General features: G+C 43.6%; 1 protein-coding gene across 1 annotated transcript; it reads right to left on the minus strand.

The window, feature by feature from the left end:
* Positions 1–59430: 59430 nt before the first annotated feature.
* LOC144499555 (ATP-binding cassette sub-family C member 4-like) lies at positions 59431–117395 on the minus strand. Its single transcript, XM_078221657.1, has 5 exons — positions 117233–117395; positions 110690–110862; positions 84688–84793; positions 79074–79208; positions 59431–62037 (listed from the first exon to the last, which is right to left on the minus strand). The coding sequence occupies exons 1-5, from the start codon at positions 117296–117298 to the stop codon at positions 61930–61932; spliced, it is 588 nt and encodes a 195-aa protein (XP_078077783.1). The 5' UTR covers positions 117299–117395; the 3' UTR covers positions 59431–61929.
* Between the last annotated feature and the right edge of the window lie 20423 nt (positions 117396–137818).

Raw genomic sequence — 137818 nt, forward strand, 5'->3', positions numbered from 1 at the left:
GGCAATTTTTTCACACAGAGGATGGTGAGTGACTGGAACAAGCTGCCAGAGGGAGTAGTAGAGGCAGGTACAATTTTGTGTTTTAAAAAGCATTTAGACAGTTACATGGGTAAGATGGGTATAGAGGGATATGGGCCAAATGCAGGCCAATGGGACTGGCTTCGTGGTTACAAAAAAGGGCAGCATGGACAAGTTGGTCCGAAGGGCTTGTTTCCATGCTGTAAACCTCTATAACTCTATGACATTGGAAGGATTGATCTCCCACATTCACAACTATCTTCATTTGTGCTAGGTATGTCTCGAGCCATTCAAGACTTTTGCTCTGACCCCCATTTATGTCAGTGTCACTAGGGTTCCTTGGTTCCATTCAGTTGAATACAGCCTTGATTTTAAATTCAGTTACTCTTGCCTCAAACTGGAATTTAGCTCTTTTGTCCATGTAATAATGTCTGGAGCACCAGATGCCATCCGAAGTGAGCATCAGTGAGTGGGTTACTGGTGATGGAGTGTCACTGAATTGATAGCACAGTTGTTGACTTATTCCATCACTTTGTTAATCAGCGGATAATAGAAACCCTACAGTGCAGAAGGAGGTAATTCGGCCCATCAAGTCTGCACCAACAACAATCCCACCCCAGGCCCTATTCCCAGAACCCCACACATTTACCCCGCTAATCCCTCTGACCTACACATCCCGGGACACTATGTGCAATTTAGCATGGCCAATCAACCTAACCCGCACTGTGGGAGGAAACCAGAGCATCCTGAGGAAACCCACGCAGACCTGGGGAGAATGTGCAAACTCCACACAGACAGTGACCCAAGCCAGGAATCGAACCCAGGTCTCTGGAGCTGTGAGGCAACAGTGCTAACCACTGTGCCACCGTGCCATGATTCAGAGTGGGCAGAAAGGACTATAATAGGATGCATTGGATTTGTCCTGCAAATCTTGCAAGATTTGCCCTGTTTTGGGCAAGACATACTTGGGCAATTTTCCACATTGTTGTATGTATGGCTGGGTTGTATCTGTACTGAAACCGCTGGGTGATGAAGGTGAGGCTAGATCTGGAGCACTAGTTTTCATTACTACTGTTGAAAATCTGTGCACTTATTACCTGGTCCAGCTTCCTTCCGTCTCTAACAATTGATCTGAACTACAACTACTTGGGGTTAGAAACTATAAATTGCACTGTTCAGCTAGTTTTCTCCACAAGATTTTTGTCTCTGCCTCAAATTAGAATTTTGATTCACTTTCTCTCTTCTATCTTTTCTGTACAGCTTCGATAGGGTTAAACCTTCCCTCATCTACAGAACATCCGACATTGCTTGTTCTAAGACTCCCACAACAATACAATCCTGAATTAATTTGTCTTTCAGGGCTCTGTATTCATAATTCTAGGCTAATCAATAAAGCTCATTAATAAAGGAACCTATGCTCTCTCCCAGTCTTTGCATATTTAATTTTGTTCGCTCTAAAATGGTGTTTTTCTGAAGACTAAAATAAAGATCAAAGGCTTTAATAACTTCTTTATATGTTGCCGTGCCTTCACTTATGCTCTCTCTGATCATTATGCCATCTGCACTCCTGCCATTTTTTATTCATTTATGGGATATGGGCGTCACTGGCTAGACAGCACTTATTACCAATCCCTTGTTGTCCTTGAGGGGGTGGTGATGAGCTGCCTACTTGAACCACTACAGATTCTGAGGTGTAAGTACACCCGGCGTGCTGATAGGGAGGGAATTCCAGGATTTTGATCCAGTGGCAGTGAAGGAATGATGACACATTTCCAAGTCAGGAAGGTGAGTGACTTGGAGAGGAACCTTCAGGTGATGGTGTTACCAGGTATCTGCTGCTCTTGTCCTTCTAGATGGTAGTGGTCATGGGTTTGAAAGGTGCTGCCTAAGAAACGTTGGTGAGTTCCTACAGTGGATCTTGTAGACAGCACACATTGCTGCCTCTGTTTGTCAATGGTGGAGGGAGTAAATGTTTGTGGAAGGGGTAGCAATCAAGTAGTCCTGGATGGTGTTGAACTTAAGTGTTGTTGGAGCTGTACTCATCCAGACAAGTGGAGAGTATTCCAGTACGCTCCTGACTTGTGCCTTGTTGGTGGTGGACAGGCTTTGGGGAATCAGGAAGTGAGTTACTCACTGCAGGATTCCCAGCCTTTGACCTGCTCTGATAGCCACAGTATTTATATGACTCGTCCAGTTCAGTTCTGGTCAATGGTAACCCCCAGGATGTTGATAGTGGGGAATTCAGTGACAGTAATACCATCGAATGTCAAGAGATGATGTTTAGATCCTCTCTTGTTGGCGATGGTAATTGCCTGGAAATTGTGTGGCGTGAATGTTACTTGTCACTTGTCAGCCCAAGCCTGGATATTGTCCAGATCTTGTTGTATCTGGACATTAACTGCTTCAGTATTTGAGGAGTCGTGAATGGTGCTGAACATTGTGCAATCATCAGTGAACTTCCCCACTTCTGACCTTATGATGGAAGGAAGGTCATTGATGAAATAGCTGAAAATGGTTGGGCCTAGAACACCACCTGAGGAACTCCTGCAGTGATGTCCTGGAACTGAGATGATTGACTGCCAACCATCACAAACATCTTGCTTTGTGCTAGGTATGACTCCAACCAGCGGAGGGTTTTCCCCCAATTCCCAGTTTTACCAGGGCTCCTTGATGTCATACTTGGTCAAATGCTACCTTGATGTCAAGGCCAGTCACTCTCACCTCACCTCTTGCATTCAGCTTTTTGTCCCTGTTTGAACCAAAGCTATAATGAGGACAAGAGCTGAGTGACCCTGGCAGAGAGCAGGTTATTGGTGAGTAAGTGTTGCTTGATAGTGATGTTGATGATCCTTTCCATCACTTCACTGATGATCAAAAGTAGACTGATGGAGCAGTAATTGATTACGATGATTTGACCTATTTCTTGTGTACAGGACATACCTGGGCGGCACGGTAGCACAGTGGTTAGCACTGCTGCTTCACAGCTCCAGGGACCTGGGTTCGATTCCCGGATTGGGTCACTGTCTGTGTGGAGTTTGCACATTCTCCTCGTGTCTGTGTGGGTTTCCTCCGGGTGCTCCGGTTTCCTCCCACAGTCCAAAGATGTGCGGGTTAGGTTGATTGGCCATGCTAAAATTGCCCCTTAGTGTCCTGGGATGCGTGGATTAGCGGGTAAAATATGTAGGGATATGGGGGTAGGGCCTGGGTGGGATTGTGGTCGGTGCAGACTCGATGGGCCGAATGGCCTCTTTCTGCACTGTAGGGTTTCTATGATTCTATGATGATGGGCAATTTTCCACCTTTCCTGGTCTGAATGCTGCAATATTATATCACACAGAGAATTACTCACTGGGAACTATATTTTATTGTTTAAGATCTTTCCTTAATAGTTTATATTTATGTAAAATTATCTTCATTATGTACAAATGCTTGTTGTTTGATGTCAATTGAGACCGTTTTCAGAGCTGTTCAGTGGTAATTAAAGTCTTGCTCTCTTGCCTCACTGACCTACATTGACACCCTGTCCACCAGTGCCTCCAATTTATAAGTCTCATTCTCATGACTCTTCAATGCAGTACTGAGGGAATGTTGCACTGTTGAAGGTATCTTTCAGATGATACATTGAACAAAGTCACATCTGTTTAATTCAGTGGATGTAAAAGATCCCATGGTACTATTTTGAAGAGCAGTTCTATCTGGTGTCCTGGGCAATAGTTAACGCTCAGTCAACATCACAAAAGCAGATTAGTCAGTTATTATCACATTACTGTTTGTGGGAGTTGCCGTACACATATTGGCTGGCATGTTCCCTATATTGCACGAATGAATACATTTCAAATGTACTTCATTGGTTGTAAAATGCTTTGGAATGTCATGGCTGTGAAAGATGCGATATAGATATGAATCTTTTTTTATATTTGAATCCCTCGATGTCCCCATTCCCTCTTTAGGCTAGATGTTCACTGTCGAGGTGGGTATTAGGAGCCAGGGATTTTCCTGACCCTGCAATCTTGTTTGCGTAGTGGAGTTGCCCGCCCATCCCATTTTTCTGCTGGGGAGACAGGTTCATGATGGAGATGAACTTCTTGACTCTGAAAGCTGAGGGCAGCCAGAAATTGGCCATGATGCGGAGATGGACAAATAGCATTGCAGGCCTAATACAAAAGCCTGCCTCCTACACCAGTGCTGAAAGGTGAGACCAATGAGGAGACAGCTGACCCAGAATTGTGAAGTCATCTCTAACCCTTGTCATGTAAGCAGTAGTGAACTTTTCTCTGACTGTATGTGATGATGCATGACACAGTAGCACAGTGATATAGCACTGCTGCCTCTCAGCGCCAGGATCCGGGTTCAATTCCGGATTGAGTGGAGTTTGCACGTTCTCCCCATGTCTGCGTGGGTTTCCTCCAGGTGCTCTGGTTCCCTCCCACAGTCCAAAAATGTGTGGGTTAGATGAATTGGCCATGCTAAATTGTCCCTTAGTGCCCCAGGATGTGTAAGTTAGGGGGGTTAGTGGGCTAAATGTGTGAGGTTACGGGAATAGAACAGGGGTAAAATGCTCTGTCAGAGTGTTGGTGCAGACTCAATGGGCCGAATAGCCTCTTTCTGTACTGTGGGGATTTTATGACCAACATGTTTTTAACTGTGGTAAGGTTGGGCTAGCATGAGTCTAACCCATGAAAGCTGCAAAATCCCTGACTGACTGCATCCATTTCTCATGTGGCAGCTGCAGGCAGCATTGACTCATTGTTGGCACTTTCCTTTACTCTCTTGTTGAGTGTCTGCACTCTGCAGTAGCGCAGTTTAGGGTATCCTCACTGCAAACAACCTTCAGTCATAAGACTCCCTAATCGTAACAGCTCACTGAAGATGTAAAATAAATGTACCAAGCCCTGGTATTGCAAGCCAGCTGGCAGCTCACACCATTGTCACGCTCGTGCGTAAGGATTCAATGGACCCCATTCTTGCCATGTAAACAAGAACAGCGATACTACCAATTCTGCACACAACTAGTCCAGCACCAGTTGTCAGCACTCAATACGTTACCATTATCCAACTACGCTCATTGATTGTTACTTATCACACAAGGTGAGCACTCACAATGGCTCATGTGTTTTGTTTGTTGTCATGAACGTCCCAGAGGAGAACAGAGGAGAATCCAAAGATGTGCGGGTTAGGTTGATTGGCCAGGTTAAAAATTGCCCCTTAGATTCCTGGGGTGCGTAGGTTGGAGGGATTAGCGGGTAAAATATGAGGGGGTAGGGCCTGGGTGGGATTGTGGTTGGTGCAGACTCGATGGGCCGAATGGCCTCCTTCTGCACTGTAGGGATTCTATGATTCTATGAACAGCAATGGGGACACAGGCATTAAGTTTGCTTCGATTCAGTGACCAGGACCTAGAGCTCCTGGTGCAGTCAGATGCAAGAGCGACCTTCTATACCTGGCGGGTAGAAGGCTCTCCCCAACCATAACAAAATGAACATGGCTGGAAGTTGCAATGGGTCAACACAGGCAGGGCTAGGGTGAGAACTCTTGGGCCATGGTGATTTGTCTGTTTCAAGGTTCCTTATCAACTGTCCCCATCCCCTGCTGCCCCTTTAACCCTCCCCTTCAACCCTTCAATCATGCATATTTTTCCCCTTTCCAGATTCACAAATCAATTCACCAAAAAATCACATGAAGATCCTAGTAGAATGATAATGCCCATTGGTGTCTGGTTACAAATATTGTGGAGATGCCGGTGTTGGACTGAGGTAAACACAGTGAGAAGTCTCACAACACCAGGTTAAGGTCCAACAGGTTTATTTGGTAGCAAAAGCCACTAGCTTTCGGAGCGCTCGCTGCTCCTTTGTCAGGTGAGTGGGATTTCCGTTCACAAACAGGGCATATAAAGACACAAACTCAATTTACAAAATAATGGTTGGAATGCGAGTCTTTACAGGTAATCAAGTCTTAAAGGTACAGACAATGTGAGTGGAGAGAGGGTTAAGCACAGGTTAAAGAGATGTGTATTGTCTCCAGCCAGGGCAGTTAGTGAGATTTTGCAAGCCCAGGCAAGTCGTGGGGGTTACAGACAGTGTGACATAAACCCAAGATCCCGGTTGAGGCCGTCCTCATGTGTGCAGAACTTGGCTATCAGTCTCTGCTCAGCGACTCTGCGCTGTCGTGTGTCATGAAGGCCGCCTTGAAGAACACTTACCCGAAGATCAGAGGCCGAATGCCCGTGACTGCTGAAGTGTTCCCCAACAGGAAGAGAACACTCTTGCCTGGTGATTGTCGAGCGGTGTTCATTCATCCGTTGTCGTAGTGTCTGCATGGTCTCCCCAATGTACCATGCCTTGGGACATCCTTTCCTGCAGCGTATCAGGTAGACAACATTGGCCGAGTTGCAAGTGTATGTACCGTGTACCTGGTGGATGGTGTTCTCATGTGAGATGATGGCATCCATGTCGATGATCCGGCACGTCTTGCAGAGGTTGCTGTGGCAGGGTTGTGTGGTGTCGTGGTCACTGTTCTCCTGAAGGCTGGGTAGTTTGCAAACTTCTACTAGAAGAAGTAGAAGATTTTCTCCTGTGTGATTTAATGATATTATCAACTATAATTATTTCACACAAGGGTGTGATTGGATTCTATGTTATCAGTAATCTCTCAGGGCAGAAAGTTAAATGAATCCTAAGAAACAAAGTGGAATAATTGAACAACATAGATCTTCACTGTCAATGAGAAGCATTGGAGCCCATTGGTATCTTTGTGTGACTTTCAACAGTCATAATGTGGAGATGCCGGCATTGGACTGGGGTAAACACATTAAGAAGTCTAACAACACCAGGTTAAAGTCCAACAGGTTTATTTGGTAGCAAAAGCCACTAGCTTTCGGAACAGGCTGTCCCTTCATCAGGTGGGTGGGGGTTCTGATCACGAACAGAGCACAAAGACACAAACTCAATTTACATGAATAGTGATTGGAATGTGAGTCTTTACAGCTAATCAAGTCTTAAAGGTACAGACAATGTGAGTGGAGCGAGCATTAAGCACATGTTAAAGAGATGTGTATTGTCTCCAGACAGGACAGCTAGCGAGATTTTGCACATCCAGGCAAGTTGTGGGAGATACGACACACTATCTGTAACCTGTGCTTAATGCTCCCTCCACCCACATTGTCTGTACCTTTAAGATTTGATTAGCTGTAAAGACTCACATTAGAACATAGAACAGTACAGCACAGAACAGGCCCTTCGGCCCATGATGTTGTGCCGAGCTTTATCTGAAACCAAGATCAAGCTATCCCACTCCCTATCATCCTGGTGTGCTCCATGTGCCTATCCAATAACCGCTTCAATGTTCCTAAAGTGTCTGACTCCACTATCACTGCAGGCAGTCCATTCCACACCCCAACCACTCTCTGCGTAAAGAACCTACCTCTGATATCCTTCCTATATCTCCCACCACGAAACCTATAGTTATGCCCCCTTGTAATAGCTCCATCCACCCGAGGAAATAGTCTTTGTACGTTCACTCTATCTATCCACTTCATCATTTTATAAACCTCTATTAATTCTCCCCTCAGCCTCCTCCGCTCCAGAGAGAAAAGCCGTAGCTCCCTCAACCTTTCCTCATAAGACCTACCCTCCAAACCAGGCAGCATCCTGGTAAATCTCCTCTGCACTCTTTCCAGCGCTTCCACATCCTTCTTATAGTGAGGTGACCAGAACTGCACACAATATTCCAAATGTGGTCTCACCAAGGTCCTGTACAGTTGCAGCATAACCACACGGCTCTTAAACTCCAACCCCCTGTTAATAAAAGCTAACACACTATAGGCCTTCTTCACAGCTCTATCCACTTGAGTGGCAACCTTTAGAGATCTGTGGATATGGACCCCAAGATCTCTCTGTTCCTCCACAGTCTTCAGAACCCTACCTTTGACCCTGTAATCCACATTGAAATTAGTCCTACCAAAATGAATCACCTCATATTTATCAGGGTTAAACTCCATTTGCCATTTTTCAGCCCAGCTTTGCATCCTATCTATGTCTCTTTGCAGCCTACAACAGCCCTCCACCTCATCCACTACTCCACCAACCTTGGTGTCATCAGCAAATTTACTGATCCACCCTTCAGCCCCCTCCTCTAAGTCATTAATAAAAATCACAAAGAGCAGAGGACCAAGCACTGATCCCTGTGGCACTCCGCTAGCAACCTGCCTCCAATCCGAAAATTTTCCATCCACCACCACCCTCTGTCTTCGATCAGACAGCCAGTTACCTATCCAATCGGCCAACTTTCCCTCTATCCCACACCTCCTCACTTTCATCATAAGCCGACCATGGGGGACCTTATCAAACACCTTACTAAAATCCATGTATATGACATCAACTGCCCTACCTTCGTCAACACACTTAGTTACCTCCTCAAAAAATTCAATCAAATTTGTGAGGCACGACTTGCCCTTCACGAATCCGTGCTGACTATCCCGGATTAATCCACATCTTTCTAAATGGTCGTAAATCCCATCCCTATGGACCTTTTCCATCAATTTACCAACCACCGAAGTAAGACTAACCGATCTATAATTACCAGGGTCATTTCTATTCCCTTTCTTAAACAGAGGAACAACATTCGCCATTCTCCAGTCCTCTGGCACCATCCCCGTGGACAGTGAGGACCCAAAGATCAAAGCCAAAGGCTCTGCAATCTCATCCCTTGCCTCCCAAAGAATCCTAGGATATGTTTCATCAGGCCCAGGGGACTTATCGACCTTCAGTTTATTCAAAACTGCCAGGGGATCCTCCCTCCGAACATCTATTTCCTCCAGCCTATTAGCCTGTAACACCTTCTCTTCCTCAAAAACATGGCCCCTCTCCTTGGTGAACACTGAAGAAAAGTATTCATTCATCACCTTGCCTATCTCTACTGACTCCATACACAAGTTCCCACTACTGTCCTTGACCGGCCCTAACCTCACCCTGGTCATTCTTTTATTCCAATCATTATTCATGTAAATTGAGTTTGTGTCTTTGTGCCCTGTTTGTGATCAGAACTCCCACCCACCTGACGATGGGACAGCCTGTTCCGAAAGCTTGTGTGGCTTTTGCTACCAAATAAACCTGTTGGACTTTAACCTGGTGTTTTTAGACTTCTTACTTACTTTCAACAGGCCAGACAACGAAAACTGAATGGTTCACAATGTACCTGTGTTTCCTTGATCAGCAAGTCTGAAGACTCTGTTGATTGCTTCGTCTCACTACAATATATTTTCAATATCTACTATACAACAGTCAAAAAACTCATAAAATACCAAGATAGAGTGGGATAGTGGGTATGTGGGCGAAAGAACATGACTGAAGTTGATGGAAAAGACTCTTGAAAATCATGTGCAATATAAAACAGGTTACTGATTCACCACGTGCCTATTACAACACTCCTGTTCTGGCAATTTCACCAACAAAGCCTGCTCAGTAAACTTCCATCAGCAATAAAGTAAACAGAATTCCAGCCATGAGTCCACCCTCTGCAAGATAATTATGGATGATATAGACCATCCAGCCCAGCTCATCTCATCCATCTCAGAATGACATATGAACATACATATTCAGAGCAGCAGTAGCCCATTCGGCCCCTTGAGCCTGCTCTGCCACTTGATAACATTACTTACATTACACTCAGATCTACTACAACTCACAAGTGCTTAATTGGCTGTAAAGCAATGTGGGGCATCCTGAAAATGCTATATAAATGTAAGTTTTGTCTTTCTTTCATTAACCTGAATGTAATAGACAGAGCAACAGCAGCCATGGTGAAATTGAAGATTCAGTGCTGAGTCTCTAAGGATAATTCATCACAGAGCAATGAACTTATGTTAGGAAAGTGGCTACAAAGAAATCACTACAATTACAAAACAATGCAATTCTGTAGCTAATACAACTTTACCATTCAGACTTTTCTGGCACCAACCCACATAAATGGCATCTGGTCCTTTTATGTTAATGACATTATCCTCAGGATTTGTCAACCAGCCATCTATCTACCAGCAGCCCAGGAAAAATGTACATTGAATTGTTGATCTGAACTTCACAAAGAATGATACATCATACAAAAAATCAGTATAGCCTTAACTCAAAACCTGAATTGTTTCCTCTTCCAGCAGAAACTGTCATACAAATTGTGTTGTACACTGTGAATTTACAGCCACATCTCCATCCTCAGTAACTATCCCTGACTCTGGCTCATTCCACCTGGATTCTAGTTGAAATTCCCTTCATAAATCCAACTATAATTACAGAGATTTCCAACTATTTAGCATTCTACGAATCACTGCACTCTGTGATCAACACTCAATGTCATGTGACACTACATGGATATTCTCCAGTTCACTTTTCAGTAGCACTCGCTCACTGTATCTCAAAACTGTCCTGGTCCATAGTTCCATTTCATCCTTCACCTCATCTGTTACTTAACTAAATCTTTTGTTTTCTTTTATGTGTCAAGACTCTTGACACATAAACGACTCTTCAATGGCTCTTAAATACCAGTCCTCCTTATAATCTTTCTTCCCTTTCATTTCCTCTGACCCCACCCCTTCCTCCACTCTCAGTCCTTGCTGTGTTTTTCACTATCCCCTCTGACGTTTCCCTATCCGATGCCAATTATTTCAACCAAATGGCTCAGTTTTACTCAAAGAATTTTGAGCCCATTAAGTGGATGTTTTCTTCTTCACCTCTGTTCCCACTTCTTTGGCTAGGAGTCTTCCGCAGTGAACCCTTTCTTCCATCCTCACAATTCTCATTTTACCTGGACCCACCTCCCCCCCCCCCCCCCCCCCCCCAAGGCTCATGACCTCTCTATATCCTTTTGTTAGAAACTGCCAGTGTGACATTAACCATCTCAATTTCTTTAATCCGCTCACTCTCTCTCTCACCTACCTTCCTCCAAACTTGCAGCACCCAATTCCAACTTTAACATTATCATTAAACTTGCTGGCAAAGGTACTTGTTCCTCCATATCAGCCCTGCGTGTTACTTCATCAACGTATTCTAATAAATTTGTCAAACACAATTTCCTTTTCATTAAACAATGAAAGGCCTCCTACCTCATAGACACCCAACCTCGCACAGCCGGCCGGCTACCTTTTTCCCAGATCCACAGACAGGAATGCTCATTGTTTCAGCTTATTCTTTTCTCATGGAATTGATTTCTTGCTGTCTTGATTATATTTTCTGTCCTTATCCTTATCTTCCCACATAAATCCATCGCATCTAATTTGACAATTCCACTTTCTGTACTGGTGCTTCTGACATGTCTTCCTGTTTCCTCATCTGACTTGTCCTTCCCACCACAGTTGTCAATTTTGCCTATTACATTTCCTGAACCTCTGCTCTCATCACGTCTTCCCAGAGGCAAGATAATATCTCCCTTGCTCTCACCTACTGCTCCTCCAGTTTTTGGATTCAACAAATAATTCTCTGCCATTTTTGACACCGTAAGAGTTTTAACAACACCAGGTTAAAGTCCAACAGGTTTATTTGGTAGCAAATGCCATTAGCTTTCGGAGCATTGCTCCTTCGTCAGATGGAGTGGATATCTGCTCTCAAACATTTTTGACACCATTTTTGACACCATCAGTGTGATACCACTCCAACACGCCTTTCCCTGCCCTTCCCTTTCAGCATTTCAGAGGGACCATTCTCCCCAAAGCAACATAGTCCACTCCTCAATCATTTCCAACAACCTTTCAGCTTCCCATAGCGTCCGCCCAAGCAAGCAAGAAATACAACAACTTCCTTTTTCCCTAATCCAGTTCCACCTTCCAGGCCCCAAACACACATTCTAGTTGAAACAGTGATTTAATTTCACTGTGTTCAATTTAGTATATGCTATTTGCTGCTCCGAATGTGGTCTTCTCTATATTCCCATTTTCTCAGACTGCGGCTTTTAGAAATGATTCAGCCATTTTCATTTACATGTCCTCCAGATCCATCTTTTGTTTCTATAATTGCCCCATTACCCTTTTGCCTTGTACTATCATTACAGGTTACAGAGCTGAACCACTATCTCTGTTTCTCTCTCCACAGATGCTGCCAGACCTGCTGAGTATTTCCAGCATTTTCTGTTTTTATTTCTGATTGATAACATCTGCAGTACTTTGTTCTTTCCCTAATGTTAAGGGGAGATATGGTAGATATGTTCAGGTAAATAAGGAGAAACTGTTTCCAGTGGCAGATCAATCTGTAACCAAAGGGCATAGATTTAAAGTAATTGGCAAAGGAGTCCAAGGAAACAGGACGAAAATAATTTCTGCAAAAGTGTAATGGAAGCAAATTCAAAAGGGAGTGAGTGTGGGTGGAGAAACAGCAGGGGAGTGATATTGATTAGACTTTCATCGAACAAGCACAGAGACAATGGGCCAATTAGCATATTTCTGTACTTTATCATGCAAAGATCCTCTGATTCTATCCTCATAGTCTTTTTTCTCTCTTTCCCTCAAATTCACCCTATTTTCTGTTCCATTCTTCACTCATTCTTTTTGTTTATCCTTAAATTTCATTGTTTAAGGAGATGGATCATTTGCACAACATGTGTGACATCACAGATAGAATGTTACTGTTCCTGTACCATATTCAGTTTGCATTTTGACATATTGTGATGCAAATATACTGAGGTCTGGAGAGGGAGGTTAAAACATTTAATTTGTTTCCCCCACCAGAAGGTGCACCTTACCAGTAATTTCTTGGCCAACATTTTATCAGAATCACTTTCTTGATGTCCTCAGTACTTGTAGTAATTGTCTTAACTGTTATTGAGGAAATGCAGAGCACAAGGCATTATATCGAGGAGTATCCAGGAATACATAGTAAAAAGATGGCAGTATTAGAGCCTCAGTGCAGTTGGACGAAGGAGGGGAAATTGGGGACAGCCCCTATTCCTGAACATTATCCAGTAACTGCTGCGGAAATTGAAGATATGTGCATGTTTTGTGAGAACAAGATTAGGCTGGGCTGAGCTGAGATGTTCATAGCCGATGAACCTGCGACTACTCAATATCTAAGCCAACAAATGAATAATAATCCATTACAAAGGATACTTCTCTTCACTCCTCTGCCTGAAAATGGGTCTGACCCACAGTTAAGGCAAAGAGGCAGGTACTGAATCTGACCCAACTCGAATGGGGCTCAAACCTCATGCTGTTGGCACCACTTTGATCCACATTGGTTGTGCAGCCAACTGGTCGTCCAAGAAGCCCAAGTTGCTGTGGTAACATATATTTTACATGCGTGTAGTAAAGAACAAAGAACAAAGAACAGTACAGCACAGGAAACAGGCCCTTCGGCCCTCCAAGCCTGTGCCGCTCCTTGGTCCAACTAGACTAATCGTTTGTATCCCTCCATTCCCAGGCTGCTCATGTGACTATCCAGGTAAGTCTTAAACAATGTCAGCGTGCCTGCCTCCAAAGTGATCCAGAGTTATGGGTAGTCATCAGGGCGGCTCCAATTTTCTTTTCATCACATGGAATCTCTTCCACTTTTACCACCTTGGTGAATGTTGGAAGGATTTACAGATTAATACTCAAACTGTTGGCCATGTTATGAGCACACCTTCCTTACCTCAAATTCTGCAGTGTGACTTGAGCCCAGAGTTTTTGGGACCCTACCCAAAAAGGATGTTAGTACCTAGAACAAGTACAAATGAGCACCTTCATGACAGGCGTAAGAGGATAGAAGGTGAAATACTGAAGAACTCCAATGCAACTAATTCAAAGGTTACTTTTCTTTAGAAATGTAGCTGTTGTCTGGCTGTTGTTCAGATGGCCAATTTGAAGATTGAGAGGATCATTCACTTTGTTGTCACATGCAAGTGGTCTCTGCCCTGACCTGTCAGAAATTCTATGGGTCGTGGGCAAGGACCACCCCCAATCCAGTTGAAGCCCTTAAGTGGCTAATTATTGGCTACTTCAGGGCTTCTACCCACTTGGCCAGAATTTTGAGGCCAGTGGGAGGGATTTAGGGATGGGGTCAGGCTTGGAAGGTATGCCTCTCAGGCATTGGATGAGGGGTTTCCAACACATGACCCCTTTCCTGATTAGAGAAAGATCTGTGTCCCAAAGTACTGTCTCCTCTCCGGCCTTTCCAATGCAAACCCCATTCTCCTCACACCCATCACCTCTGAGGCAATCCCATCTCTCTCTGCTGTGAGCCACCCGTACTTAACTTTCTCCTAGGCTCCCGACACTTAGACTCATGGGATTAGATGTATTTCCAACAGTGGCCACTGCACCCAGAAGGATTGCTGGGAATACAGAGCTAATAGCCATTTGGATTGGCTGGCAGCTCTGAGAGGCAGAATTTGCCAATGTGTTGCCTCCCGCTAATTAACACTCCACGGAACATAAAATGTTGCGGGACAGCTGATATTGACAGAGTAGTGTTTCCCACTGACATTTTCAGTGGTGCATTGGTAAATTCTGCCATCTGAAAATTCCTATCAATTCCTGAAAATTCCTGGATTGTCCAAGGAAATCCAAGAATAAATACAATTGCTTGTTTACCATGGTCTAAAATATATTTAGGAGGTGATGTGATTTGAGCCCAACAATAGAGGTTGACTTTCAGTTAAATTTGCATTTTTACTAAACATTCATTTTGCTTGTTTGTTCTTTTACAGTGGCATAAATCATTTCTTTCTTTTGGTGTTTGTATTATTTACCATCTCAAGCACAATATTAAAACTGCCTACAATGAATGTTTGATATAAATGGCAACTCAGTGTCTCACTTTTTTATTCGTTCATGAGATGTGGCAAAGCTCGCATTTATTGCCAATCTCTAATTGTCCTTGAGAAGGTGGTATACTGGCCCACATGCTTGAACTACTGCACTCCATGTATGTTGATCCTACTCCAACAGTGGAAATGGCCTAAATATTTTAATAAATTCTTTGGAGTTACTGATCATTTTTGAGACTGATTGTATTTCTATGAAAATAAAAGCAAAAATGAATGGTTAGAAAATGATCGTGAAACTTTGTGGCAAACCTGTTGGTATGGGAGTGGGATTGGATGTGAATGAAAGGGAATGTGTTGGACTGGGAGACTTCATTCTGATTTAATTAATATCTTCCCTGATTCGATCTTTATTATATTTTCTGATTGCTGCATTTGGTCTTAGGGACAATTGATGTATACTTTCTAAAACCAATGATATCATCATGTCACTTATTGTTGCTGAACAGAAGAACTCATAATAGGTCATTCTATGTTACTTTGTTCTAATGTGTTCCACATTGTTATGCTAATTGCATCACAATTGACCATGCATTATTTGTTTGCATTATTAGATTGCAAATACAAGTTTGCTGAAGTTATCTGAAGAATTATAAATTATAATTGTAATGTTCCTTAAGTCAGAACCACTTGACATTTCAAATGCTATATATATATTAGTTTAGATGTTCACATAATTGTATCCATAGTAGTTGAGGTAATATGACGTGTCAGTCTAGACACAGCAATACACAGACAGATGAAAGGACAAGGTCACTAGTCCTTTTAGCTACACACAAAACACCAGTTTCAAAAGAACTAAGATTCAGTGGCAGCTGTGAGGAAGAGCAATGGCATAATTGATAGTTGACTGCATTAAAATGTAACTATTTTCACCTCCAATAATAATGTGCAACTGTTCCTCTGTCCCCCAATGAAAGATACCCCTTCAATTAGGATCAAAAACTCCAGGGGAATTATGTTCCATTGTCTGTGAACACATGAATTAAAAAAGACTAGAAATGTTGGATTTAAAAATAAGAAAGCAACAAACATAACTTTAGCAGTGAAGTGGTTAATAGTCAAAAATATATGATTCTTCACAACCCATGCTCTCTGTCTAAAAGTGGGAGTGCAGTTTGCAGTTTCTAATGTATGGATGTCAGATTTTGTTTGTCGAACGAAGTATTGCATCTACTGTCCATGTTGAGAACTGTTTAAATTCGCTGCACAAGTTAAGAACCAAACTAGGCTCTCTCCTACTAATAAATCATGCTTTTTAGTTATTTAGTTGGAGAAAAGTGCATTTACATAAAATATCAAACTCTTGGTCTGGATGTGACATCAAAGTGATACACTAGCTTAGCAACTGTTGCTGAGTTTAAATCTAATTCTGACCTACTGGAAACCTGTGGAAAAAATAACTCTAGCTGCTCATTTATGAACAGACACACCAGTTCATAACAGCTCATCGATACCAACGCCCATCCAGGACCCTCCACCCCCTCCCGTCTCTTGGACATATCCCTCCAAACTCCAGCCATATTCACCATACCCTCTAAACTGACTATTTCTGAGGCTGAGCCTGCGGTACTCAGCAAAGGACTTGGCTTCATACCTTTATGTCCTCACTGATGTGCGTTTCGGGTTCGGCATGCTGCAGAACTCTTCTTCCGCTGCCTTCGTCTCTGTGCTCACTTCTTTGGGCAGGAGTCCTCCCCTGGTTCAATGATTCCTTTCACCCGTCTCCAGTGTTCTCCCTCCACCTGGACCCCTCCTTCTAGCCTCTTACCTGCTCTTGATCTTTTCATTGAGAACTGACGGTGTGACATCGGCAGTCTCAAATTCTCTGCTCCTCATACCCACTAACCTGTTTCCTTCCATACTTGCTGCACTTCGCTCTCTTAGGACCAACCCTGACAATGTCATCAAACCTGCCGACAAGGGTGGTGCTGTTGTTGTCTGGCGTATGGACCTCTACCTCGCAGAGGCTGAGTGCCAACTCTCAGATGCTTCCTCGTACCTCCCTCAGGATCACGACCCCACCAACGAATATCAAGCGACTGTTGCCAGGACTGTCATTGATTTTCATCTTCTCTGGAGATCTTCCCTCCACAGCCTCCAACCTCATAGTCTCCCAACCCCAGCCAGTCCACTTCTACCTCCTTCCCAAAATTCACAAACAGGACTGTCCTGCTAGATCCATCATGTCAGCCTGCTCTTGCCTCAGTGAACCTTGAGTCCATTCTCTTCCCACCTACATCTCTGATTCCTCTGATGCCCTACGTCACATCAATAACTTCCAGTTCCCGGCCCAAGCTGCTTCCTCCTCACCAAGGATGTCCAATCCTTCTACACCTCCATTCCCCACCAGGATGGCTTGACAGCTCTTCACTTCTTCCTCGAACAGAGGCCTGAACAATCCCCATCCACCACACCACTCTCCGTGTTTGGCTGAACTTGTTCTCTCACTCAATAATTTCTCCGTTAACTTGTCTCACTTCCTCCAAATAAAAGGTGTGTCCCAGTTATGCCTGTCTCTTTATGGGGTATGTGGAGCATTCCCAGTTCCAGTCCCACTCAGGTCCCCTCCCACAACTCTTTCATCACTACATTGACAACTATTTTGGTGCCGCTTCATGCTTTCGTCTAGACCTGGAAATATTTATCAATTTTGCTTCCAATTTCCATCCTTCCATCACCTTCACATGGTCCATCACTGACACTTCTCTTTCCTTCCTTGACCTCTCTGTCTCCATTTCTGGTGATAGACTGTCCATCAATATCCACTACAAGCCTACCGATTCCCGCAGCTACCTTGATAACAACTCTTCACACCCCACATCCTGTAAGGGCTCCATCCATTCTGTCAGTTCCTTCGCCTCCATCATAGAAACCCGACAGTGCAGAAAGAGGCCATTTGGCCCATCGAGTCTGCACCGACCACAATCCCACCCAGGCCCTACCCCCATATCCCTACATATTTACCTGCTAATACCTCTAACCTACGCATCTCAGGACACTAAGGGGCAATTTTAGCATGGCCAATCAACCTAACCCGCACATCTTTGGACTGTGGGAGGAAACCGAAGCACCCAGAGGAAACCCACGCAGACACGAGGAGAATGTGCAAACTTCACACAGACAGTGACCCAAGCCAGGAAACAAACCCAGATCCCTGGAGCTGTGAAGCAGCAGTGCTAACCACTGTGCTACCGTGCCGCCCAAACACTCAAAACTTTTGGCTGCTATGCTGGCAGAAACAATTCATTCTTTAAAAAAGAAATCTGATCCAGAAGACGCTGCTTCACCTGAGACCACTGATGGTCTGCTGCTATTTTCAAACTACTTTCTGGCCATTGTGCTAAAATAACCTGGTGTGATCCGATCATTTTTAGGTGAATTGACAGAATGCGTCAACTCTGAAGCCGTACAAGGAGTTGTGGGATTGGTAGCTGCTTTCCACATCCTCTTCCTAGTCAGTAAAGGTAAAGTGAAAAGAGCTGCAATCAAAGACAGAGCAGTAGCCATTCACACCAAGTTTCAGCATTATAATGGAATTATGTCCGAGTTGAGTGACATTGAAAGGACTTTGTATACATCTTCAAACAACCATCTGGAAATCATATCTGTTCTGATGATGCCACTTTCTAAAATAGCGTTGCTGATATGTCTTCCTTAATCGTGGTTTCCCACCCACTGTGTTTGACAGGAATTTCAACCATGCCTGACCCATCACCCAGGCCATTGCTCTGAACACCCCCCTCCCTCCCAGACAAGATAGGGTCCCCTTTGTCTTCATTTTTGTACCCCACCTGCCTCCGCATTCAAAGAATCATCCTCCGTCATTTCTGCCAACTCCACATAATGCCACCACCAAATGCATATCTCCTAATAATATGATTAAGAATAGTCAGCATGGCTTTGTCAAAGGCAGATCATGCCTTACGAGCCGTTTGAATTTTTTGAGGATGTGACTAAACACATTGATGAAGGAAGAACAGTAGATGTAGTATATATGGACTTCAGCAAGGCACTTGATAAGGTGCCCCATGCAAGGCTTATTGAGAAAGTGAGGGGGCATGGGATCCAAGGGGCATTGCTTTGTGGATCCAGAACTGGCTTGCCCACAGAAGACAAAGAGTGGTTATAGATGGGTCATATTCTGCATGGAGGTCGGTCACCAGTGGAGTGCCCCAGAGATCTGGTCTGGGACCCTTACTCGTTGTGACTTTTATAAATGACCTGGATGAGGAAGTGGAGGGATGGGTTGCTAAGTTTGCTGATGACACAAAGGTTGGAGGTGTTGTGGATAGTGTGGAGGGATGTCAGAAGTTGCAGCGAGACATTGATAGGATGCAAGACTGGGCGGAGAAGTAGCAGATGGAGTTCAACCTAGATAAGTGTGAGGTGGTTCATTTTGGCAGGTCAAATAGGATGGCGGAATATAATATTAATGGTAGGACTCTTGGCAGAGTGGAAAATCAGAAGGATCTTGGGGTCTGAGTTCATAGGACGCTCAAAACAGCTGTGCAGGTTGAGGCTGTGGTTAAGAAGGCGTATGGTGTACTGGCCTTCATCAATCGAGGAATTGAGTTTAGGAGTCGTGAGATAATGTTGCAGCTATATAAGACCCTGGTCAGACCACACTTGGAGTACTGTGCTCAGTCGCCTCATTACACGAAGGATGGGGAAGCCATAGAAAGGGTGCAGAGGATTTTGCCTGGGTTGGGGATAGGTCGAGTGAGCTCGGCTTTTTCTCCTTGGAGAGACGAAGGATGAGGGGTGACCTGATAGAGGTGTATAAGATGTTGAGAGGTATTGATCGAGTGGACAGTCAGAGGCTTTTCCCCAGGGCTGAAATGGTTGCCACAAGAGGACACAGGTTTAAGGTGCTAAGGAGTAGGTACAGAGGAGATGTCAGGGGTAAGTTTTTCACTCAGAGGGTGGTGGGTGCGTGGAATGGCCTGCCAGCAACGGTGGTGGAGGCGGATTCGATCGGGTCTTTTAAGAGACTTTTAGATAAGTACATGGAACTTAGTAAGATAGAGGGTTATAGGTAAGTCTAGTAATCGCTAAGGTAGGGACATGTTCGGCACAACTTTGTGGGCTGAAGGGCCTGTATTGTGCTGTAGTTTTTCTATGTTTCCTCACTCTCGCTGTTAGCATTCTGAAGGGACTGTTCCCTCCGGGATACCTTGGTCCACTCCTTCATCATACCCACTCCTCCGCCTCACCCACTGCCCAAGACACCTTCCCACGCATCGCAGAAGGTGCAACACCTGCCCCTTTGCCTACTCCCTGCTCACCATTCAACGGCCTAACCACTCTTTACAGGTGTAACAGTGCTTCACATGCACCTCCTTTAATATGGTCGATTGCATTTGCTGCTCCTACATCGGAGAGACCAAACGCAAACTGGGTGACTGCTTTCGTTGCATCCACAAGCAGACCCCAGACCACTTGTCATTTTAACACACCATCCTGCTCTCCTGTCCACATCTCTGTCCTTGGCCTGTTGCAGTGTCCAGTGATGTCCAGCGCAAACTGGAGGAAGAGCACCTCATAGAGTCATAGAATCATAGAGGTTTATAGCATGGAAACAGGCCCTTCGGCTCAACTTTTCCATGCCACCCTTTTTTTTTTAAACCCCTAAGCTAGTCGCAATTGCCCCCATTTGGCCCATATCCCTCTATATCCATTTTACCCATGTAACTGTCTAAATGCTTTTTAAAAGGCAAAATTGTACCCGCCTCTACTACTACCTCTGGCAGCTGGTTCCAGACACTCACCACCCTCTGTGTGAAACAATTGCTCCTCTGGACACTTTTGTATCTCTCCCCTCTCACCTTAAATCTATGCCCTCTAGTTTTAGACTCCCCTACCTTTGGGAAAAGATATTGACTATCTAGCTGATCTATGCCCCTCATTATTTTATAGACCTCTATAAGATCACCCCTCAGCCTCCTATGCTCCAGAGATGAAAGCCCCAGTCTAGCCAGCGTCTCCTTATAACTCAAACCATCAAGTTCCTGTAGCATCCTAGTAAATCTTTTTTGCACTCTTTCTAGTTTAATAATATCCTTGCTATAATGGGGTGACCAGAACGGTACACATCTTCTGATTCGGCACTTTTCCAGCCTTCCAGACTAATCATCGAGTTCAACAATTTCAGACTATGAACTCTCCCCTCCACCATCACCCCACTTTCATTGATTTATTTTATTTTTAAAATTAATTTTCATTACTTCCATGGTTTCATTTTTCAAATTATTATTATCTATTTTTATCTCACTCACCATCTTTTTTCCCTTACCTCTGTCTCCCCTTCCCTCCACCCCACTAAGGGCATCTGTTACATGTCTCACATTGTTCTTTGACACTCTGCTCACCTTTGAGCTGTCATTTACACATTCTGATCTCTTAATGATTACTACCGGCACATGGGCCGGCATGGTGGCACAGTGGTTAGCAGTGCTGCATCAGCGCCAGGGACCTGAGTTCGATTCCCAGCTTGGGTCACTGTCTTATGAAGTTTGCATGTTCTCCCTGTGTCTGCGTGGGTTTTGTCCGGGTGCTCTGGTTTCCTCCCACAGTCCGAACGTGCTGGTTAGGTGCATTAGCCATGCTAAATTCTCTCTCAGTGTGCCTGAACAGGTGCTGGAGTGTGGCAACTAGGGGATTTTCACAGTAACTTCATTGCAGTATTAATGTAAGCCTATGTGTGACACTAATAATTAAAATTTAAACCTCTTAGCCATGATCGCCACCATTTACATTCGCTTTGTCTTTTTGTCCATGACATCTTTGTCAATCTCTCTCGTCTCCAACAACGGGTGGACCTCTATCCAACCCCACAGTTCTCAAATCCCCCCCCCCCCCCACCCTCCCCCAGCTCTTCCCCTCACCACAACAGTAAAAATGTCATCATATCTTCTATTGTCTCCAACTCTGACGAAGGGTCATCCAGACTCAAAACGTTGGCTCTGGTCTGTCTCCACAGGTGCTGTCAGATTTGTTGAGATTTCCAGCATTTTCTGTTTTTGTTTACATCAGTTCATATATGATGTAAAGTTGGCTATTAAATCTTAAAAGACTATTTCTTTGCTTCATTATTATTCCATCTGGGAATAAATTTGAAGGAATTTAGTCTGTACATATTAGTCTGCCATTGTGTTATTTTCCAGCTTTTGAGCTATTCTCTTGTAAGTAACTATCAGTTAATTCAATGTTAATTGTTAAACTCAAATACTCTGAGCAGAGAATAAAAATTCTCAAATACTTCAAAAAACACCCACACAAAAACAGAAAATGCTGGAAAATCTCAGCAGGTCTGACAGCATCAGTGGGGAGAAAATAGAGTCAATGTTTTGAGTCTAGATGACCCTTCGTCAGCGCTCTGTCAGTTCTGGTCACCACACTACCTGAAGGATACGGACGCTTGGGAGAGAGTAGAAAGAAGGTTCACCAGGATGTTGCCCGATCTCGAGGGTGTTGGCTATGAGGAGAGGTTGAATAAACTAGGATTGTTTTCACTGGAAAGACGGAGGCTGAGGGAAGATCTGATAGAGGTCTACAAAATCATGAGAGAGATAGACAGGATGGATAGTCAGAGGCTTTTTGACAGATATGGGTGTAACAGTGAAGGGACAGGTGATCATTGGCAGATGTGGGTGTAATATTGAAGGGGACAGGTGACTATTGACGGATGTGAGTGCGATGCTGAAGGGGACAGGTGATTACTGACAGATTTAGGTGTAATATTGAAGGGGACAGGAAATTATTGACAGATGTGGGTGTATTGCTGAAGGGAACAGGTGATCATTGACAGATGTGGGTGTAGTGCTTGAAGGGGACAGGTCATTTTGCAGCAAAAAGATTAAGTAATTTTGAAATCCATGTTCCTCTATATTCCAGTAAGGTTTCATCACACTCCTCCCCTTCCAGTTCCTCTTCATCACAGGAGGCACGCAGCTCCTCCAGCTCCTCATCCAGGAACTCTCCCCTTTGCATTGTCAGGCTGTACAGCATGCAACAAGCCATGCTGATACACGACATTCCCTGGAAAGTGTACTGGAGTTCTCTGCCAGATCTTTCCCCACACCGGAACATCATTTTCAGTATGATGTGCTCCATCAAACTCTGGGTTATAGCATGAGCCACTTTATACCATCTCTCAGCGCGAGTCGCAGGCCATCACAGGGCATCATCAACCATTTCCTCAATGGATAGCCCTCGTCACCAAGGTGCCAACCCTGCAACCTCTCCGGACTTTGGAACATGTCATGGATCTGAGACCTTTTGAGGATATATGAGTTGTGGACGCTCCTTGGGGATTGTGCACAGACCTGGACGATCTGTTTGTTATGGTCAGAGACCAACTGAGTACTAAGCAAGTGGAAGCTCTTACGGTTCACATACTAAACTGCCAGAGAGGTCTTACAACCATATGAGTGTAGTCGATAGCACCCTGCAACTGTGGAAAACCGCAAATCTCAGCAAATTCCAGCGCTCTTACTTCCTGGCTTGCCTGATCTCATTAAAACGCCACATCATCGTTAAAACTGACAAGGTTGTGTGTCTTGGTGAAGATAACGTCTAACATCTGGAGACATTTGTGGGTGGAGACATGAGAGATTGCACACACGTCACCAGTGGAGTCCTGGAAGGGGCCATTGCTACAGAAATTGAGCGCAGCCATCACTTTCAATGCTACTCGCATTGGTCAGGCTGGTAGAAGTAGGGAACCCTGAATGACTTGGGATATTGAGGCTCTGGTCAAAAAGATGGAGGAGGCATATGACATGCATTGGCAGCTGGGATCAAGTGGATCCCTTCAAGAGTATAGAGGGTTGTTGGAGCAGAGTTAAGAGAGAAATCAGGAGGACGAAAAGGGAACATGAGATTGCTTTGGCAGATAAGGCAAACGAGAATCCAAAGAGCTTTTACAAATATATAAAAGGCAAAAGAGAGTAGAGCCTCTAAAAAATCAACAAGGTCATCTGTGTACGGATCCGCAAGAGATGGGTGAGATCATAAATGAATATTTCTCATCGGTATTTACTGTTGAGAAAGGCATGGATGTTAGGGAACTTGGGGAAATAAATAGTGATGTCTTGAGGAGTGTACATATTGCAGAAAAGGAGGTACTGGAAGTCTTAAAGCGCATCAAGATAGATAAAACCCCTGGACCTGATGAAATCTATCCCAGGACGTTGTGGGAGTCTAGGGAGGAAATTGCGGGTCCCCTAGCAGAAATATTTGAATCATCAACAGCCAAAGGTGAGGTGCCTAAAGATTGGAGGTTGGCAAATGTCCTGCCTTTATTTAAGAAGGGCTGCAGGGAAAAGCGTGGGAACTACAGCCTGGCGAGCCTAACGTCTGTGGTGGGTAAGTTGTTCGAAGGTCTTCTGAGAGACAGGATCTACAGGCTTTTAGAGAGGCAAGGACTGATTAGGGACAGTCAGCATGGCTTTGTGAGCGGTAGATCATATCTCATGAATTTGAGTTTTTTGAAGGGGTAACCAAGAAGATAGATGAGGACAGTGCTGTTGATATTGTCTACATGGACTTTAGCAAGGGACTGCATGGTAGTTGTTGCATAAGGTTAAATCACACGGGATCTACGGTGAGGTAGCCAATTGGATACAAAATTGGCTTGACGACAGAAGGTGGTCGTAGAAGGTTGTTTTTCAAACTGGAGGCCTGTGACCAGCGGTGTGCCTCAGGGATTGGTGTTGAGTCCACTGTTACTTATTTATGTCAGTGATTTAGATGAGAATTTATGGGGCATGGTTAGTAAGTTTGCAGATGACACCAAGATTGGTGGCATAGTGGACAGTGAAGAAGATTATCTAGAATTGCAACGGGGTCTTGATCAATTGGGCCAGTGGGTCAATGAATAGCAGATGGAGTTTAATTTAGATGAATGTGAGGTTTAGATGAATGTGATCATTTTGGTAGATCAAATTGGGACAGGACCTACTCAGTTAATGGTAGGGCGTTGGGGAAAGTTATGGAACAAAGAGATCTAAGAATACAGGTTCATAGCTCTTTGAAAGTGGAGTCACAGGTGGACAGGGTGGTGAAGAAGGCATTCAGCATGCTTGGTTTCATTGATCAGAACATCGAATACAGGAGTTGGGACATCTTGTTGAAGTTATACAAGACATTAGTAAGGCCACACTTGGAATACTGTGTACAGTTCTGGTCACCCTAAAATAGAAAGAGTGCAGAAAAGATTTACTAGGATGCTACTGGGTCTTGATGGTTTGAGTTATAAGGAGAGGCTGGACAGACTGGGAGCATAGGAGTCTTAGGGGTGATCTTACAGAGGTCTATAAAATAATGAGGGCCTTAGATCAACGAGATGGTCAACATTTTTCCCCAAAGATAGGGTAGTCTAAAAATAGAGGGCATAGTTTTAAAGTGAGAGATGCAAAAGGGTCCAGAGGGGCAATTTTTTCACACAGAGGATGGTGAGTGTCTGCAACAAGCTGCCAGAGGCAATAGTAGAGACGGGTACAATTTTGTCTTTTAAAAAGCATTTAAACAATTACATGGGTAAGATGGATATAGAGGGATATGGGCCAAATGCCCATTGGGTCAATTGGGACTAGCTTAGTGGTAAAAACTGGGCGGCATGGCGTAGGCAGGAGTGAGGGTGGTAAATGGGGTTAGTGGGTGGAGAGCTGTTGCCAGAGAATTGAAGAGTAACAAATGTGACACCCTTATTCAAGATCCAAGTGTGGGTAAGGAATTTGAAACAATAATCAAGGGGGGGAAACCAACAGGTACTTGGAGAAGTTTAAATTAAGGGAATTCAACTGGGATTTTTAAAACAAAAACTGAAAAATACTATAAAAACTCAGCACATCTGGCAACATCTGTGGAGAGAGAAATCACGCTAACGTTTCAAGTCTGAATGACTCTTCGTCAGTGTTAAAGAGAGAGTGAGAAATGTGATGAATATATACTGTATAAGAGGGGGTGAAGCTGCAGGTGCAGAGTAGGAGGCCAGTGATTGGTGGGAGCTAGGAAAGATTGTAACAAAGATGTGTGGGCATTAAGACTGGAAGCATTAATGGCAGGAAAAGGCTCTAGTAATTGCACAAAGGTAAGTTTTCAGAATGTGTTAGTGGGAGAATAAAGGTCTCAGTGCACAGTGAAAGCAAAACTTAAGAACAGATGGCCTGTTGGGGGAGGGGGGTTGAGGCTTCTGCATTGGGACAAAATATTTTTGGATAATAAAAAACATCCAGTCTACAGTTGTTGAACTCAACGTTTAGTCCAAAGGTGGTAAAGTGCCAAATTGGAAATGAAATGCTGTTCCTCCAGTTTGCATTGGGCTTCACTGGAGCATTGCTGGACCAAGGGTGGACATGTGGGCATGAGAGCAAGATGCTGCGTTCAAATGACAGGCGACAAGAAGATTGGGGTTATGTTTGCAGTCGGAGGGAAGGTGTTCCAGAAAGTGGTTACCCAGTCTGCGTTTAGGCTCCCCAATGAATCCCCATTCACAGAATAGAATCATAGAATCCCTACAGTGCAGAAGGAGGCCATTTGACCCATCAAGTCTACACCAACAACAATCCCAAATAGGCCCTATCCCCATAATCCTACATATTTACCCCGCTAATCCCTTTAACGTACATATCCTGGGACACTAAGGGGCAATTTAGCATGGCCAGTGCACCCAACCCACACATCATTGGACTGTGGAAGGAAACCAGGGCATCCAGAGGAAACTCACACAGACAAGGGAAGAATGTGCAAACTCTACACAGTCAGTGACCCAAGCCGGGAATCGAACCAATGTCCCTGGAGCTGTGAAGCAGCAGTGCTAACCACTGTGTCACCATGCCGACCATTCAAAGCATCGAATACAGTAGATCAAATTGATAGAGGTGCAAGTGAAATGTTGCTTCAACTTAAGTCAGTTATTTGAACCTTGATTGGTTAGGGGTGAGGAGGTAAAGGCTAGGTGCTGCATCTTTTGTAATTGCAAGGGAAGGTGCCAGAGTGTCAAAGGATTTGTAAAAGGCAGATTGTGCTTGACTAACCAAATTGAATTTTATGATGCAGTAATAGAGAATGTTGATGAAGGCAATCTTCTTTCCCAATTTTTAAAAAGCATTTGACAAATTACCATATAAAAGGTTGGGTTAACAACATTGAAGCTCATGAAATAAGACATAGATTTAAGGTGATTTACAAAATAACCCAAAGCATGTGAAAACATGTTTTCATAAAGTGAATGCTTATGATCGGGAATGCATTGCCTAAGATTGTGGTCGAGGCAGATAGAGTCACAGAGATTTACAGCATGAAAACAGGCCCTCCGGCCCAACAAAATTGCCCCTCTGGACCCTTTAGTATCTCTCCACCCTCACCTTAAACCTATGCCCTCCAGTTTTAGACTCCCCTACCTTTGGGGAAAAATGTTGACTATCTACTTTATCTATGCCCCTCATTATTTTATGGACCTCTATAAGATCACCCCTAAGTCTTTTGCACTCCAAGGAACAAAGTCCCAGTCTATCCAGCTTCTCCTTATAACTCAAATCATCAAGTCCCGGTAGCATTCTTTTCTGCTCTCTTTCTAGTTTAATAATATCCTTTCTATAATAGGGTGACCAGGACTGTACACAGTGTTCCAAGTGTGGCCTTACCAATGTCTTGTACAACTTCAACAAGACATCCCAACTCCCGTATTCAATGTTCTGACCAATGAAACCAAGCATGCCAATGCCTTCTTCACCATCCTGTCCACCTGTGACTCCACTTTCAAGGAGATATGAACCTGTACCCCTAGATTTGTTTGTTTTATAATTCTTCCCAACATCCTACCATTAACTTAGTAGGTCTTGTCCTGGTTCAATCTACCAAAATGCATCACCTCACATTCATCTTTTTTTTCATGGAAACAAGCCCTTTGGCCCAACTTGTCCATGCTGCCCCTTTTTTTAACCCCTGTTTGGCCCATATCCCTTTATATCCATCTTACCCATGTAACTGTCTAAACGCTTTTTAAAAGACAAAATTGTACCCGCATCTACTACTACCCCTGACAGCTTGTTCCAGTCACTCACCACCTTCTGTGTGAAAATATTGCCCCTCTGGGCCCTTTTGTATCTCTGCCCTCTCACCTTAAACCATGCCCTCTAGTTTTAGACTCCCCTATCTTTGGGAAAAGATATTGACTATCCAGCTGATCTATGCCCCCCATTATTTTATAGACCTCTATGAGATCATCCCTAAGCCTCCTATGCTCCAGAGAAAAAAGTCCCAGTGTATCCAACCCCCCTTGTAACTCAAACCATCAAGCCCCCGAAGCATCCTAGTAAATCTTTTCTGCACTCTTTCTAGTTTAATAATATCCTTTCTGTAATAGGGTGACCAGAACTGTACACAGTATTCCAAGTGTGGCCTTACCAATGTCTTGTACAACTTCAACAAAATGTCCCAACTCCTGTATTTAATTTTCTTACCAATGAAACCAAGCATGCCGAATGTCTTCTTCACCACTCTGTCCACCTGTGACTCTATTTTCAAGGAGCTATGAATCTGTACCCCTAGATCTCTTTGTTCTATAACTCTCCCCAATGCCCTACCACTAACTAAGTCCTGCCCTGGTTTGATTTACCAAAATGCGTCACCTCGCATTTATCTAAGTTAAATTTCATCTGCCATTCGTCAGCCCACTGGCCCAATTGATCAAGATCCCGTTGCAATCTTAGATAACCATCTTCACTGTCCACTATGCCACCAATCTTGGTGTCATCTGCAAACTTACTAACCATGCCTACTACATTCTCATCCAAATCATTAATATAAATGACAAATAACAGTGGACCAAGCACTGATCCCTGAGAAACACCGCTGGTCACAGGCCTCCAGTTTGAAAAACAACCCTCTACAACCATCCTCTGTCTTCTGTCATCAAGCCAATTTTGTATCTATTTGGCTACCTCATCCTGGATCCCGTGAGATTTAACCTTATGCAACAACCTACCATGCAGTACTTTGTCAAAGGCCTTGCTAAAGTCTATGTAGACAATATCAACTGCACTGCCCTCATCTACCTTCTTAGTTGCCCCTTCAAAAAACTCCATCAAATTCGTGAGACATGATTGTCCCCTCTCAAAGCTGACTGTCCCTAATCAGTCCTTGCGTCTCTAAATGCCTGTAGATCCTATCTCTCAGAATACCTTCTAACAACTTACGCACTACAGATGTTAGACTCACCAGGCTGCAGTTCCCAAGCTTTTCCCTGCAGCCCTTCTTAAAAGAAGACACAACATTTGCTACTCACCAATCTTCAGGCACCTGACCTGTGGCTGTCGATGATTCAAATATCTCTGCTAGAGGACCTGCAATTTCCTCCCTAGCCTCCCACAACATCCTGGGATACACTTCATCAGGTCTCAGGGATTTATCTACCTTAATGCACTATAAGACTTCCAACAACTCCTTCTCTGTAATATGCACACTCCTCAAGACATCACTATTTATTTCCCCCAGTTCCCTAACATCCATGCCTTTCTCAACAGTAAATACTGATGAGAAATATTCATTTAGCATCCGAACATAAGAACATAAAAACTAGGAGCAGGAGTAGGCCATCTGGCCCCTTGAGCCTGCTCCGCCATTCAATAAGATCATGGCTGATCTTTTTGTGGACTCCACTCCACTTACCCGCCCGCTCACCATAACACTCAATTCCTTTACTGTTCAAAAATGTATCTATCCTTGCCTTAAAAACATTCAATGAGGTAGCCTCAACTGCTTCACTGGGCAGGGAATTCCACAGATTCACAACCCTTTGTGTGAAGAGGTTCCTCCTCAACTCAGTCCTAAATCTGCTTCCCCTTATTTTGAGGCTATGCCCCTTAGTTCTAGTTTCACCCGCCAGTGGAAACAACCAATAGCTTCTGTCCTATCTATTCCCTTCATAATCTTATATGTTTCTATAAGATCTCCCCTCATTCTTCTGAATTCCAATGTGTATAGCCTCAGTCTACTCAGTCTCTCCTCATAAGCCAACCCTCTCAACTCCAGAATCAACCTAGTGAATCTCCTCTGCACCCCCTCCAGTGCCAGTATATCCTTTCTCAGGTAAGGAGACCAAAACTATACACAGTACTCCAGGTGTTGCCTCTCCAGCACCTTATACAGTTGCAACATAATCTCGCTGTTTTTAAACTCCATCCCTCTAGCAATGAAGGACAAAATTCCACTTGCCTTCTTAATTACCTGCTGCACCTGCAAACCAACTCCTTGAAATTCCTGCACAAGGACACCCAGATCCCTCTGCACAGCAGCATGCTGCAATTTTTACCATTTAAATAAGTCCATTTTGCTGTTATTCCTACCAAAATGGATGACCTCACATTTACCAACATTGTACTCCATCTGCCAGACCCTCACCCACTCGTTTAGATTATCTATATCCCTTTGCAGATTTTCAGCGTCCTCTGCACACTTTGCTCTGCCATCCATCTTAGCATCCCACCCATCTCTTGTGGATCAGCATATAGATGACCTTGTTGATCCTTAAGAGGTCCTATTCTTTCCCTCGTTACACTTTTTCCCTTTACATATTTGTAGAAGCTCTTTGGATTCTCTTCTGCCAAAGCAATCTCGTGTCCCCTTTTTGCCCACCTGATTTCTCTCTCTATTTTTGAACTGTGACTTTCAAAAGGGAATTGAAAACGTGCCTGGATAATAATTTAGCAGGTCTAAGTGGAAAGAGGGGACTGGCTAAGTGCTCTTGCTGAGAGCTGGCGTGGCATCGAGAGGCTGAATGGCCTCCTTCTGTGTTATAACCATTCTGTGATACTTTGATTCTATGACTAAATTTTTTATTACATTGTTTGCAGATATTTGATACCAGTTGGGGAAAAGTCCTAGCTACTAGCACAGTGGTGAGCACTGCTGTCTCACAGTGCCAGCGGGTTCGATTCCTGGCTTGGGTCACTGTCTGCGTGGAGTTTGCATATTCTCCTCGTGTCTGTGTGAGTTTCCTCCGGTTGCTCCAGATTTCCTCCCACAGTCCAAAGATGTGCGGGTTAGGTGGATTGGCCATGCTAAATTGCCCCTTAGTGTCAGGGGTACTAGCTAGGGTAAATATGTGGTGTTACGGGGATAGGGCCTGCATGAAATCATGGTCGGTGCAGACTGGATGGGCCGAATGGCCTCCTTCTGCACTGTAGGATTCTATGATTCTAGGATTCTATACTAATGACAGAGCTACCTATTAGCTTAATGTGCCAGGCTACTTGGTCAATCATAATTAATATCATAACACCAGGTTAAAGTCCAACAGGTTTATTTGGTAGCAAGAGTTTTCAGAACGTTGCTCCTTCATCAGGTGAGCGCTCCGAAAGCTTGTGCTCCCAAATAAACCTGTTGGACTTTAACCTGGTGTTGTGAGACTTCTTACTGTGCCCACCTCAATCCAACACCACATCCTCAGATAATAATTAATATCTTGAAGGCTTGCAGTCCCCCTTGGAGCAGATATCAATTACTGAATCTAGCAGCGGTTTGTTTCTGATCCATCAGGCCTGTTCTTTTGCAATCACCTGGATTGCCTCTCTCTCGAAGAGGGGAGTCACCAATGAGTCATTAATCATCTGACAAGTTTGCATTGGTGATCTGCCCAAGGGCACATATTCTCTTCATTTCTCCATGTCTCGTTTCAGTTGTTTTTAAGAGCCTTCCAATATCAACTTCAATTAGCAATGAGCAATGTGACTGGGAAGAAAATACATGAGATGGCTTTCTGTTACTTTCCTCAGGTGTGTTGAACAGAAACACAAGTCTTTCAAAAGGACCCTTCCCCACCTATACACAGCTATTGCCCCTCAAGGTTCTAGCTCTTCCACCATCACCACTGAAAATCCATTGGCTCTACCATTGGCAGTGGCTCATAACCCTGAGCATGGGACTGTTAGCTGGGCCTGTTGTAACTTGCCAATGGGAAGGGCTGACCAACCCATGAATTCTCAAATCTGCTACCCTGACAGGTCTGGGTTTAAAAAAATCAGGCCTTTAATATCTATGTTCCCACATGAATAATCGTCACTGGGTAAGGTTTCTGCAGTGCCCATGGAGCTGTACAATTAATGAATTAGGAAAAAAGGGAGACATTTTGCTGTCAAAACAAATCTGAAGTCTGTGAAATTGTCTTGGTTCAGTACAAAAAGAGCTTTAATAATTGCCTCAGGATGTTCATTTTTCAAGATAATTTCTTAGACCAGCACATTCTGGAGCCAACCCGAGTGCAGGTTATATATTAGATTTGGTACTTTGTAATGTGGCAGGATTAAGTAATGACCTCAAAGGAAGGGCACCTCTACGTAGAAGCGATCACAATTTCATTGAAGTTTATATCAGTTTGAAATGGAGAAGAGTGAATCTCCAACTAATATTTCAAACGTAAATAAGGGCAACCATGGCTATCTATAGTAACTGAGATACTAGGGGCTGGATAGGGTAGAAGTGGAGAGATTCTTTCCACTTAGAAAGGAAACCAGAACTAGAGGGCACAGCCTCAAAATAAAGGGGGGGTCAGTTTAGGACAGAGTTGAGGAGGAACTTCTTCTCTCAGAGGGTGGTGAACCTCTGGAATTCTCTGCCCACTGAAGTGGTGGAGGCTACCTCGTTGAATATGTTTAAGTCACGGATAGATGAATTTCTGATCGATAAGGGAATTAAGGGTTATGGAGAGCAGGCGGGTAAGTGGAACTGATTCACTTCAGATCAGCCAGGATCTTATTGAATGGCGGGGCAGGCTCGTGGGGCTAGATGGCCTACTCCTGCTCCTATTTCTTATGTTCTTATGTTCTAGTCCAGAGGATAGATCTATAAACATGCAATGGTAGACATTTTAAGGGATATTTCAGAATATTCAGTATACTCCTACCATAAAGAAAAGTTCTAAGCGTGAGGTCACCATCCGTGATTAACTAAAGAAGTTAAGGAAAGCATCAAACATAAGGAAAAAACATATAACTGTGCAAAGACAACTGGCAGGACAGATGATTGGTCGGCATTTAAAGAACGGCAGACTAAAAGGTTAATCAGGAGAAAGAAATTAGATTATGAGAGGAAGCTGGCTAGAAATGTAAACACAGTAAGAAGTTTAACAACACCAGGTTAAAGTCCATAAGACCATAAGACCATAAGACCATAAGACATAGGAGCGGAAGTAAGGCCATTCGGCCCATCGAGTCCACTCCACCATTCAATCATGGTTGATTTCAACTCCATTTACCCGCTCTCTCCCCATAGCCCTTAATTCCTCGAGAAATCAAGAATTTATCAATTTCTGTCTTGAAGACGCTCAACGTCTCGGCCTCCACAGCCCTCTGTGGCAATGAATTCCACAGACCCACCACTCTCTGGCTGAAGAAATTTCTCCTCATCTCTGTTCTAAAGTGACTCCCTTTTATTCTAAGGCTGTGCCCCCGCGTCCTAGTCTCCCCTGTTAATGGAAACAACTTCCCTACGTCCATCCTATCTAAGCCGTTCATTATCTTGTAAGTTTCTATCAGATCTCCCCTCAACCTCCTAAACTCCAATGAATATAATCCCACGATCCTCAGACGTTCATCGTATGTCAGGCCTACCATTCCTGGGATCATCCGTGTGAATCTCCGCTGGACCCGCTCCAGTGCCAGTATGTCCTTCCTGAGGTGTGGGGCCCAAAATTGCTCACAGTACTCCAAATGGGGCCTAACCAGTGCTTTATAAAGCCTCAGAAGTACATCCCTGCTTTTGTATTCCAAGCCTCTTGAGATAAATGACAACATTACATTTGCTTTCTTAATTACGGACTCAACCTGCAAGTTTACCTTTAGAGAATCCTGGACTAGGACTCCCAAGTCCCTTTGCACTTTAGCATTATGAATTTTGTCACCGTTTAGAAAATAGTCCATACCTCTATTCTTTTTTCCAAAGTGTACAACCTCGCACTTGCCCACGTTGAATTTCATCAGCCACTTCTTGGACCACTCTCCTAAACAGGTTTATTTGGTAGCAAAAGCCACACAAGCTTTCGGAGCTCCAAGCCCCTTCTTCAGGTGAGTGGGAATTCCACTCACCTGAAGAAGGGGCTTGGAGCTCCGAAAGCTTGTGTGGCTTTTGCTACCAAATAAACCTGTTGGACTTTAACATGGTGTTGTTAAACTTTTAGAAATGTAAAAACAGATAGCAAGAGTTTCTACAGGTATTTAAAAAGGAAAATAGTGAGTTAAATGAGTATTAGTCTTCTAGAGAGTGACAATAGGCAGTTAATAGCAGATAATAAAGAAATGATACATGAAATGAACAAATATTTTGCTCCTGTGTTCACTACTGAAGATAAACGTTCCAATGATAGCTGTAAATCAGGAGATAAAAGGGAGAGAGGAACTTAGATGAAATTGCAATCACTAGGGAAGTGATACTGAGCAAACTGATGGAGGTACAGACCAACAAGCCCTGATGGATTCCATCCTAGAGTCTTAAAAGAGCTAGTTAATATCCAAATTCTTCTCCCTCTCCTCCACCTCCACGTCCAACTCCTGACTCCCACCTTCCAGGTCCAACTCAACCTTCCCCTACTGGGTCTGACTTTGATTTCCCCGAGGCCTGATTTCTGACCCCCCCAGCCCCCTCCCGCCCACCCCAAACACCACTGGCCTGTCTCCCAACCCACCTCCTTCCCCAGGCTGCATTCCTGACTCTTGACACCCCAATCCCATCCTTTGACACTAAGCTTCTCCCTGGCTTGTTAGGGACCTTTAAACTTGTTTAGACATTTAAACTTACCTGGTTCAAGTAGTTTGTACTGTGAAAAGGTGATGTGCCTTACTTACCCGCTTAGCCTGAGCCTTCGACTGTACACCCTGGGAGCATAACGCAGGACACCGATCTCACCCAGCCTGAGTCAGAAGGTCAGATGCAATAGGATAGCCTGGATTTCCAGCTAAGTTATTTTGAGAGGGGTAACAATCTGACTCAATTGGCAGTCCAAGTGAAGTTATGGCCCTTTTCAATCATCAGTGACCATCCCACTTCTGACCTTGTGTTGGAGGGAAGTTCATCGATGACACAGTTTTAGATGGTTGGTTGGGGACACTGCCTTGAGAAATTGGCGGAGTTATTGATTTGTTAATTCTGTTGGGCTATTCCTTGAATGTCTATGGGAAGCTCTTTCAATTTTGACACAGGTCCCCAGGTGCTAATTAGGAGGACTTTGCAGGGTCAGCTGGGCCTTTGTCACTTACTGTACTGTAGTGGTTTGTGATCTGTTCTGTGTCACTATCTGTGATGTATACTGCTTGGACACCATAAAACAGTTTTTTTGATATTATTAACCCCATACTAGGTCCTTACATGTTGCTACTGTGGTAAACCACTGTTAGCTTATTGCCTGTGTGTGTGTGACATGCCTGGACATGTCCCTGCCGGCCCTGCCCGGGACTCCTCCCCCCCCGGTCCAGGTATAAAGGTGACTGCTCCCCACCCCCTGCCTCAGTCTCTGGACCAGTTCATCGGTATGGGTGTGCTCCAAGTCTTTTGCTAATAAAAGCCTATTTGTTCTTGCATACAAACTAGTCTTTGCTTGATAGTGCATCAGCTACCTATCTCTATACTGCCCTTAGCTGTGGATCATGTGCCTTCTTACATTACAGTGTGGGCAGTACTGTACCCAGTCCCATGTTAACTCTTTAGGTACTAGATCCTTCTGCTACAGTTTGATACAACTAAGTGACTTGGTCTGGAGTCATATATAGGGGGAGGACAGTGGATTTCCTCCCATGTCGGACATTAGTGAATCAAGTGGGTAGTATCATGAGGCTAGCATTTTATTCAAGATTTATTAAATAATTGAATTTAAATTTAATTAAAATAGTGAAGGATTTAAATTCATGTCTCCAGAGCATTAGTTTGGCCTCTGGATTACTAGTCCAGTAACACTTCCGTTAACCTAGCATTTCTCTCTTGATTTTCCTGTCAACAATGGGATGTGTTTTATATGTAATGATTCCTGACAGTCAGTCTAGAGTTACATCATTCAGCAATACATGCATCACCATTCTAGTGAAAAGTCAAAACTGTTCCAGACATTGTGCTCTTGTTTAAAATGGCTGCCAGGGAACATGAGGCCTTTCATTCCCTCACACCTACACAAAGAAACAAACATCACTTTCCTCATTTGTTCAGTTCCGGAGCAGATTTGGGAATTTTGCTTTTGTGACCTCTGTTTCTTTGCTGGCCATAATGTGTTATCAGAAGAACTACACCTGCACTTACCTGTTGCTGAGTGTATGCAGTACTGTCTGCTTTAAGACCTACAACAATTTTGGTCTTTCTTTTGCTTATTGCTCTTTTTATGGCAATATGGAGAAAATTCAGGAGGGGTAATTAACCACTCTAAACTCTTGATATTATTACCTAGAGCTGTCTGGACCTCAGAGTGCAGCAGCAGCTCAGTGTTTTCTCACTTGTTTTCATTTCTAACATTCTATATGTCCGCATCCATGCTGTATGGGAAGGTAGCCTAAATCCCAGACTACAAAAGCAGCCCTTTCTCTGGGCACTAGACGAAGAATACAAAAGACTACAATGGCTAGCATAAACACTATTTAATGTTATTCATATGCGATTGAAGAGATGGGCGTCGACTCAGTATTGCAGCAAAGCAAAGGCATTGTTGAGAGATGAAAGGAGGCTTAATGAACAGGAAGCATCATTTCAACAGGCTGACAGTAACCATCCAGAAACTGTATTGTAGCATTGCCATCTATCCTGTGAGTTTTAGGATTAGAGAAAGAGAAAACAGAAAAGAAAGTGCAGAGGAATCTGTTGTAGGCAATAGGTTAGGAGAGTGGCTGGGGAGGTGGTTCCACTTCCCTAGTCTCAGACTGTAGCCTGATGGCAGAGTGCAAAAACGGGTCTGGCAGGAATTTGCTCTGATCGCTTTAGCTCTTTTACATTTTTTTAAAGTCGCTTCCCGACCTAGTTTAATGTGTTAACCGCGGATCAGAAAGAGTCCACAGCAAGTTTCAGTGTCCAATTGGTGTAAAAAAAAAGACGGAACCCATAAAGCGACTTATCTTGTGTTTTCTTTAGTCTTAAGATTCCACTTCTTCCTAAATGACTGGGAGTTGATGAAGCATTACCGGGATTTAACAGGAGCAAGGCACTAACATACTCTTGGTTCAGAGAGACAGGAGACAGAGGTTTCTGCTGGGTCCTACTGTCCTCTTATCTCCGATTTCCCAGTATATTACTTACTCTACCACGCCCCAGCGATCTCGCCTTACCTGGGAAAGTTTCAAATTTGCAAAGCATTAAAAAAAATCTATATCTGTTTTTCAACTGCACAAGAATTATTTTTCAAAATAAGACTAAAAGATGAAAAGGATAAATGCAACGAGTTGGCATCTTGAAAAGAAAGCAATTTGACACTTTCCTGTGTTTGAATCACCCAATGTCGCCCTTTAAAATCATGCAAAGTATAAAAGTAGTTCAGAACATGAAATATAAAACATAAAACTCAGGTCAAGGTAGACTTACAGTAATGCCGATAAATTGTAGCTTTGGAACAATTTATCCGCTCCTGATGTACAAAGTGAAGCTACATCAAAAACATTAAGCAGTATTCAAATTACATAACGCTGCTCTGTAACACAAAAAACAGTCATTGTGTAATTGTGGCAAAACTGAGAGATTCGCTCCAGTCGGTGCTCGGCAGGACCATGCGGATGGCCTGTTGATCAGTTGACGGGCTGGGTGTCCCTCCCACTCTCAACCCACCGTCAGCCCCCAGCACAAAGTAATCAAAGATCCCGGCAATTTAATCATTGAAACCCTCACTCCAGAGACGACAGCAGTGTCAATAACATGCTATGTCATTATCTGTTTGTATTTCGCATCGACAGTGTCAGATAAACAGAGTGGAAAATTAAGATTAAAAATATGGTAATTTCATTTCAGGCAGCAGGCTGCATTTACTGCCCCATTATGCTATTGATTACCTTTGAATTCAATTTCTGTTTGAATGCAAACTTTAATCTGTTTTCTTCCCAGCAATTCAACTCCCTGTGGGCTATTTGCAAGTAAGTAACCATTTAATCTGATGGTAACTGGCAAAGCAGCGCCCTAAATAAATTGCATAAATCATCCAGCTCTAACGCACCTATGACTTCAATTTCATATTTTTGGCAAACGCTTGCCTGATGCAGCTTTGCTTATGGATAATTACAAAGTACAAAGTTTTAATAGAGCAAATATGATAAAAACTCTATTATAGCAGGTCGTGTGTAATGAGGAGCAGTTTTTAATTTCAAAATGCCTATTCATGAAAAGAATGGAAGATTGAACAGAGACTCAAAGCTCCAGCAACCTCACAGGGTAAAGTTGATAGACATCGTAATTACATGGTTAATTTCAGAAATTTACACACGAGTTATGATTTAAAAGAAATCGTTGAGAGCTGACATTTTCATTTTTAAGGAGTCTCTTTATGTGAAATTAATCTGCTGTCTCATAGCTTTAATTATTTCCAGGGAAAAGGATGAGTGGGATACAAAGTTAAACCTGATTACATTGAAGGCAAATAAATACAAATCAATGTTAACACGAACTAAAATGAATCTTGCTAACTTTGGTTTTATTTCATAATATGCACTTAAAAGAAATCCATCTGCATACTGAGTAATAAACTGTAATCACATTTTTATAAGCAATAGCAAGGGAAACCATTTTTGTACAAATATGAGCCAAAAATTAACAGGGTGGGATTTACATTTATTTTGCGGAATTTCTGATATAATTTCAGAATCAATAATTTAAAAAGTCTGCGCACCCCATTTTTCAGAGATAGTTTGAATTACATTAAGTTACTAAGGAATACAATAGAAATCTATACACAAATACACGTTTTCGCATATACACACAAACTGATTGTTTACAGCATCATTTCGTTAGTTACAACCTGATTCAATATAGTTTTTTTTTAAAGTGCTTAAATTCTTGGCAGGGATCTTAACCATTAATATTTGGAGTCTTTGTCGTTTCTCCTTGTGTTATTACACGCAGAACTAATCCGAATAGTTATCCTATAAACTAATTGTACAGTTCGGGTGCCTGGAAGCTGTCTATGCATTCCGCACTGAGGATGCCTATATTACACATCAATACATTCCATAGACTATGGAGAAACATATATCATATGATACATGTACTAAACAAATTGCAGTTCCACTATGGCGCATAATTTGATATGTTATTTATGTCACTATTTAACCCTTGCCTCATGCAAGTACTTTGTAACAAGCGTTCTACACTGTACATGCTGTCACAGATTTTAAGGTATTCCAGGAATACAGAATATGTTTAACTTCAAACATGTTAATATGTCCTCTACAGTGTATTTCTATATATTCCAAATAGTAATGCCGTGCCTATTTGTGTGATAAGTATGTACTGCAGTCATGCACAGAAGATGGCATCTCATTTTCCATCTTGTAAAATATAGCACGGGGGCAGTTGCCTGTGTACAACACAAACCCCTTTCTGTATCAAATACGGAACATTTATGACAGGACTTTGTAAACGGCAATCCCAGTTGTGTATACGTCTCCCACTCATCACATGCATTCTGTACAGATGGCAGAGTTGTATTCTCTTGCCGCTATGTGAATGAATTGTGAGTGTGGGAATACCACAATAAACTCCCAGTCTGGCTGCAATTAGGGACAGGGCTCCAGTGAACACGAGGTCAGGTGGCGTGAGGAATAATTTTTAAATGACCATCATGATGTTGGATTTGTCTTTCTCATATAGAAACGATCTCTAAAGTTCCACAGTGACAAAAATAATACAGGTTAAGGTTCGTTTTAAAATGGAAAAGGTTTCAAAAGAGCAGTTACATGAGCCCGACGGCTTGGACTGAGATATAGACAGGACTGGTCACACTTTGGAGTGCGTTTTGTTTTCAGAACAATCTAGTTTGATTGTTAATGTGTGAGGTTCATTCTCTCATTTCCCGCCTTCTCTGTACTCAGACATTGAACGTTCGAAGTAGTCTTGGGTCATCTTGTCACTTTTTCAATAAATCGCTATTATCGCCAACTTTTCTAAGGGGAAAAATGAAAACTGTCAGATTTGATTTATTATCTTTAATTTTAAAACAATGAATATTGCTGTGTGTACTTTTAATGCAGAAGCAGTAAAGGCGGTGGGAGGGTTAGCTGTTCAAAATTTGAAATATCCAAACATATTTTAAAGATAGTTTTGGAAGCAGTATTCACTAACACATCGACCACATTGACAACTTCCCGTCAAATTAGCAAGATGTCTCTTCTCGTTGGCTATTTTGATCTGTAAAAGCATAAAAAGAGCATCCATTATTCTCCGGAAATCTGGTGAAATATAGGGCAAACTGCAGAAAGAAGCCAGTATTTCGAGGGTACATTTGGAAATATCCGATAATAAGCTGCAATTGAGAAGTAACTTTCATTGCTTTTGATCCGGATTGAGCGCTTTGTGACGCTCAATGTATCCGGTTCTTTGCCCTCGTGTGCATCAGGACGCTGCTGTTCATGAATGAAAGGTCGGCTTGTTGTACAGCTTCAAGTTTCAAGAAATAGTGGAGCAGTGCAATATTGGCCTCTGTTATAGATGGAATTCTTTATATAATGCATTAATTAGTCTTCCGTAATCTACAACGCATCCCTCTGATTAGAGATCTAATAAACACGGCAGTCAAATTGCTTCGATTCTTATTCAGGTATTTTAAAATATTGCAACGTCAACGTTTGACCTGCTGCCTGAGATTCTTCGGAACTTGGTGGTTGTGGGGAACAGTTGGTATTTTTTGCTAGTCGAAAACCCTCAAGCTATTTCTATCAGACAGATGACTGGAGTGGGTAGCTAAACACTATCATTATGAACTTTTAAAACACACTTCTGCTCCTGTAATTAAATAAAACAGACACCTACCTGACACACAACTTCGGCAGTGTCAAATAATGTTTGTTTTGTACACTTTCCCCTCCCCCCAACTATTCATCACTTTTATCCATCTTATAATTATTCCGACCCATTCGGGTAGATGTTTTGTCTGCCTTTCAATATCGCATGTTATGCCGCAATTTTAAATATCTGAGCATGCACTTTTCCGCAAGAATTTCGATATCTCCAATTATTGGAGGCATTTTCAAATGGTTTCTGAATAACCCAGTGATGTTTCTTTGTGTCATCTTACCTGCTGCAGTTTTCTCCACAATGAATTTGAAACAAGTGACACAATGGATCATTTGAGATTGTGTGAACACACAAACAAACACACACACCACTTACTCTTACCTGCGACCAACAGCAGTTTACTATCGGTGCTTCAGGCACACATTTTGCATCCGTTTTTCCTCCGTTCTTTGCGTTGCTTTCTTGATCCAGACAACATGAATTTAAATGAAAGCTAACGCAGAGAGGAGTTTCATGGAGGGACCAACTTCCGTCTCTCCCCCTAAACTGAAAATTCTGTACAGCAGAAGAAAGCAAAAGAGAATCAGGAGACTCGGCTTTCCCAGCCGTTAGATGTCAAAGTCACGATTATTTCTGCCTTTCAACCAAACTACCATATCCCCAACATAGACACAAACTAAGTAGGTTGGGAAGTGGCACAGTTGTGGCCCTTGACTTTAACATTGCGGAAGCAGTGTTTTTTCCACTTTTCATATCGGTTTAAATTGTTATATAACAGATATAGCAAAGATATCCTGGTTGTGAATGATAAGACTGCAATTTAATGTTGGTGGTGCTGGGGTGAGGTGGGGAGCGGAGTGGCGGGGGGAGGGGGGCAGTTAGGGGGGGCGTCTGAGAATCAAAGTTGAGATAGCGTCTGTGCAATTTGGAAATAGCGCTAACTATTGGAGATTGAACTGCAGTTTGTAACTCCCGCCTGGTAAAGAAAGACTCGCAGTGACTAAACACTTTATCATCTCCCTCAGAAACTTTCAAAGCGCCTCTCAGACAATTAATTAGTTTGAACTGCAGTACCTGTTGATAGACAAATGATGTGGAGATGCCGGCGTTGGACTGGGGTAAATACAGTAAGAAGTCTCACAACACCAGGTTAAAGTCCAACAGGTTTATTTGCGTTGACAGCGCAGAGTCGCTGAGCAGAGACCGATAGCCAAGTGCCGCACGCATGAGAACGGCCTCAACCGGGATCTTGGGTTCATGTCACGCTATCTGTAACCCCCACGACTTGCCTGGGCTTGCAAAATCTCACTAACTGTCCTGGCTGGAGACAATACACATCTCTTTAACCTGTGCTTAACCCTCTCTCCATTCACATTGTCTGTACCTTTAAGATTTGATTACCTATAAAGACTCGCATTCCAACCATTATTTTGTAAATTGAGTTCCTGTCTTTATATGCCCTGTTTGTGAACTGAAATCCCACTCACCTGATGAAGGAGCAGCGCTGGGAAAAATAGTGGCTTTTGCTACCAAATAAACCTGTTGTACTTTAACCTGGTGTTGTGAGACTTCTTACTGGGTAGACAAATGGACAACCATTATGCAGGGCAAGACCCCCAATTAGACAAAGGTTTTGTTAACCCGTTTCTGATAAGTGTTGAGGGAGGGGTGTGTATAGTGTGGAGCAGCAGGTCAGAGAAGTATTTGATCTCCTGTCACCATCTCTAGCTTCTAACAGAGTGAAGAACCAGGATCTGGAAGGACAGCACCTGTGACGATGTCTTCCCTCAGTATAGTATTAGAAATCAAAGCACAATTTATTTTATATCTTGAATGTTCTGTAATACACCAGGTTGGGTTCTTCTGCTATAATTAGTCATGTGAATTGTTGTCAATTAAATCAGCCATGTAATTGGTTACTTTGCCTCTTATATATCACTTTTTATGACACTAAAGAGAAATGAGAAGTCTATTTTGAATACAGGTTAAAATTATTTAACTGCAATAAGGTGAGAAGAGGCCTGGCCTGGGTAAATTGCGATCAAAGATTGGTAGGCAAAGTGCAACAGAACGAGGGGCTGTCTTTAAAGAGAAAAGCACCTTCAGGTCCAGTTCAGAAAAGTAAGACAAACAAAGCCAAGGCTTCCTAGCTGATAAAAGTGAAAGGGAGTAAGATGAAGTAAAAATGATGCATATGACAAAAAGAAAAGTAAAATACTGCAGATTTTTAAAAAATAGCCCTTGAACTGAGAGGCTTGCTAGGCCTTTTCAGGGGCAGTTAAAGTCAACCATATTGCTGTGGATCTGGAGTCACATGTAGGCCAGACCAGGTAAGGATGGCAGATTTCCTTTCATAATAGATATTAGTGAACCAGTTGGGTGTTTATAACAATTGTTGAAAGTTTCACAGTCACTATTATTGACACCAGTATATTTCAGATCAATTAATTTAATTTCAATTCCACCAGCTTCCATTGTGGACTTTAGATCCATGTCCCAGTGCATTCGATTTGGTGTCTGGATTGCAAGTCCAGTGATATTATTACTATGGCACCATCGCTCCTTAAATGCTGGGTGCTGGGAACCTGAAACAAAAATAGAAAGTGCTGGAACTACTCAGGAGGTCGGGTAGCATCTGTGGGGAAAGAAACAGAGTTGAATATAGAACAGTACAGCACAGAACAGGCCCTTCGGCCCACGATGTTGTGCCGAGCTTTATCTGAAACCAAGATCAAGCTATCCCACTCCCTATCATCCTGGTGTGCTCCATGTGCCTATCCAATAACCGCTTAAATGTTCCTAAAGTGTCTGACTCCACTATCACTGCAGGCAGTCCATTCCACAGCCCAACCACTCTCTGCGTAAAGAGCCTACCTCTGATATCCTTCCTATATCTCCCACCATGAACCCTATAGTTATGCCCCCTTGTAATAGCTCCATCCACCCGAGGAAATAGTCTTTGAACGTTCGCTCTGTCTATCCCCTTCATCATTTTATAAACCTCTATTAAGTCTCCCCTCAGCCTCCTCCGCTCCAACCCTAGCTCCCTCAACCTTTCTTCATAAGACCTACCCTCCAAACCAGGCAGCATCCTGGTAAATCTCCTCTGCACTCCTTCCAGCGCTTCCACATCCTTCTTATAGTGAGGTGACCAGAACTGCACACAATATTCCAAATGTGGTCTCACCAAGGTCCTGTACAGTTGCAGCATAACCCCACGGCTCTTAAACTCCAACCCCCTGTTAATAAAAGCTAACACACTATAGGCCTTCTTCACAGCTCTATCCACTTGAGTGGCAACCTTTAGAGATCTGTGGATATAGACCCCAAGATCTTTCTGTTCCTCCACAGTCTTCAGAACCCTACCTTTGACCCTGTAATCCACATTTAAATTAGTCCTACCAAAATGAATCACCTCACATTTATCAGGGTTAAACTCCATTTGCCATTTTTCAGCCCAGCTTTGCATCCTATCTATGTCTCTTTGCAGCCTACAACAGCCCTCCACCTCATCCACTACTCCACCAATCTTGGTGTCATCAGCAAATTTACTGATCCACCCTTCAGCCCCCTCCTCTAAGTCATTAATAAAAATCACAAAGAGCAGAGGACCAAGCACTGATCCCTGTGGCACTCCGCTAGCAACCTGCCTCCAATCCGAAAATTTTCCATCCACCACCACCCTCTGTCTTCGATCAGACAGCCAGTTACTTATCCAATCGGCCAACTTTCCCTCTATCCCACACCTCCTCACTTTCATCATAACGACTTGCCCTTTACGAATCCGTGCTGATATGAATCTTCATCAGATCATACAGCATAAATCCGTGCTGATATGAATCTTCATCAGATCATACAGCATAAGAGTATGATAAATGTCAGATTAATAATGCAAGCAGAAAGTTCAGAAGGGAAGTGAATGGAGAAAAAGAGAAGCAAATAGAGTATGAGAATAAATTGTTAGCTAACATAAAACTGAATTCAAACGCCTTCTGGAAGCATGAAATAATATGTATAACTTAAAATAATATGTATAATTTAAAATAAAATGTATAATCTAATAATTGGACAGTAAGAGGAGTGGGGCTGATTACGAACCAAAATGGGGATTTACATATGGAGGCGGAGGGTATGACCGAGGTCTTAAATGAATACCTTGCATCTGTCTTCACCAAGGAAAAAGATGTTGCCAAAGTCATTATGAAAGACCAGGTAGTTCAGACACTAGATATGTAAAAATAATAAAGATGTCTATCAAATAATGAGGGGCACAGATCAGCTAGATAGTCAATATATTTTCCCAAAGGTAGGGGAGTCTAAAACTAGAGGGCATAGGTTTAAGGTGAGAGGGGAGAGATACAAAAGTGTTCAGAGGGGCAATTTTTTCATACAGAGGGTGGTAGGTGTCTGGAACAAGCTGTCAGAGGTAGTAGTAGAGGCGGGAAAATTTTTTTTTTCAAAAGCATTTAGATAGTTACATGGGTATGATGGGTATAGAGGGATATGGGCCAAATGCGGGCAATTGGGATTAGCTTAGGGGTTTAAAAAAAAATGGGTGGCATGGACAAGTTGGGCCGAAGGGCCGGTTTCCATGCTGTAAACCTCTATGACTCTATGTGTTAGATAGGTTGGTGTAGTGATAAATCGCCAAGATCACATCACGTGCATCCAAAGATACTGAAGAAAGTAAGGGTGGAAATTGCATATTCGATAGTGAATTCTACACATTCACCACCCTCTGGGTGAAGAAATTTCTCCTCACCTCAGTTCTAAAAGGTTTACCCCTTATCCTCAAGCTATGACCCCTAGTTCTGGACTCCCCCATCATTGGACTGTTTATGTAGGGACATAGAGTACAAAGGCAAGGAAGTTATGAGGAACCTTAATTTATAGAATACATGTTCGGCCTGGAATATTGTGTCCAGTTTTGGGCACCACACTTCAGCAACAATGTGAAGGCATTAGCGAGAGTGAAGAAAACATTGAGGATAATGGTTCCAAGGATGAGGGACTTCCACTTACATGATTAGACTAGGCAAGCTGGGGGTGTTCTCCTTAGAAAAGAGGATTGAGAAGAGATGTTCAAAATTATGGATGTGTGGTGATTAAAAAAGAAATTGCTCCATCGGACATTGATTTAAGGTGATTGACACAAGAATCAAAGGCACATGATGAAAAGCATTTTTGCACAACATAGGTTAGGATGTGAAATGTGCTGCTTGAAAGTGTGGTGGAGATAGATTCAATCTTAGCTGTCATTAGAGAATTGGATAATTATCCAAAGAAGAAGAAGTTAAATGGCTGTGGATAAAAGGCGCAAGTCTTCAGAGCTGTTGCTGGAATGTTGTCGGGGCCCATAGCCTTTGCAGTATCCAGTGCCATTAGCTATTTCTTGATATCACGTGGAGTGAATGGAATTGGCTAAAGATTGGCAATCGTGATGCTGGGGATCTTTGGAGGAGCACTTCTGGTAATTATATAAGTATTCTTATATAAGTATTCAGTGGTTTTTACTGAAATATTTGCTAAGCTTGTTATAAAAATATTAGCCTCAATGCCTTTTCCCAATCATTCCCCTCTCCTCATCACCACTTCAAGATGTCAGTGCCTAGAGTATAGTTCCATAGGCTCCAGTCATCATCCAGTATCTTGCCTGAGATTTGATTGTGAATACTTGAGACTTATCCAACTGTGGAGGATGTCACATGCATTTCTCATCCTGTCTTCACCCAGATTCCAGCCTTCACTTCTAGTAGATGTTCCTAGAACAAGAATAGGATTAGCATAGGAACAGAATACCGTTAAATTGCCCCATCCCGAATCTAGGTTTCTGTAACTGCTTATAGTTGACTGAGGTCAGCTAATGGCATAAACTTGGGGAGCGATTTTAACTCATTCAGTTCATTTACACAGGTATAAAATCAAATCTGGGGTCTCCAGGGCTGTGTTAAGGAAAGAACAGTTACTCAAAATTTCAACAGTACCTCAGTTAGTATTATCCAGTAGAATATGGATAATTAATTGTTGATCACAAAATCGCAATGAAAAAGTTAAGAGCTGATTGGACATCAATCATGCAAGCAAACATTTATCAATGCAAATAGAACCTAGAAACTAAAAATTACAGATTCGTTTTCAGCTAAATTGTTACATTCCAGCTCTTTACCACAGAATTACATTTTGCTTTCTTTTTGTTACAGGGACAATGTAGTTGCAAGCATGTTACATTTTTCCTTGGTTTATATGTAAGATTGTTTGCCAGCGCTTAAATACCACCTAGCTTATGATTACTAATACAGTGTATGTCAGAGTATCTCTCTCTCTCCCCCTGGCCCTCTGCCTTACCTATCCCACCCACTCCAAAGGAATAATGGATTTTGCTTTAGAGCCAGTGCAGCTGGATGCTGTGCTGGAGAAGGAAGACACCTGCTCATGACAAGGACAACCTGGGCTAGAGGCCGCAGCAGGATAAAAGGCTGCCAGTTGGGGCCAGGACGTGGCCACCCATCGGCCTGAGGGAAGGACCAGAGGATGTCGGAGATGGAGGTCCTGCCTCTCGAATGTCCTTTGATGAGCTGCTGGATGCTATGGACCGCTGCAGATGCATCTAGTAAGGAGACAGTGCAGAATTTGTGCCAGGTTCGCTTGGGGCAGGAGGACACCTGCTTCCGGTGGCAATGAAGATCACAGTGGCCTTCAACCTCTACTCCACCATGTCCTTCCAGGCCTCCAGCAGAGACATCTGCGGCATCTTGTAGTCATAGAATCATACAATCGTAGAATCATATAGTGCAGAAGAGGCTCTTTGGCCCATTGAATCTGCACCAACACATTAGAAACATCTGAACTCCCACCTAATCCCATCTGCCAGCACTTAGCCCATAGCCCTGAATGTTATGATGTGCTAAGTGCTCATCCAGATACTTCTTAAAGGATGTGAGGCAACCCGCCTCTACCACTCTCCCAGGCAGCGCATTCTAGACCATCACCACCTCCTGGGTACAAAAGCTTTTCCTCATATCCCCCTAAACCTCCTGCCCTTACCATAAACCTATGTACCCTTGTGACTGACCCTTTAACTAAGGGGAACAGCTGCTCCTTATCCACTCTGTCCTGTCCCTCATAATCTTGTACAATTTATCCTGTAAAGCTCCATGGATGTTTTACTATGTAAAATGGCAAAATATAAACTCTATATACTATATATATTAGATATCTTCATTTCTTAGACATCTTTATTTAACAAAATTAAGTCCATCTTGTATTTCTGTTGAATAACAATTTTACATAGTTTTAAAAAAGGAGTTCGTACAATTTGAACCATAGCTAAATTACAAATGTATTTTACTGACTGCAAACAGATACTGAGTTGCAACTACACCTAGAGGGAAAACAAAATACAATAGAGATGCACATTCATTTTAAATTATATCTGACTTTGCTGTGATATTAAATTATTCCCAACATATGCATTTTCAAAGAGGTTGTTCAAAAATCCAGTCTGTACAAAGTTACTTCTAGTTCTTGAAATTAAAACTAACTTTTGTATCCAGTATTTGTTCTAATAATTTAATATCAAAATGGGGCAGTACAACTGGTTTCAACATCTCTGGGCAAAGGAAGAGGGGTTCAATAGACAGGATTCCTATCTTTTCATTGCTCTTCAGTGATCTCTGTTGCAGAATTCACAAGCCAATGTTGTGCGAGGACATAATCAGGGTCACAAAACTTAGCTCTGTAGCATCTGCACTTTTCAGGTCTATGGGTGATATTTTATTTCCAAAATGGCATCCGTACACCTCTGGACAATTATGCTGTGCATAAAAGAACTAAGTTAACACCTTTTCTTAAACATGCACAGCCAAACACAATAACAGTAACAACAACAGGATGGATCCCAAATCCCAGCAGCACTATTGAAAAGGATCATCAACCACTGAAGTTAGTTGCTGATGAATTTCTATTGGTTCTGTCTCAGTTTGTCAAAGTAATTGGTGGTTTGCAGAGTTGTTTAAAATTAGTGAAGTTGACAGAGAGTGGTGCTACATGTGACAGAAATCCTTGGTTCAGTGGTTCAGGTCAGACCACTTATCCCAGTAATGGTTGCTGTAGTTACCATTCCCAACAGCCTGTAGAATGACAGAGAGATTTGAACAGAGGCAGCACAGAGAGGACAAGCTTGCTTGCAGAGGTCAGAGGACTGGGATGTGAAGGGCTCTCAACAAGAGAACATATCCACCCAGGGTTTTCCAAGAGCATTTCTCTTACTTCAACCTAAGCCAGGAACAATGGAGGCCATTCTCACAAAAACATTTTAAGTGCTGAATTGGCGGGAAAGATGGCATAATTCACAATTGTTTTATCAGTGGGAGTTCAGACTCGAATCTCCCAAACTCTATGCACTGCAGAGGTCACAATCATGAATCTCATTAAAAGCTTTGGGGGGTGGGGCCTATTCACTCCAGAGACTGATAGTTCCGGACCTCTGCACATGCGCAGTGGCCCCAATCTGTTAGCCTCCAGTTTGCTGGCCAGCTCAATCGCTGGCCAGCCCGGGACTCCCGCAGTGCTGCCCTTCCAGCCCCCCTCCACAGTCCGATCACAGCCCCTACAAGCATTCCCGGGCCAGCCCTGACCACCCCCCCCCCCCACCCCCAGTCCTGAAACATCACAATCTCCAACCCCCCCCACCCTGGCAGACCCCCCTGGGAGGCAGATACCCCTTGGCAGACCACTCTCCCAGCTCGCCCTGATCGCTGGCCTCCCTCCAGACCCAAATGATCCCCATGCAGAGTGGCAGCGGGACCTCTGACTCCCACCGTTTGCCCCTATAGTCCCCGCCCACAATAGGCCCCCTTGGCACTGCCCGATGTTGGTGGGCAGTGCCAAGGTGCCTCCTGAGCATGGGCAGTTTGCCCCTTGGGCAGTGCCAGGGGCACAGTCTGGCACTGTCAGCATGCCCATACCCAGAGGCACCCCCCCCCCCCCCCCGGCCGCTCGAATGCCCCACTTCACTCCTGTGGGGTCTCCTGCCAGTTCCCTGAATGTGAGGAGCTATTCTACACCCCGCTAGAGTGAAATACTCCTGGCAGGGTGGGAGATGCTATCGGGCCCAGAGAATTCAGTCCCAGACCCGATAATCACATTTAAATTACATTACAAATAGATTTAAATCACTTACCTGGTCTTCCCACCGGTTTCCAGCATGGTCACGACTGCACCTGCTGTCCAACGGTAGGAGACGCGCTTGCGCAAATCCCATGAATTGGCTGACACGTGCATCTTCCAACCTGACGTGTCAAAAAATTAGCACGTTGCGATAGGAGAATTGGGCCCAATATGTACATTGTCTTCAGGTTTTGATAAAGGTAGTTGTGGAAAAATGCCACTTCTTTCAAGCAGCGGGCAGCCTCAGAGCAGCGCAAGGTGTTGCCAATGGTTGTGTAGATGATTGCAGCCATGAATTTCTTCACATTGGGATCCTTCCAGTCTGGAACAATTTGCCATCCACTGTTGCATTAAGGGAGCAGTAAGAAGTCTCACAACACCAGGTTAAAGTCCAACAGGTGTATTTGGAATCATGAGCTTTTGGCACGCTGCTCCTTCATCAGGTGAGTGGACTGCTGTGTGGGGCAGAGATTATTATCTGAAATTGTTAAACAAAGTGTTGAGTCCTGAAGGCTATAAAGTGCCCAATTAAAAGATGGGGTGCTGCTCTTTGATGTTACCTTGAACTTCGCTGAAATATTGAAGGAGGCTGGGAACAGAAAGGCTAGAATTTGAGTTGGGTGAAAAATTTAAATGCCAAGTGGCTGGAAGCTGGTTGAAGGCACACTTCAGGATGAACGGAGGTTTTCCACAAGGCAATTGTTAAGTCTATGTTGGGTCTCCCCAATGTAGAGGAAACTGCATTATAAGGAGCAAATTCAGCCGAGCAAATTACAAGCACAAATAAATCACTGCTTCACCAAGGAGTGTTGGATTGTGGAAAGGGAGGAGATAAAATGGTAGGTGTTGGATCTCCTGAAAGAGAGTAAAAGAGGACAATGTGTTTGGTGGAGGCATTACACTGGAGGTGATGGAAATGGTGGAGGATTATCTGTTGAATGTGGAAGCTGGAGAGATGGAAGGTAACGAGGGAAACCCTATCATGACTCTGGGAAAGAGTGGAAGAGGCAAGTCGAAATGCAGGAAATGGAAGGACGCAGTAAAGGGTCTCATCAACTCGGTGGAGGGTCCCGTCAGCCTTGTTGAAGAATCCCTTCAGCCTCGGTGGGGAGGCCTTGCAGCCTTGGTGTGGATGAATTCTTTGTTGGGTAATCCCCTACCAGTATTCTTTCTGCAACACCCTGAGCCAATGCTAAATCACCATCTTTCCATGGAAGTACAGGAGATGTAACAGCTGTCTGTAGTAACTCAGGAAACCTGACTGGAAAGGAACAGCATTTATTTACAGAATATAAAGTAAAACCACAACCTTGCCTGGGACTGTAGTTCTGCAGGCCTAGTCCTGGGTCTGCCTTATAAAAGGCTTAGGTAATGAGTTCTGGCTGGTGATAGTGACATTTAACTCCTTCTGTGTCTCCCATCCTACCACAGTCCTTTACTTTTGGTCTTTCCCCGTCACTCAGTTCTTTGCCTGCCTCTGTACTACTAACCTTTTCCGGTTCTGATGAAGTATCAACTCACAGATGCTACCAGACCTACTCAGTATTTCCAACAATTTCTCCCCTTCCTGAAACAAAATTAACAATTGAGTTATATATAGTTATGTTTATGTATTCAGGAAAGTTGACTGATCCATGACCAATCTTAATCATATTCACGTTTTTTTGAATATTCAATTGTAATTTAATTGATTTTTTATTGAGCAACTTTAATTGTTTTGTACAAGTATTGATTGTTCATATCAGTGACAGCATATGGATGAATTGTTTATCAAGTACTTGACTAAAGGGTGTCATCTCTGCTTTATTAATGACATTGATACTTGTGGGCCAGGTCATGGTTTGAATCCCCATTCCAAGTGTTATGAAGTTGCATATGTAAGGTTAAAACTGTGCGGTTTGAAAATGTAAATATTGAAAATGCTGAAATCAAGAGGAGAAATCATATAGCATTGTCTCCTTAAAAGGCATGTGTCTTTCTGTGGATTTTAAACTGCAGCAGCAGGTTTCATAGAAATCATAGAAACTGTACACCCTACTGTACAGAAAGTCGAGTCTGCACCGACCACAATCCCACCCAGGCCCTACCCCCATATCCCTACAGATTTACCCACTAATCCCTCTAACCTACGCATCTCAGGACACTAAGGGCAATTTTTAGCATGGCCAATCAACCTAACCCGCACATCTTTGGACTGTGGGAGGAAACTGGAGCACCCGGAGGAAACCCACGCAGACACAAGGAGAATGTGCAAGCTCCACACAGACAGTGACCCAAGCCGGGAATCGAACCCAGATCCCTGGAGCTGTGAAGCAGCAGTGCTAACCACTGTGCTACCGTGCCGCCCGTTTTGCAACAATTGTATCCAAAGCAGCAGTCAGGGTTCCAACATAGCAAAACAGGCTTTTGAATTGAACCAATGAGACAGCCTCAAGCCACTCAGATCGCAGGAATACTGTGAGGTAATTCCAGGTATATAAACCCGGACAAGGGGGAATAACTGTTAGAGTAAGCTTGTCACCTCTTTAGTCAAAAGGAGGGAGAGGCAAGGCTCTCAAATAGAATCTTACAGTTTAATATATATATATCTTCAGAAAATCACCATCTAAAGAGAAAGAGATGCCAACTAAGAAAGTGTTCCAGATGGAAGCATCAGAAGTTCATAATTCCAACAGACACCTGGTTTGAGAGTGACCATGTTCTATAAGGATTTATTTCATTATTCCTGAAAGTGACTTGTAATATTCGAACAGCATTCTATTGGGAAGTTTATTCAGTTAGTTGTTTTAATGAGGTTGTCACCAGTTCAAAAATAAAGACCTGTTAATTGTTCATGATAAAGTGTCAGATCTTGCTTTAATTTACCAAAACCAATAGTGTCCTATTACCTCACGCATATTCGTATAAGATTACGAGGCGAGGTATCCCTTTGGGTGGTTCCAAAATCATGCAGAGGGAAAAAATCACCTCCGCGCCATAATACAGGACTTGAACCTGTAATCTGCTGCACCATCAAGGGCATGCTATATTGTTGGACATGTCTCCTTTGGATGAAATGTTAAGTTGGCATCCTGTCTGTTTAGGTGGAGTTACAGATCCCATGGTATGGTTGAAAAGGATTAGGGCAGTGTTCTTGGCCTCAGCGTCTTTCAAACATTATCGCAATTTTAAAAAATAATTTATATCATTGTTTGGGAAATTTTCTCACACAAAATAGCTGCCATGTGTGTTTCCACACCAGTTACAACACTACCACCTGAAGCTATCACAGATGAGTTGATGCTGGATAAATGCACATATTATACATTGTCTGTGGATGTTCTGTTTTGCTCAGATATTGGTGGGGAGATAAAAGTCTGCAGCTAGGAGTCCTGTGTAGATAAATATGAGTAACAGCATGAAAGCTAGGCTGCTTTCAGGCTGATCTTAGATGGGTGTTTCATACACCAATTACCAATATGCAAATCTCATACATTTGGTAAACTTGCAAGATTCAAAAACATCTAGCCACAGGTTTCTTTCAGTAGAGTACTTGGCTGCATACAATGCTTGTATTTGTAAAATATATTAATAGATTTCCAACAGCCTTAAAACCTGGAGCAAAAAAGTTTACATTTTGATTCAGAACCAGAGAGTCGTTAAAAGGACTCAAATTTACAAAGTGGATTTTCCAAGTAAATTTGTCTCATGACTACTACTATATATATTTAAGAACACCCAAAATTTCCAATTGACAAAAAGGGTTTACAACCAAATTTGTTAACCTGTGTTTTCTCCCTTCAGGTGCTGATGGATCTGCTGAGTATTTCACACATTTTCTATTTTTACTTAATACAGAACACTACTTATTGTTCCTTCAAAACACTACAACTAATTCCTTATCACCAAAGCAGAGATTTTCCAATTACTAGATCATTCAGGTTTCTTTCACGGTGATCTGTTATCAGGAAACTGAAATATTGGGATGGACCTTGTGATTTGATTTCAAAGAAAACTGCCCACAAGGATCAAGCAATCTCTGTGGCATGAATTTCTCTCTCGTTGGCATTTTAAATGTGGTACCAAGTCAAGGGACTCTCTAGGAGTCCTGCAGCAATGGTGTTAGAAAGATAATTACATTGAAGTATTTGCACAGGCAGCAAACCAAGAAGTTAAAATCACTTAAGCTTTCAGATAGCAAAATAAATGTGAATGTTTGTGCGAAACTAAAACACAAAGCAAACAAAAATTTAAAACATGGAATCTTTATTACAATGTCAACATTTGACATATTATCACTTTTCAGGGCTAGTGAGGGTGTTTCGCAATAATTATAAACTTAGTATGTTGTTGAAAACCCAGGAGTTTTAATAAAGTTTAAAATGAAGTTTATTTATTAGTGTCACAAGTAAGCTTACATTAACACTGCAATGAAGTTACTGTGAAAATCCTCTACTCACCACACTCTGGAGCCTGTTCGCTGAGGGAGAATGTAGCATGGCTAATGCACCTAACCAGTAGTGCTAACCACTGTGCCATCCTAGAATGAGATTAACAGCATAAACTTGGAAGTTTTCATTGAAATTCATTGACTACAAAGAACAAAGAAAATTACAGCACAGGAACAGGCCCTTTGGCCCTCCAAGCCTGCACCGACCATGCTGCCCGACTTAACTAAAACCCCCTACCCTTCCAGGGACCATATCCCTCTATTCCCATCCTATTCATGTACTTGTCAAGACGCCCCTTAAAAGTCACTACCGCATTCGCTTCCACTACCTCCCCGGCAATGAGTTCCAGGCACCCACTACTCTCTGTGTAAAAAATCTGCCTCGTACATCTCCTTTAAACCTTGCCCCTCGCACCTTAAACCTATGCCTCCGAGTAATTGACTCTTCCACCCTGGGAAAAAGCTTCTGACTATCCACTCTGTCCATGCCTCTCATAATCTTGTAGACTTCTATCACGTCTCCCCTCAACCTCCGTTGCTCCAGTGAGAACAAACCAAGTTTCTCCAACCTCTCCTCATAGCTAATGCCCTCCATACCAGGCAACATCCTGGTAAATCTTTTCTGTACCCTCTCCAAAGCCTCCACATCCTTCTGGTAGTGTGGCGACCAGAATTGAACACTATATTCCAAATGCGACCTAAGGTACTATATAGCTGCAATATGACTTGCCAATTTTTAAACTCAATACCCCGGCTGATGAAGGCAAGCATGCCGTATATCTTCTTGACTACCTTCTCCACCTGCATTGCCACTTCCAGTGACCTGTGTACCTGTACACCCAGATCCCTTTGCCTATCAATACTCTTAAGGGTTCTGCCATTTACTGTATATTTCCTATCTATATTAGACCTTCCAAAATGCATTAACTCACATTTGTCCGGATTAAACTCCATCTGCCATCTCTCCGCCCAAGTCTCCAACTGATCTATATCCTGCTGTATCCTCTGATGGTCCTCATCGCTATCTGCAAATCCGCCAACCTTTGGGCCCAATTTTACCAAAACTTCGCACCCGTTTTCAGGCAAAAAATCACGGTAAAGTTGGGCGTCGGGCCTATACCGCGATCTGCACCTGATTCCGAGCAGATCGCGGCTTTACTGACACCCGATTCGGGCGCGGGTCCGGCCCGCACCCGAATCGGGCAGCCCGACAATTTAAATGCATTAGCATGCATTTAAATCGACTTAATGAACCGCGCGCCCAACTCTACCACAAAATCCCACTTTACCGTCGTCTGGCCCGTTCCGAATCCGCGCTTTTAGCAACCTGCAGAATAAAACTCCGAAGCGGATTTCTATTCTGCAGGGGAACCTCCGAAGCCCTCTCTGCCCTTGTGAAGTCACCATCCTCCTCGACCATCCTTCGCGGACCCCCCCGCTAACCACCCCGGCAGACCCCCCCCCCCCCCCCCGGGATCAGACCCCCCCCCTGGGAGGCAGGCCCCCCTCGGCAGAGCACACCCCCAACCTACCTCGATCGCTGGTCTCCCTCCACCATCCTTCCGTTAGCAAGATAAGCTGTATGTTCCTCAGCTAGATCCACTTTGGTCAACACAAAGATGGTCCTTCTGCCTTGTGGGTCCATCTGGCTCACCAAGTCAGTTACAATACTGCGTTCAGCATCTACTGAACCATCTTGGATACAAAGGATAATGAATGGTACTGGTCGATCTTCCTGGTGCTTTCAGTACTGTATCAGGAATGGCTGCCGACACCAAGGATATAATTTTTAGCATAGGCAAGGCTTACATGCAGAAGCGTAATGCCATTATCCTTTGTATCCAAGATGGTTCAGTAGATGCTGAACGCAGTATTGTAACTGATCTGGTGAGCCAGATGGACCCATCACACCCCCTCTCCTCCTCCCCCCCCAGAGGGTGATCTGGATCCCGCCCCTTCACCTCCGCCCACCCCCCCTGAGGGTGATCTTGGTCCCACCCCCTCTCCTCCTCCCACCACCCCCCCCCCCCGCCTCCCCAGATGATCTGTGTCAGAGAGCCGCTCTCTTTGCTTTTTTTCTCCCCGCCTGGGTGCGCTGCTTCGGATTTTTTTTCGAACTGCGCATGCATCGTTCCGGCAGTGCTAAGCCCCGCCCAAAGCACAAATCCCACCGGAGCCGGCAAAACGCGTATGGGCGCGCTGGAAAGAGGATTCCAGGCTCGGAGCTATTTGATGCCCAGATTCGGCACTTAGACTCAAAATGGTAAAATCAGGCCCTTTGTGTCGTCCGCAAGCTTAGTAATCAATCCAATTACATTTTCCTCCAAATCATTTATATATATTACAAACAGCAAAGGTCCCAGCACTGATCCCTGAGGAATACCACTTGTCACAGCCCTCCATTCAGAAATGCACCCTTCCACAGCTACCCTCTGTCTTCGTTGATCGATGTGGAGATGCCGGCGTTGGACTAGGGGTTCTTTGATCGAGTAAGGAGTCTAACACCAGGTTCTTTGATCGAGCCAGTTTTGTATCCATCTTGCCAGCTCACCTCTGATCCCATGCGACTTCAGCTTCTGCACCAGTCTGCCACGAGGAACCTTGTCAAAGGCCTTACTGAAGTCCATGTAGACAACATCCACTATCCTACCCTCATCAATCATCTTCGTCACTTTCTTGAAAAACTCGATCAGGTTCGTGAGACACGACCTCCCCTTCACAAAACCATGTTGCCTCTCACTAATACGTCTACTTATTTCCAAGTGGGAATAAATCCTGCCTCGAAGAATCCTCTCCAATAATTTCCCTACCACTGATGTAAGGCTCACCGGCCTGTAATTACCTGGATTATTCTTGCTACCCTTCTTAAACAAAGGAACAACATTGGCTATTCTCCAATCCTCTGGGACCTCCCCTGTAGCCAGTGAGGATACAAAGATTTCCCTCAAGGCCCCAGCAATTTCCTCCCTTGCCTCTCTCAGTATTCTGGGGTATTTCCCATCAGGCCCTGGGGACTTGTCTACCTTAATGTTCCTTAAGAACTCCATTACCTCCTCCTTTTTGATCTCAATATGACTCAAACTATCTACACATCCTTTCCCAGACTCATCATCCACCAAGTCCTTCTCTTGGCTGAATACTGACGCAAAGTACTCATTTAATACCTCGCCCATTTCCTCTGGTTCCACACATAGATTTCCTCCTTTGTCTTTGAGTGGGCCAACCCTCTCCCTGGCTACCCTCTTGCTCTTTATATATGTATAAAAAGCCTTCGGACTTGCCTTAATCCTGCTGGCCAATGCTTTTTCATGACCCCTTTTAGTCCTTCTTACTCCTTGCTTAAGTTTCTTTCTACTTTCCTTGTATTTCACGCTTGCTTCGTGTGTTCCCAGCCTCCTAGCTTTGACAAATGCTTCCTTTTTCTCTTTGACTAGGCTCACAATATCTCTCATTATCCAAGGTTCCCAAACTTGCCATACTTATCCTTCATCCTTACAGGAATGTGCCAGTCCTGAATCCCTATCAACTTACACTTTAAAGCCTCCCACGTGCCAGATGTTGATTTGCCCTCAAACATCTGCCCCCAATCTACATTCTTCAGTTCCTGCCTAATATTGTTGTAATTAGCCTTCCCCCAATTTAGCACCTTAACTTGAGGACTACACTTATCTTTATCCATCAGTACCTTAAAGCTTACTGAATTGTGGTCACTGTTCCCGAACTGCTCCCCTACTGAAACATCAACCACCTGGCCGGGCTCATTCCCCAATACCAGGTCCAGTATGGCCCCTTCCCTAGTTGGAATATCTACACACTGTTTCAGGAAGCCCTCCTGGATGTTCCTTACAAACTCTGCCCCATCCACGCCTCTAGTACTAAGTGAGTCCCAGTCAACATAGGGGAAATTAAAATCTCCCACCACAACAACCCTGTTACTTTTACACTTTGCCAAAATCTGCCTACATATCTGTTCCTCAATCTCTCGCTGGCAGTTGGGTGGCCTATAGTAAACCCCCAACACTGTGACTGCACCTTTCCTATTCCTGAGCTCTACCCATATTGCCTTGCTGTATGATGATGGAAGTGATCTCACTGACGTGGCAAGCTGGGCCGATAGTGTGCGAGGCCAAAATTCTGATTCGCGCCGAGCACCGGTGCATTAGTACATTGGAATGCCTTGTGCAATGGCACCTGAGCGCTCTGAAGCTGGTCTCACTAGTGTACATAGGCTGCAACCTCCACCTGCGCAAAGCTCCCAGTTGTCGAAAGAATTGACAGAGTACCGGAAGATTTCAGTGCCGGGCTCACCCAAAAGACTGGCACGCAGATCTTCTGCTGTTGTGACACTTTGAATTTTTTTGGGAAAATTCCGCCAGTCGACTTTGTTCAGTTAGAACCTATCCAGGCCCTATATTTCAGCTTCCACATAACCATGAAAGAACCCCGAGTGATTTAGTGGTTAGAACATCTCTGCTGCTGTGATAAGGAACTAGTTATAGTATTTTGATGAATGATTGTGCTTGGGGGTTGCAGTCTGGGAGACTTCAACAGCGCACTTTCTGGGGAATGCAGAATCATTGCCAGCAACATCTTTCCACATTATTCTGGACATCTGCGGACTCCAGAAGTTACTGTCAGCTTCAGTGGAGTAATGACTGTAAAAGCCAACAGCTTTGTCAACATTAACACCTCAAAATCTGGACCATGAAGTGACGATTTAATGGTGACATTTACTGATTAGATTGTAGAAAAGCTTTCTCTCAGTCAATGCTCCCCCACTCCTGCTTCATTGCGCTCTTTATCTGGAGGAACTGACAAGAGTTTAAACATTTTAACCTTCCCCCTTGTATACATGCTTTTATAGACTAGGTTGTTGGGAAGAAAACATTTTGTTTTACGTTTGCCTGAAAGAACTAGCTGAAACCAAGAAAAATTCAAACTGGAGCTAAGTTCTACAAGTATTCAAAATTCAGCTGGTGAAAGATTTGTTGCATATAAGAATAATTTTTAAAAATATCAGTTATGAGTGCTCTACATTAACATTGTCATAATTGAGAAAATGTTTACGCTGTAAGTAAGCACATAGATGTTTAATGGTTATGACAGAATGTTAAGTCTTATGTACAAGATAAAGAAGATACATTCATTTTTATATCATACCCCTATTAAATTATGACCAGTTATTGACAAATCATGAATCTACTATGTGGAAACAGAATATTAATAAATGTTAGCAAATTGATTATAGCATCGACAGGATTTCTACTGAAGTATTTGTTCAGGTTACAAAGGTATAAAACAAACCTTTAATACAAACAAAATAGTAAAATCAATATACACACTGATGTTATGATTCAAACACAAAACTTAGAAACTTAGATTTTAGAAATCTGTGGAAATCAGTTTAAGAAAGACAAAATTCATAACTGCATTTAATTCCCTCCTCAATTTTAAAACAGTAATAATTTGCAATTTACACTTCTTTATGAATAAAGTGGAAAATATAAAAAATCACCTAACAGCGACTATAGAAATAGAGTTTAAAATGCACTGTGAATGATCTTGGATGGACTTTAATTTAGACATATACATCACTTTTCCTGAGCTGAATCAACCGTTTGATCTCTGAATAGATGTAGAAGCAGGCAAGTTGGTTTGAGTAATTCTGACTTGAGTTTAACTACCTGAATAATTTGACAAAAATTAAGTTTTACATATAGGATAATAGTTTTTGTTACAGGCCCCCTCGATGATGATTTTTTTCAGTGTTTTACTCAATGCTGTTCACATTAATGCATATACATACTCCTAATTTATTTTCAGGCTGGACCTAAACACCATCAGTATCAACCTATACAAAGTTACTGTATCAAACAATGCTTAAAATCTTAACCAATATAATCTTTGGACTCATAGTAATCCTGAGCAATGAAAACAAACATTCACACAAATTGGCATCCTATTGCACTTCTTATCAACATAGTAACATCTTCTTTGAATGCATTTATTACTCTTCAATATCTAAATAGAAGAATTGTGTAATTCGAAGGCATCGGGGAAACTGTTGAAACACAGTTTGTTATTTGACAAATTTCTTATAATTTCATCGAAAATAAATGCAGTTTATTGATTAACCTTGCTCTCCACAACAACACAAATCACAAAAGTGACATTTTGGGAAATAAATGAGATGCTATTTAAAGGAACAGTATAAACAAACTATTCATAGGAGACTATTATTGCAAGATTCTTTATCTCATCCTTTTCCTTATGAGAACTAATAATCTCTTTTGTACTAAAGAACAGTAAAACGAAGTAATGTGGCCCTTCTAATTGAATAACCTCGATAACTTTTATTTTTGCTAATAAGGCACCAGGTGCTTCAAAACATATAAGGTTCTACCAGTTGAAGATCAAGCAAACCAGCCTAAATGGTGTTTTTCTTAAATTATAAAATAGTAATAATCAAAAACATTAACACTAAATTCAAGTTGAAATTTTCAAGGAATAGCTGGTAGGCAAGAGCAATTACATAACTCAATCAAAAAAAGCTCAAAGGTTTATAACTCCAGCATTGTTTTGGATAAGGTTCCCCATTTGCTTCATCATTTAGAAGATCTTCATTGTGAGCAACCTCCCAAAAAACTCTCTTTTTGCATTCAATTAATTTCACTTGTAGCCAAGTCATGACATATTTCTGAAAATGATACAGAGGAATTTTCTCTAACAATTGAATCTATTAATGTCCAGCTAAATCGTAATCTGAAATGAAACCTGAAAAACAGACCTGTGACACAATCAACTTGCCAATTAAACAAAAGTAGTTTATTGCTTCCGACGATTAAGTATAAGAAAAACCATCAATAAAGAACAGAATATAAACTTTACACTATCCGAGATCTTTAATTTTCATGAGTGAATTGCTGAACTGAAGCAGCCAATATGTTAAAAGTAACAAGTGAAGTACTTGTACAATAACCATGGTCAGCTTGAACTGAATTAATAGACCAAGTATACGGAATAAATTGGGCATGAGTTCACTGTTTGCCTCAGTATCAATATTGATGACAATTTAAAAAGGCAGCTTGGGTTGGGGGTGGTAGTGCAGGGGCTAGGTTTAAACGACAGCAATAGTAGTCCCCTGAAAATTCAACAGAAACTTGACTTGGATCACCTAGTTCACCACGATAAGAAGTAATCATTGAGTTAATGCATTTCAATTATTAAAGGGAAATTTCTCTCACTCCTAAATTTTCACACAGTTCATCGGTTGAAAAGCACATCTGGTGTAGCTGATAATATCTTTTTGGAGACAAGAGTCCATTTTAGGCAACAGAAAAAGTACATCTTTGCTTGATTTCAAATTTAAATTCATATTTTATATTGCCAAAAATCTATAAACTGCAATAAAATCAGGTTCAATAATAGAAAGACGGAATTTTTTGGTGCAAAAATCTTTATCCATACTATAAATCGTGTTTCTTTAGGTCAAACGATGCTTCCTCTGAGATATCATGTTGTAAGCTTTTTTTGTTACTGCTGGTACAGATGTTCCATTACACTGTTTCTTGGGTTCATAATGATGTCTCAAAGACAATATTGTTAGGTGATACAATTGCCGAACCATTGGCTAGTATTTGGTCATTCAGTGTTTCTTCTGCAGATTTCTTTTTCAGGTATACCTGTGAAAAGAAACAGAATCCTAAAATAGGTTTCTCAACATATTTCAAGCAGCTTCTCATAATCATGTTATTTCCAGTATGCTTTAAAAAATATTTCAAGTATTAAGTTCAGCTCTTGATATGTAGAACAAATACATAAAACCCTCTAATTGGAACCCATTTTCTTGGCTCATTGTGTATAGAACAGAATGGGATATTTGGTTGATGCTTCAACAAAGTATTAATATCAAATGTTTCTCAGGTGTCCTGCAGGTTAAAGCACATTCACAGATCCTCATCAACATGCCTTAATCCAGTTGAAATAGTGACAATTCGATTTCCTAAAACAACTAGCCTTCTGGCTCCTTTGACTGAATGACAAATTTATAATAAAATCTAGGCACTTCTGGGGGAGGGGGCATTGATTGATTTTGACCCATTGGGCCAAAGTTGATTCTAGCTTGAGTATTGAAAAGACAGGAGTCACCTGCTAGCTTGAGGAACTTTGGTCAGCTTGAGGAAGTTTGGTTCAGAGTTACTGAGCTGCAGATACTGTGATGCATTAGGGTGGAAGGAAGTTCCCTGGACACTTTGTTCCAGAAGTCAGTTAAACCCTTTAGGCTAGGGTTGTCTGATTTGGTCCATAGTCAAGGAAACAAGGATGTGACTGCATGTGAGGCAGGTATGGGGATCAAGAACATAGAACAGTACAGCACAGAACAGGCCCTTCGGCCCACGATGTTGTGCTGAGCTTTATCTGAAACCAAGATCAACTATCCCACTCCCTATCATCCTGGTGTGCTCCATGTGCCTATCCAATAACCGCTTAAATGTTCCTAAAGTGTCTGACTCCACTATCACTGCAGGCAGTCCATTCCACACCCCAACCACTCTCTGCGTAAAGAACCTACCTCTGATATCCTTCCTATATCTCCCACCACGAACCCTATAGTTATGCCCCCTTGTAATAGCTTCATCCACCCAAGGAAATAGTCTTTGAACGTTCACTCTATCTATCCCCTTCATCATTTTATAAACCTCTATTAAGTCTCTCCTCAGCCTCCTCCGCTCCAGAGAGAACAGCCCTAGCTCTCTCAACCTTTCCTCATAAGACCTACCCTCCAAACCAGGCAGCATCCTGGTAAATCTCCTCTGCACTCTTTCCAGCGCTTCCACGTCCTTCTTATAGTGAGGTGACCAGAACTGCACACAATATTCCAAATGTGGTCTCACCAAGGTCCTGTACAGTTGCAGCATAACCCCACGGCTCTTAAACTCCAACCCCCTGTTAATAAAAGCTAACACACTATAGGCCTTCTTCACAGCTCTATCCACTTGAGTGGCAACCTTTAGAGATCTGTGGATATGGACCCCAAGATCTTTCTGTTCCTCCACAGTCTTCAGAACCCTACCTTTGACCCTGTAATCCACATTTAAATTAGTCCTACCAAAATGAATCACCTCACATTTATCAGGGTTAAACTCCATTTGCCATTTTTCAGCCCAGCTTTGCATCCTATCTATGTCTCTATGCAGCCTACAACAGCCCTCCACCTCATCCACTACTCCACCAATCTTGGTGTCATCAGCAAATTTACTGATCCACCCTTCAGCCCCCTCCTCTAAGTCATTAATAAAAATCCCAAAGAGCAGAGGACCAAGCACTGATCCCTGTGGCACTCTGCTAGCAAGCTGCCTCCAATCCGAAAATTTTCCATCCACCACCACCACCCTCTGTCTTCGATCAGACAGCCAGTTACCTATCCAATCGGCCAACTTTCCCTCTATCCCACAACTCCTCACTTTCATCATAAGCCGACCATGGGAGACCTTATCAAACGCCTTACTAAAATCCATGTATATGACATCAACTGCCCTACCTTCATCAACACACTTAGTTACCTCCTCAAAAAATTCAATCAAATTTGTGAAGCACGACTTGCCCTTCACGAATCCGTGCTGACTATCCCGGATTAATCCGCATCTTTCTAAATGGTCGTAAATCCCATCCCTAAGGACCTTTTCCATCAATTTACCAACCACCGAAGTAAGACTAACCGGTCTATAATTACCAGGGTCATTTCTATTCCCTTTCTTAAACAGAGGAACAACATTCGCCACTCTCCAGTCCTCTGGCACTATCCCTGTGGACAGCGAGGACCCAAAGATCAAAGCCAAAGGCTCTGCAATCTCATCCCTTGCCTCCCAAGGAATCCTAGGATATATTTCATCAGGCCCAGGGGACTTATCGACCTTCAGTTTATTCAAAACTGCCAGGACATCCTCCCTCCGAACATCTATTTCCTCCAGCCTATTAGCCTGTAACACCTTCTCTTCCTCAAAAACATGGCCCCTCTCCTTGGTGAACACTGAAGAAAAGTATTCATTCATCACCTTGCCTATCTCTACTGACTCCATACACAAGTTCCCACTACTGTCCTTGACCGGCCCTAACCTCACCCTGGTCATTCTTTTATTCCTCACATAAGAGTAAAAAGCCTTGGGGTTTTCCTTGATCCGACCCGCGAAGGACTTCTCATGTCCCCTCCTAGTTCTCCTTAGCCCCTTTTTCAGCTCATTCCTTGCTAACTTGTAACCCTCAATCGAGCCATCTGAACCTTGTTTCCTCATCCCTACATAAGCTTCCCTCTTCCTTTTCACAAGACATTCCACCTCTTTCGTGAACCATGGTTCCCTCACTCGGCCATTTCCTCCCTGCCTGACAGGGACATACCTATCAAGGACGCCCAGTATTTGTTCCTTGAAAAAGTTCCACTTTTCATTAGTTCAGAAGGTAGACATGCAGGAGACTTAGCCCTTGCAATTGTCCACCAGGTCTGAGGTTCTTGTGGCTTTTATAGATGAAAGCAGGAGGTTGCAAGGCAGATGAGCAAACTGATCATGGCATCGTGGCACAGGAAGGCATTCAAGCAGAAGGAGTAAATAGGAATATGGCGGTCGCAGGGGATGATATAATTGGGGCATAGACATGGGTCTTTGTAGCCAAGGGAGAGAACCCAGAAGGCTATGTTTCCTGCCCAGTGCCAGGGTTTAGGGTGTGCTCTGGGCTTGAGAGGAATTTGCAGTTTAGAGAATATGAACAGTTAGTAGCTAAATTATGAAGAATTATGTAGCAGAACTACAAAGGTAATAGTCTCTGGATTATCCCAGTCACGAGCAAACTGGCATAGAGTAAATAAGATTAGAGAGTGGAATACCAACCTCAAAGATTTGTGTGGGAGAAATTAGTTTTGATTTATGGGATGCTGGCACCTGTCCGGGGGAAAGTAGGAGCCATACCATTGGGATGGTCTTCACCTGAACCATGCTGGGATCTGTGTTCTGGTGAGTCATATAACTAGGGTGATAGAGAGCAAGGCAAGAAAGCAAGGTAGCAATAGGGGTAATGATAAGGATGGCAGGAAAAGACAGAATGTTCAAACTTAAGAGTGCACCAGCAGTTAAGACCAGAAGGTGATAGAGATGGAACTAAAAGCTCTGCATCGGACTGTGTGTAACATTCATAACAAGACAGATGAATTGTCAGCTCAAATAGAAATAAATATGTAGGGGGTGATTCTGTGTTGATTTTTAGTGTAGTGGGCTGGGAGATTTCAGCGGTGCAGGATTAACGTGATCTGTGCTGGGTGCCCGGCCCCGAGCATGTCTCCCAGCGCTGGATTTCTGGCGCTGTCAGCTCAGTGCCAGAAATAGGCGCGGAGCTGCCTAATGCATGCAGCTTCTAATTTTAATACTATTTACATATCATTAACACGCCCGGTACTGAAGTCTCCAGACTCGCTAACCTCTCCACACCTGCCAGGAGTTGTTCACTCTAGCGGAGATTACTATAACTCCCCACTTGCGGGGAGCTGGTGACCTGACCCCGCTGGAGTGACGAGGTCAAACAGGATCCCCCAAAGGGTCAGGTGGCAGCGAGGGGGGAGGGCTGCTCCCTGGGCATTGGCAGTGCTAGCCCGGGCCCCCTGGCACTACCCAAAGGGCAGAGAGCCAATGTCCAAAGGCATCTTGGTACCGCCAATCGGGCACGAGGCAGTGCCAAGGGGATGGGACCTAATGGGGGCAGGGTCTCGGGGGGTGGGGGGGGCGATCATTGTGGATGGAGGAGTCTCTGCAGTTGGGATCAGTAGAAGAGGGAGGCCAGCGATTGGGGCTGGCCATCAGGAGCTGCCATTAGCTTTTGGAGCGCTGCTCCTTCGTCAGATGGAGTGGATATCTGCTTTCAAACAGGGCACAGAGACACAAAATCAAGTTACTGAATACTGATTAGAATGCGAATCTCTACAACCAACCAGGTGTTAAAGATACAGACAATGCGAGTGGAGGGAGCACTAAGCACAGGTTAAAGAGATGTGTATTGTCTCCAGACAGGACAGCCAGTGAGATTCTGCAAGTCCAGGAGGCAAGCTGAGGGGGTTACTGATACTGTGACATAAACCCAAGATCCTGGTTTAGGCCGTCCTCATGTGTGCGGAACTTGGCTATCAGTTTCTGCTCAGCGACTCCGCGCTGTCGTGTGTCGTGAAGGCCGCCTTGGAGAATGCTTACCCGAAGATCAGAGGCTGAATGCCCGTGACCGCTGAAGTGCTCCCCAGTGCCACTGGGGGAACCACACAACCCTGCCACAGCAACCTCTGCAAGACGTGCCGGATCATCGACACGGATGCCATCATCTCACGTGAGAACACCATCTACTAGGTACACGGTACCTACTCTTGCAACGTGGCCAATGTTGTCTACCTGATACGCTGCAGGAAAGGATGTCCCGAGGCATGGTACATTGGGGAAACCATGCAGACGCTACGACAACGGATGAATGAACACCGCTCGACAATCACCAGGCAAGACTGTTCTCTTCCTGTGGGGAAGCACTTCAGCGGTCACGGGCATTCAGCCTCTGATCTTCGGGTAAGCGTTCTCCAAGGTGGCCTTCACGACACACAACAGCGCAGAGTCGCTGAGCAGGAACTGATAGCCAAGTTCCGCACACATGAGGACGGCCTAAACCGAGATCTTGGGTTTATGTCACACTATCAGTAATCCCCACGACTTGCCTGGGCTTGCAAAATCTCACTAACTGTCCCGGCTGGAGACAATACACATCTCTTTAACCTGTGCTTAATGCTCCCTCCACTCACATTGTCTGTATCTTTAAGACCTGGTTGGCTGTAGAGATTCGCATTCTAATCAGTATTCTGTAACTTGATTGTGTGTCTCTGTATGCCCTGTTTGAGAGCAGATATCCACTCCATCTGACGAAGGAGCAGCGCTCCAAAAGCTAATGGCATTTGCTACCAAATAAACCTGTTGGACTTTAACCTGGTGTTGTTAAAACTCTTACTGTGTTTACTCCAGTCCAACGCCGGCATCTCCACATCATCAGGAGCTGGACAGGGCTGCGGTCGGCACTATGGAGGGGAGGGGAGATGCGGAATTGCCAGTGGGGGAGTGGGGATTGGGACTGCTGGGGGGGGGGGGTGGTCAAGGCTGGACATGGGCATGTTTGGGGGGGGGCCAGCAATTAGGCCATGGGAGGGAGAGAGGGCTGGTATTATGCGGATCACGGGGCTGGCCAGCGGTTGAGCTGGCCAGCAATTGGGAGGCTGGCAGACAGGGCCATTGCGCATGCACCAATCTCGGAACTGACAGATCAGTGCATGCGTAGTGGCCCACTCAGCGTTATGCAGCCCACCTCTTCAACAGGGATAGGCCTGCCCCCTGGTTTTTAACAGGATTTACACCAGTGCACTCAGCAGTGCATTGAAAAAAACCAGCGTGATTTACTTTCATGTGAATTCGACATTCAGAATTCTTTTGGTAAAATCGCCCCCGTATGATCTGATAGCCATTACAGAGATCTATTTTCAAGGTGACCAAGACCGGGACATGAACATTCAAGGGTACTTGACTCTCAGGAAGAACAGGAAGCTAGGAAAAAGTGATGAAGAGTCATTCAGATTTGAAATGTTAGCTCTGTTCTCTCTCCACAGATACTGTCATACCTGCTGAAATTTTCCAACATTTTCCATTTCTGTTTTGGAAATTAAGGGGTAAGTCAGTAGAGATGTAGTGGTAGACATTTAAGGATATATTTCATGACATTCAGCAAAGATACATTCCAATGAAAAAGAAAGACTCTATGAAAAGGATGCATCATTCATGGCTAACTAAGATGTGGGGTTGCTGGTTTTGGACTGGGGTAGGCACAGTAAGTAGTCTCACAACACCAGGTTAAAGTCCAACAGGTTTATTTGGTAGCATGAGCTTTCAGAGTGCTGCTCCTTTATCACTCACCTGATGAAGGAGCAGCACTCCGAAAGCTCGTGCTACCAATTAAACCTGTTGGACTTTAACCTGCTGTTGTGAGACTACTTATTATGGCTAACTAAGGAAGTTAAAGTTAGTATGAAATTGAAAGAAAAAGTGCACACTTTCGTGAAGATTAGTGGCAGATCAGAAGATTGCATAGGATACAAAAACCAACAAAGAGTGACAATAGAAATAATGAGGGCAAAATTGAGGTATAAGTAAAAGCTAGCTAGAAATACAAAAAAAAGGTAAGAGTTTCTACAGGTATTTAAAAAATGAGTAACTAAAGGAAATGTAACTAGAGAGCAAACATTAATAATGAAAAATCATGTCTGGTTAATGTATTAGCATTCTTTGAAGAAGCAACAAGCAACATAGTTAAAGGGGACATTGTAGATGTGGTGTATTTGGATTTCCAAGGCATTTAACAAGTGCTGTATCAAAGGTTACTGTACAAAATCAGAGCTGATGGTGTAGAGAACAAGATAATAGCAGGAAGCAGAGAACAAGATAATAGCAGGAAACAGAGAACAAGATAATAGCAGGAAACAGAGAGCAAGGATGAATGGGTTATTTTCGGATTGACAAGATGTAACTAGTGGAATGTCACAGGGATCAGTGCTCAACTATTTATACTCTATATCAATGATGTGGATGAAATAAACAAGTGTATGGTTGCTAAATTTGGTACGACATGAAGATAGATAGGAGAGTAAATTGTGGAGGAAATAAGGAGTCTGTCAAGGAATATAGACAGCTTATTGAGTGGGCAAATGTTTGGGTTGTTGGAGTATAATGTAGGAAAAAGTGAACTTGTTGACTTTGGCAGGAAGAATAGAAAAGCTGCATATTATTTAAAGAGAGTTTACAGAATATGAGATATAGAAGGACCTGGCTGTCCTGATACATGAATTGCAAAAATTTAGCATGCAGATACAGCAGGTGATTAGGAAGGCAAATGGAATGTTAAAATAAAAGCAAATTCCTGCGGATGCTGGAATCTGAAACCAAAAGAGAAAATGTCCGCTGGTCTGGCAGAATCTGTAAGGAGAGAAAAGAGCTGACGTTTTGAGCCCTGATGACCTTTGTCAAAGCTTAAAGGCATAGAAAGTGAGAGATATTTATACTGCAGGGTGAGGGAATAAAAGATGAGTCATAGCCGCAGAAACAAGGGGAAAGGCTGCTAATGGCAGTTGTAGAGAGAATAAAAGGTGTGAATGGCCAGAGAAGCAGTGACAGATGACAGATGATGATGTAGGAGGAGGGGGGGAGAGAGGTGAAATTGAGAAAAAGGGGGCAAGGGGAGGGAAAGGGGAAGCAAAGGAGGAGAAAAGGTATGGAAAGGAGTGATAAAATAGGGGGGGGAAAGAGTGGTGGGGGGGGGGGGGGGGAAGAAAAACAAAGGGGCTGATTTTACCAAATCGGCTCTAAGTGCCGGGTGCGGTCGTAAATCAGACCCGCACCCCGCAGCCGCGCTCCAGCGCCCCCATACGCCTTTTTTCGGCGCGGGTCCAGTGGGCGGGGCCTAGTGCATTTGCATCTGTCGGAGCACCGAACTGTGCACGCACAGTTCGAACCCGCCAGCACTCAGTGCGCCCGAGCGCGAAGGTCAAAGGCAGCACTGACAGCACTGCTGTCTGCGCTGCCTTTGAATTTCCCTGGTTTTGTGGGGGGGGGTAGGGGGAGAGGGTGGTGGGATGTGACGTCTCTTCCCTGAGGGAGGGGGGGGGGAATCTGACATCTCTTCCCTGAGGGGGGTGGCGGGGGTATCTGACGTCTCTTCCCTGAGGGGGGGGGGATGTGATGTCTCTTCCCTGGGAGGGGGCAGGGGGGGTTGATGTGATGTCTCTTCCCTGAGGAGGGGTGGTGGGGGGGGGGATGTGATGTCTCCGCCCCCCCAGGAGCAGAGACGTCACATCCCCCCCTAACCCCCTCAGGGAAGAGACGTCACATTCCCCCCCCCCCTCCGGGAAGAGACGTCACATCCCCCCCCATCCCCCCCTCCCCAGTGAAGAGACGTCATCCTACCCATCAGGACCCCCGGAGTAAGGCCAGGATCCAGGATCGCAAGATGCTTTCGACGGACACCAGCGATCAAGGTAGGTCGGGGGCCCGGGGAGTCCGATCCTGGGGGGGCGGGGGGGGGGGGGGCTGCTGGCGGGACCTGCGTCCCAGGGTGGTCTGATCGGGGGTGGTGGGGGGTGGGCTGCTGGGGTGCTTCGCGGGGGCGGTCTGCGAAGGGTGGTCGGGGGCGATTCGGCAGTTCAGTTGCTGAGTTGAAGCCCTACTGGACTTGAATTCAGCAACAGAGTAAATGCGCGGGCACCGATCAGATCGGAGCCTTGTAAAGTGGGAATCCTTGGGTAAGTTGGGCGCGGGCTTCATTATGCCGATTTAAATGCATGCAAATGCATTTAAATCGGCCCGCTGGCCGATTCGGGCGCACGCCGGACCGGTGCCTGGATTGGCCGTTGGTAAAGGCGCGATTGGCCTTGGGTCGGGTCTGGACCGCGTTTTAGGCCCGACCCCCAACTTTACCACGATTTCGTGCCCGAAAATGGGTGCAAAATTTTGGTAAAATTGGGCCCAAAGAAAAGACATTAAAGAAATAAAAGGTAGAGAACAGTTAAAAATTTAAATGAAATGAAAACAAAGGGGTTGAGGTGGGGTAGAGCTAATCATCTGAAGTTGTTAATGGAATGTTGTCATTCATTGCGAGAGAAACAGAATGTTAAAGTAGGGAAGTTTTGCTACACTTAACAGCATTGGTGAGACCACATCTGGAGTCGTGTGCAATTTTGGTCTCTTTTTAAGTAAGTATATAATTGCATTTGAAGCAAAGTAGATAAGCTTCACTCGACTGATTCCTGGCATAAAGGGGTTTTCTTATATGAGGAAAGGTTGGACAGACTGTGCCTGCATCCTTCGAAGTTTAGAAGGTTGAGAGGTGATCTTATTGAAACACATACGATCCTGAGGGGACTTGACAGAGTGAATGCTGAAAGGATGCCTCTCTTTGTATGATAGGCTAGAACGAAGGGACACAGTTTAAAATTAAGGGGTCTCCCATTTAAATTTGGAGATGTGGAGGATTTTTTCTTTTAGTGGGTTGTTTGTCTGTGGAATTTTCTTCTCCAGAGAACAGTGGAGGCAGGGTCACTGAATATTTTTAAGGCTGAGTTAGATAGATTCTTGATTGACAAGGGAATCAAAGATTTATAGGAGGTAGACAGAAAAGTAGAGTTGAAGCTACAATCAGAGCAGCCATGATCATATCAAATGGCAAAACAAGCTTGAGGGTCAAATGGCCTACTCTTGTTCCTAATTCTTATGTTTGTATGCAACACAACATACCAGCCAATTCCATTTATTGTGCATATGCCATCATAGTAGCATTCTACTTCCATGAAAGCATATATTTGTAGAAAGTATATATCTCTGTAAAAACGCTGATATGTGGAAACATTTTCTTGGTGTAATTGAATGGAATGCTAATGGGTGAAATCATTTCAGCAGCAATGATATTCAATTTACTCTGACCCAAATCTGCATTTTATGTTGGACTTCTTGATCGGGTAAGCTTTTCAGCCAGGTCGCTTGCTGGATGTTAACATTTATTTGTCTGCCGTTTTATTGCTTTCATTTTTGTCAAAAAAATGCTTATGCAATGCTCAGAAGGTTTAAAATCAGCTTCACTTTGTGGATTATCCAGCAATTGAGTAGACAAATCCATGGATTTAGGATGGATTTCACAATCACAAACCTATCACAATTAGTACAGTGTAGTAGGGTACATATTATAAGGTGAGGTTACCAACATGAAAATTCTCTTTTCTCAAGTAAGGAGCAGATAATTGAGCACAAAGTTCAGTGCACCCAATTCACCATTCTGCATTGGAAGCATTATCACACAAATCGATGTTAAAACTAACCAATACCAAAGGGTCAATTCTGCACTTGCAGTGGATAACTGTGCTTTAAGGGAGGCTGCATTGAAGATAGGACTTGAACAATGTAGTAGTGATACTCTGGGACCTACATTTCCTTCAAATATGTGTCACCATTGGTAAAATTAGTCAAGTAAATTTACCATCATAAATATAATACATTTTAATCAAACAAGAGCAAGGAAAAAACGGCAATATTTTCTAATAGATTAATTGGAAGGAATTCAAAATACAAAACTAATGTAAAGGAACTAGTTCATAGTTTTGACAGAGTGAAAGAGACAAATAGAAATGGTTATCTATGAAGCACAATATAAATCTTTTCAGTGTCCATCCAATGTACAACTATCAACCTGTCTACATAATAGAAACTGGATCATAACAACTGAAAAAGGTTTATTTTAACATACAAAAAATTTGGGTAAGGAAGTTAAAGATTTGTTGAATTCATATCAAAGATAATGATAAGTCTGTTACAGATTTGGATCAGCTGCATGTACCTTCTTGGGTCTAATGGTGTTAGTCAGTTGCTCCTCTGATTGGTATGAGCATTTTACTTTTATAGGAATTGACTAGCGCAGCTCTATTTATGCACATGCATGCTAACATAACCCAAGGATGCAACAATAGTACCCTCTTGTGACCTGAAACAGACATTCCTGAGTGTTACACAAATATTTCTTCAATCTCACCGAAGGTGGATCGAGATCTAACAAGTTATCTTATTTTAGAGTAAGATAAATATATAGATTGGCAGTTACTACTGTACTAAATTTAAACATCAAAACTAATATTCAGGTAATAAGCTAAAATAAGGAACGGGCCTCTTCATGCTACCAGTGACAAAATAAATGCTTTTGGATCATTTCATCAATACACCAACCTTCTTGTAGCATTTAACTTCCCGGTTTCCTCTCACCATTCTGTTTAAACAAAAACTCTAAATGCCTGCATCAGTATGTCTTATTATCTCACTATTTACATCCAGAAGAGAAAAGTCTACCAGTTCTCATGCTCAGGACTTAGGATCAGCTACTCTCCTGCACAATTGGATGTGAAATGTTGATTGATTACTGAAACAAGCTAATACGTTTCTTATTATTTACAGTTTATGAAGGAACATTATTAAGGCTGGCTCTTTTTTTAGCTTGTATGAATACAATAAGGCTTAAAACAGAACATTTAAAGTAACATGTTTCCCCAAATTTTTCTGTGGAAAAATGGTTGAAACATCCCAAAATGTGACACTCACACATCAGATAAGGTAGGATAAGTCTTGTGAATGATTTCCTCCTTAGACACATTTGCACTAACATGGCAGAGTTGTATTTTTCATCAGATTTTGAACATAACCCTAAGACGCAAGGCTCCAATTGTTTACCAAACTACTTAGAATAGAAAAGTAATGCACAGGAGAATTTAAAGCATACATCTTAACATTTTTCGTGACACTGTAATTGTAATAATTATTGATTGTACATGCTGATACATTTTAATGCTTTATCAGTATCAAATGGGACAAAAAAGTATTGCTATGATAAGCAAAACCATTTCATGCAGTTGAAATTGAAAGATAAATGAAAAAACTAGGTAACAAAAGGTAAGTAAATCTAGTTCCTGCACAAGGATTTCTCATTTTCTAACATGAAATGAACAAAATAGGTTTGGATAGTAATATCAGATTAGAACCATAACATTGTCAGAAGCATGACTGACAAGCGCAGATACTTCACTATTATTTGTATTAAATCTCCACATTGAATTTGTTGCGTAAAGCAATTATTTGAGTTGGTAAATCAGAACTATGGAGAGAACCACTACAATGAAAAAAGCAGCCTGACAATGACTGAACCAAGCAACATCTTGAAAATGTAAAAAAGTGATACTGAAGTAATAAGGTAGTCATATTCTGAACCCTTGAATTATTATAGTCTATCAAATTCTACTTGTGCCGAGACAGATGCAAGTCTTCCGATAAACGTTAAGAACTGAATAAAAAGGAAATGAAATGCTATCAGTTTTTACTGTCCTATAACGACCACATTCTGGCCATTTTTCACACTTCCTTAGTATCTCTGTTCTTTGACAAGTAAACATAACAAAAATGAACTGATGTCAAGGTTACTTCAGCTTTATCTGAAATGTATTCAAGAGCAAGAATACATTAATAAAAGATGTATTTACACAAACAAAACTGAAATTTTTTTGAGGTTTAGGGACAAGCTGGTCTGATAAAAAAATGATGATCGAGTCCCAGAATTAATCTAATCTTTGTCTGCACAGGTCACTTTTGGATATGGCTTTGAAATGAAGGGTTTTGAGACAAAGGATAACTTTCAAACTTAAGAGGTCCTCAAAGGGATGTGTTAAAGGACATTGATGTGAAATGTTAATTACTTCTCTCTTCACAGATGCTGTTCAGTATTTCCAGCATTTTCTGTTTGCAAGCATCATTAAATGTTATATTAATGGGATTTAAAAAAAATATATACTCCAGAGTGTGGTTGAGATGCCTAAGGACATTTTAAAGATTTCATTGCAATTATTGTAGCAGATGCATTTTCACAGTGCTTGCCTAAATTCCACTAGGGTGATTACTCATCAGAGTCATACCTAACAAAAGCCTGAGGAGACTTAGGAGCAAAGTAATATTACTAGTCTATAAGAAATACATTTATGTCCAAGTAAAATAAATAAATATATTTTAATTTAGGCAAAGTATTAAAATATTGTCTTTTTGAGAAGATATGAGGTAAATTCAGGCAAGCAGCTTTTAGTTCCAGTATCAAATGAATTATAAAAATGTAGCAAAGGTCTGCATCCTCAAGTTAGTAAGAGTTTCAACAACACTAGGTTAAAGCAAAATCAGCGCTGTTGTTGAAACTCTTACTGTGTTTACCCCAGTCCAATGCCGGCATCTCCACATCATGACTATCCTCAAGTTAGCACAAATTTCACTATCAGAGAAATTTCTCATTATGAAATGCTAGTTCTTTCACTAGACATCTTTAAATGATTCATATCACAAAATATTATAAACTAATTTACATAATTATCTCATTTTTCTCCTTTTACCACTCATCTTGGTTTCTCTTTTGATTAATATTTCTACTGATTTTTTCCCCCCAAAATCACATTTAGGAATGTCACATTTAGACCACTACATTCATAATGAAGTAATAAGCATCATCTTATAGGGCGGCACAGTGGTTAGCGCTGCTGCCTCACAGTTCCAAGGACCTGGGTTTGATTCCGGCCTCATGTGTCTGTCTATATGGGGTTTGCATCTTCTCCCTGTGTTTGCGTGGGTTCCTCTGAGTGCACTGGTTTCCTCCCACAGTCCAAAAACGTGCAGGTTAGGTGGATTGGCTGCAGTAAAATTGCCCCTCAGTTTGTTTGTTTGTGTGTATGTGTGTCCTGTGTTGGAGCATGTTTCAGTGGCTCCTGCAGCCAAACTGGTGCCAGATGTCCGGCTTTGCATTTCTCTGGATTCCACCAGCAAGGTTGAGAGGGAGGTTCTGACGCTTGGGCAATCCAGAACCCCCATATATATATATCCTGCCCAGGCACATGCCATGGAGAGGTGACTCCGGTGACACAGGCTTGGAGGGCCGAAGGGCTGTTCCTGTGCTGTACTTTTCTTTGTTCTTTGTGACACATTGGGGCGCACCCACTGTCCCTTAAGACAGGGAGGCCAAAGAAGAAAGCATCATTTTAGTCAATATAATGATCTACATCTTCTTTGCCACTTGTTAAAAAGAATGAGATATCAGGGTGTCAGTTGCGTTGGTTGCATTACTGAGACCACGTCAGCTTAAATAACATCCTTCAGGTATCTCATGGACATTTATTTGATTTCAAATTATTCTTGCCTACTTGCAGAGCCATGATCTGCTGGGCTATGGACTTAGTGCAGGAAGTTGGAATAAGGTTAGAACATAGAACATAGAACATTACAGCGCAGAACAGGCCCTTCGGCCCACGATGTTGCACCGACCAGTTAAAAAAAAACTGTGACCCTCCAACCTAAACCAATTTCTTTTCGTCCATGAACCTATCTACGGATCTCTTAAACGCCCCCAAACTAGGCGCATTTACAACTGATGCTGGCAGGGCATTCCAATCCCTCACCACCCTCTGGGTAAAGAACCTACCCCTGACATCGGTTCTATAACTACCCCCCCTCAATTTAAAGCCATGCCCCCTCGTGCTGGATTTCTCCATCAGAGGAAAAAGGCTATCACTATCCACCCTATCTAAACCTCTAATCATCTTATATGTTTCAATAAGATCCCCTCTTAGCCGCCGCCTTTCCAGCGAAAACAATCCCAAATCCCTCAGCCTCTCCTCATAGGATCTCCCCTCCATACCAGGCAACATCCTGGTAAACCTCCTCTGCACCCTCTCCAAAGCCTCCACATCCTTCCTGTAATGTGGGGACCAGAACTGCACACAGTACTCCAAGTGCGGCCGCACCAGAGTTGTGTACAGTTGCAACATAACGCTACGACTCCTAAATTCAATCCCCCTACCAATAAACGCCAAGACACCATATGCCTTCTTAACAACCTTATCTACTTGATTCCCAACTTTCAGGGATCTATGCACACATACACCTAGATCCCTCTGCTCCTCCACACTATTCAAAGTCCTCCCGTTAGCCCTATACTCAACACATCTGTTATTCCTACCAAAGTGAATTACCTCACACTTCTCCGCATTAAACTCCATCCGCCACCTCTCGGCCCAACTTTGCAACCTGTCTAAGTCTTCCTGCAAACTACGACACCCTTCCTCACTGTCTACCACACCACCGACTTTGGTGTCATCAGCAAATTTGCTAATCCACCCAACTATACCCTCATCCAGATCATTAATAAATATTACAAACAGCAGTGGCCCCAAAACAGATCCCTGAGGTACACCACTTGTAACCGCACTCCATGATGAATATTTACTATCAACCACCACCCTCTGTTTCCTATCCGCTAGCCAATTCCTGATCCAATTTCCTAGATCACCCCCAATCCCATACATCTGCATTTTCTGCAGAAGCCTACCATGGTGAACCTTATCAAACGCCTTACTTGGGTAACACTTTGTCGACAGGCAGGGACATGACTGGTCAAATAGCTCCTTCTGTGTTGTAAGTTTTCTACGATTTTAGTTTTACCATTTTAACCTAAATAACAATAATCACCATTTCAAAAAAACTGATTGACCAGAACTTTCCAGATGTCCTTGCAGGCGGGACCTTCCGGTTCCACTGATGACAAATCCCAGCTGCAGATTTCCCGGCAGTACGGGGTACATAGAATGGAAAACCCCATTAAAGATCCCACCCCTGGCCAATAGCAGGCCACTACTACAAAATATGTCGAGGGGGTGGCGGAAAATCCCACCCACTATATGTGAAGTGCTTTGAGCCATTTCTGCTTTATAAAGCACCACCAAAAAGTAAGTGGGTTGCTTTTCAACTGTTTTACAAATTGCAGTGCCCTTTGGAAATATACAAAAATCATAGATGGTATCATGTGTTATTCTCATGAGATGGTGATTTGGTGCTTCCTCAATGGAATATTCACTAAAACGCCACAATCTGCTTCATAATGCAGAGTAAGAAGTCTCACAACACCAGGTTAAAGTCCAACAGGTTTATTTGGAATCATGAGCTTTCGGAATCATGAGCTTTCATGAGCTTCCACTCATCAGGTGAGTGGAGATGTAGGTCCACAAACACGGCATATATAGGCAAAGACACAATTGCAAGATAATTACAGATTGGAATGTGAAGGATGGTTGGAATGCGAGTCTTTACTGAGGCGTGATATATCAGTGAGACCATGCAGACGCTACAACAATGGATGAACGGACACTGCATGGCAATTGCCAGGCAGGAGTGTTCTCTTCCAGTCGGGAAACACTACAGCCTCCGATCTTCGGGTACGCATTCTCCAAGATGGCCTTCAAGACACACAATAGCGCAGAATCGCCAAGAAGAAACTGATAGCCAAGTTCCGCACGCATGAGGACGGCCTCCGTCCTTGCTCACAGCGGCAACAGGGCATGAATAGCTGGAAATTTCTGGCCCAAAACTTTTTTTAAATGGAAAGAAAACTTTAAAAGAACACTGCAGTCCAGTCCCAGATGATCAGCGTGAATGGTGCAACCCTCTTCCATAATTGTGCCCGCAGCGCTAAACATCCACTTGCTCAAAAAAAGGGCAGGATCAAATATGGCAGACTTGGGCCATTAACGTTCAACATTTTGCAGGTGGAAACTCAATTGCATGAACATTGTAAGAAAAATAGAGCACATGCATTACAGCTGATATTTTGGTGACATTTAATCAATTGTGCACATCACCAGATTATATCTGTATGCTACTCCAAATGATACCCTCGAGACGTAAAATAAAATTCAGTCGTACAGGTATTAGGACAGGCCTTGATGTCCTAATTTGAATGCTACAGAGCATTTACTTCCTACTAAGTATTCTCTAGTGTTATCCCGAGTGGTTGATTTCTTTAAAAATATCTTTGTTAATATTATTGCCAAAGCACCACTGTGCCCTTCGACAGCTAGATCAACAAAACAGTCAGCAAAAAAACTGTTTAGCAAAGACTGGTGAACTTGAGGATGTTTTGAAGTTAAATATAAAACAAGCTTATTTAATTAATTTGAAAGTAAGTACAAAAAGAGCTACAGTTAAATCTTCATATCTAACTTAAGTTTGTGAAGGAAATGCAAGTTTTGCTGATTTTTCATGTGCAACCTTACCTCTTTGGCTATCTTGGTCAGAGCAACTGTTTCAGCCTTGCCCAAGTGTTGCACCATCTTGTAGAATAAACCATCTTTGTTCTCAAGAAGGATGTAGGGTTCTGCATACTCTGCAACTCTTCCTGCATCCAGCACCTGTAGTTAACATTTCAAACAAACAAATTGCTCAACTTGCATTGTTCACCAAAGAAATCTCAATTTGCAAGCTGTGCTTTTGGTTTTGTGAGAGGAAGTGTCTCATAATGAGAGGGGAAGAGACACTTGGTTGAATCCCTGCCCGCCTTGGCTAAAATGCTGAGGGGCTGGTAGCAGCATTAATTGCTTTAAGGTGAGACTTTGAATCTTAGCTTGGAAGGAAGTTCTGCCTTGGAGAGCCGCTGGCCAATTGGATGTCTGGAGGTTCTGTTATCCCAGCACTGCCAGATGGGTACAGTGGTCACCGCTGGAACTACAGACAGTCCTACCATACCAAGAACCCCAGATAAGTCTGAGGTCAGGGGTCTCATTTAGGGGCAGGGTGAGTGGCGTGAGAAGCTGGATTCAGTAGTTAATGAGAGATAACTTGTGGGGTGGAGGAGTGCCACTAATGGGTTCAGGGGCCCTCAAAGGAGATTCCCCTCTCTTGCCCAACACCAACCTACATTGCTAAAGCTGCCAGGCTCCTCGAATAACCAGTAACATTAGGAATGATAGTAAAAGTTTCTTTAAATACATTAAAAACAAACGGGAGGCAAAAGTAGACATTGGGCCGCTCCAAAATGACGCTGGTAATCTAGTGATGGGAGACAAGGAAATAGCTGAGGAACTTAATAAGTACTTTGCGTCAGTCTTCACAGTAGAAGACATGAGTAATATCCCAACAATTCAGGAAAGTCAGGGGGCAGAGTTGAATATGGTTGCCATCACAAAGGAGAAAGTGCTAGAGAAACTAAAAGGTCTGAAAATTGATAAATCTCCGGGCCCAGATGGGCTACATCCTAGAGTTCTAAAGGAGATAGCTGAAGAAATAGTGGAGGCGTTAGTTATGATCTTTCAAAAGTCACTGGAGTCAGGGAAAGTCCCAGAGGACTGGAAAATCACTGTTGTAACCCCACTGTTCAAGAAGGGAACAAGAAAAAAGATGGAAAATTATAGGCCAATTAGCCTAACCTCAGTTGTTGGCAAAATTCTAGAATCCATCATTAAGGATGAGATTTCTAAATTCTTGGAAGTGCAGGGTCGGATTAAGACAAGTCAGCATGGATTTAGTAAGGGGAGGTCGTGCCTGACAAACCTGTTAAGAGTTCTTTGAAGAGATAACAAATAGGTTAGACCAAGGAGAGCCAATGGATGTTATCTATCTTGACTTCCAAAAGGCCTTTGACAAGGTGCCTCACGGGAGACTGCTGAGTAAAATAAGGGCCCATGATATTCGAGGCAAGGTACTAACATGGATTGACGATTGGCTGTCAGACAGAAGGCAGAGAGTTGGGATAAAAGGTTCTTTCTCAGAATGGCAACCGGTGACAAGTGGTGTCCCGCAGGGTTCAGTGTTGGGGCCACAGCTGTTCTCTTTATATATTAACGATCTAGATGACGGGACTGGGAGCATTCTGGCCAAGTTTGCCGATGATACAAAGATAGGTGGAGGGGCAGGTAGTATTGAGGAGGTGGGAAGGCTGCAGAAAGATTTAGACAGTTTAGGAGAGTGGTCCAAGAAGTGGCTGATGAAATTCAACGTGGGCAAGTGCGAGGTCGTACACTTTGGAAAAAAGAATAGAGGCATGGACTATTTTCTAAACGGTGACAAAATTCATAATGCTAAAGTGCAAAGGGACTTGGGAGTCCTAGTCCAGGATTCTCTAAAGGTAAACTTGCAGGTTGAGTCCGTAATTAAGAAAGCAAATGTAATGTTGTCATTTATCTCAAGAGGCTTGGAATACAAAAGCAGGGATGTACTTCTGAGGCTTTATAAAGCACTGGTTAGGCCCCATTTGGAGTACTGTGAGCAATTTTGGGCCCCACACCTCAGGAAGGACATACTGGCACTGGAGCGGGTCCAGCGGAGATTCACACGGATGATCCCAGGAATGGTAGGCCTGACATACGATGAACGTCTGAGGATCGTGGGATTATATTCATTGGAGTTTAGGAGGTTGAGGGGAGATCTGATAGAAACTTACAAGATAATGAACGGCTTAGATAGGATGGACGTAGGGAAGTTGTTTCCATTAACAGGGGAGACTAGGACGCGGGGGCACAGCCTTAGAATAAAAGGGAGTCACTTTAGAACAGAGATGAGGAGAAATTTCTTCAGCCAGAGAGTGGTGGGTCTGTGGAATTCATTGCCACAGAGGGCTGTGGAGGCCGAGACGTTGAGCGTCTTCAAGACAGAAATTGATAAATTCTTGATTTCTCGAGGAATTAAGGGCTATGGGGAGAGAGCGGGTAAATGGAGTTGAAATCAACCATGATTGAATGGTGGAGTGGACTCGATGGGCCGAATGGCCTTACTTCCGCTCCTATGTCTTATGGTCTTATGGTCTTATAACACGGGCCTCTCCCCAAAAAAGGAAAGGGCATTTCAGCTACAACTCTCACCAACTTTTACAGATGCACCATGGAAAGCATTCTTTCTGGTTGTATCAAAGCTTGGTATGGCTCCAAGACTGCAATAAACTACAAAAGATTGTGAATGTAGCCCAATCCATCATGCAAACCAGCCTCCCATCCATTGACACTGTCTACACTTCTCGCTGCCTCAGCAAAGCTGCCAGTATAATGGGGCGGCACGGTAGCATAGTGGTTAGCACCGCTGCTTCACAGCTCCAGGGACCTGGGTTCGATTCCCGGCTTGGGTCACTGTCTGTGTGGAGTTTGCACATTCTCCTCGTGTCTGCGTGGGTTTCCTCCGGGTGCTCCGGTTTCCTCCTACAGTCCAAAGATGTGCGGGTTAGGTTGATTGGCCAGGTTAAAAATTGCCCCTTAGAGTCCTGAGATGCGTAGGTTAGAGGGATTCGCAGGTAAATATGTGCGGGTAGGGCCTGGGTGGGATTGTGGTCGGTGCAGACTCGATGGGCCGAATGGCCTCCTTCTGCACTGTAGGGTTTCTATGATAACAAAGGACCCCACTCACCCTGGACATACTCTCTTCCACCTTCTTCCGTTGGGAAAAAGATACAAAAGTCTGAGGTCACATACCAACCGACTCAAGAACAGCTCCTTCCCTGCTGCTCTCACACTTTTGAATGGACCTATCTCACATTAAGTTGATCTTTCTCTGCACCCTAGCTATGACTGTAACACTACATTCTGCACTCTCTCGTTTCCTTCTCTATGATCGGTATGCTTTGTCTGTATAGTGCGCAAGAAACAATACTTTTCACTGTATACTAATACATATGACAATAATAAATCAAATCAAATCAATTCCCCGGGTAAAACATGGCAGAGGCAGGATGAGGTCCTTATTGGGAGCCTTGGGAGTCCGATGGCAGGTAACACCTTCCCTGCTCCTGTTAAATTTCAGACAAGTCGGGTGCAGGTGGGTAGATGGTGAGAAGACCACCTATTGGATCTTAAGTGCCCCTTGCCTTCAAACCCTTCCTAGATAGGCAGAAAGACTCAAAAGTGGAGTCTTTTTGGTAATAGTTTTTTGAATACCATGTAATTTGTTTTGAGAAGCTAGACTTCAGATCTGATGTGAATTCAAACGTTGCATCTTCCAGTTGATTTATCTGAGTTAAACCCATTGTAAATAAAAATCTTGAATTTGGTTTGGTTCGTCAAGGGCATACGCTGTTACAAATTATTAGTTAATCTTATCCTCAGGGAGTCAGAGGAGTGTCTTATATTAAGAAAGTGAATATGCCATATGATTGGTTGTGGTGTGTCTGACATCTTTGCTTGTCGACACAGGTCTCTAAAGGTATGAGGTGAGAGTGGGAGGGTGAAGGAGTACTGGTAAACAAAAAAAACACACAGGATTTTTTGTCCAGGTGGTGATACTTGGGATACTTTTGGAGAGGTAGTGAAGGAGAAAGCAGGGGTAATAGGTCGCTGATGGGATCGAGGATACAGTGGCATTACTAATACTGTGAAAACTCTAAATAAGGCACTTGCAACTGCTGGTGCCCTTTATATGGATGCATCTTTATTTTCAAAATAGTCATTGTATGTACAGTGAACCAATAAGCCAAATATCTCAGGATACTTCTTGCAGGATTCCTTCTTTTTTCATTCTCACTGAGTTTGTACCCACTTCTTGAGGCCTACCAACATGATTGATTTTAATTTCAGATCATTCCATTTCCCAGTTCATTGCCATTCTAGAATCATTTTCCATTCAAAGAAGGGATATTCATGTCTCCCTAGCTGCATCTCTCCCCCCCCCTCCCTTCCGATCACAACCGCCAACTAGTTTCCTGCGGATATATTACCATGTGTAGTTCAATCACTTTCACCGAGGGCAGTGCTCCGGATAAGAATGTTTCAGGAGACAGGGAATGAAATACAATGCTTTACGATGCAGTTAGAATCATACAATCATAGAATCCCTACAGTGCAGAAGGAGGCCATTTGGCCCATCGAGTCTGCACTGATCACAATCCCACCCACAATTCCCGTAACCCCACATATTTACCCTGCTAATCCCCTGACACTAAGGGGCAATTTATCATGTCTATTCAATCAACCTAACCCACACATCTTTGGACTGCGGGAGGAAACTGGAGCAGCCGGAGGAAACCCATGCAGACACGGGGAGAACGTGCAAACTCCACACAGACAGCGATCCGAGGCCAGAATTGAACCCAGGTCTCTGGCGCTGTGAGGCAGCAGTGCTAACCACTGTGCCATCGTACTGTCTACAGTTCCACGTTTTTGGGATTTGTTTTTAACCTAGTACCCATTGCTGCAGAGAAATTGCTGTTTTCTCAGTATAGAACCTTGCAAGCATTCGATCCCAGAGACAGAGTGCTTTCAATGCACCTGTTCATTAAGAGATCTCTATGCCACAAACCCCAAACTAACTTGATACATTATAGGTTGGCCATATGTTATATTATAATTTGCTTTCAAGGTGTAGCTTCTATTAATTACATTGGCCTGAATTTTCTGATCAGCTGCAATGCTGTATGTACTGCTGCTGTGTGCAAAGATTTTCCCAATGTGACACTGCTGCACATTTCTTCCAGGATCTTCTGAGTAAATGTTCTTTTGGAGAGTCGGTGCAGACTGAATGGGTCAAATGGCCTCCTTCTGTACTGTCGGGATTTTATGGTACCTTAATCTACAGGGGCAATTATACTTTCAGGAAGAGGTAACTAAAGCTGCTTTTACATTGCTCTTTAATCTCTACCTCCAATGCAAGTTTTGGGTGGCAAACACCATCAAGATTAACCTGCCGAATTTTTTTTTTAAGTCTAAAAGTGCAGAGGAAGATATTCCTGTGGGCAGTTAAAATACTGGCCTGGCAGATTCATTGGACATTGGTAGCATCTCAATGCCATTATAATTTTATATATACTGACCAAAATGTCACAATTCCACAGATTGAATGACAATGACAAATTCAACGAAGGTATAAGCTTATAACAGGAGCTATAAGGAAGTTTGTGCTATTGTAATTTCTTACCAGAATTCTATCACTGTCAATGATAGTATTAAGCCGATGTGCAATTGTCAGCACTGTACATTGTTCAAACTTCTCTCGAATTGTCTTCTGAATTAATTCATCCGTTCTTAAAAAAATAGGAAATTATAAGTGAAGCAGTGGAAATCTGAAGTGTTGTAGCTTTTAGAGTTTATAGATCAAAACAGCATAACAAAATCCTACTTTGTACATGACTTCAAGTCATGCCAATGGAAACTTCTAATGGCATCTTGCACCATAACAACTATGTATTGATAACAGTAAACCACATAATGAAATAACCTCTTACAGGATTCCTAACAACTTCGAATTTACTTTGGACTTCAGGACACATATAACACAGAAAGACAAAGTAGTTCATCCAACAATTGGACTGATTAATCTGTATAATGGAGAGTCACTGTGTGCGAGTCATTGGGAGTGATAGCTAGCAAATCAACAATATTACTTAGAAATTGTGATTAATTATGATCTGTATTATTCTCAAAAAATTAGCTCCTTGTGTGAACCAGGTTTGCTATCATTTCACTGAATGCACTGAAATTAAAAGCCCTGCATAAAATGATGTGGAGTGGCTCTGTAAGATAGAAGATTACAAAAAATAGGAACAGGCATCTATCATATTGCCCATCTAGCTTGCTCTGCTATTCAATACAAACATGGCTGATCTTGGGCTTCAATTCCATTTTCCTGCCCACTCCTCATATCCCTTGATTCCCTTGAGATCAAAAACATGTCTATGCCAGTCTTAAATATAACCAAAATTTGAGCAAGCACAATCTTCTGGAGTTGAGAATTCCAAAGATTTGAGAGAATTTCGCCTCATCTCAGTCCTCAATGACTGACACCTTATCCTAAGACTGAGCCCCCATGTTTTATATTCTCTCACTGATGGAGACAATCTCTCAGCGCCCACCCTATGAAGCCCCTTCAGAATTTTGTAGGATTCAATGAGACAGGCTTTCATTCTTCTAAAATCTAGAGAATATAACTCCAAATATCTTTCATCATAAGACAACTCCCTCTTCACTTAGTGAAGTTTTGCTGTATCGCCTTCAATTATTTATATCCTTCCTTAAATATGGAGAGCAAAACTGCACGCAATGTTCCAGATGTGGTCTCACCAAAGCCCTGTAGAACTGTAGTAAGACTTTTTTGTTCCTGTACTCCAACCCCCTTTCAAAAAAAGCCAACATGTCATTTGTCAACTGGATTGGTTGTTGTTCTTGCACACTAATTTTTGCATTCCTCGTAAGAGTGTACCAAATCTCATTGAACTTCAACATTTGCAAGTTTCATACCTTTTCAAACATATTCTGTGTTTCTATTCTTACGACTAAAGTGAATCGTAAATGTTGCTGGGTTGTACAGACTGACAACAAGGGACTAACATGCAGAAGGGTTTATTCAACGATCTTTGCAGTTCTTACATGCTGTGCGTCTGCCCATGCTGGATGAGAACTCCTGTGCTTACTGTCATTCCAATGTACATGTGACCACCCAGTCTACATGAATAACTTCACACTTTTGCACATTATACTCCATTGGTCATCTTGTTGCCCACTCTCTTCGTATCTGTCTATAATGCTTTGCAGCTTCTCTGTGCTCTCCCCACAGCTTACCTTTCTACCTAGCTTTGTATCATCAGCAAACTTTGAAACATTACTCTTTGTCTCTTCATCAAATCATTAATATTGATTCTAAATAGCTGAGGCTCCAACACTGTGTCCTGCAACACTCCACTGATGACAAGTTGCCAACTTGAAAATGTCCTATTTCTGGCCACTCTCTGCTTCCTTTTCATTGAGTAATTCAAAGGGAAACCGAATAGTGAGTGAGGTCTAGAATTTTCTTGATATGATTGCACCACAATTGCTTTGATAAAGAAAGTACAGAATCTGTTATGACCTGCAGAGTAAGCTGCATGCAATTTTCCTGGACATGCTCGTTGCACATCTATTGGAGTAAAACCAGTTTAAAAAGGGTGCAAACATCTGTGCAGCCTTTTAAAAGAACTTTCCAGACTCAAGAGACAAGCACACAACACAGGAACTCTTTCATTCCTCTGGTCAGTAGTAAGCCCAATATATTATTTGCCGGTGAGGAATTCTGCACTGGTAACGCAATTGAACAGAGACTGTTGGTTCTCTCTTATTCAAGATGGTCATTGCCTAGTACTTGTGTGGCATGAATATTATTTATCAACCCAAGCCTGAATGCTGTCCAACTTTTGCTGCATTTGGGCACAGACTGCTTCTGTACCTGAGAAACTGAGGATGGTACTGAAAACTGTGCAACCATCAGTTAAAATCCCCCATTTCAGGGCTTTCCAAGTTGTTTCAAGTCCAATATGTCTCATAAGAGTCTGGAGTGGAGTTTGAAAAAAGAGTCATATGGAATCAAAACATTAACGTCTGTTTCTCTCTTCACAGATGCTGCTGAGTTTGTCCAGCATTATTTTCGATTTTATCCTATTTTAACTTTATTTTTGCAGGAGAAATGGATGCGTAACATCTACAAAAGAAACGCCAACAGAGGCACATGGTTACCTTTAAACTGCTCATCCTTTGAAGTCAACGCCATGCAGCACGTTGGCACTTGTTTGGCTATTACTGTGCAATGTCAAGGTTGACAGCATCTTGCCAGATTAGTAAGTCAGCACCTACACTGTCATCCTGGGTTGGATTACAAAGCCACAAACTTTCATCTCCCTTCTCTATTTTCTTCATCTCAAAAGGGATAATACCCACATATTTTTCTCTTCTACCAACCTTGTCTGCAGATCCATCAAGGTATCAGTGAACACAGGAAAACAAGGAAGAAAAGGAAGAGGAGCTGGGCAAAACATGGGAAGGAAACATTTTCTGTTTACATAGCTGAGTGGTTGGTCTATGCCATCTTCAAAGTGATATGAGTACCGCCAATGGAACTCAACATCCTGGGGAACCTTGCAACCCCACAGAATGGGCTCTTTCTCTCTGCTCAACTACAGCTGGTCTGTCATACTTTCCAATTTGCAGTAGTTGAATACAAATCTTCGATATGAGAGAAAGCTATCCAATTCCTGCTGTTCCTTCTGATCCGGGGGAGTTTTCCAATCTGCAGAGGAAGAGTGCTCTCTAATTGACCAGTAGATGCTTAAAACAATTAACTTGTCCACAGCAACTGGATCTTAGCCAGATCACTATTGTTGAAATGGGATTGCTGTATGTGTCCACTGCTTTTTGCCTGCAGCATTTCCCTCTTGTAACTCTGTAGGTCATCTCATTATACTATTCTATTACATTCCCTGCAGATGGTGGTGTTTTGGGGTGGGGATACAGGAGGGTGAGTGATCAGTTGAACAAACCAGCAGCTCAGGATAGTCAGATCAAATCCTTATCAGGCAGAGTTCATAGATCAAGATTTGGAACAGTCTGGTACTGCGGAGAGTTGACACTATTCAAGAGTGTGTTGGAGGCTACATGGGCTCTATGGAGGGGAGGTCTCGAATCTGGCAGCACTTACGGAGGGGTAAGACTGTGGGACAAATCGATGATCTTCTTAGTTCTGTAAACATTCCAGGGATTAGGTGGGGCGAGGCATGGCAACATGGTCTGTCAGACTAAGAAAGAGGAAGGAGCAGCTTCAGCGATAATGCTCGACAAATATGGGAATGAAAGTCCAACCATTTGCACAGCTTAAGGAACTGAAGCAAAAGCCAATAGAGATTCCTATACCATTACTTATAATTTGTTTATTATAGTTCAGAAAGAAACAACAGGAGTGGAGAGTCAAGGGAGGGACAGTGGTTCTGTGAGTCAAAACATTGATAAACATAAGAATTCCTGAACAGTTTTCTTTACAGTCATCCAGACAGGGACAGGAAATAGGAACAGTAGCATAGCAATTAGTAATCCAAAGACCCAGACTAATATTTTGGAGAGACAAATTCAAATCCCACCACAGCAGTTGATGAAGTTTAATTCAATTAATTAATGGCTGGCTGTTTACGCCGGCAGGATCTTCAGGTTCCGCCAATCATGCACCACCACCGCGAGTTTCCCCGACAGCGAGATTACATTCAACTGGAAACCCCATTAACAATGGCGGGATAGAAGATCCTGCTGTCAGCCAATGGCAAGCAGTGCGTTATGCAAAAAATCCTGCCCCATAGGTCTGTAATCCAGTATCAGAATTGGTGATCATGAAACAATCAGATTTTCATAAAAACCTATCTGGTTTATTAGAATCATAGAAACCCTACAGTGCAGAAAGAGGCCATTTGGCCCATCGAGTCTGTACCGACCACAATCCCACCCAGGCCCTACCCCCATATCCCTACATATTTACCTGCTAATCCCTCTAACCTGCGCATCTCAGGACACTAAGGGGCAATTTAGCATGGCCAGCCAACCTAACCCACACATCTTTGGACTGTGGGAGGAAACCGGAGCACCCGGAGGGAACCCACGCAGACACGAGGAGAATGTGTAAACTCCACACAGACAGTGACCCAAACCGGGAATCGGCTAATATCCTCCAGAAAAGGAAATCTGCCGTCCTTACCCAGTCTGACCTACACTGTGATGCCAGACTCACTGCAAGGTGGTTGACTCTTATCTCCTCTCTGAAATGGCCTAGCAAATCACTGCATTGTATCGAACTGTCACAGAGAAGTTGAAGAAGAAGAAAACAGATAGATCACTTGGCATGGCCCTTGGCCCGGGAACCAAGAAAGGCCTGGGAACCCAGTCAAACCTGCAAAGTTCTCATAAACAAAGTAACGTGCAAAACTAGAAGAGCTGTTCCCAGAAATTAGTCAAGCAATAGCCTGCTATAATCACACTCACCAAATTATATTCCACAGGCAATGTCACAGTCTTCCATCACCATCCCTGGATATGTTCTTTCTCACTGATAGGACAGATGAAGTAGAGGTGGTGGCACAGTGGTATACAATCAGGGGGGAATGGATCTCCAAGTCCACAAAATTGACTCTGAACCCCATGAAGTTTCATGGCATTGGGTCAAACATGGGTAAGGAAACCTCCTGCTGATTACCACCCTTAGCTGATGAATCAGTAGTCATTCATGTTAAATACCTTTTTGAAGAAGCACTGAGGGCAGCAAGGGCACAAAATGAGTTGGGCTTGCCCATCGCCAAGAGTGGCTTAGCAACATCACTACTGATCAAACTGGCTGAGTCCTGGAGCAACCATCTTCCAGACTGGGGTGGCAGCAGATTGTAAGAGAGTAAAAAGGGAAAATTCTACTTTACCTCACCTTCACCATGGCAATATTGGTAGGAGTGACCAATGGGGGAGGTGGAGGAGACAGGCACAGGGGAGGCATATAGGGTGGGCCATGGAAGAGGTGGTGACGGGGGACTCATCAGGAGGCTCCCAATGCTGATGACCTGTGTTGCCATGGGGGGGGGGGGGGGGGGGGTGGTGGCGGGGTTAAACTGCTGCCGATGATGGGGGGTGGCGGGGGGCAGGTCTCCCAGTTCACTGCACAATGGTGCCCCTGCAGTCTGCAGCCAGCTTCACCAGCAAGCTTAGGCTCCTCCTCCCCCAAACTGGTGAGAATTGCACTTCTGTTCAAAAAAGTGACAAGAGTATCATAAGATTGCATTTTCAAACCCGCCCAAAAACAGGCCCGAAACTCTCCCGCTTTCTCGCTTGTTCGGTACTTCGAATTTCTTTTGTAAGATTGCACCTGTTGACTCTGCTCCTCTCTCCATAGTCGCTGCCAGATCTGCTGACTTTTTGCAGCATTTTCTGTCTTTATTTCAGATTTCCAGCATCTGCAATATTTACTTTTATTCATTTTCTAATGGATTTGAAGTGATGTTATTAGAATTTCACCAGCCTTAGAAGCTTAAAAATTTACAACATGGCAGGAGACTATTCAGCCCATCATGTTTAGAATAGCTAACAAGTAAAAGGTAAAGGTAAAAGGTGGTCTTTGCAGAGTTCAGTTCAATTATGTCTCCGTTCCATTTTCCTGCAGGGATAGGAGTGCACGATGGAGGCAGCAAAAATTGCTGCCTTTTCCATTGTTCTCATGGAACTGAGGCAGGGAAAAGCCTTGCCCTGAGGAACAAGGGTCAGTGGAGTCCTAGAAGATGAGGAGGTAAAATCGCCATAGTCCCAGATGATCATAGGCTACTCTCCCCTGGGATCTCTCCCTGTTGTTGTGGGCAGTATTTTCCTGAGTGAAAACAGATGGATAGAGTGTGAGCAGGAGGAAGTCAAAGCAGATGATGAGCAGACCTGCCTTTTGTGTGTGCTGAGTGGATCTGCAAGGGCTTGTGCAGGATGTAACAAGATGCAAAAATGCGTGAGATTCCCCCCGCAGACCAGCGGGATCCATTCTGCCTTTCCTGCCTGACACCACATTAGGGCAGAGTCCTCTCAAGCCCCTGCCAGTGGGTTCAATGGCGGGGAAGGAGAAGAATTTGGTGAGAGGCCCAAAAATCAGTTGTACACCAGCATGTATATACAATGGGACCTTGCGCTGGTTCCCGCCATGGCGGACTGGGAAATCTGCTGGAGGCTGGTGTGAAACTCATTTGCACTGAAGGTCCGACTACCCATGCCCAGTTCTCCTTGATGCCAGCAGGAAAACACGCTGGTGCAAAATACATTTGTGGCATGCAGACGTTGGGACTCACCTGATCAATGCCTGGGCTGCCTTTGGAGTTCGGGATGAAGACCAACAGCAACCGCAGACCACCACAGCAATGGGTTGGGGAACATCTGCAGGTGAACTTTCTTAATTTAGTGTCCTGGAGGATGGTTCATCTTCAATCCTCAGAATGTTCCTGGATATCCAACCTAATTTTTCAGGAGGTCCATGTTCCGGCCTCAGAGTGCTCCCAGAGATCCATGTTCATTTTCAGGAGGTTCACCTTCTTTTTCAATATTGGGTCAATATGGTGGCCAGATAGGATGGCAGACTACGCATCATCAGGCTTGTCACCACAGAATATGGTACAACACACTCAGCTGCAAAATTAATGAGGTCGGGACCAAAAGATTTGTGTGCTTTCCTACCGACCTCCACAGTGGGAAACACTCCATGTTCCCATCCCGCCATGGGACTTAGTCGCATATGGGAGAATTCCGCCCTTAATGTTCACAGCAAAAAATTCCACCCACAGTCTAATGTTGCAGTCACTAAATACTGATTACTGTTAGAGTACTATCAGTTATTGCAGTCAGTGACAATCACTGGATTGACCTGGTAATTATGGTCTAATGTTTGTATATCATAAGATGTACATTTTAGAATGAAACTGAAATTGGATTCTTATAAAAATATATTTTTTTTTCAGAGAGCACACTTCAATTTTCTCCTCAACACCCCTATCTGTACTGACCTGCTTTGGCTTCTGTCATACAAAGCCTCCATTATAAAATTTTCATTCTTGTGTTTACATCCTGAGCATCATGGTGGCACAGTGATTAGCACTGCTGCCCCACAGCGCCAGGGACCCGGGTTCAATTCTGGTTTTGGGTCTGTGTGCAGCTTGCACATTCTCCCCGTGTCTGCGTGGGTTTCCTCCAGGTGCTTGGGTTTCCTTCCACAGTCCAAAGATGTGCGGGTTAGGTTGATTGGCCAGGTTAAAAATTGCCCCTTAGAGTCCTGGGATGCGTAGGTTAGAGGGATTAGTGGGTAAAATATGTGGGTGGGATTGTGGTCGGTGCAGACTCGATGGGCCGAATGGCCTCCTTCTGCACTGTAGGGTTTCTATGATGATTTCTATGATTGGCTGTGCTAAATTGACCCTGGTGTCAAGGGATTAGCAGGGTAAAAATGTGGGCCTGGAATAGGGCCTGGGTGGGATTGTGGTCGGTGCAGACTTGGCAGGCTGAATGGCCTCCTTCTGTACTGTAGGGATTCTATCATCCTACTGCCTTTACCCCACCATGGAGTTGCAGATAGAATCATGGAGGTAAAACCCCATTTATCACTTAAGCATCTATTGAATGGTACAATGGGCAAAGGAACAACGAACATACTTTGGATGCTGATCTCAAAATTTGCAGATTGATGTTGTCAAGGTAAAGCATACAGGTAAGAAAGAGAAGAGGCATGGGATTGAGTCTTGGAGGCACTGATAGATGTGTTCCAGCTCTAATTGGATAGGTAAGTGTAAATGAAGTGAAGGCAGTTCAAACTGGAAATAGTGCACAGGCACTGGGGGAGAATGGCATGACAACAATAGTGTTGTTGCAGAGATGAAGCACACGGACACAGTGACAAAGAATAGCATCGCTTGCTTAGTTGGGACGGTTACTATACTGTGGAAATGGAAGAAACATGATTGCTGTGATGGCCTTTACATTGGTAAAAATAAGGTCCATGAGTTTCCTACAGTTGGAAGTTGCAAAGTTCAAAGGGATTGTGGAAAAAGATTTAAGATTAATATTGCAGAAGAAAATAGGGATTCTTTCGACTTTGGGTTCTAGTATGATCATGGATTAGGGCATAGTTTTGCAAGAGGAAGGTGTGACTTACTAGTATTTCATGTGGTTTAGCCAGATCTTTAAAGACTAAACCAGTTGTGCATTGATTTGCTCAAGTCTGGCCATTTGGACCCAACACAATCAGACTACAGGATGGGCTATAAACTATGAAACAGATTTGTTGACAATAACAAGAATTTACAATAAATAGTTAAGGGCCGCAAATTTCCTGTCTTGCCCACCATGGGAATGGTAGCAGCCGAGACAGAAAATTCAGTGCAACATTTAAAGGTCAAGTTTATGGAACTTAGATATGCCTCCTCAACACAATGCTAAGAAATGACAAGACATCTAATTTTCTCAATAATGTCTACTTTTGGAATAGTATCCTTAAATTAACTTATATGTGTGTTTCATTGTACTTGAGTTTCCAGCCTCAGAAGCACCGCTGTAAGGCTGACTGAGATATAAGGACCAAAGTTACAAATTATATATTCCAATGGAGAGTCTTGCCACCAGAATTTTGTAAAATTAATTCTTAGGTCTCCATTACCTTTAAAGTTCAACGAGAAAGGAAATCGAATATGTATATTTTAAAATTAAATAAAGCTACTCATCAAATGCAGAAGTAAAAACAAAGAATCTCTGCAGATGAAGGGTCTACCCCTCTGGAAAGTAAGCACATTCCATTCAGTCGATCAATCATATCATTTGTCACTTGCTGAAAACTACATTTGACTTGATTGACCCCATGCAGAAAAAAGCAACAGTTGCCGTGAAGTGCTTCTGGTAAGATCAATCCAAATGGACTTTCCATTAGCACACATTAAGATGTGAAAGCGAATTTGCCACATCCTAGTAGGCTTGGCTCTAGGAGTGTAGCCTTTGTTTAATAGTTCCAGGCATATGAATGAAATATCCCACCTGGCAGAGCTGGTTTTGAGTCATCAGCCCGTCGATACTGGGCATGTTAGCTTGGGAGAGGACACTGCTGTTGGATCACCTTTCTTGCCACTGAATTTGAAGGATTTTTCAAAGGCACCACTGGTGGTACTTCTCCAGTGCTTTGAGGTACCTGCTGTAGGTCATCCAAATCTCCGAAGCACATAGGATCTAAAAATCTCTAGTACATGATCTGTCATAACAAACACCCGGGGGGGCGATCTTACCGTTGTGCACCACCCCCCACATCCCCTCCGGCTGATGTGTGGGGAGAACCGGTAAGATCGTGTGAGAGCCGAGAACTCAGGTTCACGCCCAATTTCTCGCCTCTTGCGATTTTACCGACACTGGATATCTGGCGTGAGGCTGAATATTTTATTTTAATAATATTTAAATGTGTTGTGAATTGTAACAATGAGCCCGGGATTTTATCGTTTGGGCTCACTTGCCTCTGTGGACTTGCCAGGAGAGGTCAGGATAGGCCACGGGGCCCTGTGGTAGCTGGGAAGGGGTTGCTATTTAGGCAGGTTGAGTGCAGCAATTTAAGCCCAGCCCCCTTCCCTACAGGTGAGAAACTCTTTGAGGGTTTTTTTTACTCTAAGTGCATAAGATAGCAGATGTGAACTTTTCCAAAAACGGACCAGAAACTCTCCCGTTTTCACACCTGTCCTGGACTTAGAATTTTTTTGGTGAGTTTCCCCCCCCCCCCCAACCGTTCCTCCAAATAATGGACAAGATCCACATAGCAACACTGGCACTTGCTCAGTCATTGTTTAATAGGGATTACAGAGATGTCCACATCACCCATGCCATGACAGGTATTACTGATTGCTGGACCAAACACTTTCTTATGCGATCTATAAACTTCATCAGCTTGACACCAAACAGCGGAGGCAACAAAACCTCCGAAGGCATCAAAAATCCCACCCTTCTCATTCCGCCTCATTGTCAACCTCCAGCCACCAGGAGTTATAGTGTCCCCAGTTGACCATAAAGTCCACCATAATAAGTGCCTGTAAGAAAAGATCATGATTGGTTTGAGGATCAAGAGATATAGGATCTAATCAAGCTGAAGTGCAGAGTTTTCACTGACTGGGCGGCATGGTGGTACAGTGGCTAGAACTGCTACCTCACAGCGCCAGGGACTTGGGTTCGATTCCTGGCTTGGGTCACTGTCTGTGTGGAGTTTACACATTCTCCCCATGTCTGGTGGGTTTCCTCCAAGTGCTCCGGTTTCCACCCACAGTCCAAAGATGTGCGGGTTAGGTGAATTGGCCATGCTAAATTGCCCCTTAGTGTCAGGGGGACTAGCTAGAAAATGCACGAGGTTATGAGGATAGGGCCTGGGTGGGATTGTGGTCGGTTCAGACTCGATGGGCCGAATGGCCTCTTTCTGCACTATAGGATTCTATTATTCCATTAAATTCCACCCACAGCTGAAAAGCACAGTTCTACAGGTGGCTGAAGGCAGCATTAAAGCATAAAGCCGTGATATAAAAAATAAATTGTAGGTTGAAAGAATGTGGGAGATCCAACAACTCACAGACACCAATGACATGTATGGTTTCTTCAACGCTGTCAAGATGATCTATCTCTGGAATTCTCTGCCCAAAAGGTAGTGGAGGCTGGATCATTAGAAGTATTTAAAGTGGAGGTGGATAAATATTTGATAGATCGAGGACCAGAGGGCTATGCGGCAATGGCAAGGAGTTGAGGCCAGCAAGGAACAGCCATGATTGTATTGAATGGTGGGCAGGCTTGAAGGGTTTACTCTGGCTTCTATTTCTTGTGTATGGTCTAAACACTTGTGGTAATATAATCAGGGCCTAGTTTTAAGGCTGATTAAATTGGATATCCCAAATTAAAGAATTGGGCATTCTAAAATCAAACAGTCAAACCTCGAGCAGGCCAATTATACAAATACACAAACATGTCTGGGTCTGGCCCATCAAAGATCATCGTACTCTACTGAGACGCAGCAGATCATCGTACCCCACTGAAATGCACTGGCCTATTGTTAGAAGTCCAGATCGGGCCAGACTTTCTGTCACCTAAAGTTCCTGCAGTTACCTCATCTGGCAACAGGTTACATGTAAGCAACGGCATGGAGATGGACACCTGGGGACGGGCTCTGGTGTCCTGTCAGGCAGACATCAAGAAACCCACTAGGTATTGGAACCCCCTCCTGGGACCTCATTGGCTGGAAACCAGAGAAGTTTCTGGAAAGGCAGGCAGGCAGGGGGATAAAGGTACACATCTCAGACACACCAGCAGTGAAGACTCGATGAGGGAAGCGACCTTGGCTATCCAGAAGACTGACCAGAGAAGGAAGGAAGGTAAAAGCTGCCATTGAGACTCACCTTCGTGATGATAGAGCAGAGGGACTAAGAGAATCAGGCCTGCAGTTTAACCAAACCATCTTTGCGGGTCATATACTTAAATCTGGGGTATCCTCTTGTTTTATGTGGGTAATGTAAGGGTTAATAGTGTTATTATTAATAAACACATTCAACCTTTACTTGTGTTTGTCCTTTGTTCATCTTGCAAATAAGGGCACCGGGGTAAAACCTTGGAGTAAGCAAGCTGGTCAAAAGTATCTGAGAATTAACAGGTACAACATTTGGCACCCCAGATGGTCCTTCGATACGGAGTAATACGTTGCTCCGAAGTCGAACCTTCAACCCAGTATTCTCCAACACTCCGTCTGAGCCTGAATTAAGAGGGCACATTGCCCTACGTGACAGCCAGTCTTAAGTGAGTGAAGGACTAATACAGATTTGACCAGTAAATTGGACCATAAACCCGGTGTCTGTAGCACGAGGTGGACAAACTGTGTAGTTAGAACTAGGACAGTCAAGGGAATTTGGGTAAAATCTACGGGAGGGAATTTAGTAAAAACTAGACCCCCTACCCCGATCCCTTACCCATACCCACGTGACGAATCCTAAAAGGAAATAATTATGGCCAGTCATGCCGAATGAGAGGAAGTCCTCCGTTTATATTTGAACCATAAGTGACCCAAATGGGTGCAGTGGAGTGACGCCTAGGAACCGGATCTGGGATCCGAAGGAGAGAATTATTGGAGTCGTGCCCATAAGGAAGTGGGTAAAAGGGCTCCCAAGCTTAGGAAGGCGATTGCGATCGCCAGTTGTCGAGAACAGCTCCGTGGTAGAGAAGCGGAGATTATCCGATTAAGTGGGACAGAGAGGCCCAGGTAACCCAACTAAAGCAGGACTTAATGAGTGCTACCATGCGCATACAACAATTGGAAGTGGAGGTAGGCACACGAGAGGAAAGGAACCAGATTAATATGATACACATGAGCCAATTCCAGGCTCAATGTGATAAAGCCTATCAAAAGTGTGCTGTCCGTGAGAGAGGCTGCACTGCAACAGGTAGAGGAAGTTAAACGTAAATGCAGCGATCTGCAGGCTGCAGTAAAAGTTTTGCACCAAGCAGGAAAAGAAAATACTGCCCGTGCAACAGACCACTCCAAATGCCTGCGCGAGATTGAAGATTTAAAATCACAACTAGCCATAAAAAGGGGTGTAATGTGTGCATACACCAGCGAAACCGGGGATAGTGACCCAGGGCTGGAGTGGGGGAATTTAGAAGAGGATGCCTGCCATTATGCAACAACTAGCGTCACTGCTGACTGGGAACACCCACCTCCGTTTCCAGCGATGCAACCAACGGCACCACCTAATCTGGCCCCCATCCTGGAAAACTCAGTCTCAGCCCCTAGTCCAATTCCCATTCCGATAAGCCCAGCCACTAATCCGGTTCTCGTACCGATGAATCCGGTCATCACCCAACGACAGGATGGACAGAACCACAAAATGACTTATGTAACTCCATACACCATGACCCAGCTCATTGACCCCAAAGCGATTGGGGTATTCAAGCTCTCCGGGGATCCACATGCTCTCTTTGATCACATCACCCAATATCGTGTTTTAAACAGCCTGGACGAGGCAGAAGAGGTGGCCGGGGGAATCCTACCAGAAATGAAGGCAGCCATTCTGGCCACCATAGGCTACAATAGGGATGACCCAGTAAAAGGCTTAAGCAACTGCCAACAGAGAGGGGAACACCTGACGGCCTATGCTGGCCGACTATGGAACCAATTTGTTGCGGTGTTTGGCCAATCAGAACATAAGAACTAGGAGCATGAGTAGGCCATCTGGCCCCTCGAGCCTACTCCGCCATTCAATAAGATCATGGCTGATCTTTTTGTGGACTCAGCTCCACTTACCGCCCACCATAACCCTTAATTCCTTTACTGTTCAAAAATGTATCTATCCTTGCCTTAAAAACATTCAATGAGTTAGCCTCAACTGCTTCACTGGGCAGGGAATTCAACAGATTCACAACCCTTTGTGTGAAGAAGTTCCCCCTCAATTCAGTCCTAAATCTGCTTCCTCTTATTTTGAGGCTATGCCCCCCAGTTCTAGTTTCACCCGCCAGTGGAAACAACTTCCCTGCTTCTATCTTATCTATTCCCTTCATAATCTTATATGTTTCTATAAAATCTCCCCTCATTCTTCTGAATTCCAATGAGTATAGCCCCAGTCTACTCAGTCTCTCCTCATAAGCCAACCCTCTCAACTCCGGAATCAACCTAGTGAATCTCCTCTGCACCCACTCCAGTGCCAGTATATCCTTTCTCAAGTAAGGAAAATTAAAATAGAGTCCAATTAAACACACACCACCGGTCCACATGGATCTGGACCCTGATAGCACACGCCACCGAGGGGAGTCGGAAAGCCTGAGAGAATTTTGACCCTGATGATAATACACATACAGAAGCCTGGGCCATCCGCAAAATGACTCATGTGTGGGAACAGAAAGTCAGACAAACAGACACCTCCAAATCCACAAAACACAGAATGATGAACCCGATCCACACAGACCTGACTCCGATTTGGTGTAACGAAGGGGGAGGTGGAAACAGGGGACTGGGAAACTCAGGGCACCCACCCCCATATACCCCTGCAAATCATCAGTACAGAAGACTGCAGCCCCGCACAGAACCCCGATATATTCTCACCACCAGGTACAGGGAACAAGATAAAACCAACCCCAGATATGAACACCCACTAGCACAGTGTTATAACTGCGGGCAACCCAACCATTTTGCCCGGGACTGCAGGGCGCCACCAAATTTCAGGGGACCAGCAAACCCCGAATACCCATACACTTGCTGATCGCCGACACAGGGAACCACAAGGCCGCACAGGACATAGGCCCATCGCCCGACACCAAGAACGATACAGAGCCGAGCACAGGGGCTCACCCCCACAAGCACAGTGTTATTCCTGGGGGTAACCCAGCCATTTCGCCCGGATAGTAGGGCACCACCCAACTACCCCACATGACCATCTCAGCGGTTCCCCAATGATGGACCCCGAGCCATGCCCCTCGAAGGACCTGCCTGACAAGCCACTATAACCCCCACCCAGTACCCTCAGGACCAGCTCACGCACCCTCGGTTCCCGCCCCAACTTACAGGGTTTCAGGAATAAAACCCTGACCCAGGGGGCCTCGACCAAAAGGATGGGGCACCCTCAAACCTTGCCCCCTTTGGCGCCCTGGTACCGGGACTCCCAGAACCGTTTGACCCACGCTCACTACCAGAGGTGATAACGCAGTAGGTCCCCGGCAGCCAAAGCCTGCCCACGTCGGTTCCCTCTACTAAGGAAGAATCAGAACATCACAGTCCAAATTGTAAATAGCTTTATCCGTCCACTCTACGCATCACCCAATTGAAAAAGGCTTCTTATCTGCCCACATTATACTGCGCCATAATCTTCCCACACACCACAGTTTGGTTGTGGGATGAAGAATCTATTGTTAAACTGTGCCATAGTCCTCCAACAACAAGGACACATGCCACATGCACAACATTTTATTTTCATGCTCTGCAAATTCCTTACCCCACTCAACCCCATTAAACACTGATTGCCGACCAACCCTTCGTACGGCACAATTGGGCCTTTATTATTCATTTACTTATTTCTTTGTTTTTTTTTTAAAAGAGGGGAGTCATACGACATTTTTGTAAAGAAAAGGAAAAGAGAATCAGGTATTAATAAGAATTAACAGGTGCTACCTTGATCTCCCCCAGAATGAACTACATACTTCTTTGCTATCTGGGACTCCTCGTCTCAGACCAAACCACAGACACCACACCAACCAAAGACCAGAAGATCAGCCTACGATACCCTGAATATATGTGGTTCACCCCACCAGATGCAGGCAAATGTGAGGATGGCATCCTATGGGTACATCCCAATAAGAGTATCACCTATGGGTGTAATAACCAAAGAGTGGCATACAGGAAAAATAATGGGAGCTCTGTTTACTGCACCCTAAGGACGACCCTCACTAGTGATTGGTGGGCGTACACTAACCATGGGTGCATGGAGCTAGCCTGTCTAGCCTATGGCCCAGAAAAAGGGCTGGAATTAGGAAAGAATCATAGAAACACTACAGTACAGAAAGAGGCCATTCAGCCCATCGAGTCTGCACCGACCACAATCCCACCCAGGCCCTAGCCCCATATCCCTACATATTTACCCACTAATCCCTCTAACCTACGCATCTCAGGACACTGAGGGCAACTTTTAGCATGGCCAATCAACCTAACCCGCACATCTTTGGACTGTGGGAGGAAACCGGAGCACCCGGAGGAAACCCACGCAGACACGAGGAGAATGTGCAAATTCCACACAGACAGTGACCCAAGCCGGGAATCGAACCCAGGTCCCTGGAGCTGCGAAGCAGCTGTGCTAACCACTGTGCTACCGTGCCGCCCAAAGAAGTAGGTTATTCAGAATGAGTACATATACTATGAAATCAAGAATGGGTTAAGACCAACTGTCAGCACACCCATCCCCACTTGTCCCGAAACCGCCCCAGAGTCGCAAAATGGATTGATACGAAAACATACAAGGAAAATATTATTCGACAACACACACTACGAATTGGTACCAGCAGTGGTAGATTTAGCAGGAACACAATTACCAGACTGGTGTCCCTCCACACTGAGAAAATTGTACCTCCACTTGCCCCAGAGGCTGCTAAGCCGAAAGACTGGGACACACGGGGAAGAGACGCCCAGGTCAATGGGGCGCAAGAGGAGGGAAATCCTGAATGATCTGGCGACTGCTTACGGAGCGGGGGTATCCATCATTAACGCACTGGATCTGGCTGATTTGGATAATAAACTCAGAGTCCTAACCCGACAAGTTAAACAGACCTTGGACAGCTTAACTGAAAATGCTTGGCAAGATGCCGAGGGAGATTTGGCTGAGAACAGGGCCAGTAGCCTTATGGTTACTGTACTAGAAGGACATGCCCAAACTATTAATCAGATCGCCCGAGGGAGAGTGGAAGATGATGCCAGGCAACAGAACCGAACCCTGTGTAGCATCTATGGGCAATGGATGATCGAGCATTTAAGAGAGAATCTCGACCAGGTTAGCAGGGGGAAAGTTCCATCCTGGATCAGTGATGAACAGATTGAACACCCTGTACTAGGGAAAAAAGACATCCCAATGTCACTAACTGCCAATTACGGCAACTGACCAAGGTCTGGTCTAACGATAGTTGTAGAGGAACCCCGGGGACTGCACTAGGAATGGTGTTGGGGATCCCAGTAATATTAAAAGATAAGGTCGGGTTGAGACTTTTTGAAGCCGAAAATATAGGGATCATTAAAGGAGGGATGTGAATGGGATACCAGGGGACTTTACCGTATGTGGTTGAGAAAGGAGGGAAGCTCATAGGCACCAGTCTGGAGAAATGTGAACACACAAAATGGTCGTGTGCCCATATCCGGTGTGTGAAAATGAACATGCCCTGTGTGGATTCCGAACAATCGCTGACCTAAATTGTACACTGGAAATTCGAAATTTGGAAAGGGATGTCACCCAGGTGGCTTACAGGGGGAAAGGGGAATACTGTATTACAACCTCGCTAGAAAATTACCACTATGGGGCAGCCATAACATCCACAACACTACCTTTTGCATTAAACCACAGATTCCCGCTAGGATAGGATTAATTGAGATGGTAGACATACACAGAAGAAAGAAAATACTAATAAACACTAAAAGTATTTTGAAAAAGTTGATACCGGGATAACACTTCTACCTGAGAAATTTAAACAAATTCGGACACAATTGATCACAGTACACAAGACCTTTGTCAAAGTGATGCAATAAACAGGGGAAATAAAAAAGAACATTAGTGAAATTAGAATCACTACATGGTGGGAGAACCTCTGGGATTGGGGTTCAAACGTCTAAATCGACCCATGGATCCGCATTCTGTCACACCTGGCCGTAATAGGAATCCTACTTGTGGCAGTGTACCTAACCATCCTCATGTTTAAATTCACCCAATGGAAGAAGGAATTTCTGCAAAACTTGGACTTGGATCCGACACCGGGAAAGGCTCGACAATCAAGAACCCTGATACTCTCCCATCTATATTGTAATATGTATTGTCACTTGTCATTTTGTACTGTTTATTGCTTTGTTTTGTACATACCCTATTGATGTATTGTTTCCTTATTTAAATTTTTTTTATTTTACTTCATTTAAATTTGTTGGTACTATTGTGGGTTAGGGATGATGCTATCAACCCCAGGTTCATGGTACTTGCTTGTTGAGATGGTTTGGTAAGGATTGTGTGATCCGGTTCGCTGATGCTCACTGGATCAAGAGGAGGAAATGTGGTAATACAGTCAGGGCCTAGTTTTAAGGCTGATTAAATTGGATATCCTAAATTAAAGAATTGAGCATATTACAATCAAACACAATCAAACCTTGGGCAGGCCAATTATACAAATACACAAACATGTCTGGGCCTGGCCCATCAAAGATCATCACACTTTACTGAGACCCAGCAGATCAATATTGCACCCCATTGAAATGCACTGGCCTATTGTTAGAAGCCCAGATCGGGCCAGACTTTCTGTCACCTAAAGTTCCTGAAGTTACCTCATCTAGCAACAGGTTACATGTAAGCAGCAGCATGGAGATGGACACCTGGGGGCAGGCTCCGGTATCCTGTCAGGCAAACATCAAGAAACCCACTGGGTATTGGAATTCCCTCCTGGGACCTCATTGGCTGGAAACCAGAGAAGTGTCTGGAAAGGCAGGCAGGCAGGGGGATAAATGTACACATCTCAGACACACCAGCAGCAAAGACTCGACGAGGGAGGCGATCTTGACCATCCGGAAGACTGACCAGAGAAGGAAGGAAGGAAGAAGTTGCCATCGAGACACGCCTTCTTGACGACGGAGCAGAGGGACACAGAGAATCAGGCCTGCAGTTTAACCAAACCATCTCTCGTTGAATTCCATACCACTGTCCTCATTCTCTTGGGTGAAGACGGATGTGAAGTATTCATTCAACACTCTATCAATGTCCTCTGGCTCCACCCACAGATTGTCCCCTTGATCCCTAATAGTTCCTACTCTTTCCTTGGTTATCCTCTTCCCATTGATATACTTATAGAATATCTTGGGATTTTCCCTACTTTTACCAGCCAGAGCTTTTTCATATCCCCTCTTTGCATTCCTAATTGCTTCCATAAGCTCCACCGTGCACCTTCAATACCTCACTAATGTCTCCACTGATTTGTTCCCCTTGTACTTTTTGTACATTGTATCACATTGTATCCTGAATATCTCTGGTCATCCATGGTTCTCTGGGTTTGTTATTCCTACCTATCCTCCCCATCTCCTTCTTGAATGCCCCCCTCTGCTCTTCTGTAGATTTTCCCACTAGTAGCTGTTCCCAGTCTACCCTGGCAGATCCGATTTTATTTTACTAAAATCCACCCTCCCTCAATCTGAAACTTTTTTTTGCAGCTTGTCTATTTCCGTGTCCATAACAAGCTTGAATTGTATTTACCATGTTGAGATTGCTATCACTAAAAGGTTCCCGCACCACCACCTCAACCACCTATCCAGCTTCATTCCCCAGAATGAGGTCAGCACAGCTCCCTCCCTTCTTGGACTCTCCACATATTGATTTAAATTAGTCGAGCTTGTTTTCCAGAGACTGGACATTTGCAAGGAGTAAGCTGGGGAGGGAGGCCTTGGGCCACGTTGTTTCACTCTCACCTGCAGGCCTGCACATTTGATGCATTTCATAAAGAATCACGGAGATTACTTTAAAAAGCATCCCAGATGTCCACATTGGTACAAATGACATAGGCAGAAAGAGCAGGGAGGTCCTGCAAGAGCAATTTAGGGAGTTAGGTAGAAGGCTAAAAAGCAGGACCTCTAGGGTAGCGATCCCTGGATTGCTCCCCGTGCCACGTGCTAGTGAGGCTAAGAACAGGGAGAGTGTGCAGCTAAACACGTGGCTAAAGAACTGGTGCAGGAGGGAGGGTTTCAGATTCGTGGATCACTGGGAAGTCTTCCAGGGAGGATGGGACCTGTACAAGAAGGACGGGTTACACCTGAACTGGAGGGGCACCAATATCCTGGCTGAGAGGTTTGCTAGTGTGGTTTGGGTGGGTTTAAACTAATGTGGCAGGGGGGTGGGGATCAGAACAATAGGTCAGCAAGCGTAGAGACTGGGGACGAGCATGGGGCCAAGACAAGGCTACCTAAGAGGAAGAGCAATCTGGGGGAGGATGAACTCAGTGGGCCTGGAGGTCTGGAGTGCATCTGCTTCAATGCAAGGAGCATAACGGGCAAGACAGATGAACTTAGAGCCTTAATGCATGCACGGAACTTGGATGTGGTTGCAATGACAGAGACTTGGTTAAAAGGACAGGACTGGCAGCTGAATATTCCGGGGTATAAGTGTTTTAGGCGAGACAGAGGAGGGGCTAGAAGAGGTGGGGGAGTAGCAATACTGGTTAGGGAGCATATTACAGCGGGACAGAGGGTGACAATTTGGAAGGATCATGTAACGAGACACTGTGGGTAGAGCTCAGAAACAGGAAGGGCGCAGTCACTATGCTGGGGGTATACTACAGGCCTCCCAACAGCCCACGGGAAGTTGAAGAACAGATATGTAAGAAGATTCTGGACAGGTGTAGAAAAAATAGGGTTGTTGTAGTGGGAGACTTTAATTTCCCTCATATAGACTGGAAATCCCTTCGGGCTGGGGTCCAGACAGGGAGGAATTTGTAAACTGTGTCCAGGAAGGTTCTTTGGAACAATATGTTGATAGTCCAACTAGAGAGGGGGCTATACTGGACCTAGTACTGGGGAATGAGCCCGGTCAGGTCATCAAAGTTTCAGTGGGGGAACATGTGGCGAACAGTGACCACAATTCTGTAAACTTTCGGATAGTCATGGAAAAGGATGAGTGTTGTCCTATGGGTAAGGTGCTGAATTGGGGGAAGGCTAATTACAGCCAGATTAGGCAGGATTTGGTGGCTGTTGATTGGGAGAGGCTGTTCGAGAGTAAATCCACATCTGGCATGTGGGAGTCTTTTAAGGAGCAGTTGATAGGAGTGCAGGACAGGCATGTGCCTGTAAAAAGGAAGGACAGGAAAGGTAGGATTCGAGAGCCGTGGATAACCAGGAAAATTGTGGGTCTAATCAAAAAGAAAAAAGAGGCATACATATGGTCCAGGCAACTAAAAACAGATGAAGTACTGGAGGAATATAGAGAAAGTAGAAAAGAACTCAAACAGGAAGTTAGAAGGGCAAAAAGGGGTCACGAAATGTCCTTGGCAGACAGGATTAAGGAGAATCCCAAGGCATTTTATACATATGTTAGGAACAAGAGGGTTGTCAGAGAAAGAGTCGGACCTCTCAAGAACAAAGGAGGGGAATTATGCTTAGATCCCAAGGAAGTAGGTGAGATCCTAAATGAATACTTTGTATCAGTATTCACAAAGGAGAGGGACGTGTTGATTGGTAGTGTCCCAGAGGGACGTGTAGACCCGTTAGAACAAATCGCAATTACAAGGGAGGAAGTGTTAGGTGTTTTAGGAAGCATTAAGGTAGACAAATCCCCAGGGCCAGATGGCATCTGTCCTAGATTACTGAGAGAGACAAGAGATGAAATTGCTGGGCCTCTAACAGAAATCTTTGTTTCTTCATTGGACACAGGTGAGGTCCCAGAGGATTTGAGGATAGCAAATGTTGTCCCGGTATTTAAGAAGGGTAGCAAGGATAACCCGGGTAATTATAGGCCAGTGAGCTCGACGTCCGTGGTAGGGAAATTGTTGGAGAATTTTCTTAGAGATAGGATCTATACACATTTAGAACTGAATAGTCTCATTAGCGATAGACAACATGGTTTTGTATGAGGGAGGTCATGCCTCACAAATTTGGTTGAGTTTTTTGAGGAGGTGACAAAAATGATTGACGAGGGAGGGGCCGTGGATGTCGTCTACATGGATTTTAGTAAAGCATTTGACAAGGTCCCTCATGGCAGGCTGGTACAAAAGGTTAAATCTCACGGGATCAAAGGTGAACTAGCCAGATGGGTACAGAACCGGCTTGGCCATAGAAGACAGAGGGTAGCAGTGGAGGGGTCGTTTTCTGATTGGAGGTCTGTGACTAGTGGTGTTCCGCAGGGCTCTGTACTGGGACCTCTGCTGTTTTATAAATGATTTGGAGGAAGATGTAGCTGGTCTGATTAGTAAGTTTGCGGACGACACAAAGATTGCTGGAGTTGCGGATAGTGATGAACATTGTCAGAGAATATAGATAGGCTGGAACATTGGACGGAGAAATGGCAGATGGCATTTAATCCAAATAAATGCGAAGTGATGCTTTTTGGTAGATCTAATGCAGGGGGGAGCTATACAATAAATGGCAGAACCATCAGGAGTATAGACACACAGAGGGATCTGGATGTGCAAGTCCACAGATCCTTAAAGGTGGCAGCACAGGTGGAAAAGGTGGTGAGGAAGGCATATGGCATGCTTGCCTTTATTGGACGGGGCACAGAGTATAAAAGTTGGCATATGATGTTGCAGTTATCTAGAACGTTGGTTCGGCCACATCTGGAATACTGCGTCCAGTTCTGGTCGCCACACTACCAGAAGGACGTTGAGGCTTTGGATAGAGTGCAGAAAACGTTTACCAGGATGTTGCCTGGTATGGAGGGTATTAGCTATGAGGTGAGATTGAGTAAAGTAAGGTTGTTGTCCCTGGAAAGACGGAGGTTGAGGGGCGACCTAATGGAAGTTTATAAAATTATGAAGGGCATAGATAGGGTGAACAGTTGGAAACTTTTTCCCAGGCCAGAAATGACAAACACAAGGGGTCACAAGTTCAAGGTAAGGGGGACAAGGTTCAATACGGATATGCGGGGGACGTATTTTACACAGAGGGCGGTGGGGGCCTGGAATGCACTACCAAGCAAGGTGGTTGAGGCAGACACGCTAGGATCATTTAAGTCTTATCTAGATAGCCACATGAACAGACTGGGAATAGAGGGATACAAAAGGATGGTCTAGTTAGGAACACATGATCGGTGCAGGCTTGGAGGGCCGAAGGGCCTGTTCCTGTGCTGTATTGTTCTTTGATGCAAGTCCAGCATGTTCCCTCTAGGGTGATAGGTAGGAATAACAAACCCAAAGAACCATGGATGACCAGAGATATTCAGGATACAATGTGATACAATGTACAAAAGTACAAGGGGAACAAATCAGTGGAGACATTAGTGAGGTATTGAAAGTGCACGGTGGAGCTTATGGAAGCAATTAGGAATGCAAAGAGGGGATATGAAAAAGCTCTGGCTGGTAAAAGTAGGGAAAATCCCAAGATATTCTATAAGTATATCAATGGGAAGAGGATGACCAAGGAAAGAGTAGGGACCATTAGGGATCAAGGGGACAATCTGTGGGTGGAGCCAGAGGACATTGGGAGAGTGTTGAATGAATACTTCACATCCGTCTTCACCCAAGAGAATGAGGACAATGGTATGGAATTCAAGGAGAGACTGTGAGGTTCTTCAGCAAATTGACACAGGGAAGGACAAGGTATTGGAGGTTTTGGTAGCCTTAAAAGTGGATAAATATCCAGGTCCAGATAAATTATGCCCGAGGCTCCTGTGGGAGGCAAGAGTGGAGATTGCAGGGGTTCTGACCCAAATTTTCAATTCCTCTCTGGCCACGGGGGAGGTACCATGGACCATGGTACTACTCTCCGGAATCGGTTGCATTCTTGGACACACGCATCTTCAACAAGGACAGTCACCTCAGCACTTCACTGTACTGCAAGCCCACGGATAACCTCACGATGCTCCACTTCTCCAGCTTCCACCCTAAACACGTTAAAGAAGCCATCCCCTACGGACAAGCCCTCTGTATACACAGGATCTGCTCAGATAAGGAGGATCGCAACAGACACCTCCAGACGCTGAAAGATGTCCTCATAAGAACAGGACATGGCGCTCGATTTATCGATCGACAAATCTGATGCGCCGCAGCGAAAAACCGCACTGACCTACTCAGCAGACAAACACAGGACATGGCGGACAGAGTACCCTTCGTCATCCAGTATTTCCCCGGAGCGGAGAAGCTACGACATCTTCTCCGGAGCCTTCAACATGTCATTGATGAAAACGAACATCTCGCCAAGGCCATCCCCACACCCCCACTTCTTGCCTTCAAACAACCGCACAACCTCAAACTGACCATTGTCCGCAGCAAACTACCCAGCCTTCAGGAGAACAGTGACCACGACACCACACAACCCTGCCACAACAACCTCTGCAAGACATGCCAGATCATCGACACAGATGCCATCATCTCACGTGAGAACACCATCCACCAGGTACACGGTACCTACTCTTGCAACTCGGCCAACATTGTCCACCTGATACGCTGCAGGAAAGGATGTCCTGAGGCATGGTACATTGGGGAGACCATGCAGACGCTACGACAACGGATGAATGAACACGGCTTGACAATCACCAGGCAAGAGTGTTCTCTTCCTGTTGGGGAACACTTCAGCGGTCACAGGCATTCGGCCTCTGATCTTTGGGTAAGCGTTCTCCAAGGTGGCCTTCACGACACACGACAATGCAGAATCGCTGAGCAGAGACTGATAGCCAAGTTCCGCACATGAGGACGGCCTCAACTGGGATCCTGGGTTCATTTCACACTGTCTGTAACACCCACGACTTGCCTGGTCTTGCAAAATCTCACTAATTGTCATGGCTGGACATCTCTTTAACCTGTGCTAAACCCTCTCTCCACTCACATTGTCTGTACCTTTCAGACTTGATTACCTGCAAAGACTCGCATTCCAACCATTATTTTGTAAATTGAGGTTGTTTCTTTATATGCTCTGTTTGTGAACAGAACCCCCACTCACCTGATGAAGGGGCAGCGCTCCGAAAGCTAGTGGCTTGTGCTACCAAATAAACCTATTGGACTTTAACCTGGTGTTGTGAGACTTCTTACTGTGTTTACCCCAGTCCAACGCCGGCATCTCCACATCATATTTCACAGAACCATAAAGAATTAATTTTCCTCGGTTTGATTTCTGGCCTGCATTGTGTGTGCTGATCTCAACCAGGATAAGGATTAGGATATGAATGCAGACTGCAGCAGCCGTGTGCTAGGGAAGGGAAAAAAGCGCCTTACTTTGGCTGTCATGCATCGGCAATGTTTGTGTGCTTATTGGACCGAGAGGCAATCAGGCCTGATGGTAATGGTCCTGGTTGTGGCACAACATGAATAGTGTCGCTTGGTGCTGAGAACCTTGGGACCAAACCTCAGCTAAGAATCAATGCCTTCAAGAGATGATCAGGAAAATGTTGAGAATAAATAAATAGATTACACCTTATCTATAACGATCCTTTTGGAAGTTCTATAAAGCACTTTAAAGGATCTTTTCAAAGCACTTTCATTAAAAAATAAGCATTGCGCAACTTGCTATACTGAGGAACAAGTTGACATAGTATCTATGCAAATCCTATGTTGACTAAAGAAAGAACCTTTGTGATACTAAATGAATTAAAAGTAAAGATAGAATAAATTTCATGGGCCAAGTGGAATTTTCCAATCCCCTACTTCTTCAAATTCTGATGACTTTGTTATGTAAATAAGTCACAATTAATCATCTTATCACTTTACTGTTCATTGTCAATTAAATTTGAGTATTGTTCACGAAGCTAAAAGGTTACAAGAATTCAAGCAAATGCTCTGTGAAATCCTGATGGACAGTTACCGACTATAAATTTCCAATGTGGTGCTGACTGGCACTAGTGGAGTCTTATAGGATTTATTCCAGCATCTACTTCTTTAAAAAAGGCTGCTAATCCACTCTTAGATAGGTTAAAATACACTGTACTTCTAGGTAAGTTTAAGTAATAGTAGAAATACAAAGCTGTGGCCGCTTTTCTGTCTAGTATGTAGTGTTTCACGAATGCTAAAATCAACTATCAATTACAGTAATCCAACTCAAATTACAGCACTGCAACTTTAACTCTGTGCCTTTATCTTCTTTGTTGCTGATTATCAAAAAAACCTGCTTTGATGATATTCCTACCAATACACTCTCTTAGCAGCATTTACAGTGTTGCTATAATACCAGTTTATGATCACTTATATGAGATCATTGCACTTGAAGTGCAGGTCATTACCGAGGATCCACATTTGCGGTTGCTTCATCGATGATAAGTATTTTACTTTTTCTGAGAATTGCTCTGGCGAGGCACACTAGTTGTCTTTGTCCAACACTGAAATTGGAACCAGCTTCAGCTAGTTCTGTCATCACCTTACTTGGCAACTCTTCAACAACCTCCTTTAGCTGCACCTATGAAGTGAATCATACAATGTAATATCATAATATTAATATCTTACATCAATTTAAAGGTCAAAGAATATTTGCAATACAGTTTATATTTAACCTTTCACAACTCTCTGAATTTGAAAAGTAATATAATATTGTTTACACCTGCTCACTTCAGGTCAATGCTGGGGTAATGGGATTTATTTTTCATTTTGATCACATTAAATAATAGTTGTTGGGACCATGAAGATCTGCTATTTCATAAATAATCTCTTGCTTTAACAAAAACAAAAATCACGATAAACTTTTATCTCAATAAAAAACAAACTAAAAATAGGAGCAGCTTTATGTCCTGTATAGTTCACTGAATTGGATTAAAAGCAAGTCCAATCAATGTTCATAAAATCAAAGGGCTTCACTGTTCCTTTTCTGAACTTTAGTTGCCACAATGGTCAGCAACCTCTGTTGTCAGTGACAGAGCAATATCCAACATCGGACAAACCATAATGTGGTATCTGATAAATAAAGCTCTGTAGAGGATCCTATTCCTCAATTTGTCATCTGGAGGCTATTCCTATGGCTACCTTGGACTGCGAGAGTTTCCTTGATGGTCAGGCAATAATATCAAAATTGAAGTAGACAAAAGGGAAAATGTGGCAAAATGAGGGTGTGGAGGTGGGGGTTGCAGGGTCTGCGACCTACTACTGCCTCACTGCGCTAACTTAAATAGTCCTTCCCCTGTTGCGAGCTGCTCCAATGCAATCCATTCCAGGCAGATGCTGGAAGGGTGAAGGGGTGGATTCTAAGCTCATTTTCCTCACATCTGTTCCTGTTCCCACTGCTTCCTGTCACTCTCAGATAAACCATGCCAGTAGGTCTAGGTCAGTGATGGGAATGGTCGCAGATGGAAGGATAATATTTCTTAGAGTCTTCCTTTCACCTGATCACTTCCCTGGCACTGGCTAATGAAGCCAGAAGTTATGGATGTAGAGGCCTTAGTGACTAGAGAGGATTCCATTGAATCACATTTTTGTGAGGGGATAGGGATATGTTTTTAATGCAGCAATCAGAATTGATGGTGAATCCCTGAAAGATTGTTGGGATGTTGGTGCTGGGAATCATAGAATCATCATAGAATCTCTACAGTGCAGAAGGAGGCCATTCGGCCCATCGAGTCTGCACCGACCACAATCCCACCCAGGCCCTACCCCCACATATTTACCCGCTAATCCCTCTAACCTACGCATCTCAGGACTCTAAGGGGCAATTTTTAACCTGGCCAATCAACCTAACCCGCACATCTTTGGACTGTGGGAGGAAACCGGAGCACCCGGAGAAAACCCACGCAGACACGAGGAGAATGTGCAAACTCCACACAGACAGTGACCCGAGCCGGGAATCGAACCCGGGACCCTGGAGCTGTGAAGCAGCAGTGCTAACCACTGTGCTACCGTGCCGCCCTTCAAAGGAATTCAAAGGAATTCCTCAAAGATCAGCAGAGTAGGATAACTTCTGGCTTCATCAGCAGAGTAGGATAGGGGACCAGCCACTGAACTCCTTGTAGGCTGGGAGGGAGCATTCTCACTCCACACACAGCTCATATTTCTGTGCCAGTGACATAATCTGGCTTTTATAGCTTAAATATGTTTCATAGAATCCTACAGTGCAGAAGAAGGCCATTCGGTCCATTGAGTCTGCACCAACCACAATTCCACCCAAGCCCTATCCCCATAATCCCATGCACTTACCCTAGCTAGTCCCTCTGACACTAGGGTCAATTTAGCATGGCCAATCTATCTAACCCGCACATCTTTGGACTATGGGAGAAAACCGGAGAACCTGGAGGAAGCTTACGCAGACACAGGGAGAATGTGCAAACTCCACAAGTGACCCAAGCAGGGAATTGAACGCAGATCCTGGCACTGTGAGGCAGCAGTGCTAACCATTGTTCCACCGGGCCGTCCATTTCAATTATCGCTGTTAACATTATGGAAGCCAGAAATGCATGGTTAGGAGGTGGGATCTGATTTTTAGGATCCTCACCCCTTTCAGCCTTACCATACGCATTGGGGAGGAGTTGGATTGAAAATCGAAACAGGATTCTGCATTTCCAGTAGAAAACTGGTTCAATGCAAGCACAGCATGAACTGGGCCTCAACACTATAGCTCCAATTCCCAAATCTGTGCTCTTATTCAGTTTTTCTTTGCTGGTAGCATTCAATCACCCTTCATACTTCAAATATGAAAACCTACATGTGGGAAGGTCTGTGTCAATTCAAGACTAATTGCAGTATCTATATTGTCAAGTCTGAATATTGAGATCATTTCAGAGCAAAATAGATAGAGAATGAAGATTTGCTTTTCTTGGAAGGGTCAACAGCTGTTAAAATCCATTTATTTTATTCACACAAGCAGACATTAAACAGGCACTAAAAAGATGAAAGAGCAAAATTCTACCATGTTGCACGACCAAATTGACTTTCTGTCTGGGAAAAATTGCATGCTAAAATTCAAAATTTAATTTGTGCCTTTAAAAATCACATTGGAAGATGTGCAATGCTATCATGACATTCTTCAATTATCACCAAAAAACTGAAAATGCTGTTGAGCAACTGTTGATTGCTATTCATTCACAAGGCAATCATTATTTTTGAAGTCTCTTCTACTCTTTAAATTGAGCCCAAGAACTGCAGAAATGTTTTGTTTCCTCCTGATATATGTATTGAAACTCACAAGACCATGATTTTGATATCATCATTATCTTTCCCTGCATCAATAAAAGCTATATTTTATGCTCCAGTGAGCAAAACCCTGAAAATAATTCTGTTATGACTGCAGTCAAGCATGGATATTTACAGCATCAATAACAGTACCATGTTTTGATGTATTACAAAACATAACAAAATTAGGATCATTTAAATTATTTCTGACATTTATTGTGGATAGAATTTTTTGAAATAGTGAGTGCCAACATGATTAGATCTACTTTATACAATGTTGGGTGGTGCCTGTTACAGAAACTGAGCATTCTGTCCATATTTGATAAGATTTTAGATAATCAGGCTAAAGACAAATTAAGAAGAAAATGAACCGTTCCCCCCCCCCCAGAAATTCCTTTCTACTGTTGTTGCATGGTAAATTATTTGTCTGACTCACTTTCAAAGAACTCATTTTGTTATACATGGAGTTGTTACTTGCATTGTTTCTTCAATTGATGGGATAGATATTTAGAATGTCATTTCAAATTCATGGTGTGGGTTTCGGGCGGGGGATTGTTGAGGATTCAGGATCATTTGTCCATCATCAAGATTATCCTAAAAGACAGTTTTTAAAAAATATATGTAACCCCTTGCTGACCACTATATGGGGCTACTATTTAAATATTCAATCAACAGGATCCCGAATTCCTAGCGGTTGATGTTGATTTGGCTAATTCCCTGTTTACCCATAAATAGAACATAGAACATAGAAAGCCACAGCACAAACAGGCCCTTCGGCCCACAAGTTGCGCTGATCATATCCCTACCTCTAGGCCTATCTATAGCCCTCAATCCCATTAAATCCCATGTACTCATCCAGAAGTCTCTTAAAAGACCCCAACGAGTTTGCCTCCACCACCACCGACGTCAGCCGATTCCACTCACCCACCACCCTCTGAGTGAAAAACTTATCCCTGACATCTCCTCTGTACCTACCCTCCAGCACCTTAAACCTGTGTCCTCTCGTAGCCACCATTTCAGCCCTTGGAAATAGCCTCTGAGAGTCTACCCTATCCAGACCTCTCAACATCTTGTAAACCTCTATCAGGTCACCTCTCATCCATCGTCTCTCCAGGGAGAAGAGACCAAGCTCCCTCAACCTATCCTCATAAGGCATGCCCCCCAATCCAGGCAACATCCTTGTAAATCTCCTCTGCACCCTTTCAATGGCTTCAACATCTTTCCTGTAATGAGGTGACCAGAACTGCGCGCAGTACTCCAAGTGGGGTCTAACCAGGGTCCTATAAAGCTGCAGCATTATCTCCCGACTCCTAAACTCAATCCCTCGATTAATGAAGGCTAGTACGCCGTACGCCTTCTTGACCGCATCCTCCACCTGCGAGGCCGATTTAAGAGTCCTATGGACCCGGACCCCAAGGTCCTTCTGATCCTCTACACTGCTAAGAATGGTACCCTTCATATTATACTGCTGCTTCATCCCATTGGATCTGCCAAAATGGATCACTACACACTTATCCGGGTTGAAGTCCATCTGCCACTTCTCCGCCCAGTCTTGCATTCTATCTATGTCTCGCTGCAACTTCTGACATCCCTCCAAACTATCCACAACACCACCTACCTTGGTGTCGTCAGCAAACTTACCAACCCATCCCTCCACTTCCTCATCCAGGTCATTTATGAAAATGACAAACAGCAAGGGTCCCAGAACAGATCCCTGGGGCACTCCACTGACATAAATGTCAGTACTGTAATCGGAATATCAAAAATAAATTTAATAACAAATATAATTAACAGACATAAAACAGTGAGCTCTGATCTATAACTGTTGGGGCCCATCCGTTGGTGCACACATGGGGAACCTCGTCCTCAGTAACACACTTGTAGATACTGTTCCAGTTGGATTGTAAAGTCCCCACCAGTTACTCACGACACACACACACACACAGTCCAGAAGAGACACACGTGTGGAAGATGATGCTGTAGGAGGCAGAGGTGCCGCAAGCTATCCGTGCAGCAACGTAGGTCCAGTGCGCTGAAGGCTGTCCTCCTCGGCAGTAATGAAAAGAACAGGCAGGAGAACGCTTGGCTGCCTCTCACTCCAAACCGAATTCTCACTGCCTGGGAAAAGCTCTCTCTCTGCACACTCCCTGCCTTACTCTGCAGCTGCTTCACTTCCTGGCACCTTTTTTTCTTCCCGCCCCCAGAACAATCCGATTGGCCCAGCCCACATTACTCAACAAACAGCATCCTGTTCAGCAAACAGGACACTGAAACCCACAAGGGACAAAAGAACATTTGTAAATGTCTTCGCTACAAATCCCCATTTTTCTCAGTCCCTTACATTATTTTTAAAACCCAGACATGCTTTGAGTCAAGTCTTCTGTTTTATTAAGGATGCTATGAGGATCACCTCCCATGTAATATTCACAACTTAAGAACTGAAAGGATTTTAGAATTATGAAGTGTGTTACTAACAGGGAGATCTGCAGGAGGTCAATTTAGTAATATCTTGGGGGGAATCTTACCAGGATTTGACAAAGTGTCAATTCCAGTGAGAAAATCCCACCGGTGGGATTTCTTGTGGAATTTTGAGCCTCATTTACAAATTTCTTTCCTCCGCCCATAGTGACTTCCCTCTGAATCGCTTTCCCTGGGTCAACTTAATCTCTGCAAATGCCTCCCCAGCACTTGCTCCAGATCCATTAGACGAGATGGCTGCCAGGAAGTCAGCACCACACTTCTCGGAAGGAACCTAGACCAAACTCTTGGATGCTGTGCAGCAGAGGTGGAATGTCCTCCATCCACGGTCGCGCAGACATCCTTCCAGCAAGGTGACCACACCCACCTGGGAGGCTGTGGCAGTCATAGTGAGTGCCAGCTCAGTACAGAAGAGGACAGGGCAGCAATGCCGCAAGATGAATGATCTTCTTCGTGTGGCCAGAGTAAGTGCGCATCCTCCGGTCTCCCACTGGACCTCCTCATACACCCTTCACACCTCCAAGTTGATCTCTCACCCAACCACCTTGCGGGTTGCCAACACTTATCACAAGGCCGTCTTGCCTCTCAATCTCCATGTTCCCCCCCATTAGCTGCTGCGTTCCTCACACTCCAGCTCCCACTCAAGTCCCACACATGCCACAACACATCACCATCTAGACTGGCAGGAATCCCATCTACAATCTCCCCATCTGTCTCATTGCAGGACAAACTCCACCATAACAGCCACGAACAGGTAAGAGGGAGCTAGAAATGAATGCGGTAATGGGGTGGAGGGGGCAGGAGGAAGAGGTGGGGTAGTGATAGCGTAAGAATGAGCAACGCTGCACTTCCTGGCTCCATATTGATGAATGTGTTTTTAAAAAATATCGCAGTAACATCCTGCAGAAGCTCCTTTAAGAGCTACTTGTTGTCCTGGTTTTCATGCATGTAGTCAGTGCATTACTCTGGATCAAAATGAACGTGTGCTTCTTGACAGCATTTTGAGGGTTGAGACTGTTTTGCATCCAAAACAGAGACAACCTTCCAGATTTCTCTACAGAATTCTCTGGTAGCATATTTAATAACTTGCATACTGCAAACATGTAAGAGCCAAGTGCATTTTAAAACAACTTATAAGTGTTTATAAAATCCTGCTGTCTGTAAACTATATTATGGTTTTCCAGTTCTGTTCCTACCTCTTCCAATGCAATCCATAGCGCTTCATCAGTGTGTTCATCAAATGGATCCAGGTTCTTCCTCATGGTACCAGTAAATAAAACAGGGTCCTGATTGCAAAGAAAAATTGTTTAGATTTTTGTATTTTCTACGCATGGAATCAAAAGGTATTTTCTCTGGTTTCTATAAAGCTCTCCAGTAAAATTAATTTGAATCTCAACTTTGCAGCTCCTGCACAGAAATTCAGCACACAGGTACAGCAGGTAATCAGGAAGGCTATTGGAATGTTGGCCCTTATTTCAAGGGGATTGGAATAAGAGTAGAAAAGTCTTAAGTTTAGGAAGTAGGGAGATGGTACAAGGTACTGATGAGATCAAATCTGGAGTACTGTGAGTAAGGAAAGATATTATTTCATTGCAGACGGTTCAAAGAAGGTTCACTAGAATGATCCCTGCTATGGTGGGATTGTCATATGAGGAATAGTTAAACAGGTTGGGCTCTACTCATTGGAATTCAGAAGAATGAGAGATGATCTCACTGAAATATTTTAAGGGGCATGACAGGGTAAATGCTCAGAGGATATTTCCCCTCATGGGAGGGTCGAGAATCAGGGGGTCTTAGAATAAAGGGCACCAATTTAAGACTGAAATTAGGAGGAATTTCTTTTCTCAGAGGGTTGAGAGACTTTGGAACTCCTTGCCACAGAGCGCTTTGGGGGCAGAGTCATTGTGTATATTTAAGGCTGAGATAGATAGATTTTTGATCAGTAAGGGATACGAGGGAAGGGGCAGGATAGTGGACGTGAGGAATATTGGATCAACCATGAACCTATTGAATTGCAGAGCAGACTCAATGGGCCAAATGGCCTACTCATATTCTTATTTATTATGGTCTGAGGACTCTGCTCAGTCTAAATGAAAGATTACAAGGATGAATGGTGTTATCAACCTGAAACTTTAACTTTCTCTCTCTGCAAATGCTGCCTAAACTGTTGAGCGTTCCCAACATTTTCTACTTTGAATATAATAGTCGGTGCTTTTTGAGAATTAAAGCATATCATTAGGGCAGCACGGTGGCACAGTGGTTAGTACTGCTGCCTCATAGTGCCAGGGACCGGGGTTCGATTCCAGCTTTGGGTGACTGTGTGGAGTTTGAACGTTCTCCCTGTGTCTGCGTGAGTTTTGTCCGAGTGCTCCGGTTTCCTCCCACAGTCCAAAGATGTGCAGGTTAGGTAGATTGGCCATGTAAATTGTCCCTTACTGTCCCTAGATGTGTAGGTTAAGGGGATTAGTGGGGTAAATATGTGGGGTTACAGGGATAGGGCCTGGGTAAGATACTCTGTCAAAGAGTCGGTGCAGACTCAATGGGCCAAATGGCCTCTTTCTGCACTGTAGGAATTGTATGATTACACCAGCACAAAAGAAAATTTATCCTTAGCCATGACTCACCAACTTCGGATGAATGTCAAAAGTTTTGTTTCTATGTAGTCTAATCAGTGTGTAAATTGGAAAGGATACTTTGAAAAAAATTCTAATTTCCTTCAACAATATGTTAAATTTCTAAATCAACACAGATTCAATTTGAACAAAAATAAAAAGATATTTTAAATGAGCAGAAAATAGAATGACCATTACATAACAGAACACGCAAAAAATTAACCTACTTTATGAACAATGTGCGTGGTTGATAAAAAAACTGATGTCGACGTGGATTTTGAATTTGGGGAGAATATATATAACCCTTGTGTACCAAAGAAAAGTAAACTAATATTCATGCAATAAACAAAACAAGTCATAAACATGAGTACTATTTTCCATTGTGCGATTTATTAGTTTAATGTAATTACCTTGTGTTACATTCTAATACAATATAAAAATATCTTTAATCATCTTATCAAGAGCAGTTTCATTGTACATGGCACTGACACTGTGCACTGACACTGTTTTATAGTCATGCAATACCAGATAAATATAGAATGTTATTTTGATTGGATAAGGGTAAAGGGTAGTTAAAATATGAAATACATTTAGTCTCTAAGGCACACATTAAATTTGGGGAACTAAAATAATTACAAGAAATCTGTTGACTATTTTTGCATTGCCAATCCAATAAAACTTGATATTTAACCCAAATTACTGTTACTATCTATGCCAATTCAAGTAATTCAAAATTTTGATGTCAGTTCTGCAGAGGGTTTGAGGTGCATAAGTTAATTTGTTAATTAACTTTAGAGCAAAAGTTGTAAGTTAGTGTTCCTTGTTATACATTTATTTTCTTTAAATTAGTAAACAAAGGAAAATATTGCTCCTGCATGATCTGTGCAGCAGAGAGTTTCTTTCCTGATCTGATTTGTGTTGCACATGTAAGAGTGAGAGTTGTGTGCCTGACCACTGACCCATCACTAATACTGGCAATATTTTCAGGCTCAGCCTTAGATAGACATTGAGGCGGAAGGGGTAACAGGGTGGGGTCCAGTGGGATTCTCACCTGGGAGCTCATCATTGAGCAGGGGGCTGCTGCTGCCACCTGTATCAATGACCAGACAGCTTCATATTAATTATAAAGTTTACAGACTTCAATGAATTGGAAAATTCTGATTTTAAACTGCTAATCCACTGTTGAAACTGAAGCATGACATGCGTCATATTCTTGTGGTCCTATGATCATTAGTACATATTTCAGTATGCTAAACACCTCTAGAACATAGAATCATAGAAACCCTACAGTGCAGAAAGAGGCCATTCGGCCCATCGAGTCTGCACCGACCACAATCCCACCCAGGCCCTACCCCCATATCCCTACATATTTTACCCACTAATCCCTCTAACCTACGCATCTCAGGACACTAAGGGGCAATTTTTTAGCATGGCCAATCAACCTAACCCACACATCTTTGGACTGCGGGAGGAAACCGGAGCACCCGGAGGAAACCCACGCAGACACGAGGAGAATGTGCAAACTCCACACAGACAGTGACCCAAGTTGGGAATCGAACCCAGGTCCCTGGAGCTGTGAAGCAGCAGTGCTAACCACTGTGCTACCGTGCCGCCCCTCAAGATTTTGGGGCATAAGTATTGGCATAAGTAGTTCCCAGCATTGCTAAGGCAATGATTATATAATTAATTATTCTCACATTTAATGTCACCCACCTGTATTTATATCTGGTGAAAGTGCCATTGACAATTGCACTGGAGTCAGAAACACACAGAGATTCAGCGTTAACAGATTTCCACATACTGTTGTATCCCTGATTACCTCAGCAGGTAAATGAAGACATTTCTGCTTAACAACCATTGATTTTTAGTTTAAAATGTAGATACGGCATGGTGGCACAGTGATTAGCACTGCTGCTTCACAGCGCCAGGCACCCGGGTTTAATTCTGGCTTTGGGTGACTGCGTGCAGTTTACACGTTCTCCCTGTGTATATGTGGGTTTCTTCTGGTTGCTCCGGTTTCCTCCCACATTCCAAAGCCAAAGATGTGCAGGTTAGGTTGAATGGTGATGCCAAAATTGCCCCTTAATCACAGGGTATTAGCATTAGGGTTATGGGGATAAGGCCTGGGTCAAATTGTTGTTGGTGCAGGCTCGATGGGCCAAATGGCCTTCTTCTGCACGGTGGGGATTCCACGATTCTATGATAAAGCAGTAACATACAGAGAATGTGGTAGCATGGCCCCTTTAAGGTGCTTTCTCTAAGGGCCCAGTGTTTGGGCTGAACCCTATGGAGTGTCGAGGCAGGAAGCTGAGCCAATTGAGTGTGAGGGTGCGTATCCTGGGCTGGGGGAGGATCTGCAGTAAGAATCAGGGAGCATAAGTATACAGTCGCAGAGTTATTCTGTCGGACGCTGTTATAAATTTAGTTATTTGTTTGTTGGCAATAGAGCCTTTTGTTCTTTAGCCTCATTGAGTCATCCTTAATTTATTACAGAGAACAATTACGTTCTCAGGAATGTAGTGATTGATTACACCTAAAACACGAGTAAAGTCACTGGAGTTAAAGGGCAAACTATATTTTCCATCATTACCGAATATTGAGTGCAATCTTATTATAAAACTTCTAAGTGCGAAACGAGCAAGAAAACAGAAGAGTTTTAGACCTTTTTATGGGCAAGTTTGAAAATGCGATCTAATGACACTGTCATTTTTTTTGGACAGAAGTGCAATTCTCATCGGTGTGGGGAGTGGAGCCTAAACTTGCTGGTGAAGCAAGCTGACATTTGCTTGTGGCGCCATTGTGCAAGCGCCCGATCCCCCAGTGGACCGTGAAACCTCCTGCCATCCCCTCCATGGACATCGCCGCTCCCACCATGGCAACTTAGGCTGCTGGTATCGGGTCCCTCTCGATGGGTCTTCCGTCACAACACCCTCTACGGCCCACACTGCACACCCCCCCCCGCCTCCCACCCCACCCTCTCCCAATATCTGTCGCTCCCACCCCTTATCGATCGCTCCTTGTGTCGGTCTCCACACTCACCGCCAATCACCCCTCCCCTTGCAGAGCTCCCTCAGCCCATGTCTCCTCCCTTGTCATAGCCCCACCCCCACCCAGGCTCCAACCCCATGGAACTGTCCCAGCACAGTTATGGTGCCCCATGTGCAATACCAGGGTGCCTGGTGTGCAGTTCCAGGGTGCCCAATGGCATTGCCCAGCCATACCCCTGACCACCCGGGGGCTTCAATGGCTTCCGATGCCCCAGCAAGGCCATCATGTCTGCTGATCCTTGCCGATGTGAGGACTGACTGACGAGGTGGTAAGTGTAAGTGAGCCTTGGCGATGCCATCCGGGACTTAATGATATGTAAAACATGTCATTATTATTGATCCTGGATGCTTCCTAAATTGTCCTGTCACCTTCAAGGATTTTTGTACCTGCACCTTTGCATTTCATTTTTAATTGCACCATTTAGTTTATCAAAACTTTTCCTTTTCAAATCCATCACTTCATACTTTGATGCGTTGAATTTCATCAACCCTGTATCTGCCCGTTTCATTAGTCTGTCTTTGGCTCTCTGGAGCTGGATAAAGAGTGCCCAAATCCATTTCACATATGACCTCTACTGCTATCAGATAGTGAGAAGACTTATTTCATCACTTTAGTTACAGAGACAGAAAGCTGAATCCAGGTCTCAAGAGGTGAAAAGTAGGCCTACTGCAACCATCCAGTCCTTCATTTTTCTCCCACTGATTGATTATTATGGGTTATTTCAATAATCTAAAACTTGTCAATTTATATTTTTACAGAAATATTGCTGCAGTTTTTGTTTTTAACACAGTTCTCCAATATCGTGGCACGGTAGCACAGTAGTTAGCACTGCTGCTTCACAGCTCCAGGGACCTGGGTTCGATTCCCGGCTTGGGTCACTGTCTGTGTGGAGTTTGCACATTCTCCTCGTGTCTGCGTGGGTTTCCTCCGGGTGCTCCGGTTTCCTCCCACAGTCCAAAGATGTGCGGGTTAGGTTGATTGGCCATGCTAAAATTGCCCCTTCGTGTCCTGAGATGCATGTGTCAGAGGGATTAGCGGATAAATGAGTAGGGATATGGGAGTAGGGCCTGGGTGGGATTGTGGTCGGTGCAGACTCGATGGGCCAGATGGCCTCTTTCTGCACTGTAGGGTTTCTATGATTCTATGATTGCACCGCAGCACCGCAGTGCACATGGAACTTTTTAATAGTAATCCAAAGATGTGCGGGTTAGGTTGATTGGTCAGGTTAAAAATTGCCCCTTAGAGTCCTGGGATGCGTAGGTTAGAGGGATTAGCGGGTAAATATCTGGGGGTAGGGCCTGGGTGGGACTGTGGTCGGTGCAGACTCGATGGGCCGAATGGCCTCCTTCTGCACTGTAGGGTTTCTATGATTTCTATGATTCTATGATAATCACCACACTTTGCTAACATCAGAAGCGATACAAATATAGGCTTGCACATTGTAGCTTAACAAATAAGTGACAGACCAGTTGATTAGTGATATCGTTGAAGGGCAAAAACTGCTAGTTCAGAAAATGGGTTGCTATTTTTCAAGAATGTTTGCAAGATAACAGACCTAAAATGTATACAGTACTTAATGCTTTTGATTTTATTATTATTTGTTTTATTTTAAGTTTCATTTGGACCTTGATAATTTAGCAAATGTTTCTAACAGCTTTTTGAATTACACAGAACACTAGAATGTAATTTTTACTTTCATAGCTTAAATAGGAATTGCATAATTTAAAATTATACTTCCTACTCACTTGGCCAAGAAGTTTACAAAATTAAACTCAGTTCATGCTGGTATGATCATTAATAACTCAAAATACCGAAACAAAATGTAATTTTATACAAGTGACAGTAGGACAAATTGCCAAAGTTCCTTTTTCCCTCCCTCTTTGGATTTTGTGTGGCTCAGTACCATCCACATAGGCAGGGCTGTTTCGAATTTACTTTTAATGGTAGGCTTTTGCACTTCCAGTAGTTTACTGGAGGATTTGTGCACATTTGGCTGTTTTAGGTCAACACACAGGGTGACACTATCTTGGCATTAAAAGACTGGCATTAAAGTTGCATAAAGTTTACATAACAAAAGGAGCAGGCCATTCATGCCCTCAAATCTGTTCCACTATTCAATTAGACCATAGCTAATTCATATCTTAACTCCCATCTACCTGGGTTCTAATACTTTCCTAACAAAAATCTGTCAATCTAGGTTGTGAAATCTTCAATTGATTTAGCTCCAACAGCTTTTTGGAGGAGAGTTCAAGATTTTGATTCCCTTTGTGTAAAGGCATCACTCCCAAATGTGGGAACATGGTGGCGGATTGGTAATGTCACTGGACTAGTTACCCAGACATTGGTTTAAATCCTATCACGGCAAGTGGCGGAATTGAAATTAAAAGGCTTAGCTCTAATTTAAGATCTGAGCTGGGCTTCCCCACCAGAAAAAAATGACTTTTCTCTATCCTATCAATTCCTTTAATCATCCTAAACACCTCAATTAAATCATCCCTTAATCTTCCATGTTCAGCAATACAAGCCGAGTCAATGCAACCTGTCCTCATCATTTTAACCCTTTTAGTTCAGGCATCTTTGTGGTGAATCTGCACTGTACGTCCTTCAAGGTGTGCTTCCTGAGGTGTAGTGCCCAGAACTGGACACAATCAGGTAGAATCAGAGCTTTATTACCAAGTTAAAAGTTTTGTTCACTGTTCACTTACTCTTGAATCAAATCACTCTTTCTCTCACTGAAAGGTGATACAGCAGATTTCAATTGCTCTCTGCTATTGCTTTATGACAATAGAACAAACAAAGAACAATACAGCACAGGAACAAGCCCTTCGGCCCTCCAAGCCTGCGCCACTCATGTGCCCACTAGACCATTCTTTTGTATCCCTCTATTCCCAGTCTGTTCATGTGGTTATCTAGATAAGTCTTAAACGATCCCAGCCTGTCCGCCTCAATCACCTTGCTTGGCAGTGCATTCCAGGCCCCCACCACCCTCTGTGTAAAATACATCCCCGACATCTGTGTTGAACCTTGCCCCCCCTCACCTTGAACCCGTGACCCTTGTGTTTGTCACCTCCGACCTGGGAAAAAGCTTCCCACTGTTCACCCTATCTATGTCCTTCTTAATTTTATACACCTCTATTAGGTCGCCCCTCATCCTCCGTCTTTCCAGGGAGAACAACCCCAGTTTACCCAATCTCTCCTCATAGCTAGAAAGGAAATAGAAATAGAAATTCTACGGTACAGAAAGAGACCATTCGGCCCATCGAGTCTGCACCGACCACAATCCCACCCAGGCCCTACATATCCCTACATATTTTACCCACTAATCCCTCTAACCTACGCATCTCAGACACTTAAGGGGCAATTTTATTAGCATGGCCAATCAACCTAATCCACACATCTTTTGGACTGTGGGAGGAAACCCGAGCACCGGAGGAAACCCACGCAGACACGAGGAGAATGTGCAAACTCCACACAGACAGTGACCCAAGCCGGGAATCGAACCCAGGTCCCTAGAGCTGTGAAGCAGCAGTGCTAACCACTGTGCTACCGTGCCGCCCGTAACCACTGAGCCGTAACCAGCTAAGAACCTCCATACCAGGCAACATCCTGGTAAACCTTCTCTGTACTCTCTCCAAAGCCTCCACGTCCTTCTGGTAGTGTGGCGACCAGAACTGGACGCAGAATTCCAAATGTGGCCTAACCATCGTTCTATATAGACTCAGTTAACAAATCCAGTTTAAATCCAAATTATCTTAGCACATTCTGCACAATCACAGCAAAATTACAGTTAATTATAGAATATAAACTTTAGATTTTATACGATTACAGTCATTTCAGTTAACAGAGATATGTCGATCCTTAATGATGGGCTCACAAAAGGATTACTGTGATTCAGGCTTCAACCACACATACAGGGGGTGATCTTACCAGCTCGTCCCGCCGGTCGATCAGCAAGGCAGGCTGGTAAAATCTAACGAGAGGTGAAAAATTGGGTTCGCGCCCAGTTTCTCGCGTCTCATGGTGATAATGGACCCATTCTGTGAGGATAATCAGCCTTGCTCCTGGAAAAGGCACGAGATTGACTTAAACATTTATGATCTAATTGTAATCTAATTAGTGAGTCCCGAATGCAAATGTCCAGGCTCACTTGCCTTAACAACCTCGGGTTGGTCTGTAAAATCTTGTATGTAATTTCACTTTGAGAAATCTAGAAAATATTTGAATGCAATTCTTGCCCAGGTTGCCAACTGGTACCCAAACCGAAATTTTACCTTAGAGATCAAAATGAAACAGCAAAAGAAGGATTATGACAAATAGAAGGTTCAAATGCAGTAGAGAATCAAGCTGGATTAGGGGCGACCTAAGAAATAAAAAGGAATGAGAGACAAAATGTGAATAGGAAAATAGTTCAGCCGTTAATATAAAAGAGAATGCAAAAGTCTTTTATAATTATTTTGCTAAGCTGCTGTCATACTGGTATGAGTGCATTAATAGTGTTTCTGCACCTTGAAGGCTGCCATGACCATGCACCATGTTTGAAAGGAATGTACTACGTGTAACTGCTTAAGGATGTGCTATTGAATTGCACAGCAGTCACATGCTCCCTAGGCTACTGCATCTTCCAAAGATGACCCCATTGTTAGGGTTGAAGGTGACATATACTTCATTACTATTTGATGCTGATGACCTTTCGATGCATGAAGAGACCTGCACTCATTACAACTTGTCTTCACCTTATTCCTCCTGGAATCGAGTAACTATGAGATTGTCATGAACATATCTTCCATGTTGTGCCCATGCCATGGGCATGCTCATGTGGCTTGTATGACTCCTTGCCCTCTCATCCCCTTCAATGCCCTCCTCATTGAAATGTGTAGCTCCTCCATGTCTCCCTGTGAAAAAACATCCCCTCTTTACAGTGCTAGGCTGTGCAGGATGCAGCAGACACTGATAAATGCAGAGTACCCTCTGTGGTCAATATTGGAGAGCCCCACATGATCAATCCCAACATCCAAAATATAATCGTCTGCTATATCAAGGACCTTGTGGCTGAATGTGCAGCATTGTATCTCTCTTTAGATGCACTCTGTGGACGATGAAGAGGCATCATTAGCCATGTCTTTACGTGGCACTCATCGAGGAGCCAACCCTCTCAGCACCAAGGATGATAGATCATAGGATTCCTACAGTGCAGAAGGAGGTCATTTGGCCCATCAAGTCTGCACCGACCACAATCCCACCCAGGCCCTATTCTTGTAATCCCACATATTTACTCTTCTAATCTCCCTATCACTAGGGTCAATTTAGCATGACCAATCAACCTAACCCGCACATCTTTGGACCGTGGGAGGAAACCAGAGCACCCGGAGGAAGCCCACGCAGACACGGGGAGAATGTGCAAACTCCACACAGACAGTGACCCGAAGCCGGAATTGAACCCGGGTCCCTGGCATTGTGAGGCAGCAGTGCTAACCATGCCATCCTTAAGGAAGTGTGGCACCTGCAAATGACTCAAGATGCAAGAGTCATGTAAGCTCCCTGGGTACCTCGCACAAACATTCTGGATCTGCTTTCTAGGATCACAAATTAGCTAAACATTCAGGATGTGAAACCCTTTTCTCTTAATGGATCTCTCAGGCTTCTGCCACGGAGCTCTCCAGGTGACATGTTTGCAGTCGATAGCATTCTCCACTTGCAGGAAGCCTGAGATCGCAGCGAATCCCACACAGCAGTTAGCTTGGCTTGCTTCATCTTTATGGAATGACACATAATTGAAAAAGGCATTGATCAGCTCCCTTATATATTTGTGTCGCCAATTGTGACATTCTGCAGAAGTCCCCAACAGAGCCGTGCATGGATTTGTTGGCAAAAGGTTGAGTGTGGCAGTAACCTTGAGAGCAACCAGCATCGGATGCCATCCTGTCCATGCAATGTGAGATCCTCATGGAGAATATGGCAAATATGAGTTACCACATCCTTAGACATGTGAAGGTGCCTTTGGCATTGTCTTTGGCTCATCTCTATGTATGAGCTGCGTCTTCTGTAGACCCTTGAATACACTAAACATCTTTGTGGATCTGCTTCCTCCTTGTCAGCATCTGGGTCTTCCTTGGGTCCCACTGGCTCTTGATCCTCAGGGCGATGGTCTTCCCAGAGCTGTGCCAATTGACAACAGGCCCTTCTCCTCCTTATTTGTATTAAAGCTATCAAAAAGGCTGCACTGCCTGCAATCTATAGCCTCTACTCCTCATTTCTATGAACAGATACAATTGAGCAGTTAAAGATAGTTCCCATTGATTCATCTTCCTCCAAATACAAGGCAGCTATGCATTCTCCAGGTGTTGAATTTCCCTCAGTCTGCACATCGCATATCAAGATCACCCATTTCAGGATGATATAATCCAGGAGGACGGCTTGTGGCTGATCTGTTTCCTCAGATATGAATGTGCATTCACAATGAGGGTGTTCATTAGGGTCAAAAGTCCCAAGTCCTTGGAGCCAGTCATCCTTGTGTTGGTTATTCTCCAGAGGCTTTTACAACAACCATGGATACCCAGTCTTTGCACTTCTGTTCTGACTGCAAGCATGGGGTCTTGAATGCCATGACCCATGCATTAAGTTGGAGGCTTGTAGGGCCCATGCAGCCTCTGCGCAGCAAATGGGGCATTGATTCTTGAAGCCTACATCCATTCTGACATGCCTCTGTAAGTATCAGATGTCAATTAAGAGACCCTTGACTCCAGCGCTCAGTTGTTCCATGCTCTCCATGGTTTGTGCAGGACAGTTATAGGGCTCCCCTTCAATTGGCCAGGATTTGTTGTGCTGAACTCCTCCCATATGCCCTGAGACCCCACCCAACTGATTTGCTTCTAGCTTGATTTTCGAACTATGTCATTGGAAACTAAAGTCAAAAATGGTGCTGCTAACCTTCATGTGGGTGACTAGCTTCCAAAAGCAGCCCTTCCATCCTCCTCCGTCATCACCGCCTCCTAATTTTCCTTCCTCCAGCCTCCCGTTAGCCTTGAATCCATAATTAGCCATACTGATATTCCTGTCATGTCCTCCACCCCACATGAACTCTTTAATGCTGATGTCCCCAAGCACTTTGTTGTCCTGATCCTTGACTTCTTGAGGCCACCCTAACTTTCTGGAAGTCTACTCACCATAAGACCTAATAACTCTTATGACTTTTCAACTCCTGGCTTATAAGATGCAATGCCTGCTCTGTATGTGATTATGTCATTTATTTCACAGTTCCATGCTTCTAACCCCCAGGACCAAATTCATTCGGTGACAGATGACACCTTGCACAAAATACTGTGAATGACCATCATTGCCCAGAGAGGCTTTTCTCTATCCAAGACCAAGACTAGTGTACCATGTAGAGTCCTCTAACATGGCATGCACAGCCCCAGTACACTCTGTTCAATATGACCCTGGCAGCATGTCCTCAGTCTCAGGGCAACCTCTTTAACCTCCTTGGACAGTCTTAAAACTCTTGCTCCAGGGTAGTCTTTCACTACCGTACCCAGTTCCTTGACCACCTCCCACAAGTCCTGTCACCGTCTTTTCCCTTCTGTCAAGTGTTCCACACACCCTCCCAGTCTTGCCTCCATCTTCCCCCTGCCGCCCGAGTTCCAACACTGCCACCCCCTTTCTGCCTCCATCTTCCCCTTCCTTCCTCAGAGCAATGGCTTGAGCAATCAGAGTCACACTTTCTGGGTTAAATTTCAAACAATGCTTGGCAGCTGTCAGTCACCCGGTGCATTCTCCATGGCAACACCTTTACCAATCAGAGTCTACTTGCCAACTAATCAGCACTTTCTTCTCATACAGTATAAATTATTTTTCCAATATCAGCACTCTTGCCAAGTGAGTGCAAGACGAAAAGCTTCAAAATGCCTCCTTTTTTCAGCAATATTCAAGTTGTGTACTACCAAATTATTATTTATGTTAAACATTTAGAAATCACTGGAAGCACTGTACACAATTCTTGGGCACCACATTTTAGGAAGGATGCATTAACTGAGGATGTACAGGAGATTTACTAGAATGGCATAAAAAAGGAGGGACCTTAGTTATGTAAAGAGTTGTCCTCCTTAGAGCAGAGAATACCAATAGATGTTCAAATTCATGAATAATTTTGATAAATTAACAAAGCCTAAACAATTTCCAGTGGTAGAATAGTGGACAGAGGAAAGATTAACAAACATTAGAAATATGGGGTGCAATTTTTCTGGCCCGCTGCAATGCTCGAGTAGGGTGGAGGGGGGCGGCGGGGGGGGGGGGGGGGGGGGGGGGGGGGGGGGGGGGAAGGGGGGGGCTGTAGTGGGATTTGCAACCAGCGTCCACCTGATCGTGACTTTCACAGGACATTTTCTAAAAAGTAATCAGCCTTGCGCCGGAAATCAGTGCAAAGCTGACTACCGTATTTACATCTGAATTTCAATGTCATTAGCAATCCCAGGATGGTATCATCTGTGCTCAAAGAACAAAGGACAAAGAAAATTACAGCATAGGAACAGGCCCTTTGGCCCTCCAAGCCTGCACCGACCATGCTGCCCGACTGAACTAAAACTCCCTACCCTTCCGGGGACCATATCCCTATATTCCCATCCTATTCATTATTAAAGAGGAGATAGCAGGGCATCTGGATAGAAATGGTTCGATCAAATCAGACGCAGCATGGATTCATGAGGGGAAAGTCGTGCTTGACGAACATGTTGGATTTTTATGAAGATGTGACGAGGGCGGTTGATGGAGGAGAACCGGTGGATGCGGTGTTTTTGGATTTCCAAAAGGCGTTTGATAAGGTGCCCCATAAAAGGCTGCTGAAGAAGATTAGGGCACACGGAGTTGGGGGTAGTGTGTTAAAGTGGATTGGGGACTGGCTATCCGACAGGAAGCAAAGAGTCGGAATAAATGGGTGTTTTTCCGGTTGGAGGAAGGTAACTAGTGGCGTGCCGCAGGGATCGGTACTCGGGCCGCAACTGTTTACCATTTATATAGATGATCTGGAGGAGGGGACGGAGTGTAGGGTAACGAAGTTTGCAGACGACACAAAGATAAGTGGAAAAGTGAATCGTGTGGAGGACGGAGAAGATCTGCAGAGAGATTTGGACAGGCTGAGTGAGTGGGCGAGGATATGGCAAATGGAGTATAACGTTGATAAATGCGAGGTTATACACTTTGGAGGAAATAATAACAAATGGGATTACTATCTCAATGGAAACAAATTAAAACATGCTACCGTGCAAAGGGACCTGGGGGTCCTTGTGCATGAGACGCAAAAGCCCAGTCTGCAGGTACAACAGGTGATCAAGAAGGCAAATGGGATGTTGGCCTATATTGCGAGGGGGATAGAATATAAAAGCAGGGATGTCTTGATGCACCTGTACAGGGCATTGGTGAGGCCGCAGCTGGAATACTGTGTGCAGTATTGGTCCCCTTATATGAGGAAGGATATATTGGCATTGGAGGGAGTGCAGAGAAGGTTCACCAGGTTGATACCGGAGATGAGGGGTTTGGATTATGAGGAGAGGCTGAGGAGATTGGGTTTGTACTCGTTGGAGTTTAGAAGGATGAGGGGGGATCTTATGGAGACTTATAAGATAATGCGGGGGCTGGATAGAGTGGAGGCGGAGAGATTCTTTCCACTTAGTAAGGAAGTTAAAACTAGAGGACACAGCCTCAAAATAAAGGGGGGTCGGTTTAAGACAGAGTTGAGGAGGAACTTCTTCTCCCAGAGGGTGGTGAATCTCTGGAATTCTCTGCCCACTGAGGTGGTGGAGGCTACCTCACTGAATATGTTTAAGGCGCGGATGGATGGATTCCTGATCGGTAAGGGAATTAAGGGTTATGGGGATCAGGCGGGTAAGTGGTACTGATCCACGTCAGATCAGCCATGATCTTATTGAATGGCGGGGCAGGCTCGAGGGGCTAGATGGCCTACTCCTGCTCCTATTTCTTATGTTCTTATGTTCTTATTCATGTATTTGTCAAGACGCCATTAAAAATCACTACCGTATCTGCTTCCACTACCTCCCCCGGCAACGAGTTCCAGGCACCCACCACTCTCTGTGTAAAAAATCTGCCTCGTACATCTCCTTTAAACCTTGCCCCTTAAACCTATGCTCCTGAGTAATTGACTCTTCCACCCTGGGAAAAAGCTTCTGACTATCCACTCTGTCCATGCCTCTCATAATCTTGTAGACTTCTATCATGTCGCTCCTCAACCTCTGTCTAAGTTCCCAACAGTGGGGATTAAAGCTGGTCCCTATCAACAGGGACCATGTGTAATGGCCTCAGATAAAGCTCGGCACAACATTGTGGGCCGAAGGGCCTGTTCTGTGCTGTACTGTTCTATGTTCTATGGTGGTCCCTCCAGGAGGTCGTGGGCAGTGCCAGCCTGGCACACTGGCACTGCCCACTGGGCACCCTGGCATGGGCAGTGCCAAGGCCAAGGCCTGAGGGGTGGGGCCGATCATTAGTGGGGTGGGGGGGGACCACTGCACACTTTGCATTAGGGATCGTGGGGGAGGACGATCAGGGCTCACCTTGGGGAATGTTGGGGTTGGCCATGGGGGGGGGGGCATACTCTGTGGAGCACAGCCGTGCCGGAAATTCATTCAACTAAGTGTGCCCACTTGTTGGGCACTTAGTTTCCTTTTGGGAAAATCACCTCCAGAGGATGCAGATGGGCTTTTACCTATTGACCAGTATCTAAAATATATATGCTCTTAGCCATTTAAGTACAAGCATGTTTAGTGCAAATGGGTTTGAGCGAAAAGAAAAGTAGCCATCAGATACAGAATATAGATACTTATCGAACCACCAAATGATTTTTTTCATACAGTTCAACAAATAATCACTTTAGATATCCTGCCATCTGATAGGATACTTCCCCAGCACAATATGTCACACAATTTTTAAAAATTCAGACATTAGCAAAGGTTCTTTTTCACCCAACTTCGTTTCCATTTAACAGAAATACTTTGAACTTTAAACTTTTGACAAAATATTTTCTATACTTTACAACACAAGAATTAATGTAGGCCTATTGAATTATCAAACTCAACAGCTTTGAGATTTGATAATTGAATAGAACTGAATCAATTCTCAAGCTTCTTGGAACTGCAATCAAACTACAATCCGGGCCAAACTGGCACACCCATCTCATTCTGTGCTTGTTTACCCACAAAGTATTTGGTTAAGCAAAGATCAACCAATCAGACCTTTAAATAATTAATGATTAACTAAAGGGAGGTCAGCTAATACAATAGTTGCTTTTACAGCATGCCACTGATAAGACTGTACTTGCCCTCTATTAGCACAGAAACGATCTGTATCTCCAAGATTTGGGTATGGTCACAAGCAAGTCCTTGCCAATCCTGAGCAAATCATATAATAGTGATATGTGCTTCTTTCCAATTAAATGTGATGAATCTTTACGTGAGTGCCTATATTATCTTAAAATTAAATTTTATTAATAGCAATTTCTAGTTAACAACTCAATTTCTTGAGAAGACACGCACAAGAGATCTATTAAATGTCAGTTAACAAATTCCAGGGAGGCAAAGGTACAAAGAGGAAAAGTGAAACTAAACTTATCTGGAGCATTTACTGAACATAAGTCTTCTTTTATAAGCAAGGGAAACCTTACCTGTCAACCCCTGACACAAGGAAACCTGAACAGCCAAAATGAACTTGTTCATAATCCTCATAACATTGAAATTAAAAGTAACTTTAGATAAAAGAGCATTCAGACATGGGTTAGACAATGCAACTATATCTAGTACAAAAAATGATTCCTGTCTAAGTAGTGATTATAGAAAGGTATGGTGTCTTAGTTCATCCAGTGGAGTTTCCTGCACTAATCCCTGAAAGCAGCATTTAAAAAAAAACGGGATCAGATTTGCAAAATGCGGAAATCACTTCAAATTGGTTTCTAAGACCAAAATCCTTAAATCAACTGTTCACCAGCAGCTGTTGGGAGAGGAAGACATTGTACACAGACAATAGAAAGAACTTAAGTCTATGTAAAATCCTCTTTAAATCCAAAAGGTCATGGACTCCAGTGAGTAGCACCATTGTACACAACTGAAGCACAGAGAAAATGCAGAAACAAAAGGAACACAGCATTAGGTTTAAACACTGGTGTGTGCAGTAACATTCCTGCATCATAAGGGAGTGGAAAAATTTACTATTACTCGAGTCTAAAAATATTGAATATAAAATGTTTCATCTCACAAATTTCTTTCAACATTAGAAATACGTCCTAAATCATAACACGTGGAAAACATTAGTTTCTCTCATGTCTCAATTTATGGTTTTTAGCAAAACTTTAAAAAATATCTGTCTACCACATTAGTGCAGTGAACACTTGGTCCTCTCTCATCAAAACAAATTGACCATACATTTTTATAATATCTGTACAACAGTTTACCTCCCGGACATCCCACAGTCATATCTCCCAGCTGGACACACAGGATAGCTATCAGATACCACAACATTGGCTGAATTTTTACACTACAAATTACCAGTAGTCGAAGAATATGAGGCCAAAACGGTGCTCAGTCTCAGCAGAGTGCAGAGCTCAAATACAGGAGTCTCCTGGGATGCAACTTTTTCTAATTCTGCAATCTTTTGAGATCGCAGCACTACTCTTATTTTGCCCATTTGCACATTCACAATTTTTGTTGTTCCAACATTGAAGGCCATGTCTTCAGTGGCCCAGGCCCTAGATTCAAGAACCCTCTAACTAAACTTTGCCAACTTTCTCTCTTCCTCCAAGATACTCCTTCAGTCCACCTCATGGACCAATATCCCCATATGTATCTCTGTGTAATATAACATGAACGTGATAAGAACTAGGAGCAGGAGTAGGCCATCTGGCCCCTCGAGCCAGCTCCGCCATTCAATAAGATCATGGCTGATCTTTTCGTGGACTCAGCTCTACTTACCTGCCCGTTCACCATAATCCTTAATTCCTTTACTGTTCAAAAATCGATCTTTGCCTTAAAAACATTCAACGAGGTAGCCTCAACTGCTTCACTGAGCAGGAAATTGCACAGATTCACAACCTTTTGGTTGAAGAAGTTCCTCCTCAACTTAGTCCTAAATCTGCTCCCCCTTATTTTGAGGCTATGCCCCCTAGTTCTAGTTTCACCCGTCAGTGGAAACAACCTCCCCTATCTATTCGATCTTATCTATTCCCTTCACAAATTTATGTCAGATCCCCCCTCATTCTTCTAAGTTCCAATGAGTATAGTCTCAGTCTACTCAGTCTCCCCTCATAAGCCAACCCTCTCAACTCCGGAATCAACCTTGTGAATCTCCTCTGCACCCCCTCCAGTGCCAGTATATCCTTTCTCAAGTAAGGAGACCAAAACTGTACACAATATTCCAGATGTGGCCTCACCAGCATCTTATACAGCTGCAATATTACCTCCCTGCTTTTGAACTCCATCCCTCTAGCAATGAAGGACAAAATTCCATTTGCCTTCTTAATTACCTGCTGCACCTGCAAACCGACTTTTTGCACAAGGACACCCAGGTCCCTCTGCAAAGCAGCATGCTGCAATATTTTACCATTTCAATAATAGTCCATTTTGCAGTTATTTCTGCCAAAATCGATGACCTCACGTTTACCAACATTGTATTCCATCTGCCAGACCCTCGTCCACTCACTTACATTCTCTATATCCCTCTGCAGACTTTCAGAGTCCTCTGCTAACTTTGTTCTACCACTCATCTTAGTGTCAGCTGTGAACTTTGACACACTACACTTGGTCCCCAACTCCAAATCATCTATGTAAATTGCAAACAATTGCAGTCCCAACACTGATCCCTGAGGCACACCACTAGTCACTCATTGCAAACTAGAAAAACACCCATTTTTCTCCACTCTTTGCTTTCTGTTAGTTAACCAATCCTCTATCTATGCTAATATATTACCCCTAACGCTGTGCACCTTCATCTAATGCAGCAGCCTTTTGTGCGGCATCTTGTCGAAGCTTTCTGGAAATCCAGATAAACCACATTCACCGGTTCCCCGTTGTCCACTGTGCTCATAATGTCCTCAAAGAATTCCAGTAAATTAGTTAAACATGACGTGCCATGCTGCGTCAGCCCAATGGAACAATTTTTATCCAGATGTCTCGCTATTTCTTCCTTGATGATAGATTCAAGCATTTTCTCCACTACAGAAGTTAAGCTAACCAGCCGATAGTTACCTGCTTTTTGTCTACCTCCTTTTTTAAATAGTGGCAGCACATTTACTGTTTTCCAATCTGCCTGAACCGCCCCAGAGTCCAGCAAATTTTGGTAAATTACCACGAGTGCATTTGCTATTCCGCCCCCCCCACCCCTCTCTTTTAGTACCCTGGGATGCATTCCATCAGGGACAGGAGACTTGTCTACCTTTAGCACCATTAGCTTGCCCAACACTATCTCTTTAGTGATAATGATCAGTTCTAGGTCCTCACCTGCCATAGCCTCCTTGTCATCAATTTTTGGCATGTTATTTGTGTCTTCCACTGTGAAGACCGACACAAAATACCTATTCAATGCCTCGGCCATTTCCTCATTTCCCATTATTAAATCTTCCTTCTCATTCTCTAAAAGTCCTTAGCCACTCTTTTTCCATTTTATATATTTGTAGAAACTTTCTGAACCAGTTTACTCTCATAATCTCTTACTTTTCTTCATAACTTTTTTGGGGCTTTCTGTTGACGTTTGAAGATTTCTCAATTCTCTAGTTTCCACTAATCTTTGCCATTTTGTATGCATTTTCTTTCAATTTGATACCCTCTATTTTCTTAGATACTCATGACTGATTATTCCTTTTCCTACAATCCTTTCTTTTCACTGGTATATACTTCTGCTGTGCACTGTGAAAAACCACTTTGAGAGTCAATCATCATAGAATCCTACAGTGCAGAAGGAGGCCATTCGGCCCATGGAGTCTGCACTGACCAACAATCCCACCTAGGCCCTATCCTCGTAACCCCACGTATTTACCCCACTAATCCCTCTAATCTACGTATCCCGGCATCCTGGGACACTATAAGGGGCAATTTAGCATGGCTAATACACCTGACCTGCACATCTTTGGACTGTGGGAGGAAATCAGAGCACCCAGAGGAAACCCACGCAGACATGGGGAGAATATGCAAACTCCACAGACCGTGACCCAAGCTGGGAATCGAACCCAGGTCCCTGGAGCTGTGAGGCAACAGTACTAATCACTGTGCTACCCAAGTCCTCTGCTGTTCCTCAATTGTCCCACCATAAAGTCTCTGCTCCCAGTCCACCGTAGCCAACTCCTCCCTCATCCCATTGTAGTCTGCTTTGTTTAAGCACAAGACATTGGTATTGGATTTTACCTTCTCACCCTCCGTCTGTATTTTAAATTCAACTATACTGTGATCGCACTTTCCGAGAGGATCCCTAACTATGAGATCATTAATGACTCTTGTCTCATTACACAGGATCAGATCTAGGTCAGGATACTATAGAAAATGTGCTTTGTATATTCAAAGTGTTGTTACTTTACTCATTTCTGATGTATATTCTTTTGAATTAAGAGCTGGAATAAGCCATTCAGCTCTTTGAATATGCTCTATCATTCGACAGATCACGACTGACCTTCTACCTCAAATCCACCTTCCTGTACTATCTCCTTTGATATGTCTCCTATCCCTTAATTTCTTGTAACCAAAAAATTTTCGACTCTGTCTTGAACAAACCCAACCAATTAGCATCCACAGCTCTCCAAGGTAGAAAGTTTCAACGCTTTGAATGAAGAAATTTCTCTTTGATGTCTCTATGGCTGACCCCTTATTCTGAGACTGTCGCCTCCAGTTCTAGGTTCCCCAAGCACAAGAAACATCCTCTCAGCACCTAACCCTGTCAAGTTCCTGAAGAATTTTATACGTTTCAATTTTATACGAATGAGATCACCTCTCATTCTTCTAAAGTATTGAGAATAAGGGTGCAGTATTCTCAATTTCACTTTATCCCAGCAATTAGTACACTAGACATCTGCTGTGCTTCCTCTAAGTCATGTATATTCTTCCTTGGGGAAGAAGACCAAAACTGTTCACAGCACTTGAAGTGCGG

The sequence above is a fragment of the Mustelus asterias genome, chromosome 10, assembly GCF_964213995.1.
Source record: "Mustelus asterias chromosome 10, sMusAst1.hap1.1, whole genome shotgun sequence".
Lineage (NCBI taxonomy): Eukaryota > Metazoa > Chordata > Chondrichthyes > Carcharhiniformes > Triakidae > Mustelus > Mustelus asterias.

Bases quoted from the DNA above. Each gene is read 5' to 3' on its own strand.
- LOC144499555 (XM_078221657.1), bottom strand. From the start codon at position 117,298: ATGAGGAAGAACCTGGATCCATTTGATGAACACACTGATGAAGCGCTA. The intron at 110,863-117,232 runs GTAGGAACAGAA...TTCACTTCATAG, and splicing joins TATGGATTGCATTGGAAGAG to GTGCAGCTAAAGGAGGTTGT. The intron at 62,038-79,073 runs GTAAGGTTGCAC...TTCTTTTCACAG, and splicing joins TGACCAAGATAGCCAAAGAG to GTATACCTGAAAAAGAAATC.